This window comes from Pistacia vera, unplaced genomic scaffold (assembly GCF_008641045.1).
Source record: "Pistacia vera cultivar Batoury unplaced genomic scaffold, PisVer_v2 Contig691, whole genome shotgun sequence".
NCBI lineage: Eukaryota > Viridiplantae > Streptophyta > Magnoliopsida > Sapindales > Anacardiaceae > Pistacia > Pistacia vera.
The window spans coordinates 746,710-887,438 of record NW_022196547.1 but is presented as its reverse complement, the minus strand read 5'-3'; the positions used below and the strand labels follow the sequence as shown (position 1 = coordinate 887,438).

Here is a 140,729-nt window from a genome sequence, read left to right as displayed (position 1 = left end):
ATGCCTCCATTTCTGTAACAAGCGCACAAACAGAGTGAAAGTCTGAAGAGAAATAATACCTACTGTTCCAAATAGAGAATAAAAAGAAAAGATAAAAGTTTTAAATATCTAATCCTGTAAGCCCTGACAAACATGAAGATGATCTTTAATCACACACTTTAAGGGGATCTAAGGATATACTGACCTAAATTGTGAAAAGGCTAGTGGTTTAACAGTGTCTTACATGAACTCTAGTTGACCTGAGCTGACAAGCTGCTGACTACCTGGCATGGCCTCACTCTGTTCTCCACCATCGCAGGAAAAATGCCTGCATTATCAAACAAAGCCCTACATATGATAAACCCAAAATAGTAGAAAGAAAAATCTATATATTAAAATATGTAGACATACAATGACTAGTTGGAAACTAATGTCACTAAAACACCAGATGACAGTCATAGCATTAGAGACAGGAATTTTCGAGAGTTGCTGCACCAGAGTATCTCAGACTGACATTGCAAGGAGCTTTCTCTTACACTTTTTTGGAGAAGTCAAACTCTTTACTGTAACATGATCCTCACAATGTCATGACACTGTAATATTTGACTGCGAAACATGACACCATAAACTTAATATGACAAAGGCCCAATGGGAGTTGGTGCAATTTGGTATATTGAATGGGGAAACAGTCTTTTCTACTACTCTATGTTAACCACATATCCCCAATGCTAGTTGCAAGTCAACCACCCTCTCAATCTTCATATTATATATCGGCAAAACCTAATGCTATTTTGTCACTATGATAAAAAAGGGAAACAATGAAACTCTAAATTCTACATACCAAATATACACTCATTCAATCATAAGCTCCACAAATCAAGCCGGAAAAACAATAAGAAATGTTCTTAGTATGCCATTTTCGAAAAACAAGGCTAAAGATTGAAACCCTTTAGCTCTCTTTTCATCCACTTTCTCAGCGACCAAACAAATTACTATAAACAAAATCAGAAATATGGGAATTTTACCTACCGTTCATAAATAAATTTCCGATTCTGTCAGCCAGTAATGCAGGAATCAGAGAATCCAATATATTTTGCACACAAGCCCCTACACATTCAAAAAAACAAATGTAACACTTGGCCAATAAAATTCATCCACAGATACAAGTAAAAAAAAAAAAAAGGTCAATTTCTAAAAGTTGAAAGAACCTGAATGATTGTTGGAGCCAACATAGTACTGATCAACGGTCTTAACCAACCCATCAGTGTGTATGAGCAACCAAATGAACATTGAGTTTCCCAGGAACAATGCCTTGTGAAGTATTATAAACCTTTATATCGGACTCCACACACGAACTTACAAGAAAAAGTACAACATAGAACAAAAATAACAACGCTTGACGGTTCATTGCAAAACGAAAGAGGACTCAAATATCCAGAAACAGCACTTCAGTGGTGGTGTTCCAGTTTGATAAAAGATTAAAGATGATCAGTGAAGAAAATGGTGAGAAGAGTTTTGTCCACTGTGTGTTTTGACTTGGGTATACATACCTATATCCTAAACTTTCCCTTTCTGAGTGAACAGGATAAGATTATTGAGTGCAATTGTGCAAACAATTAACAAAAAATATTTATATGACTGGCTCAACCTATCTTTTGTTATAAATTAATTTATAAGGGTTTTTTTGGTTATTATTTATTTTATTTAAAAATCTAAAAATTTATTGTTTTAAATTCTAAATCTAAACTTACTTTTTTTTTTAAATACTATCTAACGAAACAGACCTAAATTTGGGGATCTTTTGTAATTTATGTCCTAATATTTTTAATCATAATTTAGAATTTAACATAAAAATGGAAATATAAATTTAATCCATACGCAACAGAACTAGAAACTATGATTTATCCCCACCATCATCACCTAACTTCAGAAAGGCCATTCGGCCTGCTTCCTGCGATCAAAGAAACTCAATCGGAGCGGTAGCAACTGAAACACTTGTTAGGGTATTCTGCTTGTGGTTGTCAAACTCAAAGGAGAAAAAAATGTGGAAATTAGAACTGAGTCTGTATTTACAAAAACTGATATAAAATTTACTATACATTGTTAAAATAATTTAGTAAAAGTGTAATAATATAATATATAATTTTGTTAGGATTTTGGTAGGTGAGGAGTTTATGGGATACCAAATGTAGAAGGCACTGTAGTGAATCTCTTGGTCAACTAAATATTAGTTGACGCTTGATTAGACGCCAACGACTCGCACGTGAGAAGCGCTAAGTGGACTTAGGAATCACACATGATGGATCCATGAGATTTGAATATGGAGCTGAGATTTATATTTGCAGAAAATATAAATGAAAGATTGGCAAAAGGGGGTTTTATAGTGATTCGGATGCAACAAGCGACTGCTACATCCACTGTTTTTATTGATCTCTGACTATTTATATGATTTTGCCGTAAGGCATACAAAGATGAAGAAAACATGTTACAGAGAAGAAAATGAAGCTTCAATCTCAGCCCAGCCTTCTCCTCCTCTTCGGGAAGAGGAGTCCCTATTTATACACTTCTGACTCAATGTAATGAATGTTTTGCAAGTTCCTTGACACATGGAAGGATCTCATCCATTCATCTCTTTGAAATGAGATAAAGTTGGTGAGAATATTTTTGAGATATGGCTTGGCAGCTGGTACAAAGAGACATTAATTGTGCTGACATAGGCTTGACTTTGAGGCATACAGAAGCCCCTCAGTTTTTTAAGTGCGTAATGCGCTTCAGAAACTAAAGTCTTTGATCTGAATGGCTGCAGTGCTCGAAATGAAGAGCTCGAATTAAAATCTGAAATCTGATAGGAGCTTGACCTGAAATCTGTTAGGAAAACGACATGAAATCTGGTAGGAGCTCAACCTGAAACCTGGTAGGAGCTCGACCTGAAATCTGTTAGGAAAACGATCTGAAATCTGTTAGAAGCAAGCAAAACGACATCAGTCTAAGCAAAACGAGCTCAATCGGGCTCGACCTAAGCACGACTGGGGTCGACCTGAGCACGACCTGGGCTCGACCTGAGCACGTAACGAGCAAAACCTAGATTCGACCTGAGCACGTAACTAGCAGACTTGGTATCGACCTAAGCACGTAACGAGTACGACGTGGGGACATAACGAGCACAATTGGGCTCGACTTGAACACATAACGAGCACGACCTGGGCACATAACGAGCACGACTTGGGCTCGACTTGAGCACATAACCAGCACGACTGAGCACGTAACGAGCACAACCTGGGCTCAACCTGAGCACATAACGAGCACGACCTGAACACATAAACAGCAACCTGGGCACGACCTGCGCAATAACAAGCACGACCTGGGCACGTAACTAGCACTACCTGGGCACGACCGAGTACATAACGAGCAAGACCTAAGCCGCCTGAACGAGCACGACCGGGGCACGTAACGAGTACGACCTGGGTCGACTTGGGCACGTAACTAGCACGACCTGGGCTCGACCTGAACACATAACGAGCACGATCTGGGCTCGACCTAGGACGACCTGAGCACATAATAAGCACAACCTAGGCTCGACTTGGGCACGTAACTAGCACGACCTGGGCTCGACCTGAGCACATAACGAGCACGACTAGGCTTAACCTGTGTGACCTGAACACATAACGAGCTTACCTAAGAGCACAGAAATCAGCGATCTCAGCGGGTGATCAGCGATCTGAACACGTGATTTGAAGCTAAAGATCAGCGATCAGAAGCCGAGGATCAGGACGGCATAGGCGTGCGATCTGCGATCTGGCCATGCGATCGGAGAACTCTGATACGTGCGATCTGCGATCTGGCCACGCGATCGGAGAACTCTAATGCGTGCGATCTGCGATCTGGCCACGCGGTGGAGAATTCTGATGCACGCAATCGAAGAATTCTAACGCGTGCGATCTACGATCTGGCCGCGATCGAAAAACTCTGACGCGTGCGATCTGGCCACGCGATTGGAGAATTCTAACGTGTGCGATCGGCGATTTGGCCACGATTGGAGAATTCTGACGCAGGTTTGAGATCTGAGCACGCATCAAGGAACTTGGATGCAGGTTTGAGAATCGGACCTGCATGGGCCACCAAACTGTTGACGTGATTTTGGACGCAACGACTCGCACGTGAGAAGCGCTAAGTGGACTTAGGAATCACACGTGATGGATCCATGATATTTGAATATGGAGCTGAGATTATATATTTTGCAGAAAATATAATGAAAGATTGGCAAAAGGGGGTTTTATAGTGGTTCGGATGCAACAAGCGACTCCTACATCCACTGTTATTTATTGATCTCTGATATTCTATGATTTTGCCCGTAAGGCATACAAAGATGAAGAAATACAGGTTTTTAAAAGAAAGAAATAAAGCTTCAATCTCAGCCCAACCTTCTTCTCCCTCTCGGGAAGAGGAGTCCCCATTTATACACTTCTGACTCAATGTAATGGGTGTTTTGCAAGTTGCTGACACATGAAAGGCTCTCGTCCATTCATCTCTTTGAAATGAGATAAAGTGGTGAGAATATCTTTGGAGATATGGGCTTGACAATTGGTACAGAAGACATTAATTATGTTGATATAAGCTTGACTTGAGGCATAACAATTGTGAAGATCAAAGAAAATGATTGATGATTACTCCTAAAATTCTGAAGGGTGTGGGTAAAATTAACAGGAAGGTAATAAAAATTCGTCATCTTGAAAAAGAAATGGATGTGGATTGCCTTAAAAGACATGGATGACTTGTCATCCACTTCAAATATAATATTCATCAAGTCTTTTTGCCAGGTGCCCAACACAACTTGTCGTTTAACTAGTCCTATTATATCACAAAGGTACGAACTGTATGCTGTTCTTCGAAATTTTATTTTTATTTATTTATCACGCATCTCAATAATATTCAAAGACCTACAAATACAAATCCGACCCATATATAACATATAACAATTTACAAAAACATTGACAAAAATATCATTTTATTTACAGTAAGTGCATCCTATTACAGTAATAACATAAACAATTTACAGTATAATATTGTAATGATAACTGCCAAGCTGTAAAAATAAGCGACATGTTGATCTTTCTAAGCGGACCGGAATTTATTCCTACGTTTTATTGATATCAGCCGTAGACTACAATGCATTTCGGCCTAATCAAAAACAAGTACAAAAGGAAGCTTTCAAGGCATCTCAGTATCTCACTCAGTTTGTCTTATATGCACTTCTCTTTCAGGAACCAAACATTTTGATGTAATCAAAGTCAATTAAGAAAGTTCTGATTTCCATAGGAGCAAGTTCCACCACCAGCTTTGCAGGATCAACAGGTCCTCTCCACCACCTTTGTTCTGCTTCCGCAGAGCCCTGTACTTTCCAGGCTAACTTTCTCTTCTCATCATGGATCTTTCTGATTCGCAGACGGGTCATCTCTGTCACTTACTTATCTGAAAAAGAATATGGGATCAAAATTAGGACATGTTTATCAATGAATAGAGTATTTTTCAAAATGCAGTAGCTACGCTCTTACCTTCTTGTTTGGAAACAGCTTCTTTAACTCCACACTTGTCATTACAGAGTAGTCTTTGTCCTCTCCAGTCGCATAAAATCAGACACCCATCAACACAGACGCATCAAAATGTAAAAATATTTCCATTGAAGGTTATATGTAGGTTTTAAATTTTAATCTTCCCACCAAAGCGGTTTGATAGGGTATGATTTGATTAATGAAGAATCGATGCACTGCTCCACTACAGGATTACTGTTTTTAACAGGGAATGAATTGGAAGTTGAAGTATGTAGCACATCACAGAACAAAAGGAATCAGAGAAAGAGGGAAACAACGAAAAAAGTGTCACAAAGCTAAAGAGTAAGGGAGAGCGAAAGAACAAAGAGATTCAGTTTATCACTAAAGAGGTGAAAAAGAGCCTTCAGAAAGAACAAAACTTGATAAGGAATTTCCCACCAGATTTATGCTTCAAAATACTACACACAGTGGTTAGACACTTTGAGAAAGTATTAGGTCCAAAGCTTCTATAACCATTAGTAGATAGGAATGGAGTTGAGACCTCATTAGGTGAGCCAACGAAGGAGAACTTTTCCCTTTTCATGTTCCTGTAACAATCAGAAATGAAAAAAATTCAACGGACCTCTTAAGAGAAAAAACAAAAGAAGTGATATGTTATCAGTTGACTGCATCATATATATTTCATTGCTTACGGGGAGCAATTTTGACTGCTGTACGCCAGCATTATCCATTTACCTGGAGGGTTATTTAGCAACATTATTGGGTAAATTGTAGGAGGATCAATTCCTGAAAAGGTTGCCACATGTGAATTCATCCAATTATCTCCATCGCAAAAGGTAAATGATCACTTAAACAATGAGCCTGACCGGTTGAGTCAAATTCAAGTTTTTACTTCACCTGTTCTGCAAAGGCCAAGAGAAGGGGAGAATATATCTCTTGGCAACTGTGCGACGCCACTTGGCACCTTCTCCTAATTGGTCCATTTTGAGATTAATTCCTTGAACCTGAAAAATAAGATACAATGAGAGGAAATTGCTGTTACACCATACTGTGCAAAAAGCAAATCAGAGAAAAGACGGGGAGGGAGGATATTATGGACACAAACTGTCTCATGATACCATTGACTCGGTGGCAGTAGAGATCCTTGTTCAACAATTGAGCTTAAGAAGATAGTTGGAAAGTAATACTTACAATTAAGCTTCACATTCATTTGGACACAAACTGTCTCATTTAAACCTCACCAACACCTTTTGTCATCATAAATAAACTCACAAAACAAAAGGATATCAGGGTCATCATAACACGAGAAATTTTCCCTAGCAGATATAACAAACCTGTGGAGATCAGTTCAATTGACCATCCACTAAGCTGGATCCTCCCACTGAGCGATCCACCAAACACAGATAACTCTGTGGTATTATCTTGCATGTAAATTCCAAGATTGACCTAGAAATTCAGAAAAGGCAAAGAGAATGCTTCAGTTAAGAGGCTTACATTATCAGGAAAAACTTTTACATGAACTAGATTTAGACTACACAAAGCAAATACCGTCCACGAGTTGTTGGAGAATGGCCAGAACATTTTTAGAAGAAAAAATATGAATCATTAAACTTTTCACAACAAATGACATACTGGGTAATAATTTCCAGCAATTGGTTTGTCACCTTCTAGGTCCCAGTCTGTCCTGAAATCTCGAATCTGCAAATCATTTAAGAAACACACAAACACACATATACAGTAAGTGAATTTGCTACACAAAATTCATAAACTCCTATTTGAAGTCTGCATTTTAGAGAAACAAGAACATAATAATCCCAAAGTTTGCACAAATATCCCAGTTAGGTGATCTGGGGAGAAAACCTCTTACCTTTTGATTAGGAAACCAAAGATCACAATTCGACTCACCCTTCAGTTCTTTAAGAACATAATAATATTTTGCATCTATTAATACAATTATTGACCCACCAAATAAGAAAGGTTACTAGGAAAATGATAACATGGAAGTTAAATACCAAAGAATTCATAATATAACAAATAACACAAAACCTGAATTCTCACTCAAATTTCTAATGGCAGGCAACAAGCATCAATTTACCCTTTTAATGAAGTCACGCCCATTAGAATCTGTGTAGAATGTTTGTTGGTCTTCATGCTTGTAGTTATTTGAGTTATGAATTCCTTCCCAATCCCATCATCTATTGGTATAGGCCCAACCTAACGTCATGTAGAAAGAGGATCAAGAAATAAATCGATAGATAATTTCTCTGCTATATTCAGATCTGTACGAAATCAAAAAAAGAAGATTACTACTGTGAACTCAACTTCAGCATGCTCCTTTTCTTAACACCCTGGTAATCTGTGAAGTATGCAAAACATTATATTACTAAACTATAATGAACAAATCTCTGGGCAAAAAAAAAAAAAAAATCAAAGTCCTCATTGTTCATATGATTATGGCTCAAAGTAAGGTGGACAAGAAAATAGAACATATCTCAATCAATTCTGGGATTCATTTCTTTCTATAGAGCAACAACGAGCATAAATTGATCAAATCCACCAGCACAATTACAGAAAAGTACACAACCAAGAAGCCACAAGTTCAATAGTCAAAGCAAAAAAGAGGACTGAGCTTTTGATACAGAAGTAGCTGCATGAAATATAAAGTCTTTTGAAAAATTAACCACCTGTGATATCCAAGGACTGAGCTTGACGCAGTTCATCCAACAAAGGACCGCGCACAACAGTTAATTGAACCTGAAGATAAGTTTCCATCTTTCAAAACTCAATTCTCCGTAAGTAACAAAGTTATAGTGTCAGCTCTTCAACATCAATACAAAGCTTTGATCAAATACTAAACCAAAAAAGGGTACCTGGCTTTCCGTTTATGGGAGATGAACCATTTGGACGGAAAACATATGCACCAGAGGCCTGCAACAAATATTCAATATCTCATAAGACCACCTCAGAATATTTTTCTTACAACTAATACTACTCTTTAAATTTAATGGACAACACAGTAATACATTAGGAACAAAAAGTTAAAAGCTAACAAGCAATCCGATAAAGACCTGACTTGCCTGAGGATCTTTATCAGTTCCACTATATCCAGAATAATAACCGTATGATGTTTCAGCAGTTGCTGTCACCTTCATTATCGATCAAATATAAAATAAATGTTATTGTTAAAGAATCCCAATTTAAAAATATAACATTATATTAAAAGATTATTACAAAGAGAGAGAGCGAGCCAAAAAGAAGCTCTTCAAAAATGATTATAGTAATTAAATATAAATTTTGTACAGGGTCAAGAAATACCAAGAAAAATAAGCAAGTAATGTTAACTAAAACAAACAGTAAATCACAAAATTGATGCACCAAGACCATAGGATACCAGATTTCTGTTGTTAACATAATGAGTGAGTTTTCCCATCTGCAGAATAAAGTAGCTTTAAATTCCCTTGTCCAATTTCTATGTTATTAGTCATACTGTTCTGATGAGTAAACTGTTGAAACGGTTGAACCAGCATCTTTGTATGAAAAAATTAAAAGTAAAACAAAGACAAAGGTCAGTAACTTGAACTTTTTCCATATGTTAATCATTAGCAAAGATTGCTTACAGTATAACAATCCGGCTAACCTGTCTGTTTTGCAATTGGACAACATAAGTGCTGAAAACAAGAGGTGGTACAGATGCCGAAAATGCAAGCCAATATTTAAGTGCTTCACTAGGGTTTTACCCAGATATGCTTTAACATAGTGATTTCTTATGCCAACGTGGCATTTGAAAGAGGTAGGAGTTGAGAGTCAATTGTTCTCCACCAGAATCCTTAAACGTAACCTTGAGTGGAGACTGTAACAAGTTTAAGAACATGAACTTTTGTCTGTTACAAATATACTAAGTAAACCTGTAACAAGTTTAAGAACATGAAACTTTTGTCTGTTACAAATACAAGTAGCCCCATGGGGATATGAACCCTTGACCTCTTGGTTGAGAAAAAGGCTTTTTCACTGCTAAGCTAACTTACGGTTAACTATGTCAAAATTTTCTATCATAAGGAAGGCCATCTATCAGCATATACAGTTCTATTGGTTGGAATAACTAACGAAACTTCAATCACATTTTACAGAGGCAAAGATGCGAAAATTCAATCAAATATTACAGAGGCCAAGAATTGCTTTAGTTAATACCAAGAGACAGCAAGAAGGAAGCACACAGGAATTCGTACTACTTCCTCTCTCTTCATCCTAGGGGATTGTAGATGACAACAAACTGCATCAGAAAAAAGAAAGCAAGATGTCAACAGTAACAATGAACCCATTCAAAACAAGAAAAACTAATAAAGTAAGATTAACTGAATCCATACCAAGCTTTTGCCATCAGCGAAGGCCGCTTCAGTTGGAGGACAGTAACTTATATTAAGAAGAGGACACTGCCAAGATATTCAAATTACAGGATTCAGTTAAATCCATACCATAATATTTCCCACAAAAATCTAAACAATAATATACCTAATTCAAGACTCAGACAGCCTGATGTTGCTACAGATATAGCATAATAATTCAGAAGGACATAAACTTCCTATCTAATCATCAACCATGGTCTCCACACTGGTCTCCAAGTTTATCACATTTTATAAAATTATCTTAATGCCAATTTCACCTATCTGCTGATATAGGTGGTTTCAAATATCTGCACACTTTTCTATTTTATCTACATTTACTAAACAGTACAACCAATATAATATATATATATATATATATAACTGCAATTACGTATATACCTTGACTACCTATATACATAGTTTTAACACTCTCCCTCAAGCTGAAGCATATATATCTTCATGCCTAGCTTGTTAAAATATAGGTACTCTTTTACCAATTAGAGACTTAGTAAAGATGTCAACTAGTTGTTAGCATTTGATAGGAACTCACTCCCAAATTGATAGAAATTAAGTTGGAGTGGCTTTGATATGAATTGGACTGGCAGTGGTCCTTTTGTGGGCTTGGGTAGAACTTCCTTGGAAAACCGGCTTGCGGGAGGGGTGCCCAAGCCCTTCTAAACCACATGTCACCCTTTTTACCTCTCAAATGGGATCCTAACATTTCCCACGCTTCAAGATCCAACATCCATTTGGCCCACTTGACGACTTCACTCGCGGTGGCCCACTCTCTCAGGTCGCCCTTCCCAGGTCGCCCCTTCTAGAACATGGGCTCGGCTTGAGACCCAACGTCCATGTTGGCCACATCTGGGTGGCCTACTCTCCCAGGTCGCCCCTTCCGAAACATGGGCTTGGACAGGGTTTGGCTCTAATACCATTTGCAAAATCTGCACACTTTCTATTTTATCTAATTTACTAAACAATACAACCTATATATATAAATATATCACAACATACATACCCACACTGCATATAGTATAATGCATGTGAAATTTTAATGTTATACCAATTAATTATACAAAAAATAAGGTTAAATGTTTACAATAAAAGCTTATTGAACAGATATATAACACACTATATCAGACTTGTCATTTTGAGATGCCGCGATACGAACCAAGGAAATATCATAGAGCTCTTCAAGACAAAAACAGCCCCCAGACTATATATACCTGCTGAAAGTTTGTGACTGGAGTCCTGGGTCGGGCCTGATCTTGACTCTGCCAAGAAAGCAAGTAAGAGGCAACCAATTTCTCAGCCTAAAGATTAATGCAAGTCCAAAGTATTAGATTTCCACATTAATATAATAATTCTGGTAACTAGAAAAATATGTGAGATACAACTGATATGCACCTCAATTAGCCTATTGAGAGTCGTAAAGCATAATCAGCCGCAACATGCTGCCTTTCTGTACCACTAACGCATCATGATGTTGAGCAATTGCCAAAGATCCGCAATGCATTGGTGTTGGGCCTGAATACTCCTGCCTTTTAAAGTTCTAATGCCTTGCCACTAATTTTAGAACAAAAGAAAAAAAAAATAGACAAAACGAGGTGTGGCACCCATGAGACCATTAGAGGAAAAAACAATAACAAAGAAATAGAAGAGGCCCAAGATTTACAAACATAGTAACCACTCAGCATTCTGACATAGCCTTTGAAGGATGGCCTGTGGTAAAGTAACCTGTCCAATACGCATTTGAACGATCTGCATACCTGAAATTGGTATTCTTTTTGGTCAAGGTTTTGGCAAAAAGAAAGAGGATATACATGAAGAAATTACAATTCAAACTGACGGAAAGAAATCTTCAGTTTTGATGGGCCATTCTTCATTTGCAGCATTTTTGCATCAGTGTGATGGAGGAGTTGAATATAGAGCATTTACACGCCCACTGAGAGTTTTCATTAGAAAAAAATTAAAAACTAGGAAGTCAATTAGAGCTCTAAAACATGAAGAAAAATCAGATGTTCCAAAAACATAAATGGAAATTTATGTAAGAAATCAGTACACCTAAAAGCTTAAGTTGTTACACAAGAGCCCACCAATAGTAAGCTCTGACATACCCTCCCTCATGCACTGCCTACATTTTACAGCCACAAATGCAATCAGATCACAAACAGAACTCCTAATTTAATTAATATGAGAGGAGGATTTGAACACAAGACCACTAGATTAACCCAGCTCTAAAGCATGTTGAACAACTTGACCTAAAAGCTTGAGATTATAGGTAAGGGACCAAAATAGTATTTAATCTAACATTTATTATAGCTGTCTTACTAATACATTCATAGCCAAGAAGGGTTATAAAAGTTGAGTACCTTATTAACATAATGAATGAATTTGTCCCTCTGTCTGAACCATGAATTCGCATATGATAGCGAAAATCAGTTCCCATCAGCCAATAATATGATGTCCTGGTCACGTTGGCCTTAAAATATAAGAAATAAAAAAAAATATACAAACACAAAAATTAATGTTAAGCATTAACTAACAGAGTCATAATTTCAGCTGGAAAAAGGAATTTATTGCACTTTTCCCAAACAATAAAAGTATTAATTAAGTATATAAACAATTATCCAAACTCTTAGTTGGTCCATCGATAACCACAGGATTACTTGCAACATTCAAGATCAATGACAATTAAAGGATTATCTCAAATGACAGAGTTCATTGATTCCTCAAAAACCTCTAATCTTCCTTTATTTTGTCGATAGCTTAAAATGAGCTAAATGAAAATTAACATGTAGAGTATTGGTCTCAGAAAATGAAGATTTTCAAAGCTTACCTGGGCTAAAGCAGCAGCTACAAAGTCATTGACTCGCTCTTGAACATTATAGTCAAATAGGAGAAAATCATCCTTCAATAGAAAAATCTCATGTGAATAGGATTGCTAGAGCAGAAAATCAAGAGTATCCTATCTTTACAAAATTACCTGAAAGGAGCAGATACATCATTAATTCAAATGTGAAACCATCAGGAGGGTCATAATGCTAGGAAATATACCAGTAAATATCTGCATAAATTAAACGAAGCAAGAAGTTAGTCGTATGTCTGAAATATACAAGAGGTGACTCTGTCCATAAAATAAGCCATAACAAGAAAAAGGAACAGATCTCCATTCTCCTGTCAAATTTCTTGAAAGGCAAAAAGAAAAACAAAATTATGAACCTTACCTGTGAAGATGAACCAAGTGATTTAGAACCCCTCCATACAACCTCAAGAGTCTTCCTTTAATCGCTTAGCTCGATCTGGTAATCAATCGGGCAAAAAAGAGAGGTCAAATCCAACTGCAACAAAAATTCAGATCTTAATTTCCAGAATTGATAGGCTGATATGATTTTATCACACAAACAACATAAACGAAAAAGTTATTAGTCCTCAATGTAACATTAACATCCTAACTTATATGGCAGAATACTTTTTCAAGATATTTCACTATTGAATACATAAAAGAAAGATTTACTAAATATGTAAAGAATAATCGGAAAAACATCTATAGAACCAACAAATTTCAGCAAAAGGTACCTCTGCACCAAGCAAGTAAGCTTGAACAGCAGAATGTCCAAAAGGGTCAATCTGCCAGCCAACTCTTGGAAGCTTCCCAAATTCATCTTTGATAAATTGATGCCCCAGAGTTGTCTGATCAATCAAGTCAATGTAATGTGGGGTTGCCTCATCATGCATAGACATACCCCCATTTCTATAGAAACAAATCCCAAAGCAATCAATCAGCCATAGAAGAAAAAAAAATGTGACCAACACATTGTCAACTAACAAACACGAAATGGAGGTTGCAAATGTATATGCAGGAATGTAATACGTGGGGAATTTGAACAAACAAGACTTGTGACAGATACCATGTTAAGTAACAAGTTAATCTAGTAGATAAGTGCTAACAATCATATTTAAGCTATAAGATACATGAAATTGCAATTATATGAACGGATAAAAATAAAAATGCAAGTATTACTGTATTACTAGTGAAACATACATGAACTCTAGTTGACCCGAGTCCACAAGCCCTTTAACTTTAACTTTCATGGCCTCGCTTTGCTGTCTCCACCATCTTTGAAAAAATGCCTTAAGAATCGGTTCAAAATCATCAATTAGTCACATGCAATGCATAACACTCTCACATTTAGAAACAACATAGAAAAAAAAACATACATACATACCATTTCAACATAGATAAATTTGCGATTCTTGTCCTCAAACAAAGATGAAATAACAGAATCCAACACGTTCTGCACACACGCCCCCTATTGAAATTATCCAAACAAATAAACAACAATCGGTTAATTGCTCAACGTTAACGAAGACTAAATTTAATTGAAAAAAAAAAAGATGAAACATAATCTTACTCGAATTGAATTGTTAGCCCCAACATAGTACTGATCAACGGTCTTCAACCACCCAACATCATCATGAGAATGAGGAACCAAGTGAACGTTGATCATGCCGGTGACGATTCCCCCCGAAGTGTTGTAAGCAATGTACTCTGAATTGGTGCAGATAATTCCCGCCAAAAGGATCGTGAACGTTATCGCGAGCGACATCGTTTTGTCACAGAACAGAAGTAAAGACCCAAGCTCTTGATGTTGTTTCTTGCTAGAAACTGGAATCATTGGGAATGGAGTAGTAGTTGTAGAGTTGTAGTTGATGAGTTTTTACAAGTTGACATAAGTGATTGAAGTTTGGTGTGATTTTTAAAAAGTCTCACTCGCGTGTGATTTGTAAAAGAAACCGATAGCCGTGTGTCCGAAGAGAAGAGGCGTGCACACTCAGATGGGCCACGAAATTGATGTTTATTGTTGTCTTTTTTGGATAAGGTATAAATCCAATTTATTTATTAGGTTTTGATACAATATTATAAATTGGAGTATTGGACAAATTTTGAAAAAATAATATATATATATATATATAATTTTAACAATAAGGACAAATATTTTTAGTTAAAGATTGTAAATATGACATTAAATATAATTAATTGTAATTATTTTTGGATAATATAACGGGCTACTATGGCCCAACCCAGTAGCTAAACCGCCTTAAATGCCCAAAGCGAGATGTTTGGATATAAGAATATCTCTGTCTGAGTAAAAGATAATATCGTCCTGAAAGAGCAGAGCAGCTCAAAAACCCCAAAAATCCCTAATTCTCAAGTCTCAACCACCAACAATGGATGATAGTTTCAGAGTTAGAGTTGACAAAATCTTCGGCTCTCTTTCGTCATCAACATCTCCGAATCTAAATTCCTTGTGGTCCCTCACTGACGAAGAAATTGAAAAGAATGAGTGGAACCGGACCAAGGAAGAACCCGAACCCGAACCAAAGTCGTTCTTCGCTAACGTTCGACAGAAGAAGAAAGCGGAGCGGTTCAATCCAGAGCTTGAGAAGGACCTGTTAGACCTGGACAATGGTATAGACGACGAAGCAGAGGCACGTGACTCACGTGCTTCGTTGAGCCGGTCTGTGAAGGGAGATGATTATAACGATGAAGAATGGGAGATAAAATGCAATATTGGCTTGGATTGTACGCTTGATTACGAGGTATGTGTCTTTCTCTTTCACTATATCAATATGTTTTTTTGTTTATTACTTTCGAGTAAGTTTTATTTATGATTGATACTGAAGCATTGAAGCTATAAATCTTTAAAAATGTATTAATGTTCTACTTTTTTCTATAAAGTAGATATCTCTACGGAATGCTATTCATTAGTTACTGAGTTTGAATTATAAGGCTTTCTTTCAACTGTTTCTTGAGCTAAATTATGATAATACGCGTTGGTGATTTGAACTACACTGGGTAGGAAGTTATTTTATGTTCACTGGAAATGAATTTGAAACTGAATTAATGGATTTTTGAACATGTATTCGACAGGACAAGGTGTAAGCAAACTTGTGTAAGTGTGAACCTATTTTTCAAGTAATCCAATATTCGAAGTACTGTATTTATAATTGATGGGAGATTTTTCTCTTTCAAATGCTTTGGAGAGGATAAACCATCTTATGCTATGATTTCAGAAGAGTAATCTTTACAAGAAAATTTCCAATTAGCATCAGAGAATTTTAGTTTGTTGATTGTGAAAATATTTTTGTTGAGTTTCTCCTCAAACTATTTGTTAAGGCCAGGACTAATGTGGTAAAATCTCATGGAGGTTGGGAAGGTCGGCTGCTATTTGAACTATTAAAATAATGAGTTTGTAACCCAAGATAGTGTCATTTATACATTTTTTCACATTATTGAATGTGCAAACAAATATGTGATCATGTTTGGATCTGAGCGGTGGATTGAGGTTTTCTTGTATTTTCATTGGAAAATCAAAGGGTCTCAGCAAGGGTTTGTGATATTTATTATCTAACTGGAGATTTTATACAGGAAGAGGAAGACCAGTTTGACAAAGTGGCTGTTGGCGAGGAAAAGACTGGAGATCGCTTATATATGAAGGATGTAAATGACTATGTGACAGATGCAGATTGTTGTGATGAACTTCCAGACTCAGTAAAGGATTTCTCTAGGGATCCTCGTGCCAATCATATTGCTGCTAAAATTCGACTGAAAGAAGATGCAGAAGCTGCAAAGAAAATTGGCTTTTTACGGGTATCTGAGCAAGATGCACCTTCTGGTATGGATACTCAGAGTCAGAATAACACTGAGGAGGGTAGCCTGAAACCAATTCTGAAGAGGGGGGATAACCCTTCTGATTCAAAGCCTCGAAAGCGTGTCCGGTTTGATTCCGAATGTAAAGACAGAGTTGATGAGAACACCAACAGGGAAGAAGCTATGGTCTCAAATGAAGCGTTTACTTCACCTCCGGATTATCCTTCTGGGATTCCAGATTATATGCGCAATCCGTCCAAGTATACTTGTTATACTTTTGATTCAGATGATATCGATGATAAATCTAACGCGCAAGCCTATATGGACTTCCTTAATATGGTAAAGAAAAATACTACAGAATCACCAGCAGAAGATGATTCCGGCGGTCTTCCCAAAACAGTTACTTTTATTCCAAAGAAAAAAACAGGTGATGCTACAATGACAGAAAATAATACCAAGTCAAAGCAAAATCAAGATGATACTAGTAAGGAGTCAACGTATAAGAGAGGCTTGCCTATAGGAATTCCTGCTGCTGATGAAGAATATGATGAAGTATGTGCCATGGACGAAGATGAACCAGAAACTGTTGCTAATAAAACCGTTGGTTCACAAAATTCAGGCCGCCGATATCGGATGAAAGTCAAGTCAGATTTGGAGTAGACTTGTTTACCTGATGAACATCCTGATAATTTATCGAGGAACCATTGTAACTTGTCATGTAATAATTTTAAGGGAGAACGATATTTTCCCACTCAAGGTTTGGTGAAATGACACTTTTCCACCCGTTAAGTTTCAAAATGACACTTTGCCACCCTTCATTAAGTTTTGTTAGGGTTTTTTGTTAATATTTGATTGAAAAGACAAAAATACCTTTAGAGCATCTCCAAATGACTCTTTATATGACCTAAAATACAAGTAAGAGTTTAATATACTCTTTATCTTTAAAATATAAATTAGAGAGTAAGTTTGACTCTTCACATTTAGAGAGTCAAATTTCACTCTCTATTCTAATTTTAATTAATAAATTACAAATTTCTATGTATTTTATTTATTAATTTTCTCTTCTATTAAGTCTTTTTCTTAAAAATAAAGAGGATTTTTTTAAATTTAAAAAGTCTATTGGATTTGAATAAAAATTGTGTTTTTTATATTTAAAAATTAATAAAAATGTTCTTTATTTATATGAAAAATGCTCTTGAAAATAAAGAGTATCATTAGAGATGTTCTTAAATATTTAACTTTATAATTTTTATTAATTTGTTATATCAATTGGGTCAGTTACCAACATACCCATTCTGTAAATATAAATAACTAATATACGACTCAATTATATATAAGTACATTAAATTACCAATTTATCCTTCTAATTTTCTATTAAATATAATTTTTAAATGAATGAAGTTATCATTGAATTTTTTAAAATTTAAAACTTTTAGAATTACCGCTTTGTCCTTATAGTTATTGCAACTCTAAACTGACATTTATATTTAAGTTTTGTTAATTTAAACCCAAATAAAACTAAGCATTAACAGTACTAATATCTGACAAATAAGAATCCAGATCATAAATTCCCTATATATATATATATATATATAGGGAATTTAATACAAAGAAAGCAGATTTCCACAAATTTTCTGCAAAGATAAAAAATGATACTATAGAATTAATAGAGAAGCAAAAGTGAATAACTAAAAGGGTGTTTTTTTAAGCTCATAAGTTGATCAAACTAACTTATAAGCTCTAAAATTAAGTTGACATGTTTGTTTATAACCTTTTTTAGGCTTATAAATTAACTTATAAGCAAAAAATAATAATAATAAGTTAAGGGGTAGGTACTATTTTTTTTTTTTTTTTTTTTTTTTTAGCTTATAAGCGCTAGTTTGACCAAATATATTATCACATTATCTCTATTTAATTTTAAAATTCCATGGTATAATTTGTTATTTGATAAAATAATATAATATTTTTTTTACTCATTTTAATAATAAAATGTACCACATTTAACTAAACGCGTCAACTACTTATCAATCACTTATAAGTATTTTAACCAAACACATAACCGCTTAAAATTTCAAATGTTTATAAGCTCATAACTCAGCCAATTTTCATAACTCAGCCAAATAGACTCTAAATAGCCACAAATTACAAAAATTACAGAAAGGAAGTTTTGCTTTATCTGATCAGGAGCTTTAATTTTATGATGATTACACCCAACATTGTCAACATATTAAATATATTTTCCCCTTCTAAGTAACTGCATCCAAAACCTATCCTGGAAGTGGAAATAATTTCCTCTGTCAAAACGGTAAATTCTTGGAATACTTCAATCTCTTTGCCTTCATGATATCTCCATCTTTCTAACATCGGCTCTACACTTGAAATCACAGCTAGAATCCTACCCTATGCAGAAAAATATACCATTATTTAGTATTATGTCAATTGAACAAAGAATATCAAAGTAGCCACCAAACAAGACAAAATTTGTAACTGATCCCATCAAAATAACCATCAATTGAATAGAGAACAAAATAACCACCAAACATAAAAGTAACCATCATTCTTTAATACTAGGCCAAACAATGTTGAAAGATAAATTATGACTGTCCCATCACCACCACAAATTTATAAATCAATTAGAATTATATTGGCTAATATATAGGGCTCAATCATATTCCGTGGACTATCAAAGACAACTATAAAATTAATACTCATAAAAACATGATCACAATTTTCTTAAACTATCATGATGTAACAGCCATTGAATAATAAGCCAAACGTGTGCAACGCTATAAAAGAACTGAAGATAATGCATAATAATAAGCCAAACCTGAGCATGTAAATCCAGGTCTGGTTGCTTACTAGAATCTAATTTCTTGATGGCTGTAGACTACCCACTTCTCAGAACACCGAAAAGCACTCTTCCATATGAGTCCTGACCAATTAATGAGTCTTTATTAAAGTTATCTATTTTTTCCTTGAGTTAATCAATTGAAATGTTGATTTGGAATTTTTTTTACGCTTAGCAATAAAAAAAATAAGGATGAAACAAACAATACCACTTTTAATAAATCAAAATTGCTACCTGCTGTAGTGAACATTTATTTAAGTGTCAGCCAAATGTTCAACCTAGAACCAGATCTAGTATCCAAACTATTTTCAAATGACCAGTGTCTAACTCTCTAAAACAATGTAAAAACCACTCATCACTACAACAGGCCAGATTAATGTCTGACCACTGAAAGAAACCAACTACTGATGTACAAATAAGAGTCAAATCATAATTATACTTACTTATAGCAATACTAAGAGATCTACTAACTCTTTGCTGATAGTTACATCACTAACAACAACTAAGATTCCAAAGCAATCTCAATTCCTTAATACATGCCATCAAGAAGGTTACAGATTATTATAACATTAATAACAAATGGAGATCCTCAATTTTACAACATAAGGGAAAAAAATGTCAAATGGACTTTTCATGTCAATAACTTTAGAATAAAAAATGGCATTACAGAGTAAAAAATCATCCTTAGTGAAATGGATCCTTAGAACACATTCCCAAAATGAGTATTATGTGCACTCAAAATGGAAATAGCCTATGTTGTTCAAATCTGGCAAATACAAATTTAGATATACTGAGGAACAAAGAATACTATCTAACCTGCTCAAGGCTATTGTAATCATCATTTATCTTTGAATATTTCCTCTCCAATTTCCTTTTTGACTCAGGGCCCAACCATAGTCGTTTTGAGGAGGCGTATAATGCTGTTGGGACACATAATCTTGGCTTGGTTAAGCATAAGGTTGAGCATATGGTGGCAATGGATAATTGTGACGACACCATGAATGCGAACTAGATCTAAAAGACGACTGTCGAGAACTTGTTCGTTTTGGAAGTATCCCACCCAACAACTATTTGACTGATATATATTTTGAAATATCAAGCAAATATAAACATAATTAAGAGAGCTTATCTAAAAGGACCTTTTCAAGCAGATTCAATACCATGAAAACACAAGCTGAACAGAAATGAAAATCTCAATGACGCAGTCTACCACATATTTAATGACAACAAAATTGATTGAAAACTACTCAATCATCTTATATCAATATAATAAAGATCGGAAACGAGACCATTAGAAGCGAAATCAACAATGTATAATAACGATACAACATCTTAATGCTACAATTTAAGCAATATAAACTCCAAAAAGTTTTTAAATTCAATCAAAGCTTTGCAAAGTTTGGTCATCGAGCAGTTACTACAAATAACAGTAGATAAATTTTTTACTACTTAGTCCTTACATAACCTAACAATGCATTTCCTCTAAATTCGAAACTACTCAATTATCTTTAACTCCAAATTTAACAAGAATATTGAATACCCAACTAAGCTTCTTTTCACCACCATTTCCAACCCAAAAAACAAAAAGCAATGACAGTTGAAGTAAACACACTTGTTAAAAGAGAGGAAACGGAAAGGGAAAATCTATATGTGTATTGTAGATAAATATAAGTTGAGATAGACATACCTTAGTGAAATTTTGTAAGGTTCTACAACAAGGTTACAGAGTTGAGAGTGGGTGTCAATGGGCGGAAATACCCATGTCAAAGTGGTGCTGTAGTTTATTAAAAGTAGGTCAAACAAAAGATGAAAAAAAGCCGATATGGTATATCTATGATCAGCAGGGGTGGAGATGTGTTGATCGCAAAACCAATAACCCTAGATCGCAATGGCTTCAATTACAGAGAGCAGAGAGAAAAGGCAGCCTACCATTCAGGCGACACTCATCGAGATTTCAATTTTTTATTTTTTATTTTTGTGGCTGGATTGAAATTGACCGTATTGCCCTTTTTCAGAACGGAAAACCCTAACGAAACTTGACGGGTGGAAAAACGGTAACTGTATTTGTACGAACTTACATTAATTTATGAGAAATATGATATTAATGGGGTGTAACTCTCCCAAGGTCACTTTATTAAGATAGGCCTTGAAATAGGGAACCTTTTTAGTTCTAAATCATAAACTTAGAAATTCGTAAAAAAAAAATTATTAAGTTTGATGAAATTTAAAGTTGTGTGGGCGTCTTTTCCAGCGGAGCTACTTGTCCTGTCGTTTACTCGTATTCCCTAGAGTTTACTCATATTCCTTAGACCGTATTATATAACGAGAAAAATGTTTACACTTTGTATAAAAAATTTTATAAATATAAATATATAATATATTACATCAATCAAAAATTTCTAAATTTGAAATTTTGTCTGCAATTATAATTAATTAAAAAATTGGGTAATTAATACTTGAAAACTAAAAAGTTTATTTCATGTATACCTAAAAATTAGGAAGTTATTTTAAATGCCCTTATATTTATTTCCTAAATCAAATCCTATGGAAGACAAATCAATTTGTATTCTAGATCATATCAATCATCACTAACTTAATGTTATGTATGGGTCTATTTAATATAATTTTATCATTTAGTTAAATAAAGTAGAGCTTCCAAATAACATTAAAAAAACTTAAGTTTCAAAAATGGAAGTTCTTTCACCAACGATTCTAAACTTCAAAAGAATTTTAAAGAAATGAACCATTGAAAAATTTTACAATAAAAACTTTTCAGTTTCCTAAAGAAAGATATACATACTACCACTCACATCATAAACTTTATCTGTCGCAATTTGTCAATGACGATTCACATCTGATACAGATTTTCAATAACGCTTACAATTTTCACATTATTCTTCTCTCATTTCTCTTGAGCTATAACAAATATCAGTGAATAATGTCAACCAGAAAAAAACACTATACTGCAACACTATCGAGCCTACAATGGTCGCATCAAAATTTTCAAGGACATAATTGTTGAATTATTCCCCCCAAAAACAAAAAAGAAAAAGAAAAAAGACCACCACCAGAAAACCAAGTGATTACCTCGTTGATACACAATATTGGTAACTTTTTCAGCTAAAGGAAGCAGGAGAAACAGGTAAACCTAGAATAACCGACTCCTACAGTCAGCTGCGCCACAGTAGCATAGCATCTTCTTCACCTTCCCATCAGGACCACACACACTATCTAGTGTATAAGCATAATCATAGGAAAGCTCCTACAAGTACCCAACAACAGTAGCAAGTCACAAATTCAATTCCCTTGATAGTCCATGTACTTCAGCCTATACAAAGTCTAAATTAAAAAGTTCAAGCTCATTATGAGAAAAGTCAAGCCTAACGCAATATAAGGGGGGCAAAAACCATTCAGTATATCTTCTTAGCTCCAATTTTAAACAATAAACATTTTGAGTATTATTTTCAAGAGAGAATAGATTAGTAATAACAAGAATGAGAAAGAATGGGGAACAGTAACTAACCTGCAAAGGAGGTATGTTATCTGCTGCAAATAGCACTATCCGAGCAAGTTTAACATCATGATGCGAGCTCAAAATACACTGGACAAAGAGATTAGGTTCACAACTGTGATTAATAAACCTGGCAATGTTTCCCATGGAACCTGCATCAATACAGAACTCTGGAACACTTTCAGATCTCTGATCATCAGGTCTATCCGAATTATGCACTGTTGGTATGGATACATCTCCTAGTCGCCTCTAAAAAAAAATATCAATGTAAATTCAAATGTAGCATGAAAAGAAAAAAGAAAAAAACAGCAAAACCCTATCAAAATAAAATTGTAATTGAGTACATCACATATCTGTGAAGGGGTTTTGGGCTTTAGTTTTGAGATAACTTTGTACAGTTAGCTTATTTTGACACAGATAAGGGTAGATTATCCTTGACATTTTTCTGTCACTGTCTTGTATAGAATTGCTTCCCTTTACAGATAATATTATCTCTTCATAGATCTCCAGTACGCTAATGTATTCACCTCAATTTCTTCTTTAATATGTCTATAGTACAGTGATGAATTTACCGCAATCTCCTATGAACTACATGTCAAACATAAAAAGCACAAAGTGTTACATTACAGGTAGATAAGTAGATAAGCCAATTTAGACTGACATGGTTTCCAGAAATCAAGCAATGAGTTGTAGACAGAATTTGCTACAATTTGTAGCCATGGATTATGAAATGCAATGACTAGCCCAAACCTTGCCAGCATTAACGGCCTCGACTTAAAGACCAACAGGAATAGTTACTCAGCCAGTGGACGGAAAATTGATAGGATAAAGAATAGCAACATATAAAATATTAAGTCAAGATGCTAAACAGTACCTCCCTTCCACCAAGCCCCCTTATTGTTTGCAAACAATCAATGTCAAAAATATAATTATTATCACTCTCAGAGTCATTATCCACATCTTCTGTCCTCATGAGTACTCCTGTGTACTCACAAATCGGCGCCCCAGCAGGTATAAAGTCCCAGGATCTAACAGCCCATCCTTTCTTTGGGGTACGAAAAACCTGTTATCAGCAAAGGGGTATTGTATTTGCAACATTTAATAATGGAAAATCTTTTACAGAATGCGAGAGATGTAACTGTTGGCTATTAGTTATTGTGACAAACCTCGAGCCGATACATCAGCCCCTTCTGAGATGTCCGGTTGATGCAATCAAGTCCACACCCACAATTTGGACCACATTCAAACACAACATCCTTTGCTTCAATCAATCTGGAGGGTAGAACAATGAAAATAGCACCAGATCAGAAGATCAAAAACTAAAAGGCTAAGTTTCCTTGAGGGCCCTAAATTTTTAAGCAAAATCAATCAAACCCCTGCTGTTCTAAATTTATCAATCAACTTCCCCAAAATTCAGATCAATCTATTAGTCTGAACACTGGAAAGTAACTATAATTTTGTATCTACAACGAGATTAAAAGAAAAATCCTCTGTTTCTCTCTCTTGATCTAGCCATCCAACCTTCATTCCTTTCTCCCTTAAGCCAGCCAAATCCACCACATAAATCCATATACAATAAAACCTCTCTATAGTCATAATAATGGGACCAAACTAATTTTATTATTATGAAAACATTATAATTTAATAGAGGTGTAATTACAAAAATTATTGTTTTATCTTAATTATCCTTAGTGCAAGTAATATAAAGGTAAAATATGCACTATATTAATAATTAATTAATGAAGCATGTCAAAAATCTAAAGTATAGACATTGATAAAGGAGATAAACATAGTTTCAAAAAACTAGTACATGTATCTATATAGTATTGGGAATATGCGAAGTCATCTTAAGAGTCTCAAATTTTGCATTTTCTTTAATGTTTTTCTCTCAATGTAAATTCTATAAATGCAAAAAGTTTCGTGTCAAGATGTCTATGCTAACGAATTATTACACACCCGCAAATTCAAAGATATGATAACAGCTCTAAAGTATAAACCATTGTCTCAAATAATTTTAAATAATTATTTTATTTCATCTTAAATCTTTAATATAACATAGCATATATTTTTTACAATATACAAATAATTATTACTATGTATAGACAAATTCCTTAAGACGAAACCCAAAAAAATTATAATTTATTATAATATGGAGTTTATTTTTATTTATAACTGACCCAAGTTAGAACCATAATTTTTTATGACAACATGGACATTATTCCACTAGAGTATCACTATACAGAGGTTTTACTGTATCTTCAGATAAATGGAGATCAAAATGCAAATTGCCCATTGATGTTACAAGGATTTGTGCATATTTTGTTCCCCGGCAATGAATCTCAATAATTTAAATTTCTTAAAGCTTCTTGCTTGTTATCGTTAACAAATCCAAAGTTCAAACATACAGTTCTCTAAGCAACTACATGGCGCTCTAAGTGTGAAAGTTGCTGATTTGTTGAATATTTGAAATATAATCAAATTGTGGACATAAACATCCAGGGAAGCAATACCAGTAATAGAAGATCTTAGCTTGGCAAAAGAGACTCTTTGAAAACAACATCTTAGATTTTTTTCACTCTCGATTTTCTAGGCTAGAATATGAGAAGAAACAATAGGGTTGTAATAAGTAAACAGGTGTATAGAATATTTTGAAGCTTTATCATGTAAATGTTGATTTTTTAGCAAAAAAATAGTCCATTCACAATACTTCATGGAAGATGATCAATATCTTCAAAATCATTATGGTATAATTAATTTTAATTCAAGCCATAAGTCAGAAAAATAATACTTCACCACATTAAATTTTACCTGCCACCATCACGGCGCACATATGGAAAGTCAGAACCATTAAGCTTTGCGCAAGAACAAATCCTGGAATTCTCACAACTTCCTTTGCAATTGCATCCGATGACACTAGCAGGGAGCTTTACATTTTTTGCAACTTGTAAAGTCTTGCAATAAGTAAAACCTGAAATTCTTCACTTCATCACCAAAAAGGAACACTAAAGTACCACAATTTCAATATAAATCAAGCATGGCATTGAATTTGATTAGCTTAAGATAAATTTGGCTCTGGTCAATGAAAAATTGTGGCTAATGCTAATAAGTGCTTACTCTTCAACTAAGAGAAGCTTTAAAAAAGACAATTTGGCAATTCAATCTGCTTTTATAAAAGATACGCATATTTTTTCTGTTGTGTTAATGGCAAATAAGGTTGTAGAGAAGTGCGGGAAGAAAAACAATTGATGACAATATAATCAATTTCTGGAAAACATATGATGCTTTAGATTGGACTTTTTTTTAACTTGTTCTAAAAGCAAAAGGTTTTGGAAAGAGATGGTTAAGTAGATAAAGGGTTGTATTCATTCTATGAAATATTTCCATTTTGATTAAAAAAAGAGACCAAGGGGGTGCTATGGTGCACCAAGGGCTTAGTCCAAGGATTATCACTTAAAAATAACTTTGAAATACATTAATTGGAAATAAATAAGTCATGCATCCACTAGCATATTTAACACACCTAAATTCTCTCCCAATTTTTTATTCTTTGTGATTTTCATCAAAGATACTTGTGTGATTAAATCACTATGCTTAATATGAAAACATTTAATTGTTCTGTGAAAAATGAGAGAAGTTAGAGAGGCAACCGAACATACCAACTATTTCTTTCAACTATGTGCATTTTCTTTTATATAAGTAATCAACACTTTGATATTAAATTTCAATAGTTTGCCTTGCCTGTTGGCGCAACAGGAGGATCATCAACCAAATTCGTAGCTGGAATGGGAAAATTCTCTTGGCCCCCTGTAATGTCCTCGCAGACCAACCTTTGCCAACAAAAGAATAGAGCTTAATCACAATAAAAAATTAAAAGCTGATATTCTATTTTAAATGAACATTGATTCTTTTAATACCCTCGTATTTCTGACATAGATTGGGGAACACGTCCGTGGGTAAAATGAACCTGTCATAATGAGCAAACATATTTAGGGTTATATAAATTTATTCATTACTTTGTTATAGAAGACAAATCATTATAAGAAAGTACTGAGAGCTATTTCATATCAAAAAACCAAAGTACCTACAGTAAATACCAAAAAATTCTTCCTATGAAAAACAAAATTATCATGAAATCCAACAAGGTGATACAGCAACACCCCTAGGCGATACTTGAAGACAACAAAACAAACCTATTGGCAAAAGCTCTCAGTGAAAGAAAAAAATAAGGCATACAGTGAAAAGACAAACTCAAAAAATAAGAAAATTGCTACAACAAAATTAACAGACAAGGAATGCACCTGGTTAGTTGTCAGTATAGGTTGTCCTTCAAGCCGCCTTAGGCGATACTTGAAGACGGTAAAGCCAGAAATGCCTTTTTCTGCCCAATATTGAACAACCTGCAACACAGGAAACAAAATTAATAAATCAAATTATATTGTTGAAAGAAATTCAATGCTTACCTTTGAGTTTTGGCTAAAATACAATCAAACTTTTCTATATACTCTAAGCCTCCCTTGATATTTTGACAACTGTCATAAAACCTCCCTTAAAATCATAAAACATCTTTCCAAACGTAAGATAAAATTGTATCAAAGGCCTCTCTCAGCCTATTTCCAAACCAAAAGGTCTTGGCTACAATTAGGCAAAAACTTTGAGAAAGAGACTAAAACATGTTTGTCTATAATCACTCATATTACTAAGTATAAAAGTAAAAACATAGAATTCAGCACAGTGTTCCAAATATAACATCAAAATTAGCAAAAATCACATCAGTAGTGTTAATTTCAATTCAAGAGAATTGACCAAAATATCTGCTGAGTTGCTCATTGTGCCTAGTGACAGTTTAGCATGACAAACATGCAAATCCAAACGACTCTAATCTAACCAGAACCACACAATTTCAACTTTGTTCATCTTGATTCCCTCTTTAACGTCTTTAACATGCAAAACGGGATTGCAAAGATTTCAACAGAGCAAAGATATACTTCAGCTATCACATTTCTCTTTTTGGTTCAGAAACTAAGAACACTGTATAAAAGTAAAAAGATGAGGAGATACAACTCTAGACCAAGTGTCCAAAAAGAATTAAAAAAAAAAAATCATGTAAGGACTATAGTAAACTATATAAGAATAATACTACACATACATTATTTTCATACAACATTTCCCATACAACATTATGTGGCAAGATATGATTGGGTGAAAGTTTAATTTTAACTTTAAATTAGTTAATCATATCTTACCACATAATGTTGTATGGAAATGATGTATGTATAGTATTACTCACTATATAAAGGCACAGGATTGAAACTCCTTCACAACTGAAGCCTAAATGGAAGCAAAAAACCAATCTGTATCAAAAAAACTCAATACTACTACACGGTTGATAGAATGAATCTCTGAATTCAAAACAGAATCACATCCCCATTAAGAAAGCAAAGAGAATGTAATTTGATTACCAGCATGGTTTACACCTTTCATAGTATCTAAAAGATATTATTGATTCAATTTCAACATATAATTCCATAAAACAAGATGTGTTGTTGGATAAACAAATAAATTAAAGGCAAACAAGTTTCTATTAAAAAAATACCTTGTACAAACCATCATATGTGTAAACTTTTCCAGTATAACTAGTAGAAGATTTCAGACCACGAATTACTCTGACAGGCACATTTTGCTCCACACAGTTCTGCAATTAAATGTAAGTAAAATTCAAGTTAGTCCAGAGGCCATACCCAAAACCTCGCATCAGTGCAACAAAAGAAATGAGATGCATAATAAAAAAAATTATGCGAAATCCATATATTAATCATAATGGCGCAATGCCAAGACATGGTTGGCTTCCTCTATTATAAAAAACAGGCTGTTTGGGAAGATTTTTAAAAATATTGACTACAACACTGTTTAAGTTACGGCACTCAAAATGGAAGATGGAAAATAATCATACATTTTTCTTATTAGAGAAAATAGTTTCACATCTACTAGCATTATTCTAAAGAAAAAATAATCAAAGTCCTATTGTTTTTTCTTTGAAAAAAAAAGTTTTTTTTTTCCAATTTAAAAGCAATAACAAGGGATAGTATTGAAAAATGAAATACACACTGTTCAAGATACAAAGTTCGGCTCTTTTGTGAGTGATTTGGGGTGAAAGAATTAAAAGTGGGGAAGAAGAAACCGGTGCTCCATATGACAAGATCAAGTTTTTGGCATCTCTTTGGGCTTCTATGTCAAAAGACATTGAGGACACCTCTTTCTTCTTTATCCATCTTAATTAATTATGGGTAATAAGTTGATTCTGATTTTTTAGGATTTGCTCATGCCACAGTGTTCTAATTTTTTGGGTTTCTTTTTGCACAGGTGCATGAGACCTTCGTAAAGTTTTGAAACCCTTTTTAGATGGGTTACTTTTACAGTAGTGAATAACTGATCAACTATCTAAGTTTTCTTAAAGTAATATACATATCTAAGTTTCATATCAAAACAAAGGAAGAAAGAAAACAAAGTTCCTGCAAGTCAAAGTTTATAGAGAAATTAGCCTAGATAGCCAAATGTTAAAATGAAAAATGAACATAGTCCATCTCATGTTTTATCTCATAATCTAGTCACCTTCAACTTAATTGGATAAGAATACTCTGTATTTGAATGGTCTAATGCAAGAACCCTGTCAATCTAACATTCTTGGGGTTCTAGCAGTGGCAGAACCACTCAAACCTCACTATAACATTGCAGTTCTAGCACTTTTGTTTTAAACTTTAAAAGATTCAGTGCAAGAATCTCATGGCTCTTACACTTTTTCCGGTTCTAACACAGCTAGAATGCTAGAACCCTGCTGGATATAGTTAGCAAATTGTGAAAGGTTTAACACAAGAACCCCATGGTTCTAGCACTGCTAAAGCAATTGCCATTATAATAAGAATATACAATATTATCCACACAAAAAAATAAAGCAAGTAACAAAAATAAAGAGTTCTTAGCATACACACCTTAAGTGCAAGGTTACCACGTTCCAAGACTTGGTCCTGAATTTGACGTTTATTGCCAGTCAAGTCATGTCCACCTTGACCAGTGTATATAACATCCTCCGCATTATCCAAGTCATCTTCGTACATGCCAGACAAAACTATGGCTACAGCTAGCGGGAATTGATATTGCTTATACACCTGGAAATGAGAGGAAAAACTTCACATTGCTTCTCATGAGTACCACCCTACAGTTAACCCTTTAGACAGCATAAATTTTGTTTTCTTTTGGATTATTTAAAGACAGCAACTACATTAAAAGCAAATATAGTCTGGATAGTTCATCTTACCATTCAATTATTGATTAATTATATTAGGAACATTACCATTCGGTTGGTATAGAAAATGTGTAAGTGTAGCATGCTAAGTACTAAAAAAATTATAAAACAACAAAATATCAAATCACTATTAACCTAAAATACCAACCAAAAGTGCATCTAAAATTGAGAAGATCAGAGCAGTGCAAACATAAAACATATGGGATACAAATTTCCAAAGCAATGTCCTTTCCTCATAGTACAAAGGATGTAACATAACATCACAATATGACTCCTCTATTCCAAATTGTTAATCCTTTATTGAAAATCTCAGGATTTTGGAGATGCAATTTGACCCCTCCACAAGACAGCAAAAAAGAATCAAAATTTCAAAATCAATCCTCCATTCATTATAGAATACATTAACATCTAATGTTTAAGAATTAAGGGCCTGTCAACTTCAAAAGGCTAAAAAAATTTGTCAATTGACACTTCAAGGTGGTAAAATAATCAATTTAGATAGGGAAGTAAATAGAAATTCCATAGATAAGAACCAACTTATTCATCAGAATGTCATTCAACAAAATACAACTATTTACTTAACAAGAAAATTTCTATACAGAGGACGTTTGTACCATCCTTAAGTTATAAATATCTAATACAAGTTCAATAGTAAATTGGTAAATGTAACAGCTAGAATAGGCAGTGCAAATTTACACAAAGTTTCACAATCCAAGTAAAATTGCTTACAAAAACATGTGCAGTACAAAGAATGCATAATATCATAAGAGAACACACTCATATAACACAAGCTTTTCAAAGTACTATAGCATTCAAAGGGGAAAAAATGTACAGAAACATCAATTGTAAATTTAACTTTGTTCAGATACTCCCCCATCCGGTAAGAAGAATGTTTTACCCTTCCATAGGACATCCCCATATAATCAATTCCATTCAACCAATGGCTGTGAAAACCAACTGCAACCATTTCAGACCGTGAATAAAACTGATGCCCAACATTAATACCTGCCATCACATGGAAATACCAAACATTCTAATAAAAATTTTACAACCAAAACAAGTTATAGTCAAAAAATGAGTTCACAAAGCTTATATATAAGTTAAAATTATATATAATATAATCAGTCATACTCAATGAGAGTAAATCTATTAAACTGGAAAAAGATTTCAAGTGCAAACAACCAACCAGGAATGTCACCAATTCGTTTCTCAGGGTACAGTATCTCATTTTCCTCCATCATCTGCCAAAAAATTGTAGCTTCTTAAAGGTGGAAAGCATATGAAAGATATCACAACTATGAACAATCAAGTAACCACTCAAATTCAAAAGCTTAAATTGACAGGCAAGTACACAACATTATTACTTAAGTTACTAGTAAGATACAAAATATTGGCATGGTCATTGGCCCGTGGAAGAAATAATACATGTGATATTCTGCAAAGATGGCCTAAGACCTGATTGGCTCCTAATATGTTCTTCAGAATTCTACTTTATTTTAAGATCTTTTTTTTCCTTATTTTGCAGAGGCATATTTGTTCACGATCTCTGTATCTTTCTTATTATTGCTATATGCAATTCTGCCTTTAAAAGAAAGAGAGAGAGAGAAGAAAAATCTCTCATGCAAAGTAGCTCCAAACACAAGCATACAGATACAGATAAAATTACAAAAATGTGAAGCATAGGAGAGCTCGTATAAACAAACCTTATTTTAGTACCATTTTCAGTTACCATTTACCCAGTAAGTTTAAGTTGACAGGTTAGGACTTAACAATAGTAGTTAAACTCTAATAAGCCCCCTCTTATGTAACTTGGATCCAAAAATTAAAAGATAAAAAGTAAAAACCCTATGCACTTATTATGTGATGTGGGGCATTTAAACATAGTATTCTTCTTTAACAAGCTCTAATACCATCTCAAGTCACCACTCAACCAAAAATTTAATTTATTAGAGATAGGCATAACAACAGTATTTGAACTCTAAAAATCCTCCCAAGTGAAGCCATGCACCAAGCAAACACAAATACAAATACAAAAATGCATACACATAGAGAGATTCAAACACTAAAACTTGTGGCCAAATTGATTAATGCTATGTGTTGTCAAGTTATTGATAGTACACGTTGCTATATTTTAATAAGTGTCATTTCTCTTAGCTGTAATTTAACTTGGCTTGGTCAAAACGGTTGCTCATTGAATAAGTCTTTGGACTGTTGAGGCACGTGGCCTTTGTTCCTCTATTTTAGTAATAATTTTAGGAGTTAGTTTCAGCAATTAGCTCACTCTTTTATGTATAAAAGCTGTTGATGCTTTCAATAAGATATAACCATTTTTCTAGTCAAACAAGTGTGAACTAGAGGACTTTGGAACCTCGAATCACCAAAACTTTCTTTTTTTTATTTTTCCTTTCCAGTACTTATCATTTGGTATTAGAGCCTTGTTCCTGCAACATGGCTGATGGGACTCGCAATGCTCAACTAACAGAAGTTGTATCCACTTTAAGAGGTGAAACAACTCAATTAAAGGCAAAACAAGAACGCTAGGGAACTCTACTGGAAGCTGTTTTACAACAGATTAACCAACTTGCCACAAGCTACGATCAACTAGCTACTACCTAGGGAAATTTGAAAATTGGCAAGGAATCTTCTAAGGATGAGGTTTTGCAACTCAAGGAAAATCCATTATTTGAGGGAGGTGGAGCCATCCAAGCCAGAACTTTGCGATTGGAGTTTCCAAAGTTTGATGGTTTAGGATCAACTGAATGGATTCTCAAAATTGAACAATTCTTTTCATACAGTAATACTCCAGATGAACAAAGGCTTTAAATTGCAGCATTCCACATGGAAGGTAAGGCACTCGCTTGGTATTGTTGGCTTATGGATGCAACCCTTATTCATACCTGGGAAGAATTCGTCAAGGCGCTTAAAGTCCGCTTTGGACCGACGGCATATGAGGATCCTATCGAAGCGTTCACCAAACTCAAACAAACTACCAGTGTAGAGAATTATCAGACCCAATTCGAAATTCTGTCCAACAAAATTTCTAGGCTCACTAAAGAATTCCGAATTAGAACATTTCTTAGTGGCTTGCAGGATGACTTGCGAATTACTGTTTCTATGTTTAAACCAACCACTTTGTCTAACACGTTTGGGCTTCCTCGATTACAAAAAGAAAAGGTTTTATTAAAAACCCAAGGTAAACCTATTCTTTTAACTAAAACAAACCCCTACTCGAGAATTAATGCTTTTGGGCTGCCTACTCAAACTCCTCCTCAAGAACTCTTGGGGATTTCGCTTCATGCCATCGCGGGAGCTCTTGCTTCGAAGACTAAGAGATTGAAAGGAAGAATACATTGTTAGACAGTAATGGTTCTCATTGACACCGGTAGCACCCATAGTTTTGTTGATCCCAATATAGCTAGGAAGGCTAAGCTACCAATAGTAAATAGCCAATTAAATGTTCAGATCGCTAATGGTGACAATCTTCCTTGCCATGACTACTGCAAGGCTGTTCCTATCCAATTGCCAAGCTTCTAGATTGAGGCTACTTTGGATCTTTTAATTCTTGAAGGTTGTGATTTGGTGTTGGGAGTGGATTGGTTGAGACGTCTTGAACCAATCTTATGGAATTTTACAGACCTTACCATGCAGTTTCCTTTTAATGGTTCTACTATTCGACTACAAGGTATAAGGCCCTCTAAGACAAGTTTGGAAAAAGAGGAAAAAAATTAGTAAGTGCACCAAATACTTTGGGAAAGGAGTATGGCTCCAATTGCTAGAAGTTGACAAGCCAAAATCCATGATTCCCACTCCACCAAGTATTCAAGAACTCTTACAAGAATTTTGCAGGAGTTTTCTCTGAGCCAACTAGTTTACCCCCACCTAGAAGCCTCACCATAAAATTCCATTGAAAGAGGGAGCTCAACCCACATGTGTATAGCACTATAGATATTCATATTATCATAAGGAAGAAATTGAAAAGACAGTTCGAGAGATGTTGTCTAGTGGAGTCATCCAAACAAGTCACAGCCCTTACTCCTTTTCAGTGCTACTAGTGCAAAAAGCTGATGGCAGTTGGCGAATATGTGTGGATTATCGAGCGTTGAACAAGGATACTGTTAAAGATAAGTACCATATCCCTAATATTGAGGAATTATTAGACGAATTGCATGGGGCTATTATTTTTTCTAAATTAGATTTACGATCCGAGTATCACCAAATCCGGATGAATTCTGATGATATCCACAAACTACCTTTAGAACCCATGAGGGACACTACGAGTTTTTGGTTATGCCCTTTGGGCTTACCAATGCTCCGTCTACTTTCCAAGCATTAATGAATAAATATTTAAAGCTCATCTTCGAAAGTTTGTGCTTGTGTTTTTTGATGACATTCTCATATACAGTGCAACTTTGGAAGACCACTTGTGGCATTTAAAAATTGTTTTGCAAATTTTAAAAACACATCAATTGTATGCAAAGGCTTCAAAATGTGTATTTGGCAGCCCAAAGGTGGAGTATTTAGCACATCTAATTTCCAAGGATGGGGTTAAAGCAGATCCTCACAAAATCTCTACTATGTTGAATTGGCAAAAACCTGCAAGTCTTAAGGCTTAAAGGGGATTTTTAGGACTTACTGGATACTATAGAAAATTTGTCAAGGGATATGGTGAGATTGCGACACCCCTTATGAATTTGCTTAAAAAGAACTCTTTTATTTGGACTGAGCAGGCTACTCAAGCTTTTAATCAATTAAAGGAAGCAATGACGAAACCACCAGTGCTAAGGTTACTAGATTTTTCAAAAAAAATTATTATAGAGTGTGACGCATCTGGAGATGGTTTAGGAGCAATTCTTATGCAAGAAGGAAGACCGTTAACCTATTCTAGCCAAGCACTGAAGGGGAAAAGTTTGTTTCTCTCTACCTATGAGAAAGAGCTATTGGCATTAATTATAGATATTCAGACATGGAGGCATTATTTGTTTGGTTACTCATTCACGATACACACAGATCAACAAGCCTTGAAACATTTGTTAAAGTAGGTGGGTACTCCAGCTCAACAAAAATGAGTCTCTAAATTATTAGGGTATGATTTCACAGTGGAATATAAGAGTGGCAAGACAAATAAAATGGCAGATGCTCTCTCATAGATACATTCTGCAGAAGGTGAAAGTATCACAACCATGGTGTCGATGCAAAGTCATGCAATCAGTGAAATAAGGGCCACATGGATGGATGAGCTACGCAAGACTTACCCACAAGATCCCCAATTGCAAGATATGATTTATCGCTTCCAACAGGGGAACTTGGATTCAACCAAATATCAGTACCGAAATGGGTTGTTTTTCTATAAGGAAAAACTGCATTTAGGAACCTTGGTACCAATCCAACAACAGATCTTACGTCAATTTCACAAAAGTCCATTGTTATTTGGGAGGTCACTTGGGGTTTCTAAAAACATATTCTAGAATTAAAAGAGAATTATTTTGGCATAGGTTAAAACAAGATGTTCGGGCTTATGTGAGGGAGTGCGATACTTGTCAACGAAACAAAATAGAAACTCTCCATCCAACTGGTCTTCTTCAACCCTTGCCTATTCCTGCTCAAAACTGGACTACTATCAGCATGGATTTTGTTGAAGGACTACCACTTTCAAGAGGGCGTAATGTTATCATGGTAGTAGTGGATAGGTTAAGCAAATATGCACACTTTATATCTCTTTCACATACATATACTGCCATAACTGTAGCCCACATTTTAATGGAAAATGTTTTCAAATTACATGGCCTACCCCAATCCATAGTCAATGATCGGGATCCTGTTTTCACAAGTCAATTTTGGAGGGAGCCCGTTTTGAATTTGTGGTACTGAACTACTTCTCAATTCTTCATACATCCGCAGACTGACGGGCAGACAGAGGTGATGAATCAGGACCTAGAATGTTATCCGCATTGTTTTTCTAAAGATAGGCCAAAAGATTAGGCTCGTTGGCTTCCTTTGGCAGAATATTCTTACAATACTTCAATCCATACTTCAACCCAAATTACTCCTTTCAAAGTAGTGTATGGATTTCCTCCACCTCAGATGCTTCACTTTGAACCAGGCTCCACCCGCATGCAAGCTGTGGAAGATGAATTAAGGAACCGAGACTTTGTAATGACCTTGCTTCGAGAGAATTTACAAGCCCAAGCCAAAATGAATTTTTTTTACTGATAAAAAAAAAACTAAAAGGGAGTTTGTGGTAGGAGATTGGGTTTATTTAAGGTTGAGATCATATCGATAGATCTCTGTAGTCATGCGAAGGAATCTTAAAACTTTCTCCCCGTTATTATGGTCCATTTCAGGTGCTCCAGAGAATTGGAAATGTTGCATACAAGCTAGATCTACCAAAGGAATCTCAAATACATCCTGTATTCCATGTCTCATGTCTTAAGAAGAAGTTGGGATCTCATGTTGTTCCGTCCTCAGATTTACCTCTTCTTGTTGCCAATGGAGCCCTAATACCTGAACTTGATAAGATCTTACAAAGGAGACTAAAGAAAAAGGGGAATCAAGCTGGTGTGGAGGTTTTAATTCAGTGGAAAGGGACTACAATTGAGGATGCGACATGGGAAGATTTCGAAGACGTTCAAAAAAAGTTCCTTGACCTTGTGGGCAAGGTCCTTTGAAGAAGGGAGATGTGTTATGTGTTGTCAAGCTATTGATAGTACACATTGCCATATTTTAATAAGTGTCATTTTTCTTAGCTATAATTTGACTTGGCTTGGTCAAAACGATTGCTGATTGAATAAGTCTTTGGACTATTAAGGCACGTGGCCTTTGTTCCTTTATTTTAGTAATAATTTTAGGAGTTAGTTTCGGCAATTAGGTCACTCTTTTATGTATAAAAGCTGTTGATGCTTTCAATAAGATATAACCATTTTTCTAGTCAAACAAGTGTGAACTGGAGGACTTTGGCACCTCAAATCGCCAAAACTTTCTTTTTTTTTTTTTTCCTTTCCAATAGCTATCAATTAAACAACTGACAAAAAAGATCAAGCTTATAGACAAATGTCCAGCAATGGTATTTAAGCTTCAATCCGATGTATACTTCTTCAACCATTATTACTTGTTACCATAAACAAAAAAACTTTCCCCAATTACAATGTTAAGAACAATTAGAGAAAGGTTGACAACATCAAGAAGAGATATGGTTCCTCAACCAATAGCCACAACATTAACTATTGGGTAGTAGTGGCTTGAATTTATTAAAATAGCTAAAATTTCTTGGGTCACTCCAACCCCTGCAAATCCTTTTCTTCATAGTTCTTTGACAGTTTTGGCAGAGACAATAAAGCCAATGTTCAATGGAAACCCTAAGCAATTAAGCAAAGAAGCCATGAACAGGGAATTCTAATTTCAATCGGTCCACTAAAGAAGTGAGGTCACTACAATACATGATAAACTAGCAATCAAGAACAGTGAATAGAATTTGTTATAAGCAATTAAGCAGTGAAACAACTACCAAGGAGTTACAGACGTAAGATTCTAAAGAGTCATTAACACACAAATCTTGACTTACCTTGGATATTGCCTTCAGATCAGGTCGCTTGGCCTTGTGTTTAGTATTTTCTTCAGGTACATTGCCTTTCTGGAAAACTTTCTCATTACTATATAATATCAAAAACTTAAAGACCAAGAATCGCAAATTTATACCTAAATATCTATCTACTTTGCAAATTAACTTTCAAAAATTATCAAAAAAGATATATGCAAAGCCAAACCACAGCTAAGAAATACCTCAATATCAAATTGAAATATGTCAGTGGTCTTTATAATGCACCATTCATTCACCAATCAAATGATTGGCAGTTGTGGAAAATAACATTTGAATGAATTCATACTATAATCTGGGGACAAAAATATGCCATGTCAGAGAAAACACACATGGACATAAGTCATGTCCTCAAGAGTATAACATAGAGAAAAATAATGATTTCTACAACACATGATGATTTCCCACAGATTAAAAAGCATACACCATGACTGCTGAGATAAATAATTTTTCAGTCTACTAACAAAATTAATAATTAAAAAAAAAAAACTCAAACCAATATCAAATACAAACAGTTAAGGTTCATACTAACCTTGGATTTTGACTTTTTGGAAGCTTTCTTATCTACTTCTTCTTTTCTGCATCTTGCTTCTTCCAACTAAAGCCATAAGTAATACATGTTAAAACTAAGACAAACCAAACAAAATTATATATAGTGTTTGATATGGTAAAACCAACCTGAACAAAATGAAGATAATGTTTGTTAAACAACCTCAAAGTCTCTTTCACTTTAGCATGGTCACTTTTTTCAGCCAAGTTTATAGAATGATCACCTTTATCAGCCAGATTTACAGCATTACCGTTCATAGACTCATTTTCACACTTCGTTGTTTGAACTGGAACCTTGTCTCCCCCCTCCGCATTTTCGGAATCTTCTTCTTTCCTCCTTTTTCTGCTGGAAATATTGTTTTGCTTCTTCTTACCGTCACTTCCCCCTTCTGTATCACCAAGAAGCTCCACTCTCCGTTTCACCAAACGCAACTTCTCCACCCTCTGTTTCTCCTGAATCCTCGCGCTCATTCTCCGCTCAGCTTGTCCGCTTTCCAAAGATTGAACCACCATTTTCGCTTCAGAAACTTGGATCGATTTACCTAGGGTTCGAGCAAAGAGCGTGAAAAGTGAAAGGGAGAAAGAGAAGCAAGAGATTTGAAGTGACGGCAATGGCAAAAGATCGTTTAATATCCCTATTTAATGTAGGGAAGGGGAGGCGGAGGGCGCGTGGACTCCAAACGCCAATGTTTCGCATCTTTCTACATTTGTCTGATGTGGAATTTGCCCGCTCTCGCATTTTGGTCTCCCTCCAAACTTTTCGTTCCAAAAGCAAAATGGGAGATAGATAACTGTTGTAATTGTTTTCACTGTACAATTATTACCGGAACTAAAAAGTATGGTGGGTTTGTTTAGGACATGTTTAGCTTATTATTTTTGCTCATATTCTCAATCTTATTTTCTAAATAATATTTAGTATATTATTTCAAAAATACTATCTTATTTTTTTAATTATTTTTAAACCCCATAAGATTATTAATTTCATTAAATACCCCCTGAAAAAAAAGTTTAAAAATTAGCAAAAACACTCCCGCGACCCATATTTGCCAGATTCTGGCAACCATCGTCGGCGGTAGCTAGATCTGCACAACGGCCTACCTGCTGACCAGAAATGGCCAAAAGTTCACCGATCTGGCCTTTTCCGGCCAGATCCGCCACCACAGATCTGGCCGAAAAAGGCCAAATCTGGCCGTCTGGCCATTGTTTTGGCCTTTTTCGGCCGTCGTGGCCACAGCAGGCCGTAGATCTGGCCTTTTTCATGGTGGATCTGGTCAGAAAAGGTCATAACGACGCGTTACGACCGATCTGTGTCGTAACGCGATTTTTCGACCAGATTCCGACGGTGGTGGCCGGAATCTGGCACTACAAGTGGTGAGGGTGTTTTTGTCATTTTATATATTAGGTGTTTAATTAAATTAGCAAACCTATGGGCTTTTTCATAAATTTTTAAATTTTACCTCGTAATACTCCCTTATCCAACTACCCAATATTATTCCCAAAATCCTATCCAAAATAATAAACCAAACGCACCCTAAGTTATTTTAACTAATATTTTTGAAATATTATTGTAAAGTTAAGTTGAGTTATTATTTTAATAATATTATTTAAAAAAATATGTTTAATAGAGCATTTAATTGGGTTATTATTACGATAATATGATTTGATGTTTGGTCAAGTATTTAAGATAATATAAGTTGAATAAATTATAGAAAAATTGTTTGGTATATTTTTTTATAAAGGATTTATTGATAGAATTATTTGGTGCTTTTTGTTAAATTAATTTTTATTATTATATCGTAAAAACTTATCAATTAACGTTTTAATATTATTAAATATTTAATTAGTAATTTCGTAATCACTAACTTAAAGACAAACTTGAAATTATTAATTTCAAGTACTAATACATCATTTAAAAACACCACATTAATACATCTCTGACGAAGCTACTGATTGTCAACCCTTAGAATAGTTTATACAGCTATACTCCATTAACAACTACGACATTGGTCATATGTTGTTCCCACATTTCAGTCATTATGTTATCCCGCACATGTGTCATGTCGTCAATAATACGTTGCTGCAGTTGACTCGATCCCTCCCCATTTCCTTCATTAGATGCCCTGTTTTGGTCATGCAAATATACTTCCGCAATAGACTGTTCAAAGATTTCATCCTGCATATTGTACTTCTGCTAAAATTATGAAGTACACAACATGTCATAACAATCCAAGCTTGTTTCTCCAACGGGTAATTATTCATTCCATTAAGAATCCAGAATCTTTTCTTTAGAACACCAAAGGTTCTCTCAACAACATTGCGGAGTGATGCATGTCTGTAGCTAAACAATGCTTGTGGATCATTCCGGTTACGACAACGATCATGTAGATGGTAAGGAACTCATCCATGAGGGGCAAGCAACCCCCCTCTATTTGCATAACCCACATCAACCAAATAGTATTTACCTGTAATCAACTGACATATGTTATTTGATATTTTAATCCAAGCAAAAGGAGCAAATATGTTATAATACGTAAAGAAGCTAGTTGTACCTGGTGGGGGATGTGGGAATCCAGAATTAGGATCATCAAGAACCGAATTTAAAACCTTTGAGTCGTGGGTGGATCCTTCCCAACCTATGACGACATAAGTGAAAATCATCCTAAAGTCACATACAACCATGACATTCTGCAACAATGTTCTTTTACGATTCCGGAAGACATCGGCCAACTCAGCTGGAACCCAAGCATCGACATATGTGCCATCAATCGCCCCTATACAGTCATGTGGACAAAAGATGACATTTAATAATATCAACTGACTGTCAACATAAATAACACAATGAACTGAAGTACGTACAAATAATAATATAATAAAAGTACCTTAAAGAACGAGTAATATTATGGGTTTGTCGATATTTCCTCTGGAACTGCACTGAAGTCCGGTGCCTTTATAAACTCTATCTGCAACCCACATATTGTGTTGCAAACTTTGCCCACATATCTAGAGATTGTCTCACCTAAATGTTGGAAATCATCCATAATAGTACTGTATGTCTCGTTTTTTCCAACGGTTGTCAAAAATATCATAACCCATTCTTCAATACTCATCCTATTGGAGTCTCGCAAGTTCCCTTGTTGTGCTAAAATGTAACATAAGTATTTAAAACATTGTTTGTCCATGCGGCACTTCGCAAATATTCTGTCAGGATGGCCATTAAGTACTTCCAACATTTTATTGTGACCAGTTAATGCGAATGTATGTCGTAATCGTCGTCCATGTGTTTCGAATTCTATTTCCAATGCGGCAACTGCGCACAATGCAGCCGCAACATCTACCAGAATTTCCCTTTCTTCATCAGCATTATTTCGATTACGAGTTGTACACCTAGACGACGCCATCTAAACCTGTACATTTGTAAAACATTGATCATCAATTCATACTGTTGTGGTACTAAGGAAAATATAACATTCAATATTTAATTGTACTTCCAAGCTCCAACTTATATGAAACATGTTCTAACATTAAAACAATAGCACATTGTATAAGTACATACGATAGCAAACATAATTACGTCGAAGCTAAATCAAGATCCTGTAAAAAATAAACAACCGTATAAGGGATCAGTGCCCACTAGTTAGTACAAAATTGTGGGACTACAAGTATGACAAACAGGCTCATCCTAATCAATTCTCAACCTAGTATAAACCCAATTTAACCTATGCTCGACTGGCATTTGTAAGAATGCCTCCCTAAACCCTGGATTTTCATACAAGTAATCGACAACGTTAATGTAAATATCTGTATGAACCTGCATAGACGTCAAAATGTCCAAACATTTGGACATGGAAAATGGACAGATCGACGACTGGTGTTCTCTTTGACCCCTTCATCTTCATTACGATTTCCAGCCCCGGATCCCCTATTCCTATCGACAAGTACGTATGTCAGTCTACCAATCACATCCACAAGTTCTTCACTTGGGCCGGATGTCTTTTTCCTCCTTCTGGGTCTTTAATGACCATAAATGTTTGATCATTTTTCTCCTGTTGTTCGATCCGGATCAGGTTCAAACTCACTGTTGACATTCTTAGTCGGTCCATGTTCAGATGAATTGTAGTTCGAATCTACTAGTTCGGACGTTGATGTGTACGCGAATCTTCCAGTGGCGCTTTGCTTTTCAAAAATGTCTTCATATAACTGCTTATACGGAAGTCCCTTACGAAAGAACTGCGTCGCCTATTTGTTATGTTGGTAATGAAAACAGACGTACATTAATATGTGTTTGTCAAGGAAAAAGGTGTAAAACGTACAATGTCGTATATTAATATGAAAAGTTACCTGGACATATTCTCTCCAAACATCTACAAAACATGTTGGGGTTTGGTTCTGATGATCCCAACCAAAAGCAGTGTGTTGAATAAGTTTGTGCCAAGCATTATAGGTATTTTTCAACCGGAAGAACTTAAAAGCTAAATGTCCTGCATCGAGCTTCTTCCCAGCCAACGGTTCCAAATCAACCAACATATTCTGGTAATCCGTCGTTTTAATTACAGTTCCATGGGCATTTTTCACACACTCGGACAACAGAATAAAAAATTGGTAGGTCATCTCATCGGACAAGCTAACGTTATTACTCATCTAAAAACGATACGGTGGAACGACAAACAAAATTGAGATATGGTAATAATAAAGCAAACACGTCAACACTCACATACGCAAATTAGACACTCATAAACTAAACATAGAGAAACTATTACCTCGTTTGATTCGACACTACTTGAAGGCGTCAATACAGGGGAAGATACGGGCAAGGTTGACCAACAGCGTCTATGGCAGACTCGAAGTTTGTAAAAACGTTGAAACTGCCTCATTTGCCTATAGTAGTACTGATTCCTATGACGTGGCGCTTTCATTACAAACACATCTCTTCATATGACAACTCCAAGCCTGCAAAACAGATGGATATCTTGTATTACTAACAGATAATTACAAAATCAATGAAGATGACATGATTTAACAGTCTCAAAACGCAGCGTTTTGAAAGTATTTCCAAATGTTACAAAAAATGAATGAATTAAATTAACATAATATGTTGTGATTTAAAATAAAAAATAGACGACCAATTACAAATTTTGTGTTGCCGAAACTTGATGACGAAATTGCCCCTTTCACTTTTCATTACCGCTTAAAAAGGCATTTTAACCTATTCCAAATAATTTTTTTTAACTGCAAATTGCCCGTTTCACATTTTCATTTAGTTCACATATTTCATATAATTTTTGTTTCCCCCCTCATCTTCCCTTTTATTTTTTTTACCTTTTCAAAAACCCAAACCCGTTTGGAACTTTGGTGGCTCTTGGTTGGAGGTGGGTGTGCAGGTGGGTGAACTTAAGGCTGCAAACAAACCGAACAGTTCGCGAACAACTTGATGTTCGTTCGATATTGTTCGCGAACAGTTCGATATTCGTTCGATAATATGTTCGATCGAGTTTGAATAGGGGTTGTTCGTTCGATTATGTTCGCGAACATTACACGTTCGACTGATCCATCCGCTCACGAACAATCTGTTCGATTGTTCGTTCGTTTATGTTCGAAAAACATGGTATGCATTATTATAATTTATTTATTTTTTTCATTTTTATATTATGTTTGGTTTAGTTTGGATGAATTTTTTTTAATGGTAATCAATAATAAAATATTATGATACTTTTGTTTTTCTTATATATATAATATGTTTGGATTTTTTTTTTTCCAAATGTCATCAATAATTAAATATATAAGTATATAGCCTTTTAATTAAAAAGTAATAAATTATTGTGATACAGAGCATGACAAATTTAATAACATAATAGATTGTATAATCAAGTGATATATAATATAGTAAATCCAACAACATAACAGCTTCATATTTTTCCAAATAAAGTCAATAATTAAATATTATAAGATAGCATTTCAATTAATAAATAATAAATATGGTATAGTAAATTGATAAACATAACATATTATATAATCAATTGATGTATAACATAACAAATTTAATAATATAATAGCTTAGTTAAATATAGTATGATAAATTGATGAACATAACATATTGTATAATTAAATGATATATAACATGAAAAAATTAATAATATAATAGCTTAATTAAATATAATATGACAAATTTTTGAACATAACATATTGTATAATCAAGTGATATATAGCATAACAAATTTAATAACATAATAGCTTAATTAAATATAAATTAATCACACATTTGTATTGATTATATATTACAATAACCCCTCATACCACTATGAATTTATAGGTGTTGATACAAAATATATATGTAGACAGTAATGATAATATATATATAACATATAATTTTGATAATTTAATAACATATATAACCTATGATTAATATATGTATGATAATAATTTTGTATATAAACAATTACACATTATATATATAACAAATTAATCACACATATATATTGATTATATATTACAATAGACTTTCATTCTACTATGAATTTATGGGTGTTGATACAAAATATATATGCAAATATTTAAAATATTTATGATAATTTATGTAATGATAATAAATATATGATAACCTATAATTTTGATAATTTCATAACATATTAAATATATTTAATTTATGATTAATATATGTATGATAATAATTTTGTACATACATAATTACACATTTTGTACATACAATATATAGATAAACCCAATTTCACATTTTCCCTTACCCAGCCCAGCCCAAATTTTAAAACAAAAATCCAAAGCCCAGATGATAATAAATATATTTTTTATTCGACCAAGTATTCAGACGAGTTATTCGAACATGTATTTACAAGTTATCGAACGAGTTATTTGAACATGTATTTATAAATTATCGAACGAGTTATTCGAACAGGTATTTACGAGTTAGTCGAATGAACACGAACTGACATTTTGTTAATCGAACGAACACGAACGGTCATCCTATGTTCGTTATAGTTCAAACACGAAATCGAACAATCGAACATGCTTATCGAACGAGTTTCAAACGGGGCTGTTCGTTCGTGCTCGATTTGACTGTAGGCTTAGGTGAACTTCACTGGGAAATGTGCACCGGTGGTGGCAATCGGAAGATGGTGGCCTCGAGATGGAGGAGGGTGGCCGACGATGTGTGAACTTCACTAGAAAAGGTGCGTCGGCGATGGTTAAAAAGGATGGTGGGCTCGGGTTGGATGAGGAAATCGAGATGGTGGCGAATCTCCAATTCTGGGCACCAATGGTGGTGCTCGAAACTGGTGGCCTAGGGTTGGAGCAGGGGGCCTAAGGTAGTCCGAAGAACTTGAAAATGGTGGCCGGTGATTGTGGTTGAACCTGTTGGCCTCGGTTTGTCGGAGGAAACCGAAAGATGGTGGTGTTTCTTGAGTCTTAAGCAGCAGAAGAAGGTGTTTTTGGGTGGTGTTTTTGAATGCAGGTGGAAGAGGGTGTTATGGTGGTTGTAACGTGGAAGAGGGTGGCGGTGCGTTTGTAATTTTTGAAGAAGAAATGTGGAAGAGGGTGGCGGTAGTTCTGATCTTTGAAGAAGAAGGTGGAAGTGATATATGAAGGTGGAACCATGGAAGCCAAACTGAAGAAGAAGGAGAAAAAAGAAGAAAGAAGGAAAACAAAAAAAGTGAATTGTGGCGGTGGTTCTGATCTTTGAAGAATAAGGTGGAAATGATATATGAAGGTGGAACCATGGAAGCCAAACTGAAGAAGAAGGAGAAGAAAGAAGAAAGAAGGAAAAAAAAAATCAAGAGTAAACTGCAGCTTGCCTGCATAATCAGAAGTCAGAAATCAAATTTTTATTCGCTGAATAATGAGCCAAACACTTATTTAAGAAATCTGATTCCAAAAGTTAAGGCTTCCGTTTGTTCGGTTTTGGGAATACTATTATTATTATTCCCAAAAAAGTTAAACAGTAAAATGTCATTATTCCCAAAATATTATTTTATATTTTTCAATTTCTTTTAAACCTCCTAAATTTGTTAATTTAACTAAACATCCCCAAATATTTTTTTTAGAAATTGCAAAAATACTCTGGCCACCCTTCGGCGGTGGTGGCCGGCTGTTCGTATTTAATGAGTGGGTTGGGGGTATTTTTGTTAACTTTTAATATTTTATTATAGGGGTGTTTAGTAAATAAACAAACATAGGAGATATTTTTGTTAATTTCCAAATCCTACATCATAATACTTGTCCAATTTAACTTTTTTCAAAAGATTATTCTAAAAACTATCAGAATAATGAACCAAACTGAGCCTAAATATAATAACGAAAGAAACGTACCTGATCAATATTCCCATTATCTTATTATGAATATGAAATTAACTATTTAAGAAATCTGATTCCAAAAGTTAAATATAATAACGAAAGAAACATACCCGATCGATATTCCCATTATCTTATTATGAATATGAAATTAACTCATTGATATCATCAATGTAATTGAGTTAAACTCTCATCTCATCTTGAAAAGTTGATAAGACGCACGGCTAGGTTCACAGTATTTAATATTGTAAAAAATTCTCATTTATCAAACTCTATTTTATTTAAATAGATTAAACACCAATTAAACAAATTACACGTGTAATAAACGTGTTAATGTCGATTCATATTACTAATAGAGTAAACAACATGTTCCATCCAAAGGTTAATGAAATGGCAAGTTTCCACCTTGGTTTAATTTATTTTAAATTCCCACCCTTAAATAAATTAACTCTGTTAATAAGTTTTAATTTTAACATAGCTGTAGAGGATGTTATTACTATACTACCATTCACTTTTGATTTCACCACCATCCAACCACCACCACGACCAAAACCCCAAAGTCACCACCACCACCACCACCACCACCACCATCGCTATCCCTCTAAACCCCAAAGTCACCCCGTCGCCACCAAACAACCACCACAAATCATTCAAATTCAGCCACAAACCCACCCTAAAACCGCCACAAACTCAGTTACAAACTTACCTACAAATCCATCCAAAAACAACCACAAACCCATTGGAACATTCCTCCTGCTTTTTAATTTGCTTGCATTTGATCGTTAGAACCCCACTTTCATTATATTTCATGCAACCCAGATTATTAATTACACCACCTAATTGATTAAACAAAGAAAAATGAAAAAGCTAAGCGATGTGAAATTGCAATCGTAGGTTGGGGGTAACAACAATCATGGTCTATAGTAGGTTTCTAGGGTACGATAACGACGACTTGCGGTGGGTTTCTAGGGAGCGACAACAGTCTAGGGGGCGAGGTAGGCTAGTGATTTGGGGTAGATGGGTGGTGGCCTCAACGTGATGGTCTTACGGCGGCCAAATCAAGCCGCCTCGGAGCCTGTTCCGAGAAGGGAGAAGAGGGAAGAAGAAAGAAAGTAGGAGGAAGAGAAGAAGAAAGAAAAGAGGAAAAGAGGAGGAGGAGAAGAAGAAGAATGGGTAGAAGAAAAAGAAGAGGCAGCATTAGTAGGAGGAAGAGGGAAGAAGAAAGAGATGAGGGAAATAGAAGAAGAAGAATGGGTGGAGGAGTGGGGTGGGACGGCGGTTGGGTTGAATGACCATTTTATTCTTTTACTGTCATATTAAATAATTGTCTGTTAATTTAAGGGTGGGAATCTGGAATAAATGAAACGAAGGGGTGGAAACTTGCCATTTCACTAATCTTTAGTGGGAACATGTCATTTACTCTTACTAATATAATTTGTTTATTAAAGAAGCACAAAATGTATTCAAATTAACACAATTAATTAAGCAATATGTTACATGCATATGCATTCACGAGCAATTAAACCATAGAAAACTAAATAAAAAAAAAAAAAAATCGGTTTTGCTAGAACAATTGTTGATTATAAGATTTGTTTTAAAGGATTTAATTAATTCAAAAAATTCGGTTAATTATAAACTTAATATTTGTTGTTGGTATGCCAGTTAAATTAATGTTTTTAAGATTGGATCATCCATTTAGTGCCTGTTTGATTGAGTTATGAAAATTAGTTTATAAACCGTTGGTGTTTATAAGGTAGTTTGAACTTATGTGCATTTGAAATTTAAATAGTCATGTGTTTGGTTAAAGTACTTATAAGTGATTGACAAGTGACATTCGGTAAAATATGACTTACACATACATTTTAATATTAAAATAACAAAAAATGGTACTACATTATTTTATCAAATAATAAATTATATTAACTCAATTTTTTTTATTATAATATTATCAAAATATATATTTCAATCATATTACAATATAATTTAATTTTAAAATTAAATAAACAAATATTTTATTAAAAATTTATGTGAATAATTTTTAGATTCTTTATACAAAATAGACTAATAAACAAATATAGTGAATTATAATTATGAGTTGTTTAAAATATAAAAATAATGTTATATGATAGAATTTAAAAATTAAATAGGGGCATTGTAATAATATACTTTGTCATAATAGCTTATTATGAACATAATGCTTATAAGCAAAAAAAATAAGGTTCCCCAACTTATTTTTTTGGCTTATAAACCCAAAAAAATTATAAAGAAACAAATCAATTTAATTTTAGAACTTATAAGCTGTACTATCTTAGTAATAAATTTTAAAAAATATTTGTACCAACGTAAACCATTGGAGCCAAATTTGATGTGTGAACAAAAACCAAGAAAGGAATTATATGCTGCATTAGGGAAAGAAAATCACTACAATAAAAATTTAAGCTTACTTAACCCCCACCCAAAAAAATAATAAAATCAAATAAAATAAAATTAAGCTTAATGTTATATTGTTATTCTACTTCAACTCTTCAAACTAAACCATTGGAGCTACAAAAGCCAGAACTCATCATCGATCAATTTTGAAAATCGGATGAAATTTACAATTCTCAAACATAGTAACACAGTTATATGTTACAGTTAATAATAAATTTGAATATGCAAAAGTTTAATATATCTCAAAGAGGGGAATTGTAAACTTAGGAGCCTTGATAGAATTCTTCAACATCCCCCGGCTGCTATGCTATGTGATCATAATCGACCTTAATGGGGTTGGTGACATTCTCATGGCACCATGTGATCATGATGCATGTGGCTGTCATCTCTTTCCGCCATCATAGACAACGCTGGGTGTATCTCTGGGCAAGGGAATAACAACTTCAGTCGAAAAGCATCAACACCGTTCAAATAATAGCGGAACAACCGTTTTGCCCTAATAAACCCAAGACGTCCATATAGTGCAAGTGCTCCTTTATTTGTGACTTCTGCTTCCAACGTTACCTAAGGAAAATATTGTTCAAGATCATGAGCTAAGAGCATCTCCAATGGTGCTTTTTATTTTAAAGAGCATCTTTTATATAAATAAATAGTATTTTCATTATTTCTAAATATAAAAAACAAAATTTTTATTTAAATCCAATGAACTCTTTAAATTTAACAAAGATACTATTTATTTTCAAGAAATAGACTTAACAGGAGAGGGAATTAATAAATAAAATGCATAACAAATTTGTAGTTTATTAATTAAAATTAGGATGGACAGTGAAATTTGACTTTCTAGATGTGGAGAGCCAAACTCAATTTTTAATTTATATTTAAAGGATAAAGGGTTTGTTGGAATCTTGTTTTTATGGATAGACTCTTTATAATAAAGAGTTTGGATCATATAAAGAGTCCATTGGAGATGCTCTAACATTTTGTCCTATTTCTTTGACTACCCAACATGTATAAAAACTTGATAATACAGATCAGATAAAAAATATGCGATAATGATCTAATTCAGCAAAGCCAAAACGAAATAAGAATTGATACGAAAAAATGTACCATAATGTTGCCAGCCTACATTCTTCATATCTAGTCTTCCTAATACTCTTTTCAGTGGACCTATGAAGTAACTGGAAAAGTGCAATAAACTTACCATCCAGCTCTTAGATCTCCTTTAGTGATAATATTTCCTGAAACCCAGGTAAGTTCTAAAAGTGGATGGGATCTAAAATAAGGTCACTGTTCAGGTCAGGAGACACCATTAAATCTTGACTAAGTAAACATGATATGACTACAGATATTGAATTATTAAATTAATGAGCAATTAAGGGGAATTTTGGTGTTACTGAAATGTAGGATCAGAGCGAAGTTTATATTCTGTTCAGGTCTATCTTAGGGACCTCCACTACCACTAGGCTAAAGAACACAAGGACCTCTGTTGTCGAAATTCGACAAAAAGCCTCTCTTGAACTATTGAAATTAGTCAGCTCCCTTTGAAATTTGTTAAACCTCCTTTGCTTCAGTATGCCTGGTAAGTAGGCAGTGCCACACGTGAGATCAATGAAATTTAATCTTGTACGTTTTGCAACAACAGAATTTTCTATAGGATATGTCAATATAGTGAAAGAAAGATGTAAGTTACAAGGACATTGTGCTAACTCTTCTCCTAAATTTTTCCAAAGAAAAAATTTCCAATAGAACTCAACCTAACCATTTCCAAACAAAAAAGAAGTCAACCTCAATTGACATCAAGACCTGCCTTACACTTGTTTAGCCAGCAGACTATCAGTCACCAGATGAGAAACCACAATTATTGATAATTAACAGAAACACTAGCTGTTGCATAAACTAAGCAGTAACAGGTTATTTGTAAACATAGACGAGTTACTGGGATAGATATGAACAGAGATAACAGATAATACATAAATCCAAGTGACCAATTTGTTCATGTCTAACAGAGTGCAGAAAAGGGTACAGAACGAAGATTGGTGCTCTGAGTCTGGGTATCTCTGCTTCTTATCAAAATACAGTTATAGAACAAAGAAAATTTGTCCAGAAATACCAACCAAATTCAAGGAAAACAACAATACAGCCATAAAAAAGCTATGTTTAAAAAGTCAAGATGAAAAACATAAAAGCTACAATGTTCAACACATGTCCTATTAGCTTGGACTTCTCTTGCAATTTTATCCTTTCCTAATCCGGTCATCCACGATAAAAAACTAGGAACAAATGTTATAAAATACTTTTTTTTTTTTTTTTTTTCTATTTCTTAAAATGCTGGAAAGAAAAAATTGTCTTCATTTGCCATATTCACTAAACATCATATTACCCTCAAATTTTGGGAACAAGAAGTCTTGAACCCGTATAAGCCTTAGAATGGCATTCATTCACATTAAGATATAATGGTGGTGACAAAACAAGAAAACAGAAAAAACTCAGTGTCAATTATACAGGTTATACCAATATGCAATTGACATGAAACTGAGTACAAAACCACAAGCACAACATCATAATGCTCACATACCTCTTCACAGCCAGCTTCCATCATCACCTTAATCGATCTAGTAACGAGTTCAGTCGCTACAATTCAAGAAGAAACACAAATTTCAACACCAATCGTTATAAAATGTAAACTCATGCAATGTAATGCATACATGTTACACATCCAGTTAATATTCTCAAATTTCAACCTCTCCAAAATCTAACAACGTAAGGACCAAAAACACATAAAAGAAAAGCAAATTAACAAACACTTTATGCTCATTAATGCCAAACTCAAAATATAAAAAAGAAAGGCTTATTAGAAAGAAAAAAATTACCAATGCCTCTTCCACGATAAGGTTTAATAACAACCAACATAGCAATGTAACCTCTATAAGTAGCTCGATGTTCTCCCATCTTACACACAACTGTGCCCACACATTTACCTTTGTGAAACGCCTATGAAGAAACACGAAAGAAACCAATTAAACTATTGGTTAGAATAAAAATAAAACTTAAAGAAATAATAAAGAAGAAATTGGGTTACCAAGAAAGAAAGATGGGGCCAGAGATAGACGAAGTAGCGGTAAGTGAAGATAGAGTAGGGTTCACTAAGTTCTTGATCGACGAGGTTCATGATCAACGGCAGGTGATGTTCTCCAGCGTAGCTTACGTACTCTATCTCCGACGAGTCGAACTCTTCTTTGTTCGTTGATTCCGGTTGTTGTTCGGATTCCATCTTTCAGTAGATTCAAGCAGGGGAACTTCACTTCTATGTCGTCTTTGTTTTTGGGCTTCAATTCAATTGGCCCGAAGAAGTTAACGCCGAAGTAGTCAAAACAGACCGAAATACACAAACTTAACCGTTAAACGAACGTTAATTAACGAAATTCGAATTAAAAAAAAAAAAAAAAAGGAAATTTTCCAAGAATAATAGTACACTTATAAACTTTTTGTACAAACTTTTTAAAAAATAATCAAGTGATTTTAAATTGAACAAGATTAAATAATAAAAAATAAATTCAATCATCTTTTGTATGGAAAAAGTTTGTAAATATAATATTATTGAATTTTCAATGATATAAGAGGCTTATGAGTTTCTGAGTTCGACTCTCTCTAAACATTAATAGTCTAATAGGGTAATCACTTGGGTTCTTATCTAATTGACAATTTGAATATCTTAGAGAATTAGTTGAAGTACGCGCAAACTGACTTGGATAAAAAAAAATCAATGATAATTATTATGGGTGCGTTTGGTTTATTATTTTGGATAAGATTTTGGGAATAATATTGGATAGTTGAGTAGAGTTATGATTACGAGAATATGATTTGAAGAATATGAGTTTGATAGAGTATTTTGACTTTGATATTTGTGTTGAATATTTGATTGATATATTTTTTTATAAATGATTTATTAATATAATATTTTGGTGCATTTTGTTAAAATAATATATTATTAGTAGAGTATTTTGACTTTGATATTTGTGTTGAATATTTGATTGATATATTTTTTTATAAATGATTTATTAATATAATATTTTGGTGCATTTTGTTAAAATAATGTATTATTATATATATAACCTATCAATTTACATTTTAATAATATTAAACATTTTATTGGTAATTTTGTCACCAGTAAATATTAAAAAACAAAAACTCATATTAATTTCAAGTACTAATCCAACTGTTTAAAAACATCACATTAATACATATATGACAAAAGTACTAATTATCAACCCTTATAATCATTCTCACACGTATACTCCATTAACAACTATGATATTTGTGTTGAATATTTGATTGATATATTTTTTTATAAATGATTTATTAATATAATATTTTGCTGCATTTTGTTAAAATAATGTATTATTATATATATACCTTATCAATTTACATTTTAATAATATTAAACATTTTATTGGTAATTTTGTCACCAGTAAATATTAAAAAACAAAAACCCATATTAATTTTAAGTACTAATCTAACTGTTTAAAAACATCACATTAATACATATATGATAAAAGTACTAATTATCAACCCTTACAATCATTCTTACACGTATACTCTATTAACAACTATGACATGGTCCATTGTACTGCCCACAGTGCATTCGTTATGTTATCCCGTACAGTTGTCATGTTGTCTATAATACCTTGTTGCGGTTGACTCAGTCCTTCTCCATTTCGGCCATATTCTGCCCCGTTTTGACGATCACAATATACTTGCTCATTACCCGTACTATTATTGGTTTGTTCGAAGATATGGTCGTCCATATTGTACATTCTGATAAAATTATGAAGTACACAATATGTCATAACAATTTTCCCTTGTTTGTCCAACGGGTAATTGTTCATTCCATTCAAATACGAAACCGTCTTTTCAAAACACCAAAGGTTCTCTCGACAACATTGCGGAGTGAAGCCTGTCTGTAGTTAAACAACTCTTGTGGCCCCCTTCGGTTATAGTAGTGATTAGAAATATGGTAAGCCACTCGCCTATGAGGGGCGAGGAACCCATCTCTATTTGGATAACCCGCATCAACCAAATAGTATTTCCTTGTAATAATATCAGACATTTTATTTGAATTACACGGCCTCAACAGTGGAGCAAATATGCTATAATACGTCAAGAAAATACTTATACCTGGTGGAGGATATGGGAATCTAGAATTAGGATCATAAAGAATTGAATTTAAAGCTCTTGAATCATGCGTAGATCCTTCCCATCCAGTAACAACATAAGTGAACATCGTTCTAAAGTCGCATACAGCCATTACATTCAGTGACAACGTTTCTTTGCGATTCTAATACCTATCGGCAAATTCATGTGGAATTGAAGCGTATACATGTGTGCCATCAATGGCTCCAATACAGTCCTATTATAAAAATTGAATTTTACTTATATTAACCGACTATCAAAATTAATAACATAATGAACTTAACTATCCACTAATAGAAAACATAATGAACCAGTACCTTAAAGAAAGGGTAATATTTTCTGTTAGCTGATATTTCCTATGGAACATCATTGAAGTCAGGTGGTCTGATAAACTCTGTCTTCAACTCACATAAAGCCTCGCAAACTGCACCAACATGTCTAGAGATCGTCTCACCTGAATATTGGAAATCCTCCATCATCGTTCTGATTGTCTCGTTTTTTCCAACAATTGTTAGAAATATCATAACTTGTTCTTCCAAACTCGTCTTCCTGGTTAGTCGCAATTTGCCTTGATCAGACAAAATTTCACATAAGTATGAACAACAGTCTTTGTCCATGCGACACTTGTCATAGATCCTGTCAGGATGACTATTGAGTACTTCCAACATGTACTCATGACCAGTTAATACGGATGTATGTCGTAGTTGACGCCCGGTTGCTTCTAACGGGGCAACACCGCAGAGTGCAATGGCTATATCTGTCAGTATTTCTTCTTCGTCATCTGTAGCACGTCGTCTTCTTCCTATACGGCTAGACGACGCCATTTAAACCTGCACATTTGCAAAACATTGATCAACAATTAACAGTTGTTGTACTACTTAGCAAAATATAACAGTCAATATTTAATTCTAATGACAATCCAAAACGGGGTTGAAACATGTAATATCACATAAAACAGTACCACAATTAATAAGTTCATACAGTAGCGTTATAAATTCTAATTGTAATGACAAGTGCCCATTGATGCATACAAAATTGTTGGCAAACACTTAGGAAATATAGTGTCATCTACAAATTGGGAAAGTTGTAACAGTTAGCCTTTTCCTCGGGAGGGAGTTTCACGAATATCTCCTGCCACTCTGGATTTTGATATAAGTACTTGACAACCGGCAGGTAAAACTGTATGGGTACTTGCATGGCCGTCATGATGTCAATACAATTGCTCATGGAAAAAGGATCAGATGGAGCACTAGTGTTCTCTTCGTCCCTCTCATCTGCACTGCGATTGCTAGCCCTCGATCTCATAGTCTGCCTCTCCACAAGCTCGTCCGTCAATCTACCAATGACATCCGCAAGTGATTGTCCCGGGCAACTTCTGTTCCTCATATTTCTCGCTCTTCCATGGCCAAATGTGTTTGGCCATTTTTCCCTTGTCATCCGATCTGGATCAGGTTCAAAGTCGCTATCATCCATGGGAACCGCGCCCTGATTGGAATAAGTGGAGGTCTCTACTGGTTGAGATGTAGATGTGTACGCATATCTCCCAGTGGCAGTTTGCTTCTCAAATATGATTTCATAGAGCTCTTTGTGAGGAAGTCCCTTATGATAAAATTGTTGTGCTAGTGGGTTTTGCTGGTAAGTTAGAAGAATAATATATTAATATTTGGCAGTCCGAAAAAAAAAATGCGTACAATTATAGTGTCGTTGATTAATATTAGTTAAAAATGATGAAAATTTACCTTGACATATTCATGCCAAACCTCTACGGGACACGTTGGACTTTGTAACTCATGATCCCACCCGAACCCCGTGTGTTGCAGCAATTTCCGCCATGCTTGATATGCTCTTCACAGGCGAAAGAACTTAGAGGTTAATTGTGTGATGTTGAGTCTCCTGTCAGCCACTGATGATATGTTGTCCAACATTTCCTGGTAATCTGCCATTTTTATTGCAGTATCGTGCGAAGTTTTGGCCTGCTCAGATAACAGGACCAGAAATTTGTGGGTCATCTCAACGGACCAGGCCATAGAATCACTCATCTAAGGACAATACGGTGAGAGACAACCAACATTGGGACACCATACGAATCACCAATCACATTACAAAATATAATACTCACATGTTAACGTAATCAAGTAAACACAGATAAAATTATACCTTGTTCGATCCAACACTGCTTGAAGACGTCAATGCAGGAGAAGATACAGACAATGTTGACCAACAGGGTGTATGACGAACTCCAAGTCTGGAAAAATGTCGAAACTTTCGCCTCTGTTGCAAGTAGTAATCAATCCTGCGACGTCGAGACAAATTATACTGACATATGTGCATATGAGCGTAATTTGTTGTTACGATTAAAGAACAATGTTGAATCTATAGAACAAATATATAAGTTAGTGAAATCCGAATAAAATATTTCTAATAATCCAATAATTTTTTACTCCCAAAATTTATCCATTACATACAACATGTTACATACAGAACATATGAAATTGCACAATATTTTGACGCATGTGCTAAACATTGTAAGCAACATAGCACATGTTGTAACCATTAAACCCCACAAACAAATCCACAAATCCAAGTAGCTCATGTGCAGATATTAGTTTCAGTCAACCAATTACAAAACGCATTATTAAAGTCCAAATTAAAAGGATTAATGAAAAGAAAAAAACAATACTAACACAAATTATTTCCAATAAAATAAAATAAAAAAATTGCATCTCGGTGTCTTGAAAACAAACAGGTAACAGAAGCTCACAAACTGGATTTGGGTACTTCGCGAGTCTCTTTCTCTTCCCTGAGACAGATAAACATCAAACACAATTAAAAGGATTCATGTGTGTACACGATATTAAAAACTTTCCAAACAAAACAAAAACTTAGCAAAACACCTTTCCCTGTGGACAGATCTGCGATAGATCTGAGGTGGGTTTGTGACAGATCTGTGGGTTCACAGTGGTGGGTTCACGATAGTGGATTTGTGACAGATCTGTGCGTGGTTCACGATGGAGATCTGAGGTGGGTTAACAGTGGTGGGGTTGTGATAGATCTGTGGTGGATCACGTTGGGTTCACAGTGGTGGGTTGTGACAGATCGTGGGTTCACGGTAGTGGGTTTGTGACGATCGACTTCGGTCATTGTGTTGTGAGATGGTGGCAGATTGATTGGGTGATGCTGTGGGGTGGTTTTCTGATTTAGGTGGTGGTCGGAATTCTAATGTGCTGTTTTGTACTTGTAGGGTGGAGATTAGTTGGAGAAGAAAGATGGTTTGTGACGGTGGTGAAGCTACGAAGGTGGTAATGCAAAGTGAGAAAGTGACGGTGGTGGAGCACTGAAGCTGGTAATGCAAACTGAGAAAGTGAAATGGTGAAGCACTGAAGCTGGTATGGTACTGAGAAAGTGAAATGGTGAAGCAGTGAAGAAAAGTGAGACTGTGAAATAAAAGCAGGACTCAAATGTAACGTAAAAAAATTGTCAAGATAGTTGTCAGGATTTTATTTTCAGGACGTAGTGTAACTATTGAACCAAACGTATTGTAAAATCCGGTTGCGAATATGGGTAAAATATTGTACCAAACACACCCTATAATTTTCTCAAAGTTTAAAAGTGTTGTATATTTAATAAAATATATTTACTTACAATTGAGTCATACAAACAGACAAAAAATAAAGGATAGAATAGTAATTTTACATACAATTTTTGTTTGTTTGTATGATTCGTTGTAAAAATAACATTACTCATATTTAATTTAATTTATTAGAATAATTGACCTTGAGCAAAAAATAGTAAATTTACATTAAAGTGGTTGGTTTCAATAAATTTAATGAATTTCAACTACATAACAATATATTATTACATTTAAATAAATTAAAAAAAAAAAAAAAGAGGATTCTACCAGGTATCAATGATAAATTCAACTATGAGAAAACTATCAAAGTTCAAAGTATTTCAGTTGATGTTGCAATCTTTTAATATAAATCAAGAGACATTTTTCATACCAAAATAATTGCATTCTATTAATATTAATTGATTGTTCACCATACTGACGAATGACAAATGCACGTTCAATTATTGAATGACTTGTCCAAATGAGTTCCAACTAAATTTTTTTAGTAATGTAAAATCATTGTAATCTAAATATCTATTAATTATATATATATATATATTATATATATATATATATTATATATATTAAAATATTATATTAGGCCGTACATCTTTGAATGTGTTATTCATGTATAAACTATAGGTGAATGAATTTATTTTATTTTTGAATTATAGTTAATTATTAAAATAGCTCAATTACTCGTATGGGAATCACACCTATTATTTGTTCCTCATTTTTCAATAAAGTAACAATTAAGAAATTCTTTTTCTCCAATAAAAAACATTGTCTTTGCCTTTTATAATATATCAATTAAATATAAAACATATATTATGAACATTTTACATAAAATTTATATAATTATTTAAAAAAAAAAAAAAACATTACACCAACCCCATGCTTGGAAGCCAAACATTTAGGTTAAACTGTAATTTTCCAAAACTCCTAACAGCCACTATAAACAAAGCAACCTTTCAAAATGCATTTCACATGCTTAATTTTATAATGAAATGACATCCATGCTTATACCACCACGTGTAAGGTCAAAAATCGCTAGTCAATCTTTATCCATTGCGTTGTTAAACACCAAATCATTTCTCCGGAAATAATTTTGTGACTATATATTTGTGTGTTACAAAAAGACCTATATACATAAAACCTGACTTTAACGTGCAGCAATTAACGCCCTACAAGCAACCCCATTTGTTTCTCTCTTCTTCTTAGTACTTCTTCAACTTCTCTTTTTCTTCTTTAAGATCACCACCGTATCTTTCTTTTTTGGCTTTGCTCATACTTTACTACCATCAATAAGGATTCAAGATCGTAACCTAGATCTTACTTTTTATGTATCCACATCGTTAATTTATAAAATAGATTAAGCTGGAGATTATTATTATTTATTCTTTCTTTATATGTGTCTGAGGACGACAAGATTAAGAAACTGATTCAAAACGAACTGAGAAAGCTAGCTAGACTTAGCTAGTTAGAGGTTGACAAAGTGGATCGGAAACATGGCAAGAGGCCTCTTCCTTTTGATGTATCGGAGGAGAAAAAGGAAGATGAAATATTCTCTGTGTACCAATCGATGACGAGTACTGATCAGCCGGCCGATCATGTTAGTTATGATGCTAACACACCAGCAAATGTCATCGCTGCCTTCAGCGATCAGTACGGCTGGCCGGCGCATGGCCAAGCGAATCCACAGTTGATGATCAGCTCGACGGAACTTCACACATCTCAACCTGCGCACGATCAAGGTAAGCTATTAGGTGATCGATCACTAGCTATATATTATATACTATTTAAATGAACTACTTAATTTTGTGTTTTGTATTTTTTGTATAACAACTGTAGTCATTTTAGTTAACTTTTTTGGGATATTAATTGTTTAAATTTTTTTCTGTGATAATATTTATAGTTTCCTTTTTATAAAAGAAATTAAGATGATGAGTAGTGTCTGAGCGCAGTGTCAATATTCATTGCGCCATTTGTATATCTCACCGCATGTTTATGCAGATTTAAGGGATTAATTAACTTTATATAAATGCGAGAAAGTACATTTCTTCTATATTTATAAGTTCCAAAAAATAAATAAAGATATGAATTGATCCGGTGTAACCATGGAACTGTTCTTAGTTATAATGTGATATCTTTCAGTCAGTAGGCCATTTTTTCTTTTGAAATGCAAAAATAAGGATACCATATTGATCTAAAGTTGTATACGAATTTTCTTATTATTCCATCTATTCACATGTTTTTCTCTAAATCAACCTTGTTTGCAACCTTCCACAATGTATAACATCGAATTGTCAATGGTTTTGATAACTCCATTGTGCTCTTTTCATTCCATTTGCTTCTATTTAATTAGTTGCCTTACTAGATTAGCCTTTTGATCACCGAACCATGATCTCTTAGTTAAATGGTAGGACACTGATGATCAAACATGAATTTTCTTGAAGGAGACAATACAAGAAGAAGACACTACAGAGGGGTGAGACAAAGACCATGGGGGAAGTGGGCAGCTGAGATCCGTGATCCGAAGAAGGCAGCCAGAGTCTGGCTTGGAACATTCGACACGGCAGAGGCTGCAGCCCTTGCTTATGATGCAGCGGCTCTAAAGTTCAAAGGCAGCAAAGCTAAGCTCAATTTCCCTGAACGTGTTCAAGGAGTACATGACTTGAGCTACCTAATGAGTACTACTACTTCCAGTAACTCAGGCACAGTTTCTGAATATGTTCCTACCCCAATACCTTTATTTCCACAACCACCAATACCTTCTCCTATTCCAACTCCTTTATCACATGAAGCATTTCCTAATCTTTTCCAGTACGCACAGCTGCTTTCCAGTAATGATGATAGGGATGTTCAGTATGCTACCTCGAGTCTTTATAACAATCAAAACCAGCTTCCATTTTATGGTTCATCACAATCTACATCCATGTTATTTTCATCACCAACTTCTTCCGCAATGTCTCATAATTATTATGATCAACTGGCCATGGAAGAAGAGTTACTGAGGGGGAGCTTTCCTTCTGCTTCCAATTTTCTTGAGCAGGCTGGGAGGAATATTAATGCTCCTGATAATAGCCAGAAGAACTGAAAGTCAAGGTCAAGTACGTACACATTATACAGGTTTTCATGCAATGGGAGAGTGAAAACCTGACGGCCAGTTTTTGCCTTTTGGTTAACCCTTTTGGATAAACCATTCTTAATTAATTCTCCGTTAATTAAAGATGTATGAAATAGAAGAAAGATTTATTTCAATTTGCTTGAAAATGCATCTGAATTTTATTTTCATGAAGCATGCGGTTTTTTTTTTTTTTTTTTTTTTAAGGATCGGGAGTGTTTAGATTAGTTTGCGCACACTTCAACTAATCCTTCAGGACCCTATAACTACTAGTCGGATAAGAGTTCTAATGACCACACCCTTATTAGGGGTTGAGGTAAATCAAATTTATGATCTTTTGAATAATATACTCAGGAGTTCTAATTGATCGTTGGACTAGCTAATGGTGGTTTGAAGCATGCAGTTCTCTTCATAATTCTTTCACTAGTGACTTATATGTCGCTACTGTAATTCTGCATATACAGCGGTACTTCTGCCGTGAAGATTGCAATTGCAGATGGCCATTTATTTGTTTTTGGATTAATTTATTTGAAGATTTTGTCATGTTTGAAGATCTTGTAAGCAGTGACATCATAGTGAGTTGAATATTCAAAATATAATCGATTATATGGATGTGAAGTCTACTAAAATCCATTCTCACGATCTCATCCAACGGCAACTACTGAATGAAACTGGCCATTTGAATTGCATTAAAATGCGATAGTAAACTGGTAGCACGCTCCATTATGAATTCAACATGATTTTTATCAAACCTTCCGTCCAGATATATTAAATACGGAGTCAAAACTTATTTGAATAAAACTTTCCAAGCTTTTTATCTTAATTTGACTATCCATCGATCTTCATACTGTATTTCTAACTAAACCCACTCGTTGAAACTACCCTACATCAGATTGGATGCATAATGATTAATTTACTTGGTCTATCAAAAATATATAAAAATAGTAGTAAGTGATCTAACAGTAGAAGAGCAAAAAAAAGTTTTATGGGTTTTTGAATTTGAGTCCTCTCGAACATTAATAAGGATAATCGTTAAAGTTTCTACCTAATTAACAGTTTCAGGATTTTAACGGATTAAATGAGGCATGCAAAAACGGATCCGGACACACTCACAAATACAACTTACTAATGCCAGAGTCATTCACCAACAATTCATACTGTGAAAAGTAAGTCTATCGAGTAAATAAATCACATCAACGCCGAAAAGAGAGAACGCTAGTGGGTGGCAAAAGGCAGAATAATATGTAAAAGAAGCTTCTAAACACATTTGTTGGAACTTGATACAAGTTGCTATTTATAGCTTTAATTGTTCGATCGTGTTCGTGTGCAAAGCAAAAGGACACATGACAACTAGCATATTATATGGAAGATCAGATGCATCTCCCTTTGCAAGCGTGGGATGAATAACATGAGCACAATATATTATATATGTTTCAATCAATCAAATCAATGCATATTTTTCCGGCTACAAAAGGGACCTAACAAGTCCTCAGTGACCACTTTGTTCAAAGCAAATTTGTGCTTTCGGCTACCTTCTGCGTCCGAACATGTCAATTTTTGCGGCTAATGTCGATATGCATGCTTGTCTTGTATTGGACTCATTCTTGTTACAATGAACCGAGTAAACTGATTTTATGGGAAAAAGTTTCTGTGATTATATCACCGAGCAAAGAACAAGCCAAAAAGGACAAACTTAGAAAAAGAGTATATTTTATATAAAATATATTTTTATTAATTTTTAAATATAAAACATAAAATTTTTATTTAAATCTAATAGATTTTTTAAATTTTACAAGAAAGAATGTGTTTTTTCAAAAAAGAAACTTAATAAAAAAAATAAGTAATAAATAAAATACATAAAAACTAGTAATTTATTATTTAAAATCAGGATAGTGGGTGAAATTTATTTAAAGAATAAAGAGTATGTTGAACTCTTATTTTTATGGATAAACTCTTTATAATAAACAGTTTGAATTATATAAAGAGTCATTTGGAGATACTCTAACATTACATTTTAAATGTGGCTTTTTGTCTTCATGTCCCTATAGCTATAAAGTTTAAAACATTCTAACCCTTTGGATGCGTTTGGTTGGGAGAAATAAGAGATTACTAAGGTAATATTATCATATATTACTTTATTACCACGTTTGGTTGCCAAGTAATATAAGATTTCGATAATCTTCCAAAACCAATAATAAATACTATTAGTAATATAGGAGACAACGTGATTACCTCTATTTTCTTAGATATTTTAAGATTACTTGGTAATTTTAATTTTGTTATAATTTTACCCTTTATTAATAAAATTTTTGGACAAAAATACCCTCATTTTGAAATTAATTTACAAATATATTCATAGACTATTTTATCCTTATATACAAATTTTTTAGGACATAAATACCCTTGGACTTTAAAAAAATTACCCAAGGGTGGTGGTCGGATCTGGAAACCATTGTCAGGCATTGGCAATGACGAAATGGCGCATGACCAGCTGGATCTGGTTGACCGTGTGCCGATAAGGCTGTTTTCGACCATGGATAATAGCCAGATTTGGCCGCGAAACGATCGTCGTTTCACGACTAGATCTCCATTATTGGTGTCGCCGACGGTGGTGGCAAGCCGCCAGCAATGGCTTAGGGTGAGTGGAGGTGTTTTTGTTAAGTTTTAAACTTTTTTGGATGTTGGGGTGTTTTAGCTAAATCTGAAATGTACGGGATTAAAAGAAATTATTCAAAAAATAATATTATATTAATATTTAAAAAGGAGGGCAATTTAGTAATTTATATAACATAGCCACTAACTTATTCCTCTCAACCAAATATATTAATATAACATACCCAATAATTTATTCCCACCAACTAAACATATTTTCCTAAACATTTACAATGATCTTCAAGGTAATATATTTTTCCATTAATATAACATCCCTAGTAATACAACATTCCCTTAACCAAACACACCCGAGTAACGTGATTTTCCGTTTTCATCTTGGTTTCTAAAACACACAAAGATTGATTACGTCTAATTCTCAAATCCAAATATTGGTTTGAGTTTTGCTTAGAGATTTAATTGAATTTAATTAATTGCTAGTTGGAAATAGAGCCAAAGATGGGCTATGTCATGCCTAAAAATTTAAGGCCCGTCGTGTCGTGGGCCATGCCAAGGTCTGCAAAAATTCGCGCCCTATCGCGTCGTGCCAATCCACCAAATTTGAAGGCCCACGACACTGTCTGCTATATATCGTGTCGTGCTGTGGGCCGACCCATGTGCTTTGTAAAAATATTTAATTTTAATATTTATAAATTATGGTAATTTTGATTTATTATTAATAATTATTATGAAAATAACTTAGGCCATGTTTGGCTTATTATTTTTATCCCTATTCCCAATCCTATTCTCCAAATAATGTTTAGCACATTATTCCAGAAATATTACCCTATTTTTTTTAATTACTTTTAGACCCCATAAGGTTATTAATTTCATCAAATACACCCTGAAAAAAAGTTTAAAAATTATCAAAAACACCCCCGCGGCCCATACTTGCTAGATTCTGGCAACCACCGTCGGTGGTAGCCAGAATCTGTACAACGGCCTACCTGACGACCATAAATGGCCAGAAGTTCATCGATCTGGCCTTGAATGACGGCCAAAGAAATGGCCGTCGTTGAGGTCAACGACGGCCAAATCTTGGCCATCGTTGACTGAAAACGACGACCAAAGATGGCCGTCGTTTTGGCGTTTTTCGGCCGTTGACGGCCACGACAAGCCTTAGATCTGGCCTTTTCTGGTTAGATCCGTGGTGGATCTGGCCGAAAAAGGCCATAACGACACGTTACGACACAGATCCGATCGGTCTGTGTCGTAACGCGATTTTTCGGCCAGATTCCGGCGGTGGTGGCCGGAATCTGGCACTGCAGGTGGTGGGGGTATTTTTGTCATTTTACATGTTAGGGGTATTTATTAAATTAGCAAACTTAGGGGGTTTTTTTATAAATTTTTAAATTTTACCTCGTAATACTCCCATATTCAATTATTCAATACTATCCCCAAAATTCTATCCAAAATAATAAACCAAACGCACCCTTATTTATTATATTTAGTGACATTTTGTATTTATATTAATTAAAAAAATAGATAATCACTATGAAATATAATAAAATGACGAGACATTGAAATATTAATTGAATTTTAACACTTTTTATTAATTGTAAGTTATAATTATAAATTACAAATACAAACTTAGAAATTAGAAATTAGGATTAAGAATTATTATACATCTTCATCTTCATTTGTCGTGTTGTCACATTTAACTTCATAATTTGAATACATTTGGGGGTCGTTTGGATTATATAATATTTTATTATAAGGGGATATTATATTAACGAAATAAAAGATTACTTTGAAGATTACTATGAATGTTTAGAAAATGTATTTGGTTTGTTCGAATAAATTGGTGAATAATATGTTTGGTTAAAAGGATAATTGGGTGGGTATATTACATAGATTACTAAATTGCCCTCCTTTTTAAATATTAACTGTTTTATTATAAGGGGATATTATATTAACGGAATAAAAGATCACTTTGAAGATTACTGGGAATGTTTAGAAAATGTGTTTGGTTTGTTCGAATAAATTGGTGAATAATATGTTTGGTTGAAAGGATAAATGGGTGGGTATATTACATAGATTACTAAATTGCCCTCCTTTTTAAATATTAACAGTATTTTTTATTATTAATTTTTGAATAATTTTTTTTCACGCCCAACTTTTCAGATTTAGTAAAAACACCCTAGCAACCAAAAACGTTTTAAATTTAACAAAAACACATTTACCCACCCCAAGCCACTGTCAACAGCCAGCCACCACCACTAGCAGTGTGTAACGCTCACATGGAGGTACGTAATTTAATTTATGTTCTTATGCCTTTAGTTGATTTTTGCTAAGGTTATTTTAAGGAAAATGTGAAGAAAATGTCTTAAACTTGCATTAAGGGTAAAATGGTATTTTCACTCAAAATTAGTTGAAATTGTGGAGAGTGAAAAGAGATAGAATTTCATGGAGAATGCAATAAAAATGAGGGTATTATGGTAATTGACTAAGAGACATAGATGGAATTTTAAAGAAAGTGTAAGGGCAAAATGGGAAACTAATATATAATCTTTATGTTATATCAAATTGAAGAGTGAAACCCTAGCCACTCTTACCCATTTGCAAGCCACTTTCACCTCCATATTCTCTCAAATTCTTCAATTCTTCTTCAAAGGAAATTCAAAGGTTTTTGGTGTTTTTGAGTGGATTTTCAATCTTAAGCTTCTATAGGTAAGATCCTTCCACTAAGAAGTGAATTTTAGTTTTTAAAGTGTTGATTTTGATGGTTTATGCTCATAGGATTTAAGAGGAAGAGAGTTTGATCAAAGGAGATTCTTAAAGGGTTGAATTTGCTCATATCAAAGGTAAGTAAATCCTACCCTAAGTATGATTTAAGTTATGTTGTGTAGAGAACTTTCTTTATGCATATATATGTGTTATATGTAAAATTGTTGATGGATTTGGTGTTGAATAATGATTAGAACCTATCCATGAGAAGTTGTGTTGGTGTAGTTGTTATTTGATGAATGTTTGGATGAGATTTGGAAGAATTGAAGTGAAAATTTTGAAGTGTGTATTTTGGGCAGATTTGGTGTTAATTATGAAGGAGTTTATTCCAAATTTTTGGTGGCCTAAAATAGAGATAGAAGTGTAGCCAAATTAGTGTTGATTTGTGCACATGAATTGTTTGATGAAATGCTAACGAGAAGTGCATGTATGAGAATGATTATGCATTACTTTGGGATGAGTTTGTAGATGGTAGAGAATGACATGTTTGCATTTCATAATGCATAATTGCATTTAAATATGTGAATTTAGAAAGAATTATAAGCATGAAACCATCTACATGTATACATGTTCATAAGCGCATGAAAATGCCCTAAAATATGTTAAAGAGAAAATAGAAAGAAATGAGAATATTAAAGATATTCAAATCTGAATTTTTCTTAAAGAAGTGTAAAAAAAGATAAAAAGAAGAGAAGGTTGTTGCGATGGGGAGCCGTGAGTGACATAGTCTCACATGCATGCCGCCTTTAGTGAGCGGCCTCAGAATTTAGAAAGAAGAAATGTACAGTCCGTTAGAAGTATGTGTGGATGAGGACTATACCCAGAATTAGAGAATTCACTCACACGGCCAAGGCTTCAAATCCATGCCTCAACCGAGTCCGATCGGCAAGAATAGAAAGAAAGAAAGAAAGAAGAGAAAGAAAAGAAAAAAAAAAGTAGAAAGAAAGACTAGAAAAGAAAGAAAGAAAGAAAGAAAGAAAGAATAAGAAAAATATAAAAAAAATGCATAATTTATGCATTTGTGCATTTGCATCATGAATATGCATAATACCATGCTCATTATCATGGGTAGTGAAAATTTTAGAAAACAGAGAGAAAAACATAGAGCAAAACAGAGAAAGAATAGAGAAAGAACAGAGAGAAGAACAGGGAAAGAATAGAGAATAATCGGGAAATGTGATGTAAGGAAAGAAAATTTGGAATTTTAACCAACAGAGAGAGAGAAGGGTAGCATAGTGGGTTTACTTACTGAGCCATTAGTACTCACTCCGTTGTTTTTAATGTTTTGCAGGTAATGGGTGAGTTGCGGTCGCTCGAAACGTCACACAGTGGAAGGGTCGGGCTACACTGTCAAGTTGCTATTTTTGAGAACATTTTGTAAATATTTGTATATAAAGAAAAATTAAATATGGGCCCATACTTTATTAATCGTATATATAAATGTGTATTTTCTTATATATATTTTTAATGAGTTTTAGTGATTATTTTACGAGTATACTAGCTAGAAAGAAAGCATTGCACAGTGCCACAAATCTGGCCGTAACGCTGGCAATGCCATAGATCTGGTTGTGAAATGGCCAGGCCTTTGGTAGTGAAATGTCGGCCGTTTCACAGCCATATCAGTCACCGTTTCACGACCATGTTTGGCCTTTTCCGACCATGGATCACACATCCATGGTCAGAAAAAGCTTCATCGGCGAACGATTGGCCATATACGGCCGGTCGTACACTATTATGGCGACTTTTGGTGGCCTCCGGCGACGGTCGCCAGTGGCTAGCAATGGTGGCTAGTTTTGGGTATAATAACATATTTGTAAATAATGATAATAACAAAGGCAATTTCGCCTGAAAATTTTAAAAAATGAGGACAAAAGTGTCTGCATGAGTGAATTAGGTGTTTTGTAAATGTTAACAAATATAAGGTTAATTTGGATCAAATGCTCAACTATTTAGGGGCAACATGGGAAGCAAAATTGTATTACCAGGGTAAGTTTTAAAATAGCCCCCCCAGGTATTAAGATTCCAGACAATATACCCCCTAAATGCAACTGCTTATCATAAAATATTCCGGGAATAATTTTTTACAAACCAACCGGACATCGTCATTTGCTTAATTTAAAAAATATTACCCCAATTATCTAATATTAACCCGATCCAAACGGCGCCTTGAAGTAATAAAGTTTTAACATTTTCTAATGAAATTTTTAAAGACTATTTTATTTTTTTATTTTTTTCGTGCTGTGTTATGTTGACCTTGCCTTTTTTAGGGTCCATGACACAGCTCACATAATCATGGGCCATGCCGTACCGTGCTATTTTTTGACCATCGACTCTAGTTGGAAATAGGGATCTTATTGTTGGTTTTCATTATGTTGGGGCCAAAATTATGTATAAGGGGAAAATGTGCAAAGATGATATCGCCGTCGGTGGGAATCGAACCCATGACCACATGGTTAAAAGCCATGCGCTCTACCGGCTGAGCTAAGATGGCGTTGGGTTCGGCTCATCAGGCGTCTAGATAATTAATGTTGGCAATGTTAACTTGACTCACATGGGCTGGACCTAACGAGTACATTAAGTTATGAAGATGCCCATTAAGCTGCGTAGCAATCCGGATTATAACGAGTTTGGAATTGGGCTAGATATCCCTGGCCTATGGGCTTGAAACTATGGGGTGGAAAAAAAAAATCCGAAAACCGAACCGGATCAAAAATTCAGTTTTTTTTCGGTTTCGATTTGATTATTAAAAAAAACAGAAAATCCGGTTTGGTTGCAAAATAAAATCCAGTTACCCGGAACCGGTTTTCTGAACCGAAAATTAAAAAAATTATGTGGTATTGTTTATTTGTTTTTACATTTTTTACTCTTGACTCTGGTCACTCTTGTCTAACATTAACACAAGTACACAACATATCTACACTCATTCTCTGATTCTCAGACTTCTCACTGCCGCACGCCGCACTCTGCAGCCGCAGCCGCATTCTCTGTCTCTCATTGTCTGTCGGACTCACCTCACGGCTCACTCACCTCAGACTTCAGTAAGTCTCGCATTCTCTCTCAGTCTCTGTCTCTCACTCTCACTCCCACGACTCACACTCAGTCTCATTCTCTGTCTCTCACTCTCTGTCAGACTCTCACTGTCTCTCCGTTTTCATATCTGTGTTCTCACGTCGTCATCGCTCAGCTGCAGTCGCCGTCATCGTCTGTTTCCGATGGGTTTTAGATCTGGATTTTCAGATCTGTGTTGTCACTTGCACGTCGTCTGTTTTTAGATCTGGGTTTTAATTTTGTATGTTGATATGTTGGAATCTGAACTGTTACATATGCTTGTATCGCATGAACTGGCAAGTGAGACAAAGGAATATTAATTGATTATGGATATGGAAGTAGGGGTTTGTTACATATCTGTTTGAAATGAAGTTGAAGATTCTGATTTTGTTAAGCTTTAATTTGCCATTCTGTAATGTGCTTGCATTCTCATGTAGGCGAGAAGGAACTGCAGGAACTGAATATTGAGAGAAAGGAAAAGGATAAGCTTTACAGAGATGAACAATTCAGAATAGTGAATATCATAGAGGAGAGAGGCTAGCATATTTCTTATCTGTTTGTAGGTTTCGTTTGTCATTTGATTTGCAAAAGGCTGATAATCTGTCTTGGTTAATTACCATACTGGGTATATGTAATATATCTATGGGTAGATGATGCTCAAGGGAGATTTTTAGTCTGCAATTTTTGTAGAACTATTTTGTTGCTTCATTACGGCTTGATATGATTCTAGGATTCGTAATTTAGGAGATATACGAACTTTATGCTTAACATTTCATGCATTATGATCTAGTTGATGCTGCACAAGTAAAAGTTGAGCGTGGGATATATGCCTTGTTGTTGGTCGCCCAGCATATAGGATTAACTGTTTATTTCAATTTAAAGATCTGCATTCTTGCAGTTTGATTATAAATTTGACATTACTTACTAGTCATATCAATGGAAGCAGAAAGGATATATGTTGTTCAGTGGTATTTTCTCCTGTTTTTAATTTATTGTAACTTGTTATTGATTTTGAGCTGTAATTTCTAGTAGAGGCATTCTTCCATGATGTGTTTTTTTCTTAATTGCAGATGCTGTGATAATGAAGTTTGATGCATCCATAGCTGCCAAAACTCAAAAGACTGGAAATAGAGAATTTGTAAATGTCTTTGTGTACTTTATAATTTGAAATCAGAGTTGTATCATGTATTTGTTTTTGCAATCTTTGATTTGTAATTTTAAATTATTAATATTTGATGTATATTAAAATCATATGAATTCAAATTATTCAATCACAATAAATATAATTTTAATTCAAGTAAAAAAAAAAATTGGAAAAAAAAATGGGCCAAAGTGGAGTTTGACCGAATTGGGCCAAAAAATGCAGCCTATAATTCATAATTGGGCCAAAAAATACAGTCCAATATTTAACTGGTTTAAAACCGGTTAACCGAACTGAATTTTCGGTTCGGTTCATAACCGGTTTTTAACCGAAATCGGACCAATTATTTTTTTGAACCGAAAATCGGTTCAGTTCAAGAAACCGATTAACCGGTTTGGTTAACCGTTTCCACCCCTACTTGAAACTTCCTTTTCCAATTTATTGCGTTATTTGCTTTCTTCGGTTGCTGTGGTAAGTTAGCAATTAGTGACTATTAAAAATTTAAAACTATATTATACTATTCATCACGAAACCAATGTAAAACCAATTTTTCCTAACCCCTTGTATTAAAGTTAAACACTTCACGACATTAGCAGTGATACTATTCATCAATTCTCATCTTATAATGTTTGTAGACCATAGTAATACGATGAACTATTATTAGGTTTTACAATTAGATCAAGGTTTCTATTTTAAACTATGCTAAACCTTTATAAATTATTACACGACATTTTAATCAAACAACTTCTAATAATCTCTCTCTCTCTCTCTCTCTCTCTCTCTCTCTCTCTCTCTCTCTCTATATATATATATATATATATAGTAAAACTTCCTTATAGTGATATTCTAGGAATAATCTCCACTTAGTCATAAAAAATTATAGTCTCAACTTTGGATAGGTATAAATAATAATAAATTGTATATTGTAATAAGTTATAATATTTTCAATTCCTATCTTAAGAAAGCTGACTCCACATAATAATAATTATATGTATATTGTAAAAAAAAAAAAAAATGCTATGTTACATTAAAGGTTCAAGATAAAATAATTTTTTTTTTCTAAAGTTGTTTTGGACAATGATTTATGTTTTAGAGTTGTTATCATATTTTTTAACTTACGGATATGTAATAACTCGTTAGCATGTAGCATGGACACATTCTTGTTGAAACCAAAATATTTTTAGCTTCTCAAGCATGTTTAGAACTTCTTGACATGAAACTTTTTGTATTTCCGCACTATCATCTTTAAGATTATTTCTTTTCTCTTCTTATCTAATTGTACCAATTATTTTTTATTTCAGTTAAAATATACATGATTTGTTGCTCATTTAGACGATTGAGGCAAACATTAATATCCATTCGATTAGTGTTATGAAATTATCGGAACATAATTCAATTTTACAAAGACTATTTGATTATCTTCATTCACTACATTTTTAACTTACAATTCACCGATATCAAGGGCCTTGGTTTTGCAGTGCTTAAAAACAATTGGAAAATTGTATGTGGTTTCGCATTAACTAACCATACAGCAATTGTATTTACAATTCGATCAATGACATTTATCTTTTCTGGTTCAAAAACATGTAATTGAAGCACTGAATTGAAATTCTAGTACTACTAAAACATGAATTATAAAATAAGAAATCAAAACAATGATTTTTGTAACTACATTTTTATTAAATTATAATATAATAAGATAGTAATTTATAGATTGAAAACGATGGTGCTCGAATCTCGATGTTTAAGTGTTGTCGGGTGTTATCGAACATTGTTGTGTGTTATCTAGTTATCATTGTAGTGCCTGAATTCTGAGATATGGAAGATGTTGGGCCTAATTAAGTGAATTGGGGCTAGAGGTTGAAGATAATAGCATACGAATCTTGATATTCGAGCAATATCGGGCATTCGGGTGCTATCGAGCATTGTTTAATGTATTGTGTTTTAGCTTATACATATAAAAAACAAATTTGTCTAAAAAATTAGAAAATAATTATAAACTTTTAAAATGAGGCTACTTTTCAATTCAAGAGAAAATAGGAGCTATTTAATATAATTATCCTATAACCAGTTTATACAATAGGAAATAATTATTTGGTGAAATATTTTGTAATAATAATATTCAAATATTATTAAAACGTGTTATCAATGCTTTTTTGTAATCATACTCTTAATTGCAAAAATTACCAAATATCTGCTAGCAGTCGAATGGTGGTTGTTGGCAAGCAATGGTGGTCTTGGGTGTCTTACAATTTGTTCTAAATACAAAGATATTATTGTCCAAAAACCTATTTAATTAGGGGTAAAATTGTAATGATATGTTTATATAAATTAATTTCATAATAAGGGCATTGTTATCCAAAAAATTTATTAATAAGGGATAAGATATTACCACCTTTTTTTAAAATATCTAAGGGCCTGTTTGGCTTATTATTTTTATTTGTATTCTCAAACGGATTTTCCCAATAGTGTTTGGCATTATTTAGACAATAGGACTTTGAAAATTTGATCCTGACAGTTTTGACCGTTACAGTTTGCAGCTTTAATTTTCTCAGTTTTTCTTCACTGACCGTTACAGTTTACAGCTTTTATTCTCTCTCATTTGTTTTTCATTTTCTCAGTCTTCTTCACACCGTGAAGCACCCACCACCTGCATTTGTATTTCATTTTCTCAGTTTTCTTCACTGTATTTGTGTTTCATAATATGAGTTTTTGGCTCCGTTTGGTTCACAATTTTGTGTTTTTGGGAAAAGTTTTTTTGAAAAAAGTTAAAAAAAAAGTTGAATTGGGCGGGTATTACGATGTAGGATTTATAAATTTAAAATACCCCTTATGTTTGTTTTTTTACAAAACACCCCTTATAATAAAACATTAAAAGTTAACAAAAATACCCCCAATCCACCCTCAAATACGGACAGCCGGCCACCACCGTCGGAGGGTAGCCGGAGTCGCCGTAACAAAAACATTAAAAATATTTAGGGGTATTTAATTGAATTAACAAATTTAGGGGGTTTAAAAAATGTTGAATAAAGTTGAATAATATTGTGAGTTTTTGGGTATTTTACTGTTTAACTTTTTTGGGAATACTAAAAGTAGTATTCCCAAAATCCAACCAAACGAAGCCAAGAATTTTTGGGTATTTTACTGTTTAACTTTTTTGGGAATACTAAAAGTAGTATTCCCAAAATCCAACCAAACGAAGCCTTTGTTTTTTAATACCTACGGATGACAAAATTACCAATAAAATATTTAGTATTATTAAAATGTAACTTGATAAGTTATATATATATAATAATACATTATTTTAACAAAATACAACAAAATACTATATTAATAAATCATTTATAAAAAAATATATTAATCAAATATTCAACACAAATATCAAGGTAAAAATACTCTACCAAACACATATTCTACAAATCCTAATCTCGTAATTATAACCCTATCCAACTATCCAATACTATCCTCAAAATCATATCTAAAATAATAAATCAAACACACTCTAAAAAAATAAAAGTAATCAAATTATCATCTATATTACCAACAGTAATTTATATTATTTGATAACTAAATGGTAATTTGTTTATATAAAATGACGAGATAACCCCAGCCAAACATACTTCACGTAAAGAGAAAACGAATTATAAAAATTGGACCGCGGTATACGCCCACGTGTCAAAATCAGGGACACCAATTGAACGAACTAATTACCGCTTGATCTGTAAAAACAGGCGACCCTTTTTATCGTCCCTCTGAAATTCCCAAATTTTCGCCAAGCCAGAGATTGACGACAGTACTGCCATTCCGAAGAGATAATCGAGCGTTTGAAGATGTTGAGAGTCGCGGCGAGGAGGCTTTTGTCTCTGTCCTCATCATCATCCCCGTCATCTTGGAGACCAATTGCGCCGTCACGGAATCTAATCAACGGTGCTGATTTGTCCTCCTCCTCCTCGTCATCCGATGATTTCAGATCCAGCGGCTTCTCCAGCTCCCCGTTCTTTGCACCTCAGTTCCATCTTCCTTGCCGAGGTTAGTTAGGGTTCAGACTTTTTCATTTAATTTTATGTTGTTGAATTTGTTGTAATTTACTTTATATTTCGTTTCGGTAGTAATAATTTTTTTCGAGTAGCTTGTTATTAGTTGCATGGTTAAACTTTGAGGTAGTATGTCAAGTTTTTGATTTATTGCTTAAAGAAGTTCGATTTACTTAGGTGAATAAAAATGGCTTTTTTGTTTTGTTGAAAATTTGCTTCATTTATTGCTTTGGGTTTCGAAAGCAAGAAGCGAAATATAGTATTTGGTTTCATGTTAAACTAGTAGATTTCTGGGAGCAGAAACAGAAAATTCATTACTTTCTTAGGAAACATTTTTTTCTATCAATTTCTGAAGTTATTCTCTTGAGAGTGACTATGTTTGCCGCTTGTTTGTATTAGCTGTATTTTTGAAGTAACAGAAAATTTTTAATCCATGAAGAAAAGTTATGTTAATTTATCACCTGAAACATACTTCACGTAAAGAGAAATTGGTAGAATCTTTTTACGAGAATCAAACAGCACGAAGTAAAAGCCGAGTCAAACAGTGCTATCTCACAAATCCATTTATGGTGGTGTAGATGTCTGTTACTAAGTAGCATTGCAGCAATGGAACTTCCCATTTTATATTAGTCAGATATCATTAAGGGATGAGTTAATTTCCAACCTCTATAACATGTACTGGTTTTTCTTTTGCCTTTCATTTCTCAAGTTAATTTGTGCTCAGATTTTTTGCTTTTTACTCAAAAAACGATTTTCTCTCTCACTCCTTTTTTTAATTTTTATTATTTTGCTGTATTTGTTAGTAGATGCAATGTGACCTGAATTGGGTTGAAATCCTATTTTACAAAGGAAGGTGTGCTTTTTAATGATTATTATTAAAGTCTCAAGTTGTTTACTTGTAAAGGATGACAGCATGTCCTTATGACTGGTTTTATACGCAACTATCCAGTGAGTTTGTATATTATGACATTTTTGGAACTATCTAAGTTGCCCATGTTGGAGTTTATTGATTGGTCTTACCTTTCCCCTGTACTAGGAATTTTGTCCTTAGGCTGCTTCTTGTTGCTGTTTCATGTTTATGTGAACTGAATAGTATGTTATATATGCATGTTGCGTGCTATTTGCAGTAGTGAATGTGAGAGATTATATACTTGGTTAACCCTGATTATGGGGCTTTCCTTATTACTTCCCTTTTTTGGTGAATGTCCTTGGGGAAAACAGGAACTGCTATCAAACAAATAGTGAAGGAAAATATTTTATTCAACTAAGTGTCTAAAAGTATATATTGATTCCATGATCATGATTGTGAAACAAGTTACATAATTTTGAGTGGCTTTCTGAAGTTGCTTATTGCCCTTTCAACCTCAAGTGTGTTATAAAGGATTTAAATGCTAGAATTACAGTTTCTTTTTTGCTGCCCTCCTAGTTATGCAACATGTAGTTCTTTCTCTCTATAATTGCTCATATTTGGGGAATATTTAGTGAAGACACCATCCTTCTTGTTTAATAATGTTTCAGGTTTTGCTTCTGAGGCCCTCACACCGAGGGATGAAAACTCTGTAGTGCCCGGTATTCCACCAACAGTGGCAGCTGTTAAGAACCCCACTTCTAAGATAGTATATGATGAATACAATCACGAGCGTTATCCTCCTGGTGATCCTAACAAGCGGGCTTTTGCCTATTTTGTATTGACTGGTGGTAGGTTTGTGTATGCTTCACTGCTCCGTCTCCTCATCCTTAAGCTTGTTCTGAGCATGTCTGCCAGTAAGGATGTTCTTGCCATGGCCTCTCTTGAGGTTGATCTCTCTAGCATTGAGCCTGGCACTACTGTGACTGTTAAGTGGCGTGGGAAGCCAGTTTTTATCAGGCGTCGTACTGAGGAAGATATCCAACTTGCAAACAGTGTTGATGTGGGAACTCTTCGTGATCCTCAGCAAGATGCAGAGAGGGTTAAGAATCCAGAATGGCTTATTGTCATTGGCGTCTGCACACATCTGGGTTGCATTCCCTTGCCAAATGCGGGTGATTTTGGTGGATGGTTTTGTCCTTGCCATGGTTCCCATTATGATATATCTGGCAGGATTCGCAAGGGGCCAGCACCATACAACCTGGAAGTACCTACTTACTCCTTCTTGGATGAGAACAAGTTGATGATTGGTTGAGAAGTGTGGTTTTCTATTCTAGTGAACCGTGTTTATGTGGGATCTCAATTTTTTTATTTTATCAGATAATGCCGAAGATTTGACGCAGGTCTTTGTGTTTTACCACCCATTATTTGAGGTTGGGATACTGTAATTCGGAATAAGTTGCCTGTTTTTTGATACATTGGTATTGAACTTGTACTTTAATTGTTCAACTTTTATTTTGCAATGCTAAACTTTAAGGGTATATAATTGTGTTTCTAGATTACTCATATTCATTAGGCAAAAGATGACGAGTATTGTGTTTGATCTCTTATCTTTTCCTTTCATGCTGATAATCTCTAATTCTTCATGGCTCCTACGCTGTTCATAATTTCCAATGTCTTTTGCTCATGCCTTAATTCACCGTTGCTTATGTTTTATTTTATCAATGAAGAAGAAGTCGGTTTCCATTTTAAACACAGGTAAAGCTATTAATACAGGTAAAGCTATTTGTACAAAGAGAGTTCGTACAAAGTGACGTGACACATCATGTGAGTGTCACATGACATGAGAGTCCACAATCCACATAACATTAATATGATATTAAGTTACATGGGTCCTATCTTTTGTGACAAGTCACATTAGTTTGTATAAGAGTTTGTACAAAGGATAGAGAGTTTGTATAAACTGACGTGATATGTCATAAAACATATCATATGACATTAGGACCCAAGTAACTTAATATCACATTAATGTTATGTGGACTCTCATGTCACGTGACACTCACATGATATGTCACGTGACACTCACATGATGTGTCACGTCATTTTGTACAAACTCTCTTTGTACAAAAAATTTGTACAAATAACTTTATCCGTGTTGGGTAATACTATTTATACAAAGAGTAATACTAGCCTTACAAAGAGACAAATCCAATCCTTAAAAGAAAGGAAAGAGAGAGAGAGAGAGAAAATCATGAATTTTAAAGGTTGAATTTGTCTCTTTGTATGCCTCTTTGTAAGACTAATATTACTCTTGATGATAATAATCAATATGTAAGAATTGAAACTTTTTCAGGTAACAAGAGCAAAATCATATTATGTATTTAAGAGCATATGCATCTCAAAATTTCCGGGAAATACAAAACACAAAACACAACACAATCCTGGTTCTAGGCTCATCTCCATTAAAAGGACACCGTTAATAACTATTTCCGTTGATACTCAATTTGCTGTGCTCCCTTATAAGTTCATATTATGATTGCATAGCACAAGCCCAACTGAAAAATTGAATAGCCTTTTCAGCGATCAAATATCATCTCTCAAAGATGCCCTTAACATATACCATGCCTTTTTCACTAAGCTGAAGCTCTTTCCTCATTTGGTCTACTTGCTGCTCATCTCCTTGGACAACGATCTCGGACAGGGTACCATCGTCGGCAACCAGCAATTTAACCTTAATTTGCTCTTTTCTTGATGCTCGTTTCCAGTAATATGCTCCCCTGCGAGTCATCCCAAAATCAGAACCAATATTTCAAGTTGAATTTCACAAGAAAACTGGTAGAGAACAAAACACCTGCACTTACGCTAGTGGACTGAGGATGGTGATCCAGAACCAGTTATTGCCGATATCCGGATAGGTTATGGTAAGCACAAGGGCAACACTTGCCAAGCTAATGCAAGTGCAGAATGTGAGCAATGCTGCTTGGCCTCGGCTCGGAACCATCATTCCTTCAAACCTTCACCCAAATCAGAAGCCTTAATGTTAACCTCAAAAAATGGTCTTTTCCCTCTTGTTAATAATGGAAATGGTAAATTCACTTCATTTGATGTTCAAAATTAAGAAATCCAATAACATAAGACTTGAATAGTATATAGATAAGAGGATGAGGAAATAATGGCTTACGTTACAGTCTCTCCTCTATCAGTGACCACAAAATTATTGCGAGTAAAGAAAGATAAGATCTCCCCGGCGACCTGATTCGGTGCCTTCATACTTTCCCCTTCTCCTATAAATGTCTTTTGCACTATCTGAAATAAAACAATTTAAACTTAATCCAACAGCCAGTATTTCAAGCTTGCAGAAAGCTTATGTCTTCACGATCATTCTTTACATATCAGTAACAAAAGTAATTTTAAAAAACTAAACAAACAAACCCACTTGTTAAATTTCTTCGAATTAGTACTATACCTTGGATTTAACCGAACGTTTGATGAGAGACCAGAGACCAGGAACAGATATGACAAATAAACCAAGAGAAGTGTAGTAGCTAGCCAAAGAATAGCCCACTGCACTGTCAGCTATTAAATAAAATGGCTCAGTGTTTTGGTGGTAATTGCTGATGTTTTCCACAAGAGTAGATACGAGAGGTTCTTGAATGGACACACCAACCACCACCTGTCTCTTGGGTTTTGTAGCTGTCCTCAGCCATGATTGCTGCTGCCTCACCTCTCTGAAACTAAGTTTTGAACGAAGAGAAAAGGAACAGAGAAGCTGTGGATTTGGTGATAATATTTTTGCTGCCATTTCAGTTTACAGGAACTCACTCAGCAACTGTTTTGTTTTTAGGCCAAGTATTTTATGCTCACCCATTTGAATGGCCCAGATTTGGTGACGTCTTTGGTAGCCAAAAAGGACACGACAGTCTTTATGCAGATAAAAAAAAAAAAACAACTGATGCCTTGATGTAAGAAGATTAAAACGCATTTTATTATTATTTGTGTTTTGGTAAGTTTGAACAAATAAATAAAGAATTAGGTGAATGTATTTGAAGTTTATATTAGAAAGAAAATAAAAATTAAACAATGTGAAGCTTGAGGCAATAGTATATACTTGCGCGTAAAGTAAAGTAATTAAGGCTTCAAAGAAAGGGACTGCAAGAAGAGAAGACCATGAAATTAAGAAAAGAATAAAACGTTTACTTTGATATATGAAAGTCCATGGGGGAATCAAAAGACTCCAACATTTTACCGGCAGCTGGAATGCGATGTCGTTTCCAATGGCTTGGTAGGCACTAGCCGAGCCAAATCAAACATTACCAATTTTGATTCTTTATTATTAAACCTAAAATTCTCACCATATTTTAATATTTTTGATTTTGTGACGTTAATAAATCATTTACTACCTCAATTTATAATTTAAATATTAGTAGTATATGAAATGAAATGCAATAATAATTTAAAGGAATTCTTGATCTTTATTTTGGGTCCAATTACACTGATTTTCAAAGGGACTTTTTTGAAGGAGGTATATATGAAAGAAAATAAGAGATGTGGCTTGAATGGAATGTACCACTGGTATATACTTACTCATCACTTTAGAATATTGCTTTGCTTAAGGATTCTCAATATTGCCTATTGGGAAATTATACTCAACTCTGCTATGAGGCCTCCAAGGCTTCATGGTAGCTGTTTGAGACAACAAAGTGTTTGTTATGAGATTTGGAGTATTTAGGGTTTAGGTTGACAAAGGGTATAAATGTCATTTAATTATTTTAAAAAAAAAATTATTAATGAAAATTAACGAGACGGGGTTTAGGTATTTATTTTTGAAACTAGTTGAACTAAAACCACTAAGTTAATTGACCTACAAGGTGATTCATTTTATAAGTTAGAATAATCTATCATCTCTATAGACCTCAAAATCAAAACCCTTCTATCTCTTCTTCAATACCAAGACTATGGTCATGGTGTCCTCAAAATTGGATATGGACTCATATCTCTAATCATTGTCCACGTCTTTGCCCACAAAAGTTCGGATTTTTAATCCTCCTCGCTATAATTTTTTACAAATCACCCCTAAAGTTTGGGCAACAAATATAAATTGTTATTAAAAATATTAAAGATTCTATATAAGTCAATGCGACAATTAATATGGTACTATTAATAATTGTCACATGTTAGTAATATTATATGTATTAATGGACCAATCAAATATCGACATCAAATCTATGCTGAATTTTTATTCCTTAAATAATATTAAAGGGCCACTCAACCAATCAATATATGTTACCATAAATAAAAATAAGAAAAAGAAAAAATCCAACGCCAGCCAAACAAGCCAAGAGCGAACCCATGAGTGAGCCATGGCTGGAGCCAAGCCGCGCCCAAGCGCGCGAATGAACGATTCAATGTCCACCATAACGGTTGCGAGAAACCTCACTCGTCTGATCTTTCTCTAATCTCAATCTCGTCCCTATCTATCTATCTTTCTTTCTTTTTAGTTTTCCTTTTATGTCGTGTGTTTCTCTCTATCTCTCACTCTTCATAAACAAAACGAAACAAAACAAAAACCTAATCAGATAACCCCACGAAACCCTCTTCATATCTCTCGCAGCTACCTGCCTCTCGTGCTCAACCAGGATTTTAATTGAAAATATTTTAATTATTTTCGTTGGGTGTTCACTGGTATAGCATTGAGTGGTTTTCAGGTATTTGGCTTTGTGTTTTCTTGCGATTTTTTTAGGGTTTTTTGTTGTTTGAAATTTTGAATTGCGTGTTCTTTTGATGTGTTGTTTGGGTTTATTTTTGGCTGTGATTGTTTATGTCGTGGATTGATTGTGGGTTTGTTTTTTAATTTGGGGTTACTGGTTTTGGGTGTGTTTTGAGTGGGTGTTTTATTAAGTTTGTTTCAATTTAATTGGGTTATATGTATGTTAGAATTGCAAGATTTTATTTTATTTTTTTAAATAGTTTGATGGTTTATTTATTATTCTTTTCACTGTGTTAAAATCAGCCTTGAATTTGATAATAGGCTGGATTTTTTTACCTAGTTTAGATTCTTGAAATGGTTACTTGTTTGAGTTTAATTTTCACGTTACTGCATTTAGTTTAATGCAAGTTAGATAATTACTGCATGGTGGTTTAAGGTTTGCAGATGGAGGGAGCATACTCAGTCTAAGTTTTAGCAGGGGGATATTTTTGACAGATTGTGGCAATGGCCGCTGATCAGCGGAGAAAGAGAGTTAATGGTACCAGTGTGGCAGGTTGCAGTTCTCTGAAGCAATATGGAATGAAGAAGAGAAAATTGGAGTCACAACACAAGGGTTTAAACTCGAAATCACATATTTCTCTTGAGTGGGACGGGAATATAAAAAAGATTGTTGCCAGAAAGGATCAGATTGGAATAACTAGGAGGAATTTAAGGCCATTCATTGATTCTGTTCCTGGTTCCCACAATGCTTTGGCAGATGTTTTTTCTATTCCTCAAGATATTTTTGAGTTGGAGAATTTGAGTGAGGTTCTCTCTTACGAGGTATCCACATGTCTAATAGATATTATTAATTACTCTTTTGCTGCAAACACAGTATTCTGAACTCCAGTTTTTTTGTATGCATTTTTTTGAAATTTGTTATAGGTTTGGCAGACTCAGCTATCAGAAGATGAGAGAAAGTTTCTTATGCAGTTTCTTCCTAGTGGACAAAATGCAGAACATGTTGTTCAAGCACTACTTTCTGGGGATAATATTGACTTTGGAAATCCTTTTCTCAAATGGCAAGTATTGATATAAGCATGGTTACATAGATATAAGTATGGATAGACACTCACAACACACACAAACACTCGAATTCACACATAGATATAAGTTTGGATAAGCATGTTCAGCAGATAGTTGTTTTGTTTTATTTTATTATGCTTATATTCATAAATGCAGTGAAAATTTTTTGTGGAAATATAATTTCTTCTCCTTCTTAGAAACCTTACTCTGATTTTAGATATACAAATTTGCAATATGCTGTTGGATGAACACTACTAGTTGGATGAACCTGTAGCAAGGATTTGATGATTGCTGAATACTTTATTAGCATTTTCATCCTTTTACCTTGTTGAAGAGAGAAGAATTGGTGGAGTTACAGTAAGGTCTTAGGTTNGGCAAGTATTGATATAAGCATGGTTACATAGATATAAGTATGGATAGACACTCACAACACACACAAACACTCGAATTCACACATAGATATAAGTTTGGATAAGCATGTTCAGCAGATAGTTGTTTTGTTTTATTTTATTATGCTTATATTCATAAATGCAGTGAAAATTTTTTGTGGAAATATAATTTCTTCTCCTTCTTAGAAACCTTACTCTGATTTTCGATATACAAATTTGCAATATGCTGTTGGATGAACACTACTAGTTGGATGAACCTGTAGCAAGGATTTGATGATTGGTGAATACTTTATTAGCATTGTCATCCTTTTACCTTGTTGAAGAGAGAAGAATTGATGGAGTTACAGGAAGGTCTTAGGTTCAAATATATCAATTAATTCCCATGGGAAAAGAAAAAAATCTTCAATTCATTCTCATGATTATCAGTAAATTTTTTGCTTGTTGCTTGGGTCCTTATAGAGGAATAAGAAAATCTTGTAAATTTGATCAACTAAACAAAGAGAAGAGAAAAAAAAATTATAGGCTACAGAATGGCTAAACTTCATATCAAAATAGTGTGATTCTGCTGCAGAATATAGTATTCACTTCGACGGAAATGCTTTTTCTTTATCCTATATATTTCATGTGTTGTTTTTCACAGTTGTTTAATTTCTTGTCAATACCATTCTTGATTGCACCTTGTACTTACAGATTTGGTGTCGCTGCGGCTTTATTCTCACTGTTTTTATAACTCAGCATAAACTAGAATGAAAAAGATGGAAACTTTATGCATTTTTTAGTCTTTGAGAGAAATATCCTTATTTTATGATGTAAGATGCTAGTCCAAGGTCTGAGTCAGTTTGCATAATGGAAAATATGCTGCAGGGGTGCTTCACTTTGTTCAGGTAATCTTCATCCTGATGCAGTTCTTCACCAGGAACGATGTTTAAAGGCTGATAAGAAAGCATATTACTCTGAGTTGCAGAAATATCATGATGAGTATGTCAAGCATAGCCTATTTTTCCAATGTGTGATGTGCTGTTGTTTGACTTGGTGCATTTGCCCAAAATATGTAGTTTTGATTTTCTCTGCTTTTGGCAGTATTATAGAGTATTTGCAGAAGTTGAAGGATAACTGGGAAAGCTGCAAAGATCCAGAAGAGGAAATTTTGCCAAAGTTTGGAAGGTTGATACTGCCTTAGTTTTTCCATGATTCTTTTTTGTAGGGCCAGAGTCATTTATGTGTATAATTGATAATCCAGTTTGGGTGTGCTTAAGTAGTGCTATGTTTCACATGCTTGCCAAATTATTGTGTAAAAAAGACGATTGCTCGCTAATATAACAAACTAATCTATTGTAACATGGAAATTAAAGGTAGATTAAAATCATAAATTCATTTGTGAAGCTTTCTGGTAGTTCTTCAAATTTGGTAGTTAGAAGTGGTGATCTTTCAAATCTCATTTGTGTGGTGTTTGATGAAGTTGGACTTACAGTAGTTATCATAAAATGTAAATGAGGAGCTCTGTTGTTGTAATAATATAGTTTTGGCAAATTTGATACTTAGAAATGGTGATCTTTCAAATCTCAGTTCGCTTAATTATTTCCATCATTGAAGAGTGTTAAAACATAAATGAGGAGCCCTGTTGCTGTAGAAATATAGTTGTGGTTGTTTGACTGGCTATGCTCTAGTAAATTCTTTTATAATTCTTCTTTTGTACAGTTTAAAAGATGTGTAATTATATTAAATGTTCTTTATTTATTATAGCAGTCCATACATTCTGTTGAAGTTGTAAAGTCTTTCCGTGACCTTTTCCACTGTTCTTATTACTGGTAAATCCATTTAGTGTCTTTGGGCAGTTGGACCCCTCACCCCTATATTATTATTATTATAATATGCATAATTTGTTCAGTTTATTGAAATATACAATTAAATACTGATTAACTTTCTTGTTAATTTGTTAAAATGCTTTTGCTTTCTTTCTTTCATTTCTGGTCTTCTCTGTTTGGTATTAATTTTGTTTGTTTTCTATCCATGTTGATGTTGAATCTCATTTAGGTGTACTTAATTTTGATTTGTCTTAGGTCAAGAAGAGATGCAGAGAAAAGAATATCCTCAAATGCTAGTGAATCTAGACTCCGCGATCTTGAGCAGGATGTTACTGCAACATCTGAATCTTGTTCTTGGGTTGCGGATGAGAAAGCAAGTAGCAGTGATAATCAGAACTCTTCAGCAGTGAAGGGCGGAGAACATCAAAAAAGGTAGTTAACATTTAAGTGATTTTTTGAATAATTTCAATTATTTCATTTAAAGTCTCTCTATTTCTGTCTCTTAGTTCCAATATTTGTGTATATGTTTGCATACATGTGTGGCTTTTCTGGGAATTAGAGGCTAGTTCTTTTGCTGTTTTTGGCTTGTTATGTGTGTATGTTCTTTTGTTTCTATAATTTATTTGTTTAATGTTCAGATATTTACCTATGAAAGAAGAAAAGTTGAAATTTTTGCTATGAGTGATGCAGAATGCTGATTTCCGTACTTAGAAATGAGAAGATTTATTATGTCCAAATGATAGCTTTGGCTGATTCTCTGAAGTGAAAATATTGAGACAAATAACCTGTCAATTTTTTTTTTTTTCATTTTCAAAGGTCTGGCTGTTGTGCAAGTAGCCATTGTCTCTTACTTGTTAGCTCTATGCTGGGATGAAACATTTTTCTCCTTGTCACATTATTTGCTTTGATTCTTTTCTTATCTGAGAAAAGAAAAAGATATAGGGCTTTTGACTTTCTTTTGGATTCCAACTCGTTTAAGTATACATCCATAAGCCCTGGATCTCACTGTAAGTTTTGAGCCCAAAGAAAAACTTTGTTCCTTGGATTGATGGGCTCAAAAAGTTTTCATCTCTTATTTTTTATGGCTATGTTTTGTATTTGAGGTGTTTATTTTGTATATTTGTGAATTGGATATATTTAGATCTGCAATTGTGAATTAATCTTAATTTTTGCCATGTTAATCAGGATGCACGACAAAGGTTTCAAGAAGGACAAATCTAGAAATCCATTGTTTGCTTCTGATGACGTGCTAAATGTGGGAGCAAAACTCAAAAAAGGAGACAAGCTAAAGAAGCGCAATATCCACCATAGTGATGGTGCCAAGTATATGTCATATTTCAAGGTTAGGTTTCTTTAATTTTTTGTCAAGGTTAAATGGTGCATTAAATTCTTACTAATTGTATTGAACCATTGGGAGGGACTGCTTGTAACCTAGTCAGTGAGTACGTAAATTAAGAAATTAAGCATTTCCAATTGTTTAATTGGTCGTCTGTTTTTGATAAGGAACAGGATAGTTTTGGAAAATCCAAATAAAATAGGTTACCACAAAAGTTTGAATTATACCCACTTTTGAACAGAGCAAAAATTAGATTATTAACCTGCGTAGCTAAACAAAGAATCATAAAGAACTAACAGAAAACGGCATACTTGTTCCCATCTCTAGTGTCATATGCTTTTAAGTTTAGTTTCTACGGTCCTTACTTATTGGGACATCTCTAGAAACTTTTAAACCTGGTTTTCATGATTGTCTAGGCGTACCTGTATTAGCCTTATGTTTTCTTGCTTAGCTGTGCCATCAAGCTCAGTGATTTACCTTGTAAGGAAATACAGTTATGTGGATCTTTATTCAAAGATATGAATAGTGTTTGGAAATTCCAAAATATTGAGTGATGAAATCAATTCAATTCTGATGGTTTTTTGAAGGCAATCACTGATTATTTGACTTTGTGATTTTTCAGATTAGCAAGAAGCAGCATGAACTTGTTAAGAGTATGAAGCAGTCTGGTAAAAGCATTCAATCCAAGTCTCTGAACCGGGTTTTAGGAAACCTTGATGGTTTGCATGTACAACCTTATGAAGTGTTTGAAGAAGAAGAGAAGAAGAAGTTGCACAAGCATTGGTTAGTTTGTTTTGAAGTTCACATTACATTTTTATACCTTAGTGTAACTCTTGATTTCTGACCATCAAGTTTATTACTGTTTATATAGGTTGCAACTGGCAAATGAAGATCTCCCTATATTTTATGCCAACTGGAAAGAAAGAAAGTTACAGATGTGGGAAATCACACAATCCTTGGGGCAAGAGATGAAAGACAGATTAAAATTTCTGGTTGAGGTTGGTTATTCTTTCATTCTGGTTGTTGTTGTTGCAGCTTTCTCTCTCTCTGTGTTCCCGTACATATTTTGATTCACTGATTTGCATGATATAATAAGATTGTTTCGTTCTGGTAATTGCTTTGAACATGGGTGTCCGTGTTGTGTGGAGTGAAAATCTTTCACAGTGGTTTAATGTTTGCCTTCTCATTTTGCACTTTGGTGGTCAGAGTGAGGAAGAAGAGAACGCTGTTGCTCAGGATGAGGAAGAAGAGAACGCTTTTGTTCAGGATGAGGAAGAAGAGAACGCATTTGTTCAGGATGAGGAAGAAGAGAATATTGTTGTTCAGGATGAGGAAGAAGAGAATGTTGTTGTTCAGGATGAGGAAGAAGAGAACTCTGTTGTTCAGGATGAGGAAGAAGAGATCCCTTTTGTTCAGGATGCGGAAGAAGAGAACCCTGTTGTTCAGGATGCGGAAGAAGAGAACCCTGTTGTTCAGGATGAAATGGAGGAATACCGAGATGCATGTCATGATCAGAAGGAGGATGTAGCAGCAAAGCATGAGTCAAACACAGAAGACAATGAAGACTCTGGTCCTGGCTCCCCCCAGGAGCAGTATCCACAGCGAGTCTCTTCCCCTAGTAGGAACCCTGAGTTCAACCACATAGATATGGATCTTGAAAACAATCACGTTACCTCTAAATCAGACAAATCTTCTTCGGATGTATCTGGCCCCTTGGAGAAAATGAACACTGCTGATGATAATGTCAATGACGAAGATCCTCTTCCTTCTGGTGGAAATGTCTGGCATGCCATGAGAAGGCCACGTTCTTATTATGATTCTACTGCTACCCATGAGTTTCCAATCGGTGGGTTGCCACTTATGAATCCACGGGTTAATGAAGACCAACAATCCCATCTAATTGATCTGGAATCAGACTTGAAAGGAGACATGAGGAAAGATTTGCTACACAGACAATCAGATGATGGTTCCTTAAATTCTTATCGGACCCATGACCGAAATGAGCTCCTGCAGTCTCTTTTCAAGGCCCAGGGGATGTTATCATACCATCAAGAGCAGAAACAGGCAGGGCTGGATTTCCAGCCACCAAACAACTTGTTGATGGCTGCTGATGGCCGTTTTCCTGGGCACTTCCAGGAGCAGCTGCAGACATCGCTGCAACTTGAGCAGGGGCCGAAGAGACTGAATGATATTTTCATGCAACAAAACATATCGGAGCACATTTACCCTGACAGAGGTAGATACTTAATACCAAGGCAGGAAAACTTGCAACCAGGAAACATGCAGAATTGGACTATTAACCCTGCCCGCATGTCAGAGCCTATGCAATCTCATATAAACAGTGGAGAATTGTTGAATCAGAACTGGTTTTCTGGGGAGCATCAAGTTCGTGGTGGCTGGACAGGGTCAGATGGATCTAGTTTCCAGAGCCAGAGCATTGGGAACGGAAACAACGCTGATCAGAGTTTATATAGTGTTCTAACGAATTGTGGCCAGCTATGTTCAGTTAATCCCTATGAATCAATAGGATCAACTGAGCAATTCATTTCTTCAAGGAATTATGGATTGATGGCTGGAGGTGCTCCTGGGATTAGTAATGCTTTACCACACACAGCGCATCCGCTTGACTACTTGGGTGGGCGTGATGCACCTACCTCTGTGATGCCTGATGATATGGGATGGATGAACTTGCCACATCAGAATCCTACTTTGCATGATCAGATGGGGAAACCCTACTTGAGGTCTTGGAATCAGTAAGAAAATATTTTACAATGTTCTCGATAAGGTTGAAATTGTGATCTGGGTGGGAAAACTGCTAAGAACAAATACTGCATCCAAGATGCATGTGACAGGAGATTGTAACCTGTGACTTGCTTCGAAGAAGAGAATTTTGAGGTTACTGCAGATTTGCAGAAGCCAATGAGTATACAGACCCTGAGATAGGTTTTTGTACATACCTATACAAGAGCCAACTCAACACCATGTATATAGCCTAGATGTTAGAAGGGTAGTTGGGAGGTAAGTTGCAGGAGGGGAAAAATCCAGGTTTCTCCAGTTCTCTAATTGGTAGGCCAAAATATATATAATTATATTATATTAAATTTTTATTTTCATGAGGATTTTTTGTTTTCTCTTGTTGACTGAGGATTGAGGAATACCTTTTCAATAATTTTGGAGACTAGAAATTGTTAAGGTCTCTCTTTATCTCCTATTTTAAAAATTTATGTTTCTTCTTTCAAGTTTAATTCTCTAGCTTTCTCTGTTTCTCTCATGAAAACAGCACAAGTGAAATAATCTATATTTCACCTGGCAAACGGAGTATGAATATTAGTTGAACAATTTCTTTTGAGAGCGTTTGCAGATCAGCTTCCGGAACACTATGCTTGGGAATGGGCTAAAAAATGAATGAATGTTGTGCGAGTTCCAGCAGCTGTCTTTTTCTCTTGCAAGAGAGTTATGAATAGAGTTGAAGTTGTGTAAGTATGTAGCCAAGCTGTTGTCCAGATATGTAATGTGTAAATATCTGATTGAATGTGTGGCCAAATGCATTGAAGCAGAGTGTGGAAGTATTTTGGCAGTGAGTGGCCCCTTGGGCCTGTAACTTTCATTTAATAAAGCAGAGAAATAGCAACTTTAAATTATTATGTAGACAAAAACATGGCAATCAATTACCATTCTCTTGCTCAGCCAAAGTGTCAAAAGCCCCAAAACTTGATCCCTCGAAAGGAAAACGCAATCAATTTTGGTCTTGTATGATTAAAAGAGAAATGTCATGTAGATGCTCTTTTTCTTTATGGGTTCTTCTTCTTCTTCATTTTATTTAAATGTCTTGTGCAGCTTAAAAAATCAAATCTTCCCTCCGTAGAGAAAAAAAGTTTGATATAAGATTGAATTCAAAACTGAAAATTACAACATGAGAAACATTATGCTCTTAATAATGTTTCCAATGGAAGGAAATAAAGGATCGAGTGGCTCGATGAGAACTCTCGAGTATATTATTTAAGAAGTTTTGAGTTTGAATCCCTTCTTAGATGTTAGTAGGGGTAGTTATTAGAGATTTTATCCAGTCGGTAATTTGAAGGTCTTAAAAAATTAGTCGAGGTATGTATAAACTAGTTATCTGTCATTAAAAAAAAAAAAAATGCAGTATATATATAAAGGTTAATAAAATTATAGTTGAATTTGGCATGTGAATCATTGCAGTGGTGTATGCATTTGCGTTGAAGTAACTTAATGATAACCTTACAGTTACACTAGAGTTGTTTTACTTTCACCGCCGCTGACGTCCCTCTACAGAAGAGAGGAGGAGTTTTTACAGTTACAGTTACAGTTAATTAATTGGACCTGAAATGTTAACGATGTGTGTGTCGTGTCGGTTTCAGTTTAATTAATGCAACGTCAGAGTGGGTTCCTTGCTTGCAAAGCATCAAATCATTCCAAAACAAAAAACCCTTTATTTGATCTTCAACATATTCTTCTTTTGTCTTCTTAGTTTACAACGTAATTCAACTATTATATTATCTTCTCACACAGACGGAAACAGAAACAGAAACAGAAACCAAGCAAGATGGACAAGAAAAAGAAGAAAGATGTTATTCGATTGGAACGTGAATCTGTCATTCCCATTCTCAAACCTAAGCTTATCATGACTTTGGCCAATCTCATTGGTACGTCAATTCTACAATTTCATGTTATTATCTTCATTTCTCTTTTCTAATTCTTCTAATTTCTTCTGTTTTGCAATTTTATCCATTTTCATTTTAATTTATCTTTGGTAATTACTGGATATGACAAGACCCACTAAGCAATAACTTCAAAACTTAAGAAATGAAACAATTTATCTTTGATTAATAACAGCTAATGAGAGAAAAGAAAAACGAGGGTTTCGCTTTTTTTTTTCTTTGGGTAATCACCATTGTCTTCTTCTTTTTTACTCATTTTTATGGATGCATGTGAATAAGGATGCAATTATATATTTACTAGTTTTGCATTTTGCTATTGCTGTTAACCTAGAATCGGGTGTATAAATGTTATCGCAGAGCATAGTTCTGACCGGTCTGAGTTTCTAAAGCTTTGCAAGAGAGTTGAGTACACAATTAGAGCGTGGTATCTTCTCCAATTTGAGGATTTGATGGTAGCCTTGGTTTTTCAATTATTCTTAAGTATGTTATGGTAATGTTTCTTGCCTTTGGTGGTAGTTTAATTACGTACTAATGGTGTTTGCAGCAACTATACTCCCTCTTTGACCCTGTATCTGGCGCCCAGAAATTGGAGCAGCAGAACTTGTCACCTGCCGAAATTGATACACTTGAACAGAATTTCCTGACGTACTTATTTCAGGTACTATGACTACTATATTTTACTTTTTGTCTAATAGATAATAGATTTTATTTGATATTCAGGTTTATGGTAGAATGAGGTTGAATTTGGTCTTGTATTTTGTTATAAATGAAGGAGAATCAATATTTTATTTGTAGGATAGCATTTAAAACGTGAGTATTTAAGTTAGGGTAATGGGTGAATAATAGGGATTGTTAATGATTGGAAGGGTGGATTTAGGTTAAAATTTGATTAAGGGCTGGCTGCTAAAACTTGTGAAGATGAAGAAATTTCATGTACTAGACACTACTAATATGTAATGATTTAAGTATGTGTATGTATACTTATCAAATTTCAATATGAAACTCTGTAATGTATGTTTAAAATTCTGTTCTTTTTTTGCAGGTGATGGAAAAGAGTAATTTCAAAATAACAACTGATGATGAAATTGATGTTGCACTTTCAGGGCAGTATCTTCTAAATCTTCCCATCAGTGTTGATGAGTCTAAGGTTTGTACTTACAAATAAGTACAAATTGATCTATTTTGGTAGCTATGCAATTATATAAACATGCACTATTAACAAGTCTCTATAGGTGCATGTATCTTGGGTGCTTTCATGTGCTTTCAAATTTGATCTCAATGTTCACTTTCTGTTGAATGTAGGTTGACAAGAAGCTTTTGAAGAGGTATTTTGAAGAGCATCCCCATGAAAACCTTCCAGATTTTTCTAATAAGGTATTCCTCTAAATTTATCACTGAAGATTTTTGATAACGTGCTTACCTTGGAATCACTCCCTTTATGGTTTTAAATTGGTTATGTTGGGTTTAGTTGCATGTGTCATTAAGTTGTACTGGAAATCTCCTGCTTGTGTAATATGTTGTCTGCGCTAATTAGAGTGAGTTAATTTGCTTCTGTTCTCGATCTGTCTCATTATGCTGTGTATGCAGATATTTCAATATGTGTAGTTTATTGGATTTTATGTTTCATGATCGTCACTTTAATACCTAGTGCCATCTTTCTACGAGAAACAAAATATCTGATACTTTATGATAGCTTCAATTTTAAGTGCAAAGATTAAAAATAGGAACAGTGTTGATATTTTTTTCTGCAAGAAATCACATCTCACTTGCAAACTGAAAGAAGTTCAATAGCCACGAGATTTCATTTTAGGGATTTATTTCAATTTCAGTTAAGTCTTCAAAGTTTGAACCAGCTTGACCATTGTTTTGAACTTTGGTCTAAGGGTGGTCCTTTTGAAGAAAGCTAATCTGTAACTTTTTTTCTTTATAGTACGTTATCTTTCGACGTGGAATTGGAATTGATCAGACAACTGATTTCTTTTTCATGGAGAAAGTGGACATGCTCATTGCACGCCTTTGGTCATTTATTTTGAGACGAACAAAGTAAGTATATCTTTCGGACTATAATTTTTTTATCATCAATGGATATTGTTGGTACTGGAATTTTGAGTAGTCACATGTTGAATTTATGCAGTCAAGAGCTATAATGCTTCTAGATTTGTCCGTTCCTGATAGTTGAAATAAGCTGAACAATGGTCTTGAGTAAATTGCCTGACCATTTGTTGGTGAATTACAGTTCATGTTTCTGGAATTGTTAACTTATCTGTTAAAAGAGTTTGTTTAGCATTGGAATTGCCCAAAATATTATTCTTTTTCTCTTAGTAATAAAGTTAACCTACTTTATTATTTTCTTTTTAATCCTTTTCAGGGTTCTTTGTTTGCAGGCTAGAAAAACTTTTTAGCAGGAGGTTAGGCAGTCGTAAGAAGGACCCAAAGAAGGATGATGAAATTAATTCTGAAGCCATTCAAGATGATCTATACGTTGAACGACACCGTCTTGAAAATATGGAACTAAGGTACATTTTATCTCAATATAGCAATTACTATGGGACAGTATTATTGCTGCAACAGATTTATATACTATATTTTTATGGGTATATTGCATGCCATTCCAAGTGGTTTGAAAATGTCATGCTTCACATGAACTTCTTGTATGAATCTTAAAATCACAAGTGTCTAAAATCTTTTTTAACTTTTAAATTTTGGTTATGACAAGATATTATCAACTTTTTTAAGCTATACAAATTTTATTAACTTGATTATTTTTACTCAAGAAGTTCAATTAACTAACAAAATTACAGCCTATAACTTTTGATGGACTTGTATGTGTATGTTTGGTTGGTTTTTTGATTGGAGGGTAGGCCATTATTAGGTAACTTTAACAATCTTGTCTTCTCTTCGTTGCCTTGCAACTGTGCCAAAAGATTTATTATACCATGGTTATTAATAGACATGGAGATTCAAGCAATGTGCTTATGTATTAATTGAGTTGCCTGTCCTGACTTTCTGATTATTATCACCAGTCAATGATGTTCTTATTCTGTGTTCCCCAGTTTCCGCAATTTGCTGACCAAGGTTACAATCCAAGAGCCTACCTTTGATAGGATAATTGTTGTTTACAGGTAATTTTTGTTTTTGTGTTTCTGGTTTAATTTTATTCTTTTATTTTTCAGTTTCATCATGTTATTGCATTGACATGCAACTGATTAGTGGTAACTTTTACATCATAATTTTGCATACCATGGTGACTGTTGATGGAAAAAAATGATTTTTATGATATGAAATGCATACAATGAAAATCCTACTGTGGTCCTCTCATGAACAATGGAATTCACATTTATTTTGTTCTTTTTTTTATTGGGAAAAGTATCTAGGCTTTTTTTCTAATTGATGCCCTGTGAAACTACTTTTGAAACAACTATGAGAACTGTGTCATACATCTGAGAATGATGATCATACTGCAGGAGAGCAAGTACAAAATTAAAACCAGAACGAGGAATATATGTGAAACATTTTAAAAACATTCCGATGGCCGATATGGAGATAGTTCTTGTAAGTTATTTGGGCTGCCTCTCTATGTCTTTCTTTACTATCTCATTGATTTATGACTCTTGTGTAGCATTTTCTGTTCTCAAAGTCTGTAAACAACACGACTGACATAGACTTTTTCTAACTTAACAGCCTGAAAAGAAAAATCCAGGATTAACTCCACTAGACTGGGTCAAGTTCCTGATCTCTGCTGTGGTTGGGCTGGTCAGTTTAGCAATTATTTTGTCAGACTGTCTCTACTTTTGTCCACTCTTCTTTCTGTGTCACGGTGTTGTCCAAATATCTTACTGTGTTTTTCTGAACAGGTTGCTGTGATTAGTTCCCTCCAAATGACTGAACGTGATCTTTGGGTCATTATCGCGGTCCTTTCCACAGTGATTGGTTATTGTGCTAAGACATACTTCACGTGAGTTACTCCACAACAGTAGTCCATCCCACAGCCGACATCCAAGATCAATGCTTTTGTCTATGGGTTTATTGATGTATTTTTGTTTAATTGAACAATATGCATAATTTATCTGACCTTTTTTTCTCTAATAAGTAGTTGCTGTGATCAACTTTTGGAAGAAAGAAAATATGCGCTCTATGTTATTCTATAATGTTAGTATCATAAGGTGATGGAAAATTCTGATATAAAACTCTTGGTTGTACTTACTGATCATGCATTTTCCCTGTCCTCTTTTAATGTAGACAAATATCACTTGTATGTGATATGAAACAGGAACTTCTGTTTGTCGAATGGTTTTGTTTGTTCTTGATTAAAGATCAAATCATTTGATTGCATATTGTTTCTTCTACTGGCTGCAGGTTTCAGCAAAACTTGGCTACATATCAGAATTTAATCACACAGTCCATGTACGACAAACAACTAGATAGTGGGAAGGGCACTCTTCTTCACTTGTGTGATGATGTGATCCAGCAAGAAGTAAGTTTAAGGCTGTATGAACTTTGTAAAATTATCAAACACCTTCCTGTTAGTCTTTATTTGATAGCCACTTAATGATTTTTTATTGAGAAACTGTGTGTTATATATTTTTAGCCGTACATGAGTTTTATTGGCTTTATGAAGCTTTTCGGGATGTTTTTGGCAGAAGTAGTTTCTGAAATCTGAAAAAGGTCATCCACATCTCTATGCCAATTTGTTGTTAAACAATGTTTTTCATCATCTGCTTTTTAAGATATTTCACTATTTTGATTTATTAGTCTGTTACACTGCTATGAGTTTTATCAAGTTATTATCTGGTTTTTCTTAATTGAAGCCTTTTGATGTATTAGGACTTTCACCTATGATGAGTGGGCATGAGTGATTTTGGATATTGAATTACCTAATGGGTAAAACAAATGCAATATTCTGATAGGAGCACAGGATAATTTGACAACAGTTGGTCTGCAGATTTCATTTACAGTTAGATTTTTTAATTTTATTAAAGAAAAAGAAATTTTCTTTTGAACGAGCTTTACTTCATGTTTAGCAACTATTTAGTGAAAGTTTTGATAGATGGGCCTTGATTGAACCACATTGTATTTAATTACATTCTGCCAAATGCTTGATCTAAATTACTATTGTGCAGGTGAAAGAGGTGATTGTTTCATTTTTTATATTGATGGAACAGGGCAAAGCCACAATGCAGGTGAGGATCTATTTTCAGTTCCCTCTTCCTCCCTCAAATCTTTTTTTTGGGTCTTGCTGGATGTTTATCATTTAAAGTAAATTTTTTGTTTTGTACTCTTTCTGATTATCTATTGATTTTACTAAACAGGATCTGGACAAGTGGTGTGAGGATCTAATCAAGGAAGAGTTTGGTGAAAGCTGTAATTTTGATGTGGATGATGCAGTTCAAAAGTTAGAGAAATTAGGCATTGTTTCTCGGGTGAGACTCTCCACCATTCTCTTTGAAATAACAGGCTAACTCGTGTGATCTTGTTAGCACTCAGAGTAGGACTAATTGAACCATTGGCCGTTTTTGTATTTGCTCGTTACCCCGAAAATATCATCTTAGAATTTTCCAGTTGAGTGATTGCATTCATCTCTAGGAGAGAGTTTGTAACATATTCCAAAGGGCTTTTCTATGCCATCATGTAGTGGCTAGCAGATGGAGAAATTTAATAATAGCACTACTGTAGGATAAACCTATCGGGTGGTTGATTATTTGATGTCTAAGCATAAATCTTCTTAATCCTAAAGTAAAATTTATTACAGTTAAAGTTAGTTCATAGTTTTGTAATACTTCTAACTGGCAAATAATCTCTGAATCTAGGATACTATTGGTCGGTATTTCTGTGTTGGGCTGAAACGTGCTAACGAGATCATTGGCACCACCACTGAGGAGCTCGTCCTTAAGGCAAAAATGGGTGGTATTACAACTTGAAGATGTCCTTGGAAATGGGATGGTGAGAGCTTTTTCTCCCCTATGATTTCGGCATCTGAAGTCTCAAGAGTTGAATACATTTACAGGTGATGACTTTAACAACACCTTGGACCGATGTGTTGGATGGGAGATTTCACTCTATATGGTGGCAAATTTCTACTTCTTTGTCAATATTGTAATATTGAGTTAATTTTATTTTTTAATTAATGGCATGTAATTGCAAGATGCCTCCATGAAGTAAATTTTGTGAAGAATATGCCGTGGGGAGGCAATCTTGGTTATATTTGATGTTTTAATATGTTTATTTTGGACAACAATGATATGTTTTTAGGCTTAATTTGGGTTGAAACTTGAAAGTTTAGAGATAGTAATTCTGTAGCCTCTCTCAGAGAAACAAATTCATAATTTACTTACAAGATTCATGAGCTAAAATATGAATTAAACTCATCCCTAAAGATACATGAAAGAAATATTGTGATGCTATTTTTCCCACATTCAAATAATAAAACTACAATTATCTCTTTCCACATTCAAGACTCCAACCCCCCACTAAACATGATCTTGTGTACACATTATCATTATCACAGAGACTATGAATACCAGAGACGGAGTCAGCCATGCTGATATCAGAACACTTCAAAAAGAATTTTGATTGCAAATTAATCCCACCCGGTAAACATATGCTATGGTTATATTATAAATTTTATTTAAAAGAGTAAATAATTTATTTTATAAATCCATATGATTTATGATACAGATTCATTTAGGAAGTGATGAAATTATCGGGATGGATTTTCGCGTGCGGATTTACTTGTTGATTCGAAAATGTGATTGAAAAATATGCTGTGGGGTTTTGCAAAAGCGGCCAGTAGTGAGAAATGATTTGGTGTTACGTTTACTTACGTGCACAGATGCTTGAAAGTGGTTACTTATGGTTCTCTCCGAAAAAACTGACAAGCTACAGTCAAACCACTACTAAAACAATGCAACATGGATCCAATTTTACCTTGCATTCTTAAGTTTTGAAACACACAGAGATCACTAACAGACACAAGCATGGACAAGAAAAAGAAGAATGAAGTGATTAGATTGGAACGTGAATCTGTCATCCCCATCCTCAAAGCACTGGTTGTTGCTGTTCTCTCCCTTCTTATCGGCACATACAATATCATTTGTTCATCGTTTTAGTTATGAATAATATTTTTATCTTATGAGAATGATAATTCATAAAACTGAAAAGATATTTATGTTTACTTGGATTTACTTTTACATTTTGTTGTTCCTCTTTGTAGAAAATCCTGATGATAGGGAGGAGTTTGCAAAGCTTTGCAAGAGAGTTGAGTACACAATTCGCGCTTGGTATACTGTACATTTTGAGGATTTGATGGTACTATTGCTTTTTCTCCTATCTCTAGTCATGAAATTCTTTCCTCTCTGTTTGCTTTTTGAAGCATATTATTTATTTTTGTAATTTTGCAGCTAGTGTATGCCTTCTTTGACCTCTAACCGGACCTGATAGCCTGAAGCAGCATCGTATAAGTTCTACAGATGCTGATGAAGTAGAAATGGAATTCTTGAAACACTTATTTCGGGTAATAAATGTCAACTATTTCACTTATCATGTTAAACGAAAATTTAGACAACACCAAATATTATCATGTTTAAAAAAGATAATCACTCTGGAAGTATCTTCAATTTGCAAGTTGTTTGTTGATATATGGAATTTGATGGTCTCCATTGTTGCTCATATGGTAATTTTGAGATAGTATCTAGTGAGAAAATTTATGCTAGGTGATTATATCTTCATTAAGAAAAAAGGCTTAGTGATAACTCACCCTCTACAATATTCTCTGCTTTTGTACGATAATAGGAGGATTCATTAATGATCATAAAGGTAAGTTTCTTATCCAAATATAATAATTATACTGAAACATGAGAATGGTACATTTCCTCAGACAAAAGATATTCCTAACTATATGTAAGTATGTGGTGTCTAATTATCAATATCTCATTCACTGCGTTAGGGATTTCAGAATATCTCATTCACTGCGTTAGGGATTTCAGAATTTCTCATCATTTTTATGCAGGTGGTGGACAAGAGCAACTTCAAACTAGCAACTACCAAAGAGATTGATCTTGCACTTTCAGGGCAGTACCTTCTAAATCTTCCCATCACTGTCAATGAATCTAAGGTTTGTAACCACAAATATGTAGGAAATGATTTTGTTTTATACTAATGCCAGTAAATGAACATGCCCCATTAACAAGTCTCTGGATGTGCATGTTGATGCATTCTTTTGCTTTTCAAGTTTGTTGATTCAAATTTCCCTTTTTGCTGAATGTAGCTTGACAAAAAGCTTTTGAAGAGGTATTTCGAAGAGAATCACCACAACCATCTTCCAGATTTTGCTGATAAGGTATACCTCTAAATGGCACTAAAGTTTGCAAGCCGAACCCTTGAAATTCCTTGTAGGTTTTACTGGTTAAGTAGTATTTACCATCGTAGGGGAGGCCCTTTTAGTGGCCATTGTCTGAATTTTATAAAATGTCTATGAGTTACTTCACCCACTTAAAAGTATTTTATAAACTATTACCTTGGTTTTAAACTTTGCTATTCTGGAATGGAGAAAGCTAATCTGTAGTATGTTTTAGTTCATAGTACATTATCTTCCGACGTGGTATTGGAAGTGATCATACAACTGATTTCTTTTTCATGGAGAAGGTGGACCTACTAATTTCACGCTTTTGGACATACCTTTTGAAACGAGCCGGGTACATATTTTTTTAAAAAAGGAAACTGTAGCTTTTTAGCCTTTTTTTCTTCATGAGGGAACTGTTGGAATGGAGATAGAACGTTTAGTAAATTTTCAACATCAATTTTAGCATTGCTCAGTAATCGGTAGAATCAGCAGTCTTGGGCAAATATATAGCTTGGCCATGGGGCAACCCTTAATTAATCTTCTTTCTCATATTTACCAACTTAAAATTGCCTTTTGCTTTTCAATCTTTGTAATCCTTTGTAGATTTATGGTACTCGCAGGCTAGAAAAGTATTTTTGCCAACCGAAAAAGGACTCAAAGAAGGATGACGAAATTGGTCTGAAGATGATCCGGATGATTGACGTTGAACGGATTTGTCTTGAAAATATGGAGCTGAGGTATTATGTTTCATCTACACCCTATACCATGTGCCATAAAAGGTTTTAAAATTGCTCCTCTGCTTCTTGTTGACTCTTAAATCAACCCGAAATCTAATTTTTTTTTTTTTTTTTTGGGACTTATTCTTATCAAGTCCCACAACTCCTAGATTATTTTGAATTTTTTTTCATGATTTAGTTAATTGGGCGATTCAATGTGGCAAAAAAAACAAAAATGTCGACCTTTGTATAGATAATTGTCGTATACAGGTATTTTCTTTTTCTTGGTTAATGTTTTTCTATTTATCAAATTTCAGATTGCTTTGAACAACTAAGAAAAAATTAGAAGACACCTCAGAAGAATGATCACTCTGCAGGCCAGCAAGTAAAGGAGATGAACCAGACCGAACAATATATGTAAAACATATTAAAAATATTCCAATGGCTGATCTGGAAATAGTTCTGTGTGAGCTATTTCAGCTGCTCTTTGCCATTGATTTGTAACTATTTTACACTCTCTTTTCCTAAAACCTATAAACAATCCACAAACTATGAATAATCTTTGAACAGCCTGAAAAGAAAAATCCAGGATTAACTCCAACGGACTGGGTCAAGTTCCTCGGATCTGCTGTGGTTGGTCTGGTAAGGTTACCTATCAATTTTTCAGTATTTGTTCTCATTTTTGTCCATCTCTCTCCATCTTGTTGAGATAACCTGCCGGTTGCTGTAGTCAGTTCTATCCAATTTACTGAAAATGATCTTTGGGTTATTATTGCAGTCTTTTCAACAGTGATCGGTTACTGCGCTAAAACATACTTCACGTCAGTTCTCCTCTTGCTCTTGTGTGCCGCTTGCCCATACTTTTTTCTTTTCCTTCATTGTTTTGGGGTTATCGATAATTGTTTCCGTTTGATCAATATTTTTGTTGCATTTGCCCTGGCCCTGATTTCATGTGTGCACGTCTCATTTTTCTACTGCATAGGCTCGCTGTTTATTTAAGTAATGATTAGGTGCTTCCCTTTGTCTAATGATTTAGTTCATGATCGATTTGGAATCAAGTTATTCTCACCGTCACTGCCACCAGGTTTCAGGAAAATTTGGCTGTATATCAGAATTTAATCACACAGGCTATGTATGACAAACAACTTGACAGTGGAAGGGGTACTCTGCTTCACTTGTGTGACGATGTGATTTAACAAGAAGTAAGTTTCATGCCTGATGAATTCTTTCATATTAGACATGTCCTTTGTTAAATTCATTGCCGGCTAACCTGTCAAACCCTTATTTTCTCATATTTAACTTGCTAATGGTACTATTTAATATAGCATTCATGTCATAGTGCTATGAACTAATTCGAATTATTACTGCTTATGGCAACTCATTATTTTGCAGGTCAAAGAGGTGATTATTTCGTTCTTTATATTGATGGAACAGGAAAAAGCCACAACGCGGGTATGCTGTATGCATCAGTTTGTGGTTTACCTACCGGTTTTCTCTTTCTCAATCTTTGCTGGATATGAATTATTTAATTTAGATTCCTTATGTCATCTCTGGTGTGAGACTTATGATAATGTGACATAGGAATTGGACCAGCGGTGTGAGGAAGTAATTTTGAAGGGGATGATGCAGTACAAAAGCTAGAGAAGTAGGGCATTGTTTCGCGGTGAGACTCCCAAACTTGCTTGGTAAGCATATGTTAGCTGTGGTGTTGGTGATGATTGGAGATTGATGTTTGAATCCAGGATTCTGAAGGGCGGTATTCTTGTGCCGGGGTGAAACGTGGTAATGAGATCATTGGCACCACGACTGAGGAGCTTGTCCTCAAGGCAAAAAAGAGTGTTGCAACTTGATTCATTCTGGGGAGGTGAGGTTCTTCATATTCAAAATCAGTAGTTAATTAAATGAATTTTTACATCTGATGGTAAGAGTTCGCTGCAGGTAAATTGTACTCTTGTAGTACAGATTGTTTTGGATGGGAGAGTTTACTCAATTATATCTATAGCGGGATTTTATACTTTGGATTGTCAATATATTTTTAACTTTTACATCAGCTTTGAAGAGGAACTTTTATTTTATTTTCTGAATCTGGTATATTTTTCTTTTTCTTTTGCTAAATAATGGATGTTAGGATCTCTCTTGAAGGTAGCAGAACCTGCTTTAGATGCAATGTCCAGTTGATCCTTTAGATTTCAAATGATTCATAGATAGCCGGTGCCTATCATGTGGAATCTAATCTCATTTGAGTTGAAAATCGAAATTTAATCCAATATTTACTTGGATGATTAAATTTATTAAGAAAGTTTAAATTTTGATTATAAATAATTTATTTACATTATTCCAATGTTGATCAGATAAATCTCGGTAAAGAAATACAAATACCAATTAAATGAATCTCAGTTTGACTTTAATTGGTCAGTTTTAAAATTGCTTATCTATTTATTTGATTATATCCTTTATTTAACAATGGCAATAAAATTATTATCCTGAAGAATTAATGGATGATTTATTCAACAAAATTCAATCATTAATTTTCTTTTTATTTAATTTTTACATAACCGCCAGTAAATGAAACAAGTGTAAGCTTCAAAATGGAGGGACAAGCTGTTAAGAATTGGCGCTCCAAAACATTCAATAATTCGGTCGTGAGAATTTCCCGCCGCAGAGCCGGGCGTTACACACCACACACAACTTATGGCTTTTTTTGAGTTTTTTCTCTTCTTCTTCTTCTTCATTTTCATCATCAAATCTTCAAAGAAGCCACGACTGATGAAAAATTATGGGTAAGAAGAAGGATATAATAAAACTAGAACGTGAATCGGTTATTCCTGTTCTCAAGAACAAGCTCATCAGGACCTTGGCCGACCTCATTGGTACTATTTCTTAATTATTGTAATATTTTCTTCTATATTTTTGCCTGATTTTAAATGAATTACTTTTGTTAATGGGAATTCAGGTGAACTTTTTGTCTTGAATAAGCTTTAATAATAGAATTATCATGTTAAAATGATCGGATTTGACTGAACATTATTTCACAAGTTCTGTAGATAAACGATCAGATCGAATTGAGTTTCAAAAGCTGTGCCAGAGAGGTGAATACACCATTCGAGCTTGGTATCTTCTGCAATTCGAGGATCTGATGGTATTTGATTGAGATATTTTTGTTACTCTTTCTTTCTCATGCGTTCTTTAACTTGCCTTTAATTGACATATTTTGTTTGTAGCAATTGTTTTCCTTGTTTGAGCCAGTTCATGGGGCTTCCAAATTGGAGCAGCAGAACCTAACTCCTGAAAAAATTGATGCCTTAGAACAAAATTTCCTCACCTACTTGATCAAGGTATCATATGTGTATTCAAATTTGGATTGTATTGACGTGTGCCTCAATGACAAGAAAATATGTTTGCCTGAAACCTAATTTTAAGGCTCCCAATGACAAGAATCTTGAAGAAATCTGTTTCAAAAAGGTCTTTCTTCTTGTTTCACAGTTTGGTCACCAGTGTCTACTACTTCACGTTGTCCAATTAAAACGTAAGAAATTGTGAAATATAAATAATTTTGACAACATTCAATAAACATGTTATGTGTATAACTTACACATTAGTTGATATAGAAAATAATATCAAATGCTATATGCTTATAAGGCATGTGGTTTTTTATTGCTGTTTCATTGATCATGTTGTTTGCTTTCTTCTTGTTCTTTTTTTCTGTTTCTTCAAATCCATTTTAATTTCACCTTTTATAAGGTGATGGATAAAAGCAATTTTAAGATAACAACTGATGATGAGATTGGTGTTGCACTTTCCGCACAATATCGCCTAAATCTTCCCATTAAAGTTGATGAAACTAAGGTTTGTACTTAATTGCTTAATTTGGACAAACAGTCATAACTTATTATTTGAAAGTTTTCTTCTCATGACTCACTTGTTTGCTGATTCCAATGTTCACTTTTGGGTGAATGTAGCTTGACAAAACCCTTTTGAGAAGGTATTTTCAGAAGCACCCTTGTGAAAACCTTCCCAACTTTGCCGATAAGGTATTGCTTTAATCCAGCTTTGATTGTTGATAATCATTTTATTCAGTGGACAGGGAGATATGTGATGGATACTATTCGTGTTCCCCAGAGAAATTGTCCATCTTAATTAGTTTGGGGTTTATTTTTGTGGGTTTGTTGCGCGTACAAGTTTGTAGGTTAAAGATCAATGAAGGTCTATTTTTCACTAGACCAATCTGATTAACTGATAATTATCATATGGATATCTCAATTATCAGAAGTTCTTAAATATTCAGGAGAAATGATAGAGATAGAAGGATCTATGTTGGTTTGGATTCTCTGGTCATTTGACATCATGTATTCGGAAGTATTAAATTTTTTGCATCTTTTTCTCTCGATTGTGAACTAATTTTGATTTATGACATTGAGTATAGTACATAATATTTCGGCGTGGGTTTGGAATTGATCAAAGAAGTGGTTACTTCATCATTGCAAAAATAAACACAATCATTGCGCGTATATGGAGATGTTTCCTGACAGTGATTGGGTGAGTAATTTGATTATGAAAGAGCTTTCATATGACTATCAAACATAGTTTGAAATTATAAAAATGAATTGTTCATACATTTAGCAGGTTTGAAATATTGCTGTTTAATTATCGACACGATAAATTCTCTCTTTTTTATCTCCGACTAAAAATCCCCAGTTGTAAACATTTGATATTGGTTTCCTTATTTGTTGCTCTTCTGGGCTCTTTTTCCTTGTAGACTAAAAGGCTTTTCTATGGGAAGTCAAGCAGAGTATCTAGTAAAGTTATGGCAGAGCCTGTTGAAATTTGCATCGAGTCTGAAAACGTGCAGGAAGGCTTATATGTTGAACGGATCCGTATTGAGAAGCTGAAACTCAGGTTTTGAAATGCAATTTGATGATATTTCTCTTTTAGTTACTACTGGTCTCTGATGATGAATGTGTTTACCTTAGGCCCTCAATCACATTTAATTTTGTTTTCGTGTGGCCAGTTTTTTTAATCTGTTTGGCAAGATCACAATCCAAGAACCAACATTTCAACGAATAATTGTTGTTTACAGGTATGGGGTGATTTTCTTTTGGGCACACTTTCCTTGGTTCCTTTTTGTTTTTTTTTTTTTTTTGGGTTAATGTTAGTGTTTTGGACTAAGCCAGTATGAAACCTCTATTATACTGGAAAGAATAACTTTTTACACTGGAAAGCACTTTGGAGAAGGATTACTTTATCTTCGAATTCCTTCTTTATTTACATGGAAATCACCAAAATTGCTCCCTTAGTTTACTTCAAATTTAATGTTTAATCGTACATCAATTTATCTAAAAAAAGTGGTAATCTGCAGGAGAGCTAGTGGCAAAAAAGAAACACAGAGGAATATATATGTGAAGCACTTTGAAAACATTCCAATGGCTGATATGGAAATAGTACTTGTGAGTTTTTGTTATTGCTCTGTGTTTTAAAGACTATGCATCTGCTCCTCTCTCTTCTGTTTCGAAATCTCTTCAACTGCCCGTTATTTAATAGCTCATATGACAAATCTAACATGGTGACATTGTTTTCTTTTCTTTTGTTTTTTTGGTCTCTTTATATAAACAGCTAGAGAAGAAAAACCCAGGTTTAACACCAATGGACTGGGTCAAGTTTCTTGTTTCAGCTTTGATAGGGCTGGTCAGTTATTGCATATTCTACTATGAAGTTTTATGAATATGTTATTTCTTTTGATCCATCTTGCTCATGTGCACTTCTTTACAGGTTACTCTGATTAGTTCTCTAAGTATCCCGAAAGCTGATATAAGGGTGGGATCCTGACAGCAGTGGTCGGTTACTGTGTTAAAACATATTTTTCGTTAAGTGTCCTCTTCATCTATGTTGTGGCTTCGGGTATATCAATTTGTATATATTTTTTCTATATTTTCACAAAGAAAAGGAGTAAAATGGCCGAACATCCAGCTCATAATTAATATTCGTGATCTATTCGAGTCTATTCTTGCTTTAAGATTTGCCTTTTACGAGAAACTAATACTTGTGAAACTGCGTATATATAGTTTTAATGATAACTTGGTAGCATATCAGAGCTTAATTACACAGTCCGTGTATGAGAAACAACTGGACAGTGGAAGGGGAACCCTTTTACACTTGTGCGATGAGGTGATTCAACAGGAAGTAAGTCATATTTTTAATTTTATAGTCCATTGAAACAGATGCTGAAATTTTGTATACGATCATGGTTCTTGGTCTTCAATGAGCTGTTTCTGGAATCAGATATTTCAACTCGGAACATAAATAATTTTAATATGCAGGTAAAAGAGGTGATCGTTGCATTCTTTATGCTGATGATGAAGGGAAAAGCTACTAGAAAGGTGCAGGCAACTTATAATGCTACTTTTGCTTTTTCTGATTCCTTGATGGAATGCTGAATCATGAATTTGGAATTATGTGAAGCAGGAACTTGACCTGCGTTGTGAGGAACTAATCAAGGAGAAATTTAGTGAAAGCTGTAACTTCGATGTGGATGATGCAGTTGAAAAGTTAGAGAAGCTAGGGATTGTTTCCCAGGTGAGAATTTACTTGGAAGCAACATCCAGAATGAAGAAATATGATTTCCTCTGCCAAATTAGGTTGACTTTAGTGTGTCCTAAATACAGGATAATATTGGAAATTATACATGCGTAGATGTGAAGATGGCTAATGAGATAATTGGCACTACCACAGAGGAGGTAGTTCTCAAGGCTAAACAGGGTGATATTGAAACCACTACACCCTAAACTTCTATTCTCCCTTGATTGCCTTAGAAATTGTAATGTCTGTAACAGATGAATCTGTTAGTTTGTTCATGTACAGAGGTATATTTGGTACGACTTACTAGTATATTAAATTGGATTATATTATATAGTATTATACAATAAAGTTGGTTGTGCTTAATGTAGGCATTATATAAACGAATATAATAGCATTTAAGGATAAAAGTAATGTATGCATTCACATCTTCAAAATAAAATAATTAATCGTATATGCAAAAGATGCTGTACATTGTCAACGTAAATTTACGGAGTTGGGAAAAGAAGTTAGTATGGATGAAGCTACCTATAGGAAGTAGAACATCATTGATAGATCATGTCATTTTGTTTCCCTTACCAGCTAGCCATCAATTTGCTGATCTCCGCTGAACATCATATATTTGCATATCCTTTCATCTTTCCAGTCAATTCTGCTGTTCTATTGCAGCCAATACAAACCTAACGTGGTGATGAACATGTCACCAGATCACTGAATTTGATGCCAACCAAAGAACAAAATTTCCACTCAAATGTCATCTGTAAACAAACCAAAAAGGAAGGTGAGGTCGTCATGGTATTTTGTGTTATCCATTATTACTATTCCAAAACACAATGATGCCAATATAAACAAATTACCATGAGGAAACTGTTCTAATTAAAAAGCAGTCAGGTCCATGGACATTGTAAATAACCTTAGATAAGATGAGTGATGTCCCTGAATTTTGATGCCAAGCAGCAGCAGTTCCACTTGGGTCGGAGCCATCTCTAAAAAAACCGAAACAGGAAGGTAAGACCATATTGTTTTACCAGGAATCCCCTTTAAACGACAACAAAAATACCGCGTCAACAAATTACACACAACTGCAGAAAAATAAGGCTTTAAGCACTTGTTTGGTAAAGAGAGAGAATAGAGCAGAATCTTGAAAAGAATTTGATGTCATTAGTCAATACATGCGTCTTAAAAAGGTCATTCGTGCACCAATACAATTTGAAGATAAAAGAAGCAATGTGGGTCTTTCAATCTTTATCCTCTTTTTGAAAAAAAATAGTGCATATTGTGACAACCTCTTTTGCTTTTGTGAAAGCAAATTTGGTTATGCAATCCCGTATAAGTTACTATTCCAGCAAAGCTGGTCATCCAAGTAAAATGACATCATTGGGAAGGCACAAACATCAAAAGAGAAAAATACAGATGACTCACTGTAGAATATGGATTATGCTGTAGAGTTCTCATCATTTCAACTGCTTCAATTTCTCGAGAACCTGCTTCACTGATGGCCTAACAGAAAGTGTCTCTACTGTACAGCCGGTAGCAAGCCTTAGCATTCCCAACAAATTCTCTTTAGGCCCTGCTTCCCATAATGCCGGAGAGAAAAGCTCAGAAGACCGTCCCTCCTTCATCAGCATCTTGGCCCATGAGACAATATTGAACCCATTTCCATACTCAAAAAATGATGGATCAAGGGATTTTTTCCCTGACATTAGTTCTAAGAGCACCACACCAAAGCTATAAACATCTGCTTTATCAGAAACCCTGCATGTGGTTGCATATTCTGGTGCCACATACCCAAATGTGCCAGCCACATCAGTTGTTGCATGAGTTTCAGAAACTTCTAAAAGCCTAGCCAAACCAAAGTCTGACAGGTAAGCATTAAGCTCCTCATCAAGTAGGATATTGCTAGGCTTAATATCCCGATGAACTATCCGGGGAACACATGAATAGTGGAGGTAAGCAAGAGCCTGTGCTATGTCAATAGCTATGTTGAGAATCACTGACCACTGTACATTTTTGCCCGATTGCTTGTGTATGAAGGTATCAAGGTTTCCACCAGAAAGATAGTTGTAAATTAAGAACATTTCAGCTTCTCCCACATAATACCCTATAAGAGTTACAAGGTTCTTATGTCGAATACGTCCTAGTGTTCTTATCTCAGCATCAAATTGTTGGATACCTTGGAATCTTCCCAAATAGAGCTTCTTTACAGCCACCAGGTAACCAGGGACCAATTCTGCTTTATAAGTTGACCCGAAGCCTCCTGTACCAATTAGGTTGCCAATACTGAAGTTCCCAGTAGCTCTAACCACATTATCATAGGTCAGTTCAGTTGGAGTTTCTGCAAAGGTGACAACCACTTTCCCCCTCAGACTAGCGAGTCTCCTAAATCTTCTCCTCCTGAAAATAACAAAGACTATCACGGAGGCTATGCACAGAACAGCAGAAGCCGAAGTTACCACTGCAATGATGAATGATTTTAATCTTTTCCGACTCTGCAATCTATCATGACTAAGCTGAACAGGAATTTTTTCCGGTCCAGTAGAGTTGGTATCTGGACATGGACCGAGGTACTTATTTTCATTAAAAGAATTGCAATCTATTTGGTGGTGAAGATGGGGTATACGGCCGGACAGGTTATTGAAAGAAATATCCAGTGTAGCAAGACTAAGGAGGGTCGAGAAAGATGAAGGTATCTCACCAGAAAGCTGATTGTGGTCAAGTAACAAAGTTTCAAGAGCTGTAGCGTTTGACAAACTTGCAGGGATGGATCCTGTGAGAACATTATGAGAAAGATCTAAAACTGTAAGAGAACTCAACTTACCAAATTCAGATGGAATTTCTCCTGTTATATTGTTCCCTCCAAGAAAAATCCATTTCAGAAATTTCAACTTTCCCAATTGATAAGGCAGAGATCCAGAAACCCTGTTTCCACTTAAATCAAGACGCTGAAGCTTCATCAACTTATCAACACCAGAAGCAATTGGCCCACCAATCTGATTGTTAGCCGCTTCAAACTCCATTAAGGTTAGACAGTTAAGAAACAAACCCTTATCAATCATACCCGACAACTGGTTTGCACTCAAGTTGACTGAAAGGCTCAGCAGATCACTGCAGTTTGAGACTAGCTCTCCAGGAAGAGACTCATTAAACATGTTATTGTTCAGTAACAATCTGTAAACAGGTTTACTCTTACTCGCCATGAATTCATCTCCTAGTGCAAATACAGGCAAAGTACCGGAGAACCTATTGCTACTGAAATCATGGATAATCACAAAGATCTTGTTCGACGTTGATACCCAAAAAGGAATATTAGCATAAGCAATCTGTACATCTTCCAAATCTAAAAAACTGAAATCATCCCCAAAAGAAATCAAGCTAGAACTACCGCAATTTGCATCCTCGTGTCTTGTGAGAACGCCTGTTATGTTATTCTGACTAACATTGAAGTACATCATACATGGAACTCGCAGCTGCATCGGCAAATACCCAACCAAATTATTCAAACTCAAATCCAAATAAGTTAGATTCTTACAATTCCCTAAACTTTTGGGCAACACACCGTTGAAACCATTCTGCCCCAAATTCAGCACTCTAAGCGAGCAAGAGTCATTCCAGTTGTCAGGCAATCTCCCTCCAAGATTCCCTCTCGGCGCCCACAAGATCTGTAAACTCGAACTCATCAACAACTCATAAGGCACACCACCATCAAAAGCGTTAAACTCTCCTTTCAAACTACCATCATTGTCATTTACTTCATTCAAGTTCGTCAACGCAACAACTGACAACTTTCTGCAATTCGCTAACTCTACCGGAATCCTATCGGTAAGACTATTCCTAGAAACATCAAGAACACGGAGCTCCGAAATCCGTCCAATCTCGGCCGGAATCGGACCTTCTAGAATGTTACCGTCAAGCATCAGTGTCCTCAAGTTTCTACATTTTCCAATTTCCTTGGGAATATTCTCAGTCAAGAAATTATTAGAAAGCTTCAAATGCTCTAAAAACTCGCATTTACTTACAGAATCAATCACCACTCCACCAGCTAATTGATTATTCGACAAATCAATCACACTCAAATTTCCACCACCAATCACTCTTCTCGGCACTCCACCGCTGAGCAAATTAAACGACAAATTGAGCACGCGAAGAGCCTCCAACTTGCTTATCTCGTACGGTATCTCGCCGGAGAAGTTATTTCCCTGCAACTCCACAACTTCCAAAAACCGAAGCTCTCCGATACTCGCCGGGATCTGGCCGGAAAACACATTGTGGGGAATGGACAAGGTACGGAGCTCGGCCAGCTCGGAGATGGAAGCTGGAAGAGTTCCGGCAATGACATTGGAAGACGACGTCACGGCTCCGACGAGAGCCAAACCGGTTACTCTGCCGGTGAAACGATCGCACGTGACACCGAACCACGTGCAGTGGTCGGTCGTTGAGTTCCAGGTGGCGAGAAGATTCGAGGGATCGCGAGACACGGAATTCTTGAAGCTGAGAAGAGATGCCAAGTCAGAAGAAAAATAGTAGGCGTCAGTTGGAGAGAAGGGTAACGTGAAACAGAAGAGGAGGAGGCAAATAAGTGTTTTCATATTGGCGGGCGGCGAGATTTGGAAAGCATAAAAGTCGGGTTGTTAAAGGAGTGTAAGTGTAACGTTCATTTGGGGTGGGGTAAAGGGAGTGTTTGGCGAGCAGCGAAAAGAGAGGGGTTAAAAGAAGATCCGGCAAACGTACAAGACAAAGAGGAGCCGGCGTAAGAGAAGGGAATTGTTCGTACATTCATTACTCTTACTCACATGCAATGCAACCAACTCGCTGTTTATTTATTTGTTTGTTGGTTTGGACGGACGTTTGAAATTTACTTTAAATCCGTGTTGATGATCAGAATGAGAAGCTAAACAATAAACAAAGCAATATGAAAGAAGATAAAAGAGGGAAAAGGACCATTCATCCAATAATGTTTAATATTACATCTTTCTTGCATGCCACTTGGATATTGTAATTTGTACTAATAGATTATCGCAATCGAAATGAAGCACAACAACGTTGGGGAATGGGGACATAAGAGACTGTGAGCCAACAATCAAGCTGAATGTCTGTCAGGTATCATTTTTTCTGTATTAGAAAATTGTAGAAAAAATTAAAAAGATTCACCTAAAAATTTAATTTAATTTGAAAATTATTAAGGACGTTCACATGTCCCAACAAGAGAAAAGCTTGGGAATCGAAAGGGACTAATATTGTATACATAATTAATTTGGCATCATTGTCAATTACAAATTTGACTACTTCACACACTTAGACTCAGACTCTCCCTTTTATCATTGTGATCTGACCAAAGATTACCATTACATATTGTTTTTTCAAAAATAAAAATTGGGATCATCATACTCTAACCACACAATAATTTTATTATCCAGACAACTAACTATTGAATAGAGATTTATTCAAAAGAAAGATGATCAAAGTATTTAATGATAAAACCAAAAAAAATAAGAGAGGAAAGTGGGAGACACAGGCTCTGAGGTTGACCAAATTTACCATAACGTGAAAAACAGAATGATCAAAGTCAAAACACGTTTCTAATGAGCAATGCTCCCAGTCCCAAGCAGGCATTTCATCATAAAGGAAGTAGGCGTTGAGCCAAGAAAGATCACTCTGTTTTGGTCAGACTTTATTGCATATGAACTTTTTGACTTAACGCTCACAACCACCACTCCCCAAATTACTGTAAAAAAGAAAAGAAAAAAAAAAAAAAAACAGACTCTCTCCACTGAATCAAACGCTGCACGACTTGCAAAATATGCCCCCAATAATTATCATCTCAAGTTTTATAATGAACTTTGACTTCTCTTATTCAACGCGCATTCCATTAGTTTTTAGTTGAGATCAACCACATCATCCATCTCTGTTTTAACCATGATATTATATGGTTAATCCACAGACTATCCAATAAAAACTGTTATTTCAATAGAGGCTTCGGGAAATTAAGTAATCAACTTGGTGTACAAAAAGTCCCAAATGAAAAGACCAGAGAGTTGAAACCTACATCAAGTCCTTGAAATTATGTCCTGTTAGGTGTTTAAAAACAGACTTTTAAGGTATTAACAATAGCATGAGTTAAGACTTCTTACAGCGTGAGATGGAGGGAAGATTGGAATGGTGGGGGAGCAGTGAGATATGTCATGAGACGCACTACAAAGAGAATGAAATATGATGTGCAGGTCTCCATCTATACCATCTTCAGTGGCTCCAATCAAAGGGCAACTTGTCTTCTTTTCTGAGAGGTGAGAGCCACCTTTCCAGTGAAATTTGTCTAAAACAAAAATAATTGATCTCAACCTTGTGCTACTCTTGCCTACAGGACTACTATGTATTATTCAAAAGCTTGTCATGGACAGTTAAAAGTGAACCTATCATGTATAGAGAACATTGAATTTTCTAAATATTTGACAATATCACAAACATGTCAAAAATGCATCACTGAGAAAAGCTTGTATTTTTCACCAAGTACAATTTCTTTTTTCCCTTCACAGTCCAATGCTATAACTAAGATATGACAAGAAGTAAAACAAAAGCATGCCCACATTGGGGTTTTCACCTCTGGTCATATTCTCTACCTGTCCTAATTTTGCTTTATCATAATGCATTGTTGTAGTGCACTGTAGCATGAACTTAATCCCCTTAGCTGTGATTAACCTGATATTAGAGACAATGTTATATACTTCATAATAGTAACACTTCTTTCCAATTAACAAAAGGGTCAAGAAACTGATTTGCAAAATATTGGGCAGTTTAATGGCGCCTTCATAGCCTTGTCATCAAACTAAGTACAGATTGGCTTTTATGAATGCAATGAAGGATCAACAGAAAAACAGAGTCTCAAAACAATCCAATTAAAGATATGAACATATTAATCAATTTTGGAAATGTCTAAATTTGCGATTCTCAGACAACAACGAAAAATGCCAAAATCTCACCCAGTAAGATACCACAATTATAATGACATATAGTTTTACAAAAGTTAAACACTCACTGAACACTTAGCTTCACCAAGACAAAATCTTGATCCTCTTCAAGCTTGCCAATGACGATCATTAGCTTTCTGTCTGCACAGCGTTTTTGCCCACACGTGACCTCTTTCGTTTCCTGCTCCTACTTCTCACAGTATCATTCCCCTCTTCACTTCCCTACAATTACTTCCACATATTAACAATTAATGACGTATATCAATTATCTATTTTATAATCCCCTTTCAAACTGACAACAAACTTAGCTATTTTGAAAGTACAACACCCCAAACCCAAAGCACTACTTGATCTAAGAGTGCTGAAATAGCTCACTCAAGTAATTAGATAACTCCCAAGTCCCCAGTACAGATTAATTAAAATTTCAAACTGTGATTGAAATATTATGCCTCAAACTGTTGCCCACAATTTAGAGGCTGATTATAAATNCAAAATATGCCCCCAATAATTATCATCTCAAGTTTTATAATGAACTTTGACTTCTCTTATTCAACGCGCATTGCATTAGTTTTTAGTTGAGATCAATCACATCATCTCTCTCTCTCTCTCTCTCTCTTAACCATGATCTGATATGGTTAATCCGCATTAGTTTTTAGTTGAGATCAATCACATCATCTCTCTTTCTCTCTCTCTCTCTCTCTGTTTTAACCATGATCTGATATGGTTAATCCACAGCAATAACACAGGCACACCGAAAAAGTTACACCGAAATTTTATATCAATTTACGTATAATATGCATCTAAATTCTTTTATAATTTTTTTCTAGTGAACGACCGTCCATCAAATTTGAACAGTTATTCACTCATATAGACGAACGTCTATATATAAGAGACAGACGTCCCCGTTTAAAAGACGTCCGTCCATAAATAAAATACAATAAAAAAATTTATAAAACATAATGGACGGTCGTTCATAGGTTGTGGACGACCGTCCCTTAATTTTGGACGGGCATCTGCAAATACAGGACGCTCGTCCATTAAGTTTGGACGAGCGTCCATAAGGAATGGACGCCTGTACAAACTTAATTTGTTTTAAAAAAATAAAATAAAAAATTTAGATGTCCGTCCATAAATTGTGGACGGGCGTCCCTTAAGTTTGGACGGATGCCCACAAATAATAGACGCCCATCTCTAACCCAAATATAAAAAAAAAAAAAAATTAGGGACGGCCGTCCATTCATCCATACTTTTAATAAAAATAAAAAAAATTCTAAACAAAAACCCATTCTTCTTCTTCCTCATCTTCATTCCTCCTCTCTTTTTCTTTGTCCCAAGTTGCCATGCTGGTGCAAACGAGAAATCCAAGTGCCCAGACAACTGATTGACGGTCTGTGAAAATTACAAATATAAATCAGTAAATGCTTTAATTTCTATTTGTAGGATCTAGATATACATGCACCAGTAGACACCAAGTCATTTTTTTTAATCAGCTTCCAGAAAAATAAATGAAAAAAGGAAGGGAAAAAGATATATGGACAACAGTATAGATAATTACATTTCCAGTGTTAGAATCCACCAACATACCCTCTGGGTTGTCTCCAATAATTATTAGATGTTTACCATCAGGACTCAGCGAAGTATGCTGCAAAAGCACAAAATAAAAAAAAAGATAAAAAATTCAATTGAAAGCTTCAGCTTGCAAGTGCTTCATATATTGCCCAGAAAATGAAGCACAAAACCCTCCATGTCAACAAAGGCACCACATACTATACAGATAGATGGACTGTTGAATATAACTAACTTACGTTCACTCGCAAAGGAAAACGGAAATGCTTAGAGAGTTGATATTTTTCCATATCAAAATCTCTGACACTACAGTCATTATTTGAGGCAGTGAAATGGACTGCACCACTGGTAATGAAGACGAAGAAAAAGAGAGGAGATGGGGAATGAAGACGAAGATGTTTTGTAATAGAAGAATGAGTTTTTGTTTAAATTTTTTTATTTTATTATAAGTATGGACGGAATGGACGCCCATCCAAACGTCAGGGACGGCCGTCCAAATTTTATGGATGGCTCTCTCCAAAGTTTTTTTTTCATATTTGGGTCAAGGACGGGCGTCCAAACTTAAGGGACGCCCGTCCACAATTTATGGACGGGCGTCCAAATTTTTTATTTTATTTTTTAAAACAAATTAAGTTTGAACAGGTGTCCATAAAGAATGGATGCCCGTCCAAACTTAATGGACGGGTGTCCCGTATTTGTGGACGCCCGTCCACAACCTATGAACAACCGTCCATAATGTTTTACAAATTTTTTTATTATATTTTATTTATGGACATGCGTCCTTTAAATGGGGACGCCCGTCCCTTGTATATAGACGCTCGTCCATATAATATGGAAGGGCGTCCATGTGAGTGAACGGGCGTTCACTAGAAAAAAATTGTAAAAAAATTTAGACGCGCGTTACACGTAGGCCGGTACAGAATTTCGATGTAACTTTTTCAGTGTCCGTAGTGTTATTGTAATCCACAGACTATCCAATAAAAACTGTTATTTCAACAAAGGCTTCACAAAATTAAAGCTCCGTTTGGTTCATTTGTTTGCATTTTTTAGAAATTTTTTTTTTGAAAAAAGTTAAAAAAAAATTAAATTGGACGGCTATTACGATGTAGGATTTGAAAATTAATAAAAATATCTCCTATATTTGTTTATTTACTAAACACCCCTATAATAAAACTTTGAAAGTTAACAAAAACACCTCAAACCCACCCATTGAATAATCACAGCCGGTCACCACCGCCGGAGGGTGGCCAGAGTCGCCGTATCGACGCATGACCGACTGGATCTTGCTGATCGTGCGCCGATATGGCCTTTGCCAGCCAGATCCACGGTGGATCTGACCGACAAAAGCCAAATCTACGGCTAGATCTGGCCATTGACGACCAGATCTGATCGCATTTGCTTGTCAACGACGACCAAAGATACTGCCGTCGATAATGGTCAACGACGACCATATGTTAGCCGTCGTTGACATCTGGTTACGGCAAAAGATCTGACCTTTTTCGACCAGATCCACCATAGATCTGGTCGAAAAAGACTAGATCGATGCACTACCGGCCAGATTCAGCCGGTAGTATGCCATTATATCAGATTCCGACCAACTTCTGACAGTGGTGACCGAAATCTGATATAATGTGGATTTAGAAGTGTTTTTGTAATTTCGAAAATAAATATTTAAGGGTATTTAATTAAATTAACAAATTTAAGAGATTTAAAAAAAGTTGAATAATATTGGATAATATTATGAGTTTTTGAGAATTTGACTGTTTAACTTTTTTAGGAATACTAATAATAGTATTCCCAAAAACCAACCATAGGGAGCCTAAGTAATCAACTTGGTGTACAAAAAGTCCCAAATGAAAAGACCAGAGAGTTGAAACCTACATCAAGTCCTTGAAATTATGTCTTGTTAGGTGTTTAAAAACAGACTTTTAAGGTATTAACAATAGCATGAGTTAAGACTTATTACAGCGTGAGATGGAGGGAAGATTGGAATGGTGGGGGAGCAGTGAGATATGTCATGAGACGCACTACAAAGAGAATGAAATATGATGTGCAGGTCTCTATCTATACCATCTTCAGTGGCTCCAATCAAAGGGCAACTTATCTTCTTTTCTGAGAGGTGAGAGCCACCTTTCCAGTGAAATTTGTCTAAAACAAAAATAATTGATCTCAACCTTGTGTTACTCTTGCCTACAGGACTACTATGTATTATTCAAAGGCTTGTCATGGACAGTTAAAAGTGAACCTATCATGTATAGAGAACATTGAATTTTCTAAATATTTGACAATATCACAAACATGTCAAAAATGCATCACTGAGAAAAGCTTGTATTTTTCACCAAGTACAATTTCTTTTTTCCCTTCACAGTCCAATGCTATAACTAAGATATGACAAGAAGTAAAACAAAAGCATGCCCACATTGGGGTTTTCACCTCTGGTCATATTCTCTACCTGTCCTAATTTTGCTTTATCATAATGCATTGTTGTAGTGCACTGTAGCATGAACTTAATCCCCTTAGCTGTGATTAACCTGATATTAGAGACAATGTTATATACTTCATAATAGTCACACTTCTTTCCAATTAACAAAAGGTCAAGAAACTGATTTGCAAAATATTGGGCAGTTTAATGGCGCCTTCATAGCCTTGTCATCAAACTAAGTACAGATTGGCTTTTATGAATGCAATGAAGGATCAACAGAAAAACAGAGTCTCAAAACAATCCAATTAAAGATATGAACATATTAATCAATTTTGGAAATGTCTAAATTTGCGATTCTCAGACAACAACGAAAAATGCCAAAATCTCACCCAGTAAGATACCACAATTATAATTACACATAGTTTTACAAAAGTTAAACACTCACTGAACACTTAGCTTCACCAAGACAAAATCTTGATCCTCTTCAAGCTTGCCGATGACGATCATTAGCTGTCTGTCTGCACAGGGTTTTTGCCCACACGTGACCTCTTTCGTTTCCTGCTCCTACTTCTCACAGTATCATTCCCCTCTTCACTTCCCTACAATTACTTCCACATATTAACAATTAATGACGTATATCAATTATCTATTTTATAATCCCCTTTCAAACTGACAACAAACTTAGCTATTTTGAAAGTACAACACCCCAAACCCAAAGCACTACTTGATCTAAGAGTGCTGAAATAGCTCACTCAAGTAATTAGATAACTCCCAAGTCCCCAGTACAGATTAATTAAAATTTCAAACTGTGATTGAAATATTATGCCTCAAACTGTTGCCCACAATTTAGAGGCTGATTATAAATTGCAGAATTGAAAAATGTCACAGCAATAAAAAAATAAAAAAATTACATCTAAACCTCACCTTTCCAGATACCCTACTTTGATTATGACTACTCTTTTTCTTCTTACATGAAAGTGGATTTGGACCCTGAAAATTAAAAAAAATTAAAAATTTACTCCATTAACTGTTGCAAAAACAATCTTAAAGAAGAAGTAGGCATGTTGCAATACGAATTACAGAATGCCACCAGTATACTTGAATTGATGTTAGATGAATCAATCTAGATGCTGGTATTACAGAAAAAAATATCAATAAGCAAGCATTACAATCCAAACCCTTTGGGGGAAGGGAGCATGCCATATTTAGAAGTCAAACTTCCAAGAGGGGTGCAAATAAATATGTTAATGTTATCGCTTATGGTGGTTTAAGAATGTAGCGGCTACACAAAAGAAAAACAGGAGTTGGTTAAAACTAGATTATGAACCAATCACACTCGATTAAGAGAGTTAAGAAAAGGACATGAGCAAAATTTTTTACCTTAGCTTTCTTTCTCTTAAATTGCGGTCTATCCTTCACACCCAATCCCTTTGTTGTATTATGTTTCCGTTCCACTGTCTGCATCTCTAACTTCTGATCTTCTAAATCTTCATTTTCATTAGATGAATCCCTAGTTTGCTCAGTTTCCAACAAGTTCTTAGCTCTCTTTTTTAACATTTTATACTCTGATTCAGTCATATGAGAGCGACCTTCTTCAGAAGCTTTGACAAATTGGCGTTGAAATGCAGATGGGGGCTCAAGGAAAAGGGCATTCCGCAAACCAAATATAAGTGGAACACCTGGAACCTGCATAATGGTAAACGAACGAATAAGAGAAGCTTCTAAAACCATAATGCAAAATAATTGACACAGGAATAAAATGCAAAAGGAACAAATCGAATGCTACAGGACATGAGACACACCGACCTCCTGTAACTTCTTCCGCAGATCAACATCCTGAGTGGCAACAAAGAAATGCTCAGAATTTTTTTCTCCAATAATATCCATGATGCAAACATCAGCACTCTTCCTCTTGTCATGATCACATCTGCCATTGGAATTTAATTTTAATTATCACTACAACTGAGAAATAATCAAATCATGTCCCCATAAAAGCTAACCAGGATGAACATGTTCTCATGAGCAGACTTCTAAAACCCCAATAAGAAAAAATAAATCAATAGAACACCGGCTGGAATACAAAACACTAAACTAGGGTTTATGCATCTTTGTGGGCTGGACACACTTCCCAATCGCAAATATTAAACCCTACTCACTGAACCCTAATCAGAATAACAAGACAAACCATACAAACTAAGCGATAACCAATCTATCATACACACGAACTTGTTAAGAGAAGCAAAAAGAAAAAGCTGACCTTGCAACTGTAAGCTTATGCGCCGCCTCGAGAGCTTCAGATTGTGACTGACCCAGTCTCTTCAACTCCTCAATAACACACCTATCAATCAAGCCGAAGCAAATAAACAAATGTTCACAACTTAATAGACAACAGCAACATATATACGTATAAAAGAAAAAGAATAAGAATAAAAAAAAGGAAAAAAACAGACTTGGTGGTGAAGAGCTTAACAGGAGCAGCAAGAGTGTTTGAAAGAGCTTGGTCAGCCGGAGTGATGCCATTTTCAATGAGGTGATGCACGAATGTACCGTCGCAAATAACTTTGTAAGGCTGCCTGAATCCAAAACAAGCTGTGAAGAATCTCACAGTCTTCCTATGGCGCTTCTGTTTCTTCACTTTCATCTTTAATTTGTTAAATTAAATCCACAATAAATTACACACTGTAATCACCAAATTAAGCTGAACCTTTATGCATAAAAGTAAAAGAATAAAATTATTCTTCACCGGCGATAAGGGCGGAAGTTGTATGTGCGAGAGGGACGAAGGGTTTTGGCTATTAAGAGAGAAGGATGGCTTAAGAAGAGGATCCGACCCATATAGATGGGCCTTTCTAATTGGGTAGAGGCCCATGTTGATTTACATAACAACGTGTAGAGAGGCCCGTGATTCCAAGGAAAATTCGTCTTAGTTTTTTTTCCATTATATATATATATATATAATATATATATAGGCAGGTGTCAGAATTTTATTGGATTTTTAATTTTAATTTAGTTGACTTCGTGTTTCTATTATCCTATGAATTGAAGTTACGATTTTACCTTTAAGGTTACATTAAATGGCGTGGGAACTGGGAATTTTCTTAAAGATTTGTAATTTTTGCTATTTATTAATTTATGCTCTTGTCTTGACAATAAACATTAAGGCACAATATATATATATAATTTATTTAAAAATATATATTTGTAATAAATTCATATTTTTAATTATCTTAAGTTATATGTTTTATAAAGGGTAGAAGTCAAATCTCTGTTACAACAAATCTGCTCATTAAATGTGAAGTTAACAATTAGATAAACCCTCTAATGATCGCTTAAAATTAAGGGTTAAGTAAACTCTCAAATGATCACTTTTAATCGAAGAGAATCGAACTCAAGACTTCTTCAGTAATACATCAAAAATCCTTATCGTCCCATCCGGTTAATTATTATGAAAATTAATCGATGAATTTGATGTATGGATTAGTATAATTCATCTTGTAAGAGGTTGTCAATTTTGAGATTTATGGCTGAAAGGCGTTAGACAAAGAAAAAAGGTGAGACATGGACGTGGGAGATGTGATAACACTCTCTATAAAAAGAGCTTTTTAATATTAAATTACAAAAAAAAAAAAAAAGAATTTTAGTATAAGAAATGATTAAGTCAATAACATGAAAGAATTTTAATATAAGAAATTTTTAATTCAATAATAATAATATAAGAAATTATAACTGCAAAATATGAATAAAACCCTAACATTATGTATGTGTGTTCAAACGGAATCTGTTTGCATTCTTATATGCAGATTGGGTAAAGAGATTATGTTAGAATCAAGAAGAGTGACATCAATTTGGAGTAGAAGAATTGTGGGAATACGCCAGATCTGTAGATGATAATAATTACATGTAAGCAGAGAAACATTCTCAGAATTCCGAAATACTGGGCAGGGCGGTGAAGCTGACAGACAGTTTAGCAAGAAAGTGTTAGAATATAGTTCAACAACCAGTTTTCCTCAAATTGATTATGTTGTTGTTGGAACAAGTACACCCGCAGAAATGGAGTACCACCCTGTCCACAATGATCATAAAAGGACAAATAACAGAATTGAATAGTTTCTGTTTAGTTACCTTGGGAAGTTTGAATATTTTTCTAGGACTAAGTTTAAAAAGCAAATAATCTATCAGAAGCTTTCATTCGAAGACGAAAGAAATTCATCACTAGTGGGTCCTTTTATATAATGAAATTTATGACATAAACAGTGACACATAATGCTCGAGATAAAAAATTATCAAACAAATGGATAATCATTCAATTCCAAAGTTAATAAATCAGCTTCTTATACAAAGAAAATTGACTAAATTGGGATGGGAAAAACAAGGATAGTAGAAGAATGAGCCAGGTATTGCTGCTTGAAGATCCAGGCAGGGGAGCATGTTGAAATGTCAAACATACTTAGAATAGAAAGATATGTATGTAAATATGATTGAGGAAAAGTCTCTAAAATTGGTTAGGAACTAGAAATTCGTTGAAAATGGATCTCCTGGAGAAGCAAAGACCTCGCCCAATTGACAGTCTTAAAGCACAAGCATATATGTTCCTTGAGATCCATGAGCTGGTGTGCAAAATTGAGCTTGTTCTTTCTTAACCGTTTCACCACTTCTTCAATGGAATACTTGTCTCCATCCCTTTCCAATCCTAGTCTTACAAGTCGTTTGTCTCCCTCAATGGCAGAGTACAATCGATCAACCAGGCGCTGAAGAGTGTCCAGATATTTGTTTATAACATATGTACCCCTCCTAGCAGCTTCAAGTTGTGCCAATTGGGCAAGCTCTTTTTTAGTGAGACCACGAGGAAAATAAGCAGTACATAAGAGAGCAGCAACAATGGCAACAAACGCATGAGCAGCAACAGCCACAGCAGCTATCATAACAGCCACAACTAAACCAATGATACAAATAGCGGAGCCAGTAGTAGCATGGTGAAGAAGACGAACTCTGGAGTGGGATTTTCGGAGATTGTGGTCAAGTTGTTGTTTCAACTCGGAAAAGCAATTGTTCATCTCCTGGAAGTTGTAAGAGTCAAACGGGTTCTTTACACAGTCACAATCAAACTGGACAAAGACTTCAAAAGCATTATTGCAGTGCGATTGAGAGACGGAGTGATGGTCAATGGGGAAAATATCAAGGAGCTCATGGAAAGGTGCATATAGAGATTGGGTACGATAGATGCTTTGAAGAAGGAGGAGACAAAGGTTGGCAGTGTCCTCAGTATGGTTGAAGGAGGTAGAAACAAGGTGCGTTACAGTATTAGGGCTTGCAATGCTAAGAGCCTCTTGTACACGTTTTCTGCTGGGCTGGAGGACTTGCGACAGAAGCTGTTGGTGTGGATCCTCATCTCCATTACCATTTATATCTTCAATCTGCAATTCAACTTGGTCGATGTTGTTGGGATCAAGAATGTGAATCTTGGACAGAACTTCATTGTAGGAAGTGGAGTGGACAATGAGGGAATATAACCTAGTTATGTAATTAGCGGGTGAGGGCTGAGTGCTCGTCCCAGGAGAACCTTCCATCAAACTCCCCGCTGCTCCCAAAAGAAATTCATCATTTTCTTTAGTCTAAAAGAATACAAGAAAACAAGCAAAGTAGCAACACAAAACCTAAAAAGACCCCACTATACTAATCAAACGAAATTTGCCAAAATCAAAAGGCAAACAGAAAACACCAAACCAATTTAACAAGAAGATGATAGAGCAACTAATGATTAGTGTTAAAAGGATGCCCCAATTCTTGAAGGTCTAAAATCAGCAGAAATAGCACAAATACTGATACAGAGTCATTATATAAACATGCGCAGCTACTAATAAGGCTCCATTTCGGTTGCCTAGCTTTACTAAACATACTATTCTCATCTACCCATCTCTAATTTCTTCAATAATTTGTCTATAGCATCTCAAATAAACATTTCGTTTCATAAATTTATACGAACACTTAGAAGAAGCTTTACCTTCGGAAACATTAAGGTTGATTGTTGCCGGTGAAGCTGTTGTTGATGACGTTGGTGAAGGTGATTTCGTAAACAGAAACTGTAGCATTTCGAGCTGCTGTAAGTGTCTTATCTTTTTCAGTTATGAGTTATCTGCCAAAAAGAACAAAGGAAGATATTATGGAATTGAAGAAGCTCTTTCTTTACTTGTGTAAGAAGAAGCTTATAAAAAACCGCGTTTTGTTTATACGGATAATTGGTTACAATAACGACACGTTCGTTTTACTTTCCTTCGGTGACGTGGCTCGTATTTTATTTTTTAAAATTTATAATATTAAAATAATTCATGTTGGTAAATAAGACCATTTTGCTTGCATCAACCAATTTTGTTATTTCAGGAAGAAATCAAAATTAGAATTGAAATAGTTTCTGGGTTTGTTAACTTGTTATTTTCAGAGGCATTTATGTTATTTGATATTGAAAACCTTGTCCTTGTGCAGTCAAAATGCCCAAATCCAGTGGCTTTTATTCAATATTTAGGAAGACGAAAGAAAGGCTTCCAAGATTATACAAATGGTGCATAATATTATGTCCATTAATATACCATGATTTGCATTGATCTAAATAATAATAGTATGGGTCCATTAATATACAAATAGTTAAACACCATATAATCCTTGAACAAAATCACCGCGCAGTATAAGTGCCACTATTATCAATGCAAATGGATATCCTCCAATTTCCACCATTACAAATCAGCTTTGTATGAGCACCAAACTTTTAACAAAATTTGGAGAGGAAATAAGCATGGTAGATATATAAACCAGGTTTTCTGGCTTGAACATCTTGGCACTTGCAACTTGATCTGTGTAAAAAGTGCAGAAAGCCCAATGTTAAAGATGCAAAAGGTCTATTTCTTTGTCAAGGTTAGGGGGCATGTTAAACTGGGTTAAGCAATGATACATATTGAGAATGGAAAAATAATTCTCAAGTATGACTAGAAAATATCACTATAATGGGTTAGGAACTACCAGTTTGGTGAAGATGGACCTCTCGGAGGAGCAATGACCTAGTCCTATTGACAGTGTTAAAACACAGGCAAATATGCTCCTCAAGATCCTTAAGCTGGTCTGCGAAATTCAGCTGGTTTTTTCTCAGCTGTTTCACTACCTCTTGAATGGAATGTTTGTCCTTACCTCTCTCCAATCCAAACCTTACCACCTCCCTGTCTCCCTCAACAGCAGTGTATAAGCGAAAAACAAGCCGGTCAATTGTGTCCAGATCATTGTTTAACACATATGTACCCTTCTTAGCAGCATCAAGTTGTGCAACATGGGCAAGCCCTTTTTTAGTAACACCACAGGGTAGGTAAGCAGTACAAAAGGGAAAAACCACAACAGCAAGAAGTGCATGAGTAGCAACAGCTGCAGCAGTTATAGTAACTGCCACAGCAGTACCAATGATACAAAGGGCAGTGCCTCTGATAGGATGGCGGAAAAGACGAACTCTTGACTGAGATTTTCGAAGATTATGGTCTAGTTCTTGCCTCAACTCAGAAAAGCAACGACGCATTTCTTGGAAGTTGTGGGCATCCGGGCAGGGAAATGGATTGTCAACACAGTCAAATTGGAGGAATACCTCAAAAGCCTTATCAAACAGTGATTGACTGGTGGAGTGATGGTCAACGGGGAAAATGTCAAGGAGCTCATGGAGAGGGCCATAGAGAACCCGGGCACGATAAATGCTTTGGTGGAGGAGAAGGCAGAGGTTAGTGGTGTTCTCACTATGATCGAAGTACGTTGAGACAAGGCGGGTAAGGGCATTAGGTCTCGCATGACGAAGGGCCTCTTCTACACATTCTCTGTTGGGTTGGAGAACATGTGACAAATCCAGTTGGTGAGGATCCTCATCTACACTTGCATCTTCTATCTGCACTTCGGCTTGATCTTGGTCATGGTTGTAATAGCTCCCATTTCTTGGGTCAAGAACGTGAATTTTAGACCACATTTCATTGTAGGAATTGGACTGGACAGTGAGGGAGTATTCCCAAGTAAGGTTAACAGCAGGTGAGGGTTGAGTGCTTGTTCCAGGTGAACCCTCTGTAGAATTCCCTGCAGTCCCCAAAGAGGAAATCGTCACTTTCTCAAAGTAAACTGAATTTCATTCATTCTCCACAAAGGCACAAACCATAGAAGCAGGATCGACCCTGTTACCAGCAAAGTAGCAACAGCTTTCTATTAAGCGGCTATTAACCTAAGAAAATAAGTTTGTTAACATCAAACAAGAAATAACTAACAACCCTCGGGGTTAGTGAAGTGTTCAGGCCCATGGTATGCTCCTGAAAGGTCACTGCTTCGTTCTGTCTGTTTTTTGCAGAAAGTCCTGAATTTCTTAAATTTGTAAGGTTGAGGTCGCTAATATTAAACAGAGGGAAAAACAATACTAGAAACTAATGTTACCGAAAAATTTATCAGTGACCTATTAGTGAAAACCAATGTCCCAATTCTTGCTAAGTGTAACATCTTCAGTAAAAGCAATATTCACCATACACTACACAGAATCATGCCTACCAAAACATAATGATATCTCCAGTCCAAACAAGCTTCATCAATATAATAGTAAAGAATTTACCCCTTCAACCTATTCCGACATAGCTGATTAGCAAAAAATCATAAGGGAAAAAACTATCAAACCAAACTCGTACTCACTTCTACTTCAGCATAGAAGACAAAATGGGGGACCAACAAATCCTCATATCCGTTACCCATCTCTAGTTACTTCATTAATTTAAGAGCTCAAAGTTTAAGTTCAAGTTCAAGATGATACGATGAACAAATTTTAATCACACATTTACACAAACAGATGACGTGCATACAAGAAGAAGATGATTACCTTGAGAAAGCGGAGGATAAGCATGAAGATTGAGCGTCGCCGGCGAAGTAGGTAACGAAGTGGTTGCTGATGATGACTTGTTGATAGATAGACACTGTAGCATAGCTGACCTGGTTACTTATAACTAATTTTGACAAAGTCAATGCAACCAGAAGCATAAGCTATAGACTTTATAAGTTTGTGTATCAAGAATCGTAAGAAAAATTAGTGGGTGGTTTTAGCTCAGCCTCAAGACGCCCCACCAGCCGCCAGATTCCAACAACGAGTTGAAACAATTCAATATCATCCTCAAGATTTCACGAAGTAACTTTAGTCTTCTTTAATTTTTCACAAACGTTTTAGTCCCTGTTAACTGTTAAGTGTTACTAATTTCGAAAGCATGCATAGAATGACATGACACAATCTTCATCGTCTATTAATATTAAGTTATAATTAATCAACGATTAGAATTATGTCACATCATTCGATACATACTTTTAATGCACTTTCTGTTGTTATACAATTTTCCTATTAATAATGTTATCGGGACCAAAATGTTTCTAACTGACAGGGACCTGAACGTTCCTAAAAAATTATACAGGAACACAGTTACTTGAACCAAACTTGTGGATTTGTAATTTGTTATTATCCCCTACAACTACGAGTGTCCATGAATAGGTTCGAATTTTGGAAAACCCACTTGACATCTGAAATGGTTTTATTGGGTACTGTCTTAGGAGCCGGATCTTCTACCACCCGGCCCATGAGCCCAAGGTCAAGTTGACCACCTTAAACAATTTTTTTTTTTTTTTTTTTTTTGTTTTAAATAAAGGAAGGTCAAAGAGACATCAAATTATTTGAAATCACACCAACTCCAAGCTTAACTTTTATATTAACAACAAATTTATGGTTTACAACCAGATTTTCATTACATTTATAATGGAAAAAATGAAGAAAATAATAATAATGCAGCTGTTCTTTATACACTTATCAAACAGCTGAACTTCTTCTCTCATGTTCCCCCCCCCCCCCAAAAAAAAAAAAAAATAAACAATTAAAAGAAAGGGACAAAAAAATGTATTTCACAAAAATCACGCTGAATATCTGGGAGGCAAACAAGTTCTGCTCATTTTGTAGCTCTAAATAACTGGCTTCCAAGGGTCACCGTTGGGGTTCCTTCCCCCATAACTGTTGTCAAGCTCATTTCTTTCTCCAGTGTCCGATCGAGTTCCATTACTACATAGCTCATCGAAGGTCGCCTCTCACTTGAAGGATCCAAGCATCGGACTATCAACTGTAGGAACTCTTCCATACCTTCTGTTGTGAAACTATTCCCCAATCTCTCGTCGATGATGCTTGAAATATTGCTAAAATCTTGACTGTTTTGCACCTTCATATGTGAACAACAAGAAAACAGTTTTAATCCAGAAAACCACTTGAATATCTTTGTGTTACTTAGCAAGTAATTTACTTGACAGATTGTATGGTCTGAAATGTATGCAGTGCATATTAACACTAAAATATGAAGTAGATCACATACCAATTCAACCAAATTCTTACTGGAATCTGAAGACAGCGAATCTGATGCTTCCCGCCCACTTACTAACTCCAAAAGGAAGACTCCAAAACTATACACATCGCTTTTTTCAGAAAATCTTCTGAATTCTTTCACCCTGCATAAGCAAACAGCAAATAAGTGTCAACTGATAAACCAAGTATCACTCTTAAAAGGTCAATCAAAACATGGGGAATCAAGGAGTAATACTCCGGGGCAAGGAATATCTCATCAGCTGTGACTTGTGATGATGGCCCAGCAACATCAGTTCTCCCAAGAAAATTTCGAACTCCAGCATCTGCAACCTTGGCTATGAAATTTTCATCTACAAGAACATTGGCTGTTTTAAAATCTTTATGTACCACACGGGGAATCAGGGAGTGAAGATGAGCCAGACCTACGCATAGAAAAGTTATATGAGGCTGGCTGAACCAGAGAGCAGAGCTTCAAGATGCCTCAGTTATAGCTACAAGGCATTTCACATTTAGAGGTGGAATTTTTTAATAATTCAAAGTCTCCAAGAAGCTTACAAAAGAATTTCTGGGACCAATATTGATGTTTGGATTGTTTATCATAAGAAAAGAAAAACTGATACCAGGAAAGCCTTAAATGCTCACTGATTTTGCAGAGGATCACCTTTAGCTGCCCCTAGAGCTATCGAAAGTCTATGCTTGAATTCTAGCTTCTGACGGGAAACTTGGCCAGCTCCTGAAAGAGGAAAGAAAGAAAAAATCAAGAAAAATTCAGGAATTAAGTACATCATGGACACATCATTTGAGTAAATGTTAACTTAGCAAAATCTTCACATATATCATCCGTTTTGCATAGATATCTTTGGAAAGCCAAGTTGACACATCTATTTATATTTAAAGAAAGATAAACTTGTGTGTGAGAAGTGTACACACACCAGAGACAAAAAAAAAAAATAGCAAAATATTTTCACTTGTTACCCTAGTACATGAAGCTCATAAAACAAAATTAGTGACTGGATTAGAGAGTTACCATACAAGTGAACGGAAACACTCCCATTAGGTACATACTCGTATATAAGAAACTGTAAATTATTTTCCTGACAGTAACCCAGAAGAGTCACAAGATTCCGATGATGAATAGATGAGAGGAAGTGTACCTGAGAGTAAAAGTCTGTCCTATTAGACCAAACAATGAAGAGTGCAGCACAAATATATGGTAGTAGATTACACAAGTAGGAAAAAATTATACAAAAATACAATCCAGGCACTTTTGACATATTAATAACAAGGGGAAAAGGACATGATTGCCGACAATATAAGAGAAGAAAAGGCTACAGAACTGAATATCAAGGGAGTCACCAACATTCTGAAGACTAATAACTGAGGTGGCACTTGTGCATAATTATTGTCATCAATCTGAAGCTAACAAAAGATCCTCAGAAAAATAATATAAAGAGAATAAAAAAAGACCTAAAGATTGCCAACAATATAAGAGAAGAAAAGGCTACAGGACTGGATATCAAAGGAGTCACCAACATTCTGACTACTAATAACTGAGATGACACTTCTTGTGCATAACTATAGTTATCAACCTGAAGCTAACAAAAGACCCTCATAAAAAATATATAAAGAGAATCAGAAAAGAACCATAACATGCTTTGTGATCCAGCAACTGCCAGCAAGGTACATCCATACCATAAGTAAAACAAGGAAGTGAATTACTGTTAGAATCAAGTATTTAAATTAAATAGTTATTACTAATTGTGTTGAGAAAGCAATATAATCTCTATCACACCTCACAGCAATTCCAATGCTTGAAAGTAACACTGAAACACTACCGAGTAGGTATAACCAAAGAAAAATGTCTACATGGCAGCATCCGATGTAAGACCATTATATGACTCTCCTTACCAATATCATAAGTTCACAAGCGATGAGTTTTTAGTTAACACTTCATTTATGAAGCATATTATACAGACAATTTGATCTTAGGCGAGGAAAGTGGTTATTACCTCATCAATGAACTCACGACTAGGTGCTCCAGGTCGCTTCTTTATGGCTACCAGCATCCCATCCTGTAGCAAACCCTTATATACCTCTCCAAATTTTCCTTCCCCAATCAGGTTTTTATCACTAAAATTTTTCGTTGCATGAGACAACTCTTCCATAGCAAAAGGCCTAACTTCTCGTACTGATAACTCAATCCCAACATTTCTACCTGCTGCAGATCATGCAACAAACCATATGAATAAATAATACCCCACACTGAACTTGTAGCTCTCAAAACCTTTGAAACACAGTAGACAGAAATGTTACCTTGAACAGATTGATCAGAAGACCCTGTTTCTGAATTTCTTGAAACACTTCGTTTATGATACAGGCAGAACCATATGAGAAAGATAACTATCCCCACCAAAGCCACAGCTCCTGCAGCACCTCCAATTATTGCCGCAAGAGTCGCTGACATTTGGTATGGGAACCACTCTAGGTATGAGGTAATCTATAACTAGGATTCAAAGTACTGTACATTGAACCTGAAACATAAAGAACCCCACCAGCTGATGAATCTTAATCTGTGAAGGAAAAGGAAAACAGAATAGGGAATGTGCATATTAAAATGAAGAGACGATCATTTTCAGAAAATTTCATGTCACAAGCAACGATTAACATCATAAAATACTTGGCACCCAAATAAATGTCTATTCTCTACAAATAGCTTTAGCATCATAAACAGCTGATTCCAAAAAGCAATTTACAACATAAAGTTCAAACCTTGTAGACGTAAAGCTGCCAAAACCATAACTAGTATGCTGAAGACATACATTAATTGAATCGTCACTAAACAGAAACGTTCAACATTTGAATCTTCTGACAAATGCTATTTAACTAGCCATTCATAAATGTCAAAAGCATCCAAGTCATAGCCCAATACAGTATTAGTATATAAAATTGAAATGCATATCAAGTATATGGGGATTGTCAGCTAAAGGTCCAAACCTGTATTCCCAGAGAAATTCTGCAGCCAGATCTCCAGAAACCTTAACTTCATTTGCCAATGACAAAGAAAATCAATCTCCCAATATGACTATCACCAAAACAAAGAATCCCACATTGAAAATAAAGAATCCCCTATCTCATGCAACCAAACCCAGAAATCCCAAACAATTAAAAAAAAAAAAAAAAAGTAAAATCAAATAATAAAGATTATTGACATAAAAAGAAATGAAAACCCAGTACTGATCACGACCAGACCAATAGTTTTGGCCAGGTCCAAATGATGCAAAAAAAAAAAAAAATGGAACAAAACACAATACAAAGACAGGTTCAGACAGCAACAACAAATGAATTAAGAATCCCCAGAAGCATCTCTCTATCTCCCTTGTACTTTCGAAAAAAAAAATTGAAAGTAAATAAATCCCTCTCTATTGTGTATCATCGTTGGATACAGACAATGCCGACAGAAAGCGACCTTGCGCCGACAACACAAACACAAATACACACACTCATACGCACTCTCTCTCTCACACACAAGCACAGAGTTTATTACTCTTCTGTACGGAACAATCCATCTCAAACCCACAAACAAAAAATGATTTTATATAAACTATACCAGTATTTAACACAAACCGCGCAAGAAACCCAATAAACGAATCAAAACCCAACAATTTATATGCTTTTGATGTTGGAAGACAAACCCCATGTACAAGACTGAGCAAGAATGTGAAGAATTCAAGATGATTATGAACAAGAAAGAAAGAAAAAGGTATATTTGTTTATAAAAAAAAAATAAATAAATAAAGAAAGATCAAATTTTTAATATGGTTTTTTGTGTGGGCTGTAAAGCAGTACAGTTTATATACTTGTCTGATACTGCAAGTTGAGTGAGAGAGAAAGAGAGATTTATATACAGGCCATCTTGGCTGTAAGCCTGTAACTGATATACATTTGATTCACACCAAAACTAAATAGATTTCGTTAACACCCTTCTCTATTTTTTATATTTAATATTTATCTTATAATATGATCAAATGATTGTTTTTCTTTTTCCTTTTTTATTGTTAACTTTCTTTATATTTCTATTGGATCTATATTTTATATCATTCTACAATATACTGTACTACTTGTTTTAATTATTTTTATTATACCATTAAAAATGAAATTAAATACCCACTTGATGCTTTATAGACAAGTAGATAGAGAAAATGCTTCTTTGGAAAGTATCTCAACCTCAAATATCTTTTTCCATTTGTTGAATATTGTTGGGAAAGTATTTCCAAGTACTCTTTCTATCCTATAAAAAAGAAAAAGAAAAAGAAAAATTGTTTGTTTCAACCAGATGAAACACTATATGCTCTTTACAGAGAAGCGCCTGCTGGTGTTTCCAAAGAAAACGTTTTCCAAAGTAAAAACGTATAGAAAACAAGGAGAGAAGAGAAATTACCAAACAATTGTGGTGTTCACAAGAAGTCCAGTTTTGAAAACATTTCTAGAAAAGAGTTTGGGGTATTGTATTACTTAAAACATTCTTGAACCCAAAGAGAATACAATAAATAAAGTAAATGAAAGAGAGATTCAAAACTGTCTTTGGGGTTGTGGGGTAGTTATCCCTACCAGCCAGCTATGTTGACATTGCTCCAACTCAGTCTTATAATATTAATCTAATTTTTTTTTTTTTGTTTTTTAAATTCACAAGTTCTCACATGAACACTTTGGATTCTTGTTACCATGTTTCAATAATAATAATCCAAGAACTGCCCCAAAGTTGATTTTAATGTTGTTCTTTTGATGGTTATAAGTGTCACCAACCATAATTTATTTATCGGTAATACTACATGTACAAAAAATTATACAAAGATTTCTTGTATAAAGTGATGTGTCAGGAAAGACTGAATATAATGAGTTTGACTTTCTGTATTCACTCTTCCATTCATCTCTTGTCACCTCACTTTGTACAAATAGTCTTTGTATGTTTAGTATTATTGTTATTTATATTGCGATAAACGGTAGATCCTAACTAGTATAATGATAGGTTTGATTTTTCTAGAGAGTATGTTGTTTGCAAGCAAATACCAAAAGAATTAATGATCAAACGGGTCTTTCTTGCTGATCAATGTATATAAAATTATGGGTTGTTGTTAATGTTAAATAATTGAAGTTGATTGTAATGTTGCATTTGATGGGTTGCACCAACAAGAACATAAACAAAATACAAGGGCTTAAATGATTGGGGTAATTTTTTAATGCAACACCAATAATAGTTGAACAACCATGCTTAAATTTATAATGTCAAAATTATTGTTGTTCACTTCAATCTTGAGGTGTGAATGGAAGTTAAAAACTTTCAAACTCTACTCAATGCCAACATAACTTCAAACATCAAACCTCAAAAGAGGTCAACTTCCAATTCTCGTTTTGACAAAAACGTTTTTATATAAAATACTTGAATAAAATATCTCCACAGTTGTATTTAAAATTTATCTATATAATCATTATACAAGTATTTAATTTGTCCATCATGAGTAGTCAATCAACATGCTTTAAGGAATATATTGTACAATTGTTATTAACAATCAGCACTTTTTCATGGGCTTACATATCCTTTTGAACTTCATTATTTGAGCTTTGGGCTACTGGCTACCTATTACATCCTTTTCATACTGGACTTTTAAGTCCATGATTAAACCCACTTCACTTAAAAAATTATATATTCTAAAAGTTTAATCCCGTGACAATGGATGAATTAAAGTTGCAGCGATTATTTACATCAAAAAAAATAATTTCCAGTTTTTTTTTTTTTTTTCAATTTAAAGAGTTAATCCTGAAAAGAGAAGAATAATTAAATCATCAAAGGTTAATGTATTCTTTAGTAATTGTAAGTCTAACATATATTAATAGTTATAGAAAATTATTAATGGGATTATAAAGACATAAGTGTAGAGATAGGCGTGGGGCGAGTTTCCCATTCTTTGTCCTCGTCCCATCTAGGCCTGCAATCGAACCGAACACGAATGAATAGCTCCGTTCGAAACTCATTCGATAAGCATGAAAGACTGTTCGATTTCGTGTTCGAACACATGATGACTGTTCGTGTTCGTTCGATTAACAAAAGGCCAGTTCGTGATCTTTCGACTAACTGAATTCAAGATCTGTTTGTTCTAGAGTAAAATGAGCGAAATTAAACAAATCTGGACTTTTCTCAAGAGCCAAACAACGATTCATGAAAACAGAAAGCGAAATAACTTACGAGAATCAACTGCATCTTCCTTGAATCTGAGTTTGTGAATAAAAACTGAAAGCTCTCTCCTTTAGTCCTTTATACTTTGTCTCTGTTTGTTTCATTATCTAATTCCTGCCTAACTACTGAGTGTTGAGGCGTTGGGCCTGTCGCGTTGAACAAGCTCAAAATTGCAGAAAAAATTAGGGTTGTGAACTGTGATGTGAGTGAGGCTATCGCAATATGCAAAAAGAAAAAGGTGGAATTGGATTTGGATTTTTGTTTTAAAATTTGGGCTAGGCTGGTAAGGGAAAATGTGAAATTGGGTATATATATATTGGATTTGGATTTTTGTTTTAAAATTTGGGCTAGGTTGGTAAGGGAAAATGTGAAATTGGGTATATATATATATATATCTATAATGTATAATTGTGTATGTACAAAATTATTATCATACATATATTAATCATAAATTAAATATGTTTAATATGTTATGAAATTACTAAAATTATAAGTTATCATATATTTATTATTATTACATAAATTATCATAAATGTTTTAAATGTTTACATATATATTTTATATCAACACCTATTAATTCATAATAGAATGATCATATGTGTGATTAATTTGTTATATATATATTGTGTAATTGTGTATATACAAAATTATTATCATACATATATTATTCATAAGTTAAATATGTTATTAAATTATCAAAATTATAGGTTATTATATATTATCATTACTGTCTATATATATATTTTGTATCAACACCTATAAATTCATAGTGGTGTAAAGGTTTATTGTAATATATAATCAATATAAATGCGTGATTAATTTAAGTTTAATTAAGCTATTATGTTATTAAATTTGTCATGCTATATATCACTTGATTATACAATATATTATGTTCATAAATTGGTCATATTATATTTAATTAAGCTATTATATTATTAAATTTGTCATGTTATATATCACTTAGGGATACAATATATTATGTTCATCAATTTACCATACTATATTTAACTAAGTTATTATATTATTAAATTTGTTATGCTATACATCACTTGATTATACAATATGTTATGTTCATCAATTTACCATACTATATTTATTATTTAATAATTGAAATGATATCTTATAATATTTAATTATTGATTACATTTGGAAAAATATGAAGCTATTATGTTATTGGATTTACTATATTATATATCACTTGATTATACAATCTATTATGTTATTAAATTTGTCATNAGCTGCATCCTCTGGAGGAAATGGTGAAAATGGATTGAAGGCTTCAATTTCATCGGTGGATGGAACGTAAAACTCATTTGGGGAAGACATTATAAATTTATGATAAAATAATAAATAATTAAAATGAAAAGAAATTAAATAATAATATGAAATTATGATGATATTGAAAAATAGAAAAAAATTTGAATAATATAAAAAATAATATAAAAAAATTATAAATATAAATTGAATGAGAAATTGATTGGAGATTTGGAGTAGAGAGATTGAGAGAATGAAAGAATGAGAGATTGAGAGAATGAAAGAATGAGAGATTGAGAGAATGAAAGAATGAGAGATTGAGAGATTGGTGTGAAAAAAATTAAAGGTTTTAGGGTTATTTATAGTGTAGTTGTGGGGGGGAAAATGAAAAAAAAACTTATATTATATAAATAATAAATGTAACCGTTGGCACTGGCAGTTACCGTTGGCTGCAACGGTTATTATTATTATTTTTTTAATAAATTTTGTAAAATATCATTTTAGTCCTAAATTTATACTGATTTTAGGGGGTTTAATGTAATTTTATAAAGGATTAAATTGATAAAAGATAAATAAACTTTTGGGCCCAGGCTCGGGCCTTGGAGGAGGGCCCGGTGGAGGGCCCGGGCCCTCCTCCTTAGGCCTGGTCCCACTTTGGGACCAGGCCTCCTAGGACCGGTCCTCCCAGTCCTAGGCCCGGTTTTTGGAGCTGGGCTTTTGGGCCCGGTCCCAAATGCCCAGCTCTAGGGCGAGTATAGGGTCGAGAGACATCTCTCCCCATCCTCGAGGATGGGGAATTTTTTGGTCTCCATGCCTGTCCCCTCCTGAAACAGGGAATCCCCACCCCGCACAGGGCGAGTTAAGTCCCTAGAAATCGGGGGACCATATCCATCTCTAGTGGTGAGTTTTGGGTATGAAAGGTTGTTTTGTGATTCATGAGGTGGGAAAAAATTTACATAAGCATTTTCAACGATGAATTTTATGAAGAATCGTTTGTGAAATAGAATAAGTGATCAATAGTTGAATGATAACTTAGTTGTATATATAGAGAAAGATGTATTTCATAGTATTGATAATGACTTTTTGTGGACCAGCCCACATAGATTCATTGGTGGGACAAGCTCTTTTTGGGATGGCGTGAGAGCACTGATTGTTGGTGTGAATCCAGACTTATCGATTGAACGTCTATTGTTCCAACTTGTGTCGATTGCATGGACAATTCTTCTAGATTTGGAAGGTGCAATTGAGGGACATTTGCATCAAGTTGGTTTCACATTTCATTTGCTGGATAAGGTAACTAAGAGGGTGTTTGTCTAAGCTTATAAGCAGATCAAACTAGCTTATAAGTTCTAAAATTAAGCTAACATGTTTGTTTATGGTGTTTGTCTAAGCTTATAACTGGTCAAACTAGCTTATAAACTCTAAAATTAAACTGATTTGTTTGTTTATAACTTTTTTGAGCTTATAAGTTGAGCTTATAAGCAAAAAAAAAATTAGTTGGGGGGGGGGGGGGGGGACTTTTTTTTTTTTTTTGGGGTTTGCCCAAAGATATTACCACATTTTCCTTGTTTAATTTTAAAACATTTTCTAGTATACCCTGTTAATGTAGTCCCTTTTAGTCATTTTATAATAAAATATACTTATAATCATATTTTATCAACACGCTACTTATCAGTCATTTATAAGTATTTTAATTAAACACGAAATTGTTTAAAATTTCAAATGCTATAAGCTAATTTTCATAAGCTCAGACAAACATCTTATAACTTTTTGAGCTTATAAGCCAAAAAAAAAAAATAAAAAAAAATAAAAAAAAAATAAGTTGGGGGGAAGTACTTTTTTTTTTTTTTTTTTTTTCTTATAAGCACTATGCTTATAAGTTAGTTTGGCCAAATATATTAACACATCATCCTTGTTTAATTTTAAAATTCCATAGTATACCTATTTAATATAGTACTCTTTTTAGTCATTTTGTAATAAAATGTATTTATAAAGCAACATTTTACCAAACATGTCAACTACTTATCAGTCACTTATAAGTACTTTAACTAAATATGTAATTGCTTAAAATTTCAAATGCTTATAAGCTAAAATTAGCTTATAAGTTAATTTTCATAAGCTCAGACAAACACCTCCTAAGTTAATCTCAAAAAACTTAGAGAAAAACTTAGTTGAAGCATTCACTCCAATTGGTATAAAAGATTGGAATTTGTTGATGCGTGATTTTGACATCAACGACTTTGCATGTGCAAAGTGCTAAGAGATTCTTAGAAATTACACGTGAGATGATTATGAGAGTTGATTATGGTGCAGTGGTGATATATGTTTGAAGAAACATAAATAAAAGATTAATAAGAGAGATTTTTATAGTGGTTCAGATGCTTATAAGCAAATCCTATATTCACTGTTATTTTATTATTCTCTGACTATTTTTCTGATATCGCCTGTAAGGCGTACAAAGATGGAGTAATGCTTTGTTTATAGAGAAAAATAATGAAGTTCAAATGTATGTTTAACTCTTATATGCCCAACCCTTCTTTTTTATGAAGAGAGGTGTCTATTTATACATTTGAACTCAATGTAATGAGTGTTTTTGCCAGATGTGAGGACACATGAGAACCCCTCCCTAGTCCTTATCTTAAAATGAGATATGATTGATATAAATGCTCTTAAGTTGGTTTGGTTTTAACCGCTAATGTTCTTTTGTCCTTAAGTGCTTGTTAAACTTTGATTGATGAGACTGACAGCTCATTTCGATTGTTGATGTTGACATTAATGTATTTTTTGGCATAACAGAACTCAATATTCTGGATCGCTCACCTTGGTGGCCCTGCTATTCTTGACCAGGTTGAGGCCAAATTGTGTGTGAAAGAAAAAAAACTAAGGGTAACTCGACACATTCCAAGTGAATATGGTAATATGTCAAGGGCATGTGTGTTGTTTATACTGGATCAGATGAGAAATAATTGTGTTGAAGAAGAGATAAGACCACCACAAGTAAAGGCTAGAGTGAGGTGTTCTTTTTGGGTTGGGGCCTGGCGTCACCGTTGAGATCCTTGTATTGCACAACAATTGATCCACATCTCCTCATTCTCACCACCATATTCTGATTATCGTGCTTGATGATCAATAGATCGTCATAAAATAAATAAAGCATTTTTTTATTGTTTTAAATTAAAATGGAATTTTATATCTTCTAATTTAGCCATTTAAGGAGACCACAACTCTTTTATCATGTAATAGGAATGAGCAGTTTCAATGTTAGGAAACTTTAGTGAATTTACTGTTTTTAGTATTTAGTGATACCATCTAACAAAGTTTGTATTTAAGAAAATATCAATTAAAGGATGATAAAAATGGGTGCTATTTTCTTATAATAAACGTCCGCGAAACAAAGCAAACATCAATTAAGATTATATTTTGTATGTAAAGAATTACTGTTTTTTGAACAAGGAATAATATGTTAGATACATTAGAGAATAAGAATTTTATTAAAATAATTTATTTTTTTAGTGTTTAATGAATACTATATAAAATGATTTAAAGTGGTAATCGGCGATTAGCAAAAGGCTGGATCATGTGAATAAAAAACGGAACTTATTATGTTAATCATAAATTGATATTATTGTTTACCCGTCAAAATAAGCCAACGGAAAAAGCAACAGTTGTGATCTCTGGTGCACCACCGGCAAAGCAAACCTTGACGATACCTGAGCCATTGAAAACTGACCGTCGTAGTTTGAACGTTTGGTAAATTGATAAGTCTCTTCTACTCAGACCTGGCATGGCATGTGTACACTTGATCTGGGTAGGCCCCATTCTTTAATCGCCTCCGTCGCAACTTCCTGGGCCAGCTTAATTAAGTACCACCGCAACTGCAATCAAAATGTCCTCAGATTTTCTTCTTTTAGACCAGGTATGGCCTCAACCTGGTCAAGTACAGCGGGGCCACCAGGGTGAACAATACAATTTGGAATGACTAATTCAACCAAGTTATTGCCTATGCATGTTTTCCAAGATTAACTTTGGCACCTTTTCTATCAAATGTCCTTCGATTGCCCCTTTAGAATCAGGAAAAATTTCCTCTGCAACCGAAACTAGCTGGAACAACGGACGTCCAATCACTGTGCCCCAGTTTTGAAATATATTAATAATGCCTGTTCTGTCCTCACTTATCAATTTGAATAGCTCCTCTTGTTTCCAAGTTTTGGTGTGTGATCTTAGTAAATTAAATATAATTATCTATATAGCAATACTTTGTCAATTTATGCGGTATCACATAATAATATTTGGTTCTAATTTTAATTTCTATAGAAAATAATCAATAAATCTTTTTAATTTAAAAAACAATGTAATATATTGATTCGGGTCCTAAGAATATTGGTTTAGAATTTATTGAAACAGATTCTGTCACAATAATGTCATGTTTTGTCTATTGTTTAAATATATGTTGTATGTGTGCGCAAAATATTGGGTTGTATTAAAACTGTTTTTAACACAATATTAAACGTGTAATTAAATTTCATCCGGATTACATGTACTCCCCTAAAGTTTATTCCGATAACATTCAACTCCTACAAGTTTTGGAAATGAACGTTAGACTAATAATTGAGAAGGACAAGAGTTACAAATTTATTTTCCCCGTGTTCTTGATTCGAGCCACTAATCCAATGACTTTATTTTTATTAAACAAAGATATGGTTGGAATTAGGCCCCTCGACCCAGTACCTACTACCTACCCCCCAAATGAATGACTTTAACCCCCCAAACTTTGGCCAAGATTCCTCGTTAGGTTAATCGCCATCCTGTATTGAAAAATTATGATAGTTTTGGATGTGTATGATATTGTTAGTTTTTAAAACTTACGGGATTTCAACTGAAGTTTGAACTTTGAATTTCAGTTAGGTTTTACAATAACAAAAAAGAAAAAGAAGAAAAAAAGGGTCTCCTTCAATCTATGAATGGTGTTTCATTTGGCAAAATAATTTCATCACTCAATTTTATATGTTGTTTAAATATATAACGAGGGTCTCTTTTAGCTCTTCAAGCTAAGTAAGACAAACCCCAGATGGAGACTAGACTTTGACAGTCTTAAACAAAGCAAAATATTGTCTAAATTCATTTATTGATTTGAATCAATTTTTCACAAAAAAAAAAAACTGAAAGCTTTTATATGGTGAGAGCAGCCATGAGAAAATTATAAGGAATGGAAGGAGACTTCACCGACCAAACCCAATTCTCACATGATCACCAACAACAAATTAATACATGCATGCCTTTACCTACTAAAACTTCTTCCAAAGGGGTCAAGTGCCCCCGACAAATTAAAACAACCACTCAAAATCAAACCCAGTATCCCGGAAGAGTCTCAGCTCTAAACGGCCACCTCACATCTTTGCTACAATATTCTAATTATTATTAGATATAATAGATGATGTAACAGATCTTATGGGATTCAGTGGGCGGCTGCCGGAGCAAGAGGAACACTGTGCAAAACGACGGTCTCGACGGTCAGACCCGGCCCGAACCCGAAAAGAACACCCCAGTCTAGCCCTTCACCTGTGGTAGTCTTGCCTTCTTCAACACACTTCTTTCTCATCTCATCCAGGATAAACAACACGCATGCGCTTGACATGTTACCGTAATCACTTAGAACTTGTCGGGTAGCCCTCAGTTTTTCTTCTTTCAGTCCCAGTTTGAGCTCGACCTGGTCGAGAATTGCGGGGCCACCGGGGTGAGCAATCCAGAAAATTGAGTTCCAGTCGTTAATGCCGATTGGAGTGAATGCTTCAACAAGGCTTTTCTCAATGTTCTTGGAGATCAACCCGGGAACATCTTTCAGCAA

The 140,729-nt window shown here is 34.7% G+C and overlaps 14 protein-coding genes, 1 non-coding gene and 2 pseudogenes across 23 annotated transcripts in view; 7 read left to right on the top strand and 10 right to left on the bottom strand.

Annotated features, from left to right (window-relative positions):
• Window positions 1-15,112: 15,112 nt before the first annotated feature.
• LOC116113836 lies at window positions 15,113-17,257 on the top strand. The gene is made up of 2 exons (XM_031399999.1): window positions 15,113-15,514; window positions 16,344-17,257. Exons 1-2 carry the CDS (start codon window positions 15,143-15,145, stop codon window positions 17,223-17,225), a joined length of 1,254 nt encoding a protein of 417 aa, XP_031255859.1. The 5' UTR covers window positions 15,113-15,142; the 3' UTR covers window positions 17,226-17,257.
• A 5,056-nt stretch (window positions 17,258-22,313) lies between these two features.
• Window positions 22,314-38,938, bottom strand: LOC116113879 (histone-lysine N-methyltransferase, H3 lysine-9 specific SUVH4). Of its 4 annotated transcripts, none has more exons than XM_031400043.1 (15): window positions 38,494-38,938; window positions 38,348-38,413; window positions 37,783-37,851; window positions 31,411-31,465; window positions 31,123-31,229; window positions 29,911-30,087; window positions 28,518-28,616; window positions 27,223-27,321; window positions 26,839-26,888; window positions 26,663-26,751; window positions 25,733-25,892; window positions 24,091-24,196; window positions 23,799-23,987; window positions 22,937-23,173; window positions 22,314-22,675 (listed from the first exon to the last, which is right to left on the bottom strand). In XM_031400043.1, exons 1-15 carry the CDS (start codon window positions 38,875-38,877, stop codon window positions 22,562-22,564), a joined length of 2,001 nt encoding a protein of 666 aa, XP_031255903.1. In that variant the 5' UTR covers window positions 38,878-38,938; the 3' UTR covers window positions 22,314-22,561. The 4 variants fall into 4 exon arrangements, with proteins under 4 accessions (XP_031255903.1, XP_031255906.1, XP_031255907.1 ...); XM_031400046.1 differs by having other exon boundaries at window positions 38,589-38,707; XM_031400047.1 differs by lacking the exons at window positions 38,348-38,413; window positions 38,494-38,938 and adding an exon at window positions 38,001-38,122.
• Window positions 38,939-49,389: 10,451 nt separating this feature from the next.
• Window positions 49,390-52,433, bottom strand: LOC116113873 (N-alpha-acetyltransferase MAK3-like). The gene is made up of 4 exons (XM_031400038.1): window positions 52,169-52,433; window positions 51,960-52,080; window positions 51,665-51,720; window positions 49,390-49,653 (listed from the first exon to the last, which is right to left on the bottom strand). Exons 1-4 carry the CDS (start codon window positions 52,358-52,360, stop codon window positions 49,438-49,440), a joined length of 585 nt encoding a protein of 194 aa, XP_031255898.1. The 5' UTR covers window positions 52,361-52,433; the 3' UTR covers window positions 49,390-49,437.
• Window positions 52,434-59,289: 6,856 nt separating this feature from the next.
• On the top strand, window positions 59,290-61,183 carry LOC116113847 (ethylene-responsive transcription factor ERF113-like). The gene is made up of 2 exons (XM_031400008.1): window positions 59,290-59,643; window positions 60,346-61,183. The coding sequence occupies exons 1-2, from the start codon at window positions 59,472-59,474 to the stop codon at window positions 60,984-60,986; spliced, it is 813 nt and encodes a 270-aa protein (XP_031255868.1). The 5' UTR covers window positions 59,290-59,471; the 3' UTR covers window positions 60,987-61,183.
• Window positions 61,184-68,807: 7,624 nt separating this feature from the next.
• Window positions 68,808-68,880, bottom strand: TRNAK-UUU. Its single transcript has one exon. It is a non-coding gene; the product is annotated as a tRNA-Lys (tRNA).
• Window positions 68,881-74,393: 5,513 nt separating this feature from the next.
• LOC116113874 (cytochrome b-c1 complex subunit Rieske-4, mitochondrial-like) lies at window positions 74,394-76,981 on the top strand. The gene is made up of 2 exons (XM_031400039.1): window positions 74,394-74,607; window positions 76,131-76,981. The coding sequence occupies exons 1-2, from the start codon at window positions 74,409-74,411 to the stop codon at window positions 76,772-76,774; spliced, it is 843 nt and encodes a 280-aa protein (XP_031255899.1). The 5' UTR covers window positions 74,394-74,408; the 3' UTR covers window positions 76,775-76,981.
• Window positions 76,982-78,013: 1,032 nt separating this feature from the next.
• Window positions 78,014-79,316, bottom strand: LOC116113867 (protein COFACTOR ASSEMBLY OF COMPLEX C SUBUNIT B CCB1, chloroplastic-like). Its single transcript, XM_031400033.1, has 4 exons — window positions 78,926-79,316; window positions 78,641-78,765; window positions 78,321-78,473; window positions 78,014-78,236 (listed from the first exon to the last, which is right to left on the bottom strand). Exons 1-4 carry the CDS (start codon window positions 79,259-79,261, stop codon window positions 78,050-78,052), a joined length of 801 nt encoding a protein of 266 aa, XP_031255893.1. The 5' UTR covers window positions 79,262-79,316; the 3' UTR covers window positions 78,014-78,049.
• A 1,619-nt stretch (window positions 79,317-80,935) lies between these two features.
• LOC116113831 lies at window positions 80,936-88,965 on the top strand. The gene is made up of 10 exons (XM_031399994.1): window positions 80,936-81,164; window positions 81,603-81,988; window positions 82,091-82,227; window positions 83,485-83,598; window positions 83,701-83,784; window positions 84,681-84,857; window positions 85,611-85,767; window positions 86,384-86,544; window positions 86,633-86,759; window positions 86,968-88,965. The coding sequence occupies exons 2-10, from the start codon at window positions 81,671-81,673 to the stop codon at window positions 88,516-88,518; spliced, it is 2,826 nt and encodes a 941-aa protein (XP_031255854.1). The 5' UTR covers window positions 80,936-81,164; window positions 81,603-81,670; the 3' UTR covers window positions 88,519-88,965.
• A 1,208-nt stretch (window positions 88,966-90,173) lies between these two features.
• Window positions 90,174-96,777, top strand: LOC116113872. Its single transcript, XM_031400037.1, has 15 exons — window positions 90,174-90,428; window positions 90,801-90,895; window positions 90,988-91,101; window positions 91,486-91,590; window positions 91,746-91,817; window positions 92,374-92,486; window positions 92,828-92,959; window positions 93,497-93,565; window positions 93,908-93,995; window positions 94,125-94,196; window positions 94,298-94,398; window positions 94,800-94,917; window positions 95,564-95,623; window positions 95,753-95,863; window positions 96,251-96,777. Exons 1-15 carry the CDS (start codon window positions 90,329-90,331, stop codon window positions 96,359-96,361), a joined length of 1,461 nt encoding a protein of 486 aa, XP_031255897.1. The 5' UTR covers window positions 90,174-90,328; the 3' UTR covers window positions 96,362-96,777.
• A 640-nt stretch (window positions 96,778-97,417) lies between these two features.
• Window positions 97,418-101,554, top strand: LOC116113829 (annotated as a pseudogene).
• A 426-nt stretch (window positions 101,555-101,980) lies between these two features.
• Window positions 101,981-106,456, top strand: LOC116113802 (annotated as a pseudogene).
• Window positions 106,457-106,495: 39 nt separating this feature from the next.
• On the bottom strand, window positions 106,496-110,852 carry LOC116113801 (LRR receptor-like serine/threonine-protein kinase RPK2). Of its 3 annotated transcripts, none has more exons than XR_004125470.1 (3): window positions 107,490-110,852; window positions 106,925-107,053; window positions 106,496-106,825 (listed from the first exon to the last, which is right to left on the bottom strand). XR_004125470.1 is itself a non-coding variant. In XM_031399963.1 (2 exons), the coding sequence occupies exon 1, from the start codon at window positions 110,651-110,653 to the stop codon at window positions 107,522-107,524; it is 3,132 nt and encodes a 1,043-aa protein (XP_031255823.1). In that variant the 5' UTR covers window positions 110,654-110,852; the 3' UTR covers window positions 107,060-107,149; window positions 107,490-107,521. The 3 variants fall into 3 exon arrangements, 1 of the variants encoding a protein (XP_031255823.1); XR_004125471.1 differs by having other exon boundaries at window positions 106,981-107,053; XM_031399963.1 differs by lacking the exons at window positions 106,496-106,825; window positions 106,925-107,053 and adding an exon at window positions 107,060-107,149.
• Window positions 110,853-112,949: 2,097 nt separating this feature from the next.
• LOC116113837 (rRNA-processing protein UTP23 homolog) lies at window positions 112,950-119,843 on the bottom strand. The gene is made up of 6 exons (XM_031400000.1): window positions 119,468-119,843; window positions 119,275-119,355; window positions 118,824-118,944; window positions 118,398-118,703; window positions 117,942-118,007; window positions 112,950-113,251 (listed from the first exon to the last, which is right to left on the bottom strand). Exons 1-6 carry the CDS (start codon window positions 119,656-119,658, stop codon window positions 113,159-113,161), a joined length of 858 nt encoding a protein of 285 aa, XP_031255860.1. The 5' UTR covers window positions 119,659-119,843; the 3' UTR covers window positions 112,950-113,158.
• Window positions 119,844-121,297: 1,454 nt separating this feature from the next.
• On the bottom strand, window positions 121,298-123,150 carry LOC116113841 (UPF0496 protein At3g19330-like). The gene is made up of 2 exons (XM_031400004.1): window positions 123,019-123,150; window positions 121,298-122,595 (listed from the first exon to the last, which is right to left on the bottom strand). The coding sequence occupies exons 1-2, from the start codon at window positions 123,104-123,106 to the stop codon at window positions 121,520-121,522; spliced, it is 1,164 nt and encodes a 387-aa protein (XP_031255864.1). The 5' UTR covers window positions 123,107-123,150; the 3' UTR covers window positions 121,298-121,519.
• Window positions 123,039-126,254, bottom strand: LOC116113839 (UPF0496 protein At3g19330-like). Of its 3 annotated transcripts, XR_004125473.1 has the most exons (4): window positions 125,890-126,254; window positions 124,029-125,108; window positions 123,668-123,862; window positions 123,039-123,152 (listed from the first exon to the last, which is right to left on the bottom strand). XR_004125473.1 is itself a non-coding variant. In XM_031400003.1 (3 exons), the coding sequence occupies exons 2-3, from the start codon at window positions 125,002-125,004 to the stop codon at window positions 123,746-123,748; spliced, it is 1,092 nt and encodes a 363-aa protein (XP_031255863.1). In that variant the 5' UTR covers window positions 125,005-125,203; window positions 125,890-126,020; the 3' UTR covers window positions 123,281-123,745. The 3 variants fall into 3 exon arrangements, 2 of the variants coding, with proteins under 2 accessions (XP_031255863.1, XP_031255862.1); XM_031400003.1 differs by lacking the exon at window positions 123,039-123,152 and having other exon boundaries at window positions 123,281-123,862; window positions 124,030-125,203; window positions 125,890-126,020; XM_031400002.1 differs by lacking the exon at window positions 123,039-123,152 and having other exon boundaries at window positions 123,282-123,862; window positions 125,890-126,253.
• Window positions 126,255-126,906: 652 nt separating this feature from the next.
• LOC116113795 (probable leucine-rich repeat receptor-like protein kinase At5g49770) lies at window positions 126,907-131,184 on the bottom strand. 2 transcript variants are annotated; one of them, XM_031399956.1, is made up of 8 exons: window positions 130,393-131,184; window positions 129,712-129,929; window positions 129,408-129,616; window positions 128,426-128,552; window positions 128,060-128,131; window positions 127,634-127,820; window positions 127,409-127,541; window positions 126,907-127,258 (listed from the first exon to the last, which is right to left on the bottom strand). In XM_031399956.1, exons 2-8 carry the CDS (start codon window positions 129,860-129,862, stop codon window positions 126,995-126,997), a joined length of 1,143 nt encoding a protein of 380 aa, XP_031255816.1. In that variant the 5' UTR covers window positions 129,863-129,929; window positions 130,393-131,184; the 3' UTR covers window positions 126,907-126,994. The 2 variants fall into 2 exon arrangements, with proteins under 2 accessions (XP_031255816.1, XP_031255817.1); XM_031399957.1 differs by having other exon boundaries at window positions 129,408-129,613.
• A 9,148-nt stretch (window positions 131,185-140,332) lies between these two features.
• The window catches only part of LOC116113843 (chalcone synthase 2), a 1,438-nt gene continuing 1,041 nt past the window's right edge, over window positions 140,333-140,729 (bottom strand). Inside the window, exon 2 of the mRNA XM_031400006.1 lies at window positions 140,333-140,729. This exon is cut by the window's right edge and continues 620 nt beyond it. Within this exon, the coding sequence (XP_031255866.1) occupies window positions 140,340-140,729 (390 nt within the window). The 3' untranslated portion in view covers window positions 140,333-140,339.

Coding starts and splice junctions, on each gene's coding strand:
- LOC116113836 (XM_031399999.1), top strand. CDS start 15,143: ATGGATGATAGTTTCAGAGTTAGAGTTGACAAAATCTTCGGCTCTCTT. Junction 15,515..16,343: donor ATTGTACGCTTGATTACGAG/GTATGTGTCTTT, acceptor GATTTTATACAG/GAAGAGGAAGACCAGTTTGA.
- LOC116113879 (XM_031400043.1), bottom strand. CDS start 38,877: ATGGTGGTTCAATCTTTGGAAAGCGGACAAGCTGAGCGGAGAATGAGC. Junction 37,852..38,347: donor CCAAAAAGTCAAAATCCAAG/GTTAGTATGAAC, acceptor AAAGTTTTCCAG/AAAGGCAATGTACCTGAAGA. Junction 25,893..26,662: donor TCCTCCTGTTGCGCCAACAG/GCAAGGCAAACT, acceptor GAAGAATTTCAG/GTTTTACTTATTGCAAGACT.
- LOC116113873 (XM_031400038.1), bottom strand. CDS start 52,360: ATGGAATCCGAACAACAACCGGAATCAACGAACAAAGAAGAGTTCGAC. Junction 51,721..51,959: donor TTATCGTGGAAGAGGCATTG/GTAATTTTTTTC, acceptor CTTGAATTGTAG/CGACTGAACTCGTTACTAGA. Junction 49,654..51,664: donor TGGAAGCTGGCTGTGAAGAG/GTATGTGAGCAT, acceptor TATTTTCCTTAG/GTAACGTTGGAAGCAGAAGT.
- LOC116113847 (XM_031400008.1), top strand. CDS start 59,472: ATGACGAGTACTGATCAGCCGGCCGATCATGTTAGTTATGATGCTAAC. Junction 59,644..60,345: donor TCAACCTGCGCACGATCAAG/GTAAGCTATTAG, acceptor ATTTTCTTGAAG/GAGACAATACAAGAAGAAGA.
- LOC116113874 (XM_031400039.1), top strand. CDS start 74,409: ATGTTGAGAGTCGCGGCGAGGAGGCTTTTGTCTCTGTCCTCATCATCA. Junction 74,608..76,130: donor GTTCCATCTTCCTTGCCGAG/GTTAGTTAGGGT, acceptor ATAATGTTTCAG/GTTTTGCTTCTGAGGCCCTC.
- LOC116113867 (XM_031400033.1), bottom strand. CDS start 79,261: ATGGCAGCAAAAATATTATCACCAAATCCACAGCTTCTCTGTTCCTTT. Junction 78,766..78,925: donor AACGTTCGGTTAAATCCAAG/GTATAGTACTAA, acceptor GTTTTATTTCAG/ATAGTGCAAAAGACATTTAT. Junction 78,237..78,320: donor ACCATCCTCAGTCCACTAGC/GTAAGTGCAGGT, acceptor GATGACTCGCAG/GGGAGCATATTACTGGAAAC.
- LOC116113831 (XM_031399994.1), top strand. CDS start 81,671: ATGGCCGCTGATCAGCGGAGAAAGAGAGTTAATGGTACCAGTGTGGCA. Junction 82,228..83,484: donor GGAAATCCTTTTCTCAAATG/GCAAGTATTGAT, acceptor AATATGCTGCAG/GGGTGCTTCACTTTGTTCAG. Junction 85,768..86,383: donor AGTATATGTCATATTTCAAG/GTTAGGTTTCTT, acceptor GTGATTTTTCAG/ATTAGCAAGAAGCAGCATGA.
- LOC116113872 (XM_031400037.1), top strand. CDS start 90,329: ATGGACAAGAAAAAGAAGAAAGATGTTATTCGATTGGAACGTGAATCT. Junction 93,566..93,907: donor AGGATAATTGTTGTTTACAG/GTAATTTTTGTT, acceptor ATCATACTGCAG/GAGAGCAAGTACAAAATTAA. Junction 94,399..94,799: donor TGTGCTAAGACATACTTCAC/GTGAGTTACTCC, acceptor TACTGGCTGCAG/GTTTCAGCAAAACTTGGCTA.
- LOC116113801 (XM_031399963.1), bottom strand. CDS start 110,653: ATGAAAACACTTATTTGCCTCCTCCTCTTCTGTTTCACGTTACCCTTC.
- LOC116113837 (XM_031400000.1), bottom strand. CDS start 119,658: ATGAAAGTGAAGAAACAGAAGCGCCATAGGAAGACTGTGAGATTCTTC. Junction 118,704..118,823: donor TGCGGAAGAAGTTACAGGAG/GTCGGTGTGTCT, acceptor ACCATTATGCAG/GTTCCAGGTGTTCCACTTAT. Junction 118,008..118,397: donor TTAAGAGAAAGAAAGCTAAG/GTAAAAAATTTT, acceptor TTTAATTTTCAG/GGTCCAAATCCACTTTCATG.
- LOC116113841 (XM_031400004.1), bottom strand. CDS start 123,106: ATGCTACAGTTTCTGTTTACGAAATCACCTTCACCAACGTCATCAACA. Junction 122,596..123,018: donor CAACCTTAATGTTTCCGAAG/GTAAAGCTTCTT, acceptor TTTTGGGAGCAG/CGGGGAGTTTGATGGAAGGT.
- LOC116113839 (XM_031400002.1), bottom strand. CDS start 125,992: ATGCTACAGTGTCTATCTATCAACAAGTCATCATCAGCAACCACTTCG. Junction 125,109..125,889: donor TTATCCTCCGCTTTCTCAAG/GTAATCATCTTC, acceptor TGGGGACTGCAG/GGAATTCTACAGAGGGTTCA. Junction 123,863..124,028: donor GGTCCATCTTCACCAAACTG/GTAGTTCCTAAC, acceptor CTTTTTACACAG/ATCAAGTTGCAAGTGCCAAG.
- LOC116113795 (XM_031399956.1), bottom strand. CDS start 129,862: ATGTCAGCGACTCTTGCGGCAATAATTGGAGGTGCTGCAGGAGCTGTG. Junction 128,132..128,425: donor TGTTTCCGTTCACTTGTATG/GTAACTCTCTAA, acceptor TTCCTCTTTCAG/GAGCTGGCCAAGTTTCCCGT. Junction 127,259..127,408: donor GTAAGAATTTGGTTGAATTG/GTATGTGATCTA, acceptor TCACATATGAAG/GTGCAAAACAGTCAAGATTT.